The sequence below is a fragment of the Castor canadensis genome, chromosome 5, assembly GCF_047511655.1.
Source record: "Castor canadensis chromosome 5, mCasCan1.hap1v2, whole genome shotgun sequence".
Lineage (NCBI taxonomy): Eukaryota > Metazoa > Chordata > Mammalia > Rodentia > Castoridae > Castor > Castor canadensis.
The window spans coordinates 127,367,894-127,494,802 of record NC_133390.1 but is presented as its reverse complement, the minus strand read 5'-3'; the positions used below and the strand labels follow the sequence as shown (position 1 = coordinate 127,494,802).

The following is a 126,909-nucleotide window of genomic DNA, read 5'->3' as shown; positions in this document are numbered from 1 at the left end:
TTCAAGATGGGTCACATGGATGGACAATCACCTGGTAACTTTCCAATCAGAGGGTCTCAGGTCTCAGAACATGAATATCTGTCCTTTGTATTTTTTTTTTCAGGTTTTCTTCCTGATCAGAAATTTACAAAAGCACTTCTATTCTTGGACTTAATTACTCATTTGACAAGTGTATCTCATTTGACATCTAAAAGAAGAGAAAAAGATGGAAGGAATGCAAATCTGTTTATTCTTGAACATTAGATTCAATTCCATGCTATTCTAGTGATTTTTCAGCCTTAGTTCCTGGTGCTGTCTCAGCTCCTGGACCTGGCTTATTACCATTATTTTGATGTTTTCTCATTTCCCTTTCACTTTACTGCTGCTTCGGTTTCTGTCTTCTTCATGTGGATATTGGTTTTCCCAGCACCATTTGTTATAGAGGCTGTCTTTTCTCCAATGTATGTTTTTGGTACCTTTGTCAAGAATCAGATGGTTGTAGAATTTCTGAGTCCTCCATTATATTCCATTGGTCTGTGTCTGTTTTTGTGCCAGTGTCATGTTTTTTTTGTTACTATGGCTCTGTACTATAATTTGAAGTCAGGTATTAAGATACTTACAGCATCGCTCTTTTGCTCAAGATTGCTTTGGCTATTTGGGGTCTTTTGTGCTTCCATATGAATTTTAGAATTGCTTTCTCTAGTTCTGTGAAGAATGCCATTGAATTTTGATGGGGATTGCACTGAATCTGCAGGTCACTTTCAATAATATGGCCATTTAAACAATATTAATTCTGCCTATCCATGAACATAGGAGATCTTTCCATCTTCTAGTGTCTTTTTAAGTCCCTTCCTTCTCTCCCTCTCCCCCCCCTTTCTCTCTCCATCCCTCCCTCTTTCCTTCCCTCCATCCCTCCCTACTTCCTTCCTGTAAGAAAAATGATCATTTCTATCAAAGTATGTGTTATGCTCTTAGATTACTTAAATATTCCTCAGGTCCCCATTTTAGGTGACTTGCTTTAAAGGGTCCTTGCTTCTTCTTCTGGATTCCTGTAAGACTCCATTGCCTGCCAAACTGTATGCCCTAACCCATCCCCCAAGCCTTTTAGCCAATTGAGGGAGATTGTGAACCTTTGACCTGGACAAATCCTGGGTTAGGGGCAGGTACAACTGCATCAGGGATATAAGGAGGAGCCATAGTCGTCCATTTTGTGCTCACATGCCTGCTCAGCTGGAGTAAGTACATGCTTGCACCCTTCTGATCAAAAGAAATTGCCTTGTCAAGACTTTTTGTTTTCAGCACAGAGGGTCTTTAATTCCAACACTTCCTTCCTTCCTTCCTTCCTTCCTCCCTTCCACCCTTCCTTCTCTTCCCTCCCTCCCTTTTTCTTTCTTTCTTCCTTTCTTTCTCTTTTTTCTTTCTCTTTCTCTTTCTCTCTCTCTCTCTCTCTCTCTCTCTCTCTCTCTCTCTCTCTCCCTCCCTCCCTCTCTCCCCTCCCCCCTTCTTTGCTTCTGCAGTAGTAGGGATTAAACCCACACCCCATATGCTTAGCAAGTGCTCAATCACTTGACCTATGTCCCCAGCCCTCAATTTCTTGTTTCAGGGCTTCATAGTTTTCACTGTCTTTCACCTCCTTGGTTAGGTTTATGCCTGGGGTTTTTTTCCTTTTATTTTTCCAGCTATTATGAATGAGATTGTTTTCCTGATTTCTTTCTCAGCATGGTCATTACTCCTGGATAGAAAAGCTACTAATTTTGTATGTTGATTTTATATCCTGCTACTTTACTGAAAGAGCTTATCAGATCAGTTTTCTGGTGGAGTCCTTAGGGTCTTTTAAGTATAGGATCATGTTGTCTGCAAATAAGGATAGTTTGACTTCTTCTTTTCCTGTTTGTATCCCTGTTTATTTTTTCTCTACCTTGTTGCTCTGGTTAAGATTGCAAACACTGTACTGAATAAGCATAAAGAGAGTGCACACCAGGAGCCCTCACATCTATAATCCTAGCTACTCAGGAGACAGAGATCAGCAGGATCTAGGTTCAAAGCCAGTCCAAGCAAATAGTTCTTGAGACCCTATCTCAAAAACACCCAACATACCAAAAAAAAATGGGCTGATGGAATGGAGTGCCTGTCTGCAAGTATGAGGCCCTGAGTTCAAACCCCAATATGGCCAAAATAAAAAAAGGAGTGGAGGAAGTGAGCACCTTGTCTCATTCCTGACTTTGGAGGAAATGCTTTTTTTTTTTTCCCCCATTCAGTATAATGTTGGCTGTAGGCTTGGCATTAAAGCTTTTATCATATTAAGGTATTCCTAGTTTTTTCAGGGCTTTTATCATGAAAGGAAGTTGAATTTTGTTAAATTGTGTCCTTAAAATATGTGGATTTGATTGTATGTCAATCATATCTGCTACTCAAATATCATAAAGCTACTTAAGAAAGATACAGTTTTAAAAACCTCACAGCCTCATGTACTTGTCATTTGTAGCATCCATCACAGCTGCAATTTCATACTTACTTTTGTGATTATTTCATTGATTTCTGCCCCCTCATAAGAATGTAACTTCATAAAGTAGGGGCTGAACAGCATACTTAATGGGGAAAAATGGAACATTTCCTCTAAAGTCAGGAACAAGACAAGGGTATCCACTCTCTCCACTCTTATTCAACAGTCTTGGAATCCCTAGCTAGAACAACAAGGCAGGAAGATGAAATAAAAGGAATTCAAATAGGAAAGAAAGAAGTCAAACTATCCTTATTTGCAGATAACATGATCTTATACCTAAGAGACCTGAAAAATTCCACCAGAAACTCCTAGATATCTAAACACCTTCAGCAAAGTAGCAGGATACCGAAATCAACTTGCAAAAATCAGTAGCTTTTCTATAAACTAACAATGAACAGACTGAGAAAGAATATAGGAAAATAATTCCATTTACAATAGTATTAAAAAAATAAAATACCTAGGAATAAACAAAGTGAAAGACCTCTAAATGAAAACTATAAATCATTGAAGAAAGAAATCGAAAAAAACTATATAAGATGGAAAGATCTCCCATACTCATGGATTGGCAGAATCAATATTGTGAAAATGGCTCTGTTACCAAAAGCAATCTACATATTCAATGCAATCCCTATCAAAATTTCAATGACATTCATCACAGAGATTGAAAAATCAACCCTAAAGTTCATTTGGAAGCACAAAAGACCATGAATAGCTAAGGCAATACTGAGCAAAAGAGCAATGCTGCAGGTATCACAATACCTGACTTCAAACTATACTGCATAGCCATAGCAATAAAAACAGCATTATACTGGCACAAAAACAGATATGAAGACCAGTGGAACAGAAGACCCAGATATGAATCCACAAGGCTATGCCCATCTGATTTTTGATAGGCACTCAAAAAATACAACTGAGAAAAGACAGCCTCTCCTGTAAGAGGCACTCAAAGTGCATTAGTTGAAAAGAATGGATTCCTTACTCAGACCTAGGAATTAACTAAAAACAGGAGAAGTTTGGCATCTCTCCTCCATTTTGTATCTGTCTTTGCTCTAAGCCATTCTCTCTGAAGCCACCTTGCAACCACCTTGGAATCAAGGAAGGACAGGAATGATTAAGAACATCTTTATGACAAATAACCAAAACTACCACCAAAGTAGACCCTCCTTTGGATGTACTACCTTTGTGGCTCCAGATATCAACACTGGAACTTCTCCCGGAACACTTGGACTGAGATAATGGTCAAGCAGAACACACCTGTGACTGTTCAACTATACATACCTTTGTCCCATGCCCCAAGTTCTTTTGACTACTTAAACCTATAGCTCCTGTCTGTACCCTGAAGATGGCTGAAGATGAGCCAAGTACCTACTCTGCCTCTTCCCATGGGGTATCCCAAGACCTGTAATAAACCTCCTTTCTCTGCCTTCACCATGTCTCTTTATTTGGTGTTTAGAGGTGGACTGCTGTACCTGGCATATGGAATCTCAGGAGTTTGAGACCCAAGTCCCAAAACTTGTTTCACTTCAACAAATATTCCTGGGAAAATTGGATTTCTGCAAGCAGAAAACTGAAACTAAATCCATGTCTTTCATTCTATACAAGTATCAATTCAAAGTGTATTAAGGGCCCTAATATAAGACCTAAAACTTTGAAGCTAGTGCAGGAAAGAGCAGGAAATACACTGGAATTAATAGGCATAGGCAACAACTTCCTAAAAAGAACTCAAATGGCTCAGCAACAAAGAGAAAGGATTGGCAAACGGGACTACATGAAATTAAAAAAAACTTCTGCATAACAAAAGGAATTGTTGTTACCAGATTGAAGAGGCAGCCCACAGAATGGGAGAAAATCTTTGTCAGCTGTATATCTAACAAGGGATTAGTAAACCAGGATATACAGGGAGCTCAAAAAACTAAACTCCCAAAAAATCAATGACCCAATGGAGAAATAGGCAAATGAACTGAACAGAGCTTTTTCAAAGGAAGAAATCCAAATGATCAAACAACACATGAAGAATGCTCAGCTCACCATCCCTGGCCATAAAGGAAATGCAAATCAAAACCACATTAAGATTCCAGGGGCTGGTAGAGTGGCTCAAGTGTTAAGAGCACTTGCCTAGCCAGGCACTGGTGGCTCATACCTGTAATCCTAGCTACTCAGGAGGCAGAGATCAGGAGGATCACAGTTCAAAGTCAGCCAGGCAAATAGTTTGTGAGACCCTATCTAGAAAAAACCCTTCACAGATAAGGGCTAGTGGAGTGGCTTAAGGTGTAGGCCCTGAGTTCAAACCCCAGCACCATAAAAAAAAAAAAAAAGCACCTAACTAGCAAGTATGAGGCCGACTTTAAACTCCAGTGCTGAAAAAAAAAAAAAAAGATTTCACTTCACTCCTGTTAGAATGGCTATTGTCAAGAACACAAGCTGCAACAAATGTTGGTGAGGATGTGGGGGAAAAGAAGCCCTTATACACTGCTGGCAGAAATGTAAATTAGTACTACCACTATGGAAAACAGTATGGAGACTCCTAAAAAACTAAAACTAGAACTGCCAGCAATTCCATTCCTAGGGATATACCCAAAGGAATGTAAGTCAGTTTATTATAGAGGCACCTGCACACCCATGTTTATTGCAGCACTATTCACAATAACCAAAAGATGGAAACGGTCAAGATGCCCCACTACTGATGAATGGATTAAGAAAATGTGGTATTTATACACAATGGAATTCTATTCAGCCATAAAGATTGAAATTTTGTTGTTTGCAGGTAAATGGATGGAACTGGAGAACGTCATCTTAAGTGAAGTTAGCCAGGTTCAGAAGGCCAAAGGCTGCATGTTTTCTCTTATATGTAGAATATAGGCCCAATATAAATACAAGCAATATTATGAAAAACAGATGACACTAAGGGAAATCACTAATGGGAGAGGGAGGATAAAAGAAGGAAGTTAGGATGGAGAATATGGGTGATGTACTTCCTATACAAGAATGAATATAGAACTTTAAACCTATTGAAATCACCATAAGAATGGGACTAAGGTAGAAAGGAGAGAAATGGAGAGGATGAACCAATTCAGTTTATAATACATGGAAATGTCACAATGAAACTCCCTGTATAGCTATCTTAAACAAACAAAAATGTCTTTTTTTCAAAAATGGAGGACAGGAAGGTAAAACAGGTCCTGTCTGGGAGCTGGTACCAATGGGAGAGGGGAGGGTATAAGGAAAGGGTGTAGGAGGGTGAACATGGTGCAAATATTATGCTCTCATGTATGTAAATGGAACAATGAGACCCGTTGAAACTATTCCAGGAATGGGGAGAAGAGACATAGAAGAAGAATGAAGGGGGGGTTGGGTGAATTTAACTATGGTATATTGTAAGAACTTTTGTAAGTGTATCCCCAGTACAAAAATAACATGATAATAAAAAAATAAATGAATAAATGTTTTACCTACAACTGTGTTCCAGCACAACAGAGAACTGGGAAAAGAAGTATTTGCAGGACTAGATGTGGATCAGAGGTATAGCACTTGCCTGGTGAGTCCATGGCCCTGAGTTCAAACCCAGATACCACAAAAAAAAAAACAACAGAACTTGCAGAATGGTTTGCACATCTGTCAGACTGTCAAGTGTCTCTTTTTCTCATCAAGCTTTTTCTCCTAGAATCATTATTCAAAGCAGTGGTCACTCCACTCCATGTGAAAGGTGTTATTCAAAGTCTAGTGTGGCCAATAAAGATGAACAAGTAAAGCATCATAAACCTTGAAGGGGAGAAAAGACAACTATTGAAATTACTCATCATTTGTTAACTCTCTTCTGGATGTCAAAACAAAGTGGAAAGCCACTTTAAGATACACACAAAGAAAAGTTTTCTTTCTACAAAATGCAAACTCACCTAGAAGGCACAAAGAACTGAAAAGCAGGTTGTGTGGTTAATTGCAGGAATGTGTCAAATTCCTGCCTTCTCCACATCCTCGACCCTGTGCAATTTAACTTTGCAGTTTCTCTGTGAAGACAAATCAGTTTCTCCACCCTTTGAATATGGGTTTGGCTCTATGATCTGCTGGAACCAAAAAACTGGTGGAAGAAGTTCCACTGTGCACTGAGACTTACCGTCTCTTGCGGCACACAGTTTGAAGTTCCACTGTGCACTGAGACTTACCGTCTCTTGCGGCACACAGTTTAGCCTACACTGGACTGCTGAAGAATGAGATGTGTCACCCAATTGTCTTTCCCTCATTCCTGACACCTGCCAATGTATAGTAAGGGTCATGGACCACTTGGTGCCAGGAGATTTACCAGCTCCCTGCAGATGCCTGGGAACCAGAGCTACTCAGCTAGCCTACAGAATCATGAGCTAAATATATGATTGTTGAAGACCTTTAAGGTCTGGGATGGTTTGTTACACAGAGCTAGCTAACAGACACACTGACCAAAAGTTCAGCAAGAGCAACATCTTTTTTCTTCTCTCCTGGCTCCTTTCTTGTCCTGTAAGTCAGTTTGACTTACGTGGGGGTTGACGGTAAGCGTCAGTCATATGCACACATTGATTTCTGCTGAAACATCAAATGGCTGTTCACCATTGTCCTTTGGCCAATTCCCTCTGGGTTCATCAATTCTGTGCCCATTCCATGCCTCTGTACTTTGACAACAGCACCTGAGCAATCTCTGAGAACCGCTTGGGTCTCAGGCTACCTCTACATATCACAAGCCAGTGCATTGGCCCCCATGAAAGATGGCTTTGTAGGGAAAGATATAAAGAGACATAAAGAGTGCCTGGAGCCAGACACCGGTGGCTCGGGACTATACTCCTAGCTTCTCAGGACTCAGAGATCAGGAGGATCACGGTTCGAAGCCAGCCCAGGCAAATAGTTCACGCGACCCTATCTCAAAAAATTCTTCATAAAAGTAGGGTTGGTGGAGTGGCTCAAGGTGAAGGCCCTGAGTTCAAGCCCCAGTACCATACACACACACACACACACACACACACACACACACACAAACAGAAAATAGAGTACAAGAGACAGAGAGAAGGCCACTGAAGAGAGAATAGAGAGCATAAGGCAACGGAGTGTGGGACTACAGTGGTTAAGTGCAATTTCCTTTGAGGATCAAAGTTACGTGTGAGCAGGTGTAGGAGAAAGGAACAGTTGTGTTCCATTATAATTCAGTAGAATTTGCAGAAGGAAGCAAAACCAGACAATGTCTAACCTGACTGACTCTTGCTTGTGGGGACATTCAGCTCCCTTAGATACAGCGGTGTCTGAGTGTCGCTCCTTCCCTCCTCATTGAAGGAAGATGCATTCCCGTGCGACTATGATGAAAAATTCTTTTATGACCTGAGCGTCTTCATTCTCTCAAAACACTGCTCAGCATTAGACCAGGTGCTGACTTGGTGGGAATACAGGCACATCCTTTACCATAGGCTTTCCAGTTGAATATAGGAAATAAGACATCTATTTATGTTTGTATTTGCTATATCTTGAAGGAATTTTTTCAGACTTTTTTTACAGTGTTAGGAATCAAGCCCAGGACCTCAAACCTGCTAGGCAGACATTCTGCCACTGTACCACTGAGTCACATCCTCAGCCCACTCTTTTAATATTGTTTTTTGGTGGTACTGGTGTTCGAACTCAGGGCCTTGCCACTTGCAAGGCAGGCACGCTACCACTTGAGCCACATCCCCAGTTTGTTATATAAACTTAGAGTGGACGCATTTTGTGTTCCAGACACTGTGTAAGAGAAATGATACAACCCCATCCACAGAGAGGGTTGGAGGCTTGGAGAAGACAGATTACATTAAAGTTTCAATTACCCTACCTTCAGAGCTGGAATGCAGATGTAGACAGAGTACTGTGTGTGCCCTCTGGGTCCACTAAGCTAGTCTAAGAATGAGTCTGGGAAGGCCTCTTGTAAGAGGAAAGATGGAATAATTGCTGGCTGAGGACTAGGATGTGCTAAGGATCAGTGGGGAGAGGATGATAGGATTGAAGGCCAATAAGCAGAGGGGGAGACCCTCAAAGGGATCGCTATAAGGAAAGTAAGGGCCTGAATTAAAGCATAGAACATAAGAGGCCATAACACAGATGGAGAAAGATAAATGTTGTAAATTAGATGTAGGCAGAGTGCAATAGGGATTTCTGGAAGGGAAGAACTCCTTCAGCGATGGTGACCAGCAGGCATTGACTCCTCATTAAAAAGGAAGCATTAGGACTGGGGGCATGGCTCAAGTGTGCTCTTCCATTGTCCTGTGCTGTTGTTTCTTCTTCTTTGGTGGCACTGGGGCTTGAACTTGCACTTCCAGGCAGGCTCTCTACCACTTGAGCCATGCCTCCAGCCCCTGTGAGCAATTAACTTACCTGCCCTCCTGGGCTGCACTACCTACCCTTATTGGCAGCCAGGAGGAAGCCAGTGGTGCTTTGAGGAAGCTTGGTGCTTCATCTCAGTGAGGCAGAAGTGTCTGGAGAAATGACCCAAACAATGTATGCACATGTGAATAAATGAACAAAAAATAAATAAAAAAGTGTCTGGAGGAGCCAGAGACCCTAGACAGCGAGCTTTGGGTGGCAGATGCTCCAGCAGCTGCTGTGGTAGAGCAGACAGTCAAGGGCTCAGGAGGCAGGTGACTCAGGAATCTGAGTGTCACATAGGATGTGTGACTCAGTGGTCATGGAAGCTGTGATCAAATCACCACAGAGACTCACTAACCTAGAAACTGCAAATGTAAGTCTATCCTGAGGCCTGCCTGTTGTAGGTTATGTCAAAATGAAGTGAACCAGATGGACAGCATCCCAAACTGAGGGACCTATTCTGCCTTAAGAATGTCCCAGCACATATTTCTGGTCCACTGTTACCCTGTGGGGCCATCGACCTGGTGTGGACAGACTTTCTGATCTTTCAGGAGAAACTGGAAACTATGTAATTCCCATGATTAAATGCTTATGAGTATAGTAATTAAATTAAATTACTCACCAACATGGTGAGTGTCAAATCAAATAGCTGTTCAGGCCACATCTAGTTGTAGCTTCTGATCTAGTCAGAAAGTTACTGTGATCATTCAGAGATGAAAAGAACCACAATTGCAGATGTGGTTATAAAACAGAGAGGTGGCCTATATATGTATATATATATATATATATATATATATATATATATACACATATATAAGTGTTAACGTTACTGTTATTGCCATTTGAGAATAAGGTGCAGACATTATGCTTCTTTGCCCTTAAAATATTTCAGTGTTTTAGAGGGTAGCAGAAACAGTGGGCCTTGGGAACAGATAAAACATGGAATGGAAAACTAATTGCCTAGCCACTGCAAACAGCTGAGAGATACTGGAAGCAGATAAGCAGGTGCCCTTGATAGGACAATGATAGGAGGAAGTTAGGAAAGAGAAATGTTTGAAACAAAATCATTTTGTAGTGCCCTATGGCAGACCTCACTTGGGGCATTTGATGTTTTCAGGTATCTCTAACCCCTGCAAGGATAAACGTGGCCAAGCACGTCCTAAAGCTCGTGACTGTCACATGCATATGTGTTCCTGATGCACCATCAACTTTTATTGGGATCTCTGAGAAAACTAGGCAGGTTATGTCACAATTTTATCTTCTCATTGTTTCAGAACCAATCCCATCAACTGGTTGCGCAACTCAACCCCAAGATATGAGGTTCAAGATTTTCTACACGGGGAAGCTGAAAGTCATGTGATAATGATAAGGGATTGCCGCACAGCAGAATTGTCCCTGCTTTTTTAGCTAAAGATCTTGGATGGGTTTTTGTTTGCTTGTTTTGCTTTGTTTTGAGACAGGGTCTTGCTATGTAGCTCAGACTGTCCTCCAGCTCAGCAATGATCCTCCTGTTTCAGTCTCTCAAGTGCTGGGGTTACAAGTGTATACCACCATGCTTAGCTTATTTTTTTACTTTTTAAATAACTTAATTTTGATATAAGAACTCCTACATGCCTTTTATGTACTTCATCAATTGTTAACATTTTGCTGTTTTTGCTTTATTATTTGTTCTCTCATCATATATATGTAATGTTAATGTGCATTATGAACACCATTAAATTACATATATAAGTGTAAACGTTACTGTTATTGCCATTTGAGAATAAGGTGCAGACATTATGCTTCTTTGCCCTTAAAATATTTCAGTGTTTTTGCTAACAGTGTAACCATAGCATTACTTATCAAAATTAGAAAATTTGAGGACAGGAGGCATGGCTCAAGCAGTACAGCACCTGCCTCACAACTATGAGGCCCTGAGTTCAAATCCCAGTACATCCAAGAAAAAAAACTTAGGAAATTTGATATTGCTACAATGTTATTTTCCAATCCACAGTCTATGATCACATAGTTGTTGCTATTTTTTCCCTGGTCCAAGATCCAATCTAGGATCATAGATCACATTTAGTTCCCCTATCTTTTTAGTGAACACCTTATTCTTTCCTTGCCTGGACACATATCATTTCATTATTACTATTCCAAATTGCAATCATTTGAATAGCATTTAAAACAATATTAGAGCTGTGTGCTGGTGGCTCACACCTGTAATTCTAGCTTCCTGGGAGGCTGAGGATCTCAGTTCAAGGGGAAAATAGTTTGAGAGATTCCATCTCCCAAAATTACCGGAGCAAAATGGATACAATGCCTGCTTTGCAAGTGTACAGTCCTGAGTTCAAACTCCAGTTCCACCAACACAAACACACACACACAGAGGAAGTGTGAAGGGAAGTAAAACTGACGCTGTCAGAAACTGACATTGGTATATGCAATTCACAGAACAGATGGCTCTGTGGAGGCATCAGGGTAAATATGGCAGAGTCCAGGGCTGATTCTTATCTTCTGTGCAGATGGTGGGACAGAAGAACAGTGTTCATCTGTGTTTTTGGAGCATATCTCTCGCCTCTGCGTTGTTCTTCAGCTACTGTTGAGGCCTCTGCTGATAAACTATTCAGTACAACAGCTTTGTTTTTTTTTTTTGACAGAGTCTCACCATATATGCAGCCCAGGCTGGCCTCAAATTCAGGATCCTCCTGCCTTAGCCTGCTGAGGGCTGGGATTACAGGCATGAGCCACTACTCCAGGCTAACAACAGCTAATATTAATATAGCTGGTTCAACTATAACGCAAAGTCAAGTGCTAAACTCTGAGAAACAAACTACAATGTATATTGTCTTGGCTCACTTTACTAGAAAGGGCCAGATTTTAGGTCTGTGGGTCCTGGGGTCCCTGTTGCAACTCCTGGACCCTGCCATTTAATGTGAAAGCAGCTGAATATAGAGTATTAGAGGGGGCTGTGCCCAATAAAACTTTATTCATGGACACTGACATTTAAATATCACATTTTCAAATGTCATATGATTCTTTCATTTCTTTCACCTAAAAATGTAAAAACTGTTCTTAGCTGGCAGGTCCTTTGAAAACAGTCAGTGGGACGAATGGATTAAGAAAATGTGGTATCTATACACAATGGAATTTTATGCAGCCATGAAGAAGAATGAAATGTTATCATTCGCTGGTAAATGGATGGAATTGGAGAACACCATTCTGAGTGAGGTTAGCCTGGCCCAAAAGACCAAAAATCGTATGTTCTCCCTCATATGTGGACATTAGATCAAGGGCAAACACAACAAGGGGATTGGACTATGAGCACATGATAAAAGCGAGAGCACACAAGGGAGGGGTGAGGATAGGTAAGACACCTAAAAAACTAGCTAGCATTTGTTGCCCTTAACGCAGAGAAACTAAAGCAGATACCTTAAAAGCAACTGAGGCCAATAGGAAAAGGGGACCAGGTACTAGAGAAAAGGTTAGATCAAAAAGAATTAACCTAGAAGGTAACACACACTCACAGGAAATCAATGTGAGTCAATGCCCTGTATAGCTATCCTTATCTCAACCAGCAAAACCCCTTGTTCCTTCCTATTATTGCTTATACTCTCTCTACAACAAAATTAGAGATAAGGGCAAAATAGTTTCTGCTGGGTATTGAGGGGGGGGAGCGGGAGGGGGTGGAGTGGGTGGTGAGGGAGGGGGTGGGGGTAGGGGGGAGAAATGAACCAAGCCTTGTATGCACATATGAATAATAAAAGAAAAATGAAAATAAATAAATAAATAAATAATTTACATCAGGAAAAAAAAAAAAAAAAAGAAAACAGTCAGTGGGCTGGATTTGTTCTTCTGCCCTTAACTTGGTCACCCTGCTCTAAACACTTTTCCTCAGTTCAGCTAAAAACATCTATTGAAGCTGTAAGCTGGGAAAAAGGTGGTAAGAGTTGAATTTGCCATACTCAAAGAACTTTTTAAATAATTCCATTTAGAGTAATTTCAGACTTGTTGAAAAAAAACAGTCCAAAGAGTGAATTCATCAATTCCCAAATGTTAACATCTTTCCACACTTGCTTTCCTTCCTCAGATTTTTCTATGCCTGGAATACCAACTCTGGAATACCATTTTCTCTCTCAAATCACACTGTCATTCTCTTATAGAACCACAGCAATGATCAAAATCAATAAATCAACACAGGACAGAAATGTTATTTAATCTTTAGACCATGTGCTGTTATCAAAATTAAGACATTGCCAGATAGCAGAGCAATGGGTTCACTTCTGTAATCCCAGCCACTTGAGAATCAGAGATCAAGAGGATGGCAGTTCAAAGCCAGCTCAGGCAAATAGTTTTTGAGACCCTATCTCAAAAATCCCCAACACAAATCAGAGCTGGTGGAGTGGTTAAAATGGTACAGCACCTGTCTAGGAAGTTTGAGGCCCTGAATTCAAACTCTAGTACTGCCAAAATCATCAAGACATTAACACTGATATATTATCTAATCCACAGGTCTAATTTCATTTTCCTCTTCTGATCCACCAACATCTTGTGTGTGTGAACTGTCTTATAGTAATTATCTCTGGTAACCCCCACAATTGCCCAGTCAACTTGATGCCATTATCTCTAGTTTACCAAGGAAGGAATTATGCTTCTTGCCCACAATCACAGCTAGCTGGTGGCAGAGCTGGAATTCCAACTCAAGTAGGCCTGCCTCTGCAGACCTTGCTCTTTAGTGCTGTTGTCCGGCACTAAATTTCTTGTTGAAATTTGGAATCTGGAAGGGACATCACAGTGCAAGGAGAGGGAGTTGGGATCCCGTGGATGATCCTAACATGACAAAGAACCACAGCCAGGTACTTTCTCAGTCTCTCAAGGACATGTCCAGTAGGAAAGAAGAAGAAAGTGAGCATGTGGAACTTTAGCTATTTTGTTATACAACATGAAAGGTTTTCTGGAATGCAAAGATACAAACTACTACTTTAAATTTTGAAAAAAGTTAAAAAAAAACCCAGCTTTTTAAACTTATTTTAAAAAACCTAGATAAAGAAAGCAACACAAAACAAACAAATAGCTTAATGAGCTTGTGGTATGGCAAACACCTGGTAACCCACCCTCCCGGTCAAGGATGCCCTCCCCTGCAGTGGCCCCTCCCAATCTCCACATACCTCCCCTCAAAAATACAGTAGCCCAGAGTCTTGGCATTTAGTCATTATCTCAGCATTCAAAACTAAACAAAGGTTTTTGTTTTTTGTTTCTTGTTTTAAAGAAGATTCACAATTTGTAAGAACAGTGGTAAAGAAAAATTTAACATATTACCATTTCTAAGTAAGACTTATTTTTTTTGCAGCACTGAGGTTTGAACTCAGGGCTTCATGTTTGCTAGCAGGCACTCCTCTTGAGTCATTCCACCAGCCTTTAAGGAAGACGTTAATCAAGAATTCAACCCCATTGCAATAGGGGAGGGCAATCCAGCTTGACTCCAAGCACAGCAGACAGCTGGCAATGTGTAGCCAACAGCAGAGTAAGGGGCTCTTCCGTGGATGGAAAATTATTAAGAGGTAATCATCAAGGGTAAAGGCTTTTTCCTAAACTGGCAGCAAGATTCTTGCTGAGCCTGGATTAGGAAGACTCAGCAAGGACAGGACTAACTAGGAAGGCCACATTGAGACTCAATTGAGAAGAGGGCTCAAAAGAACCTAACTGAGCCACGCACAGTGGTCCACGTCTGTAATCCTAGCTGCTTGGGAGGCAGAGATCAGGAGGATTGAGATTTGAGGCGAGCCTGAGGGGGGAAATTTTTGAGAGACCCCCCCCATTTCAACCAATTAAAAAAAGAAAAAGCTGGGTATGGTGGTGCACACCTGTAATCCCAGGTACATGGAAGTGCAAACAGAAGGATGGAGGTACAGGCTAGCTGGGGCATAAAAGCAAAAACCTACCTGAAAAACAACTAAAACAAAAAAAGACTGGTGGCATGGGTTAAGAGGTAGAGTGCCTGTCTAGAAAGTGTGTGGCCAGGACAGCTCAAACCCCAAGACTCAAACTCCAAGGCTCAAACTCCAAGACTGGAAAAACAAAACAAAACAAAAAACTAACTAAAGTATAGTCAGGGGAGAGAGTCTTTGTCAACAGCATAATTTAACCACACGTTTATTTTTAAAAATAAGAAATTAACACAATAAAATTAGACAACATATAAAATGATTGAATATTATGGTATGTAAATTATAACTCAATAAAGCTGCCATATTTTAAAGCACAATAATTTAAAAGTAACCTCACTAAAGGTTCCTTCTAAGTTTTGACTAAAGCTGAAATGTGCATGGGGTGGGGAACAATGGGATTTTTAGAGAACTAGAGAAGCAGCCAGGAAAAAGATGCTAACTTTACACTAGCTCTGGAGGCCCTGGACACTAAAAGTTTTCCTTTTCCCAAAGCTAGGCATGGTGTGCACATCTATAATTCCAACACTGGAGAGGCTGACGCAGGAGGATCCTGATGTAGAGTGAAATCCAGGCCAGCCTGGGCTATATAGCAAGACTCTACCTCAAACAAACCAACACACACACAATCCTTCCTTTTCCCAAATGTATTAACAATACTACTTCATACCCATTTCACAGATCCACCTGAAACACAGAGATGCCCAGAAGATCACACGCAAAACCGAAAGGTGGAGGTATTGCTGCTGTCACTCCCAACACCCACTGATAAAGTTCTGCAGGCCGGGGTGTTGTGGGGATTGGCGTTCGGAATAACTGTGACAGCTGAGACACACTGAAGTTCCTCAGTAACCCAGAGCAGTGTCTCAAACTTTAGCATGTGTTGCAATAACCTGGATGGTTTGTAAAATGACATCGCTGGGCCCCTTCCCTAGAGTTTCTGATTCAGGCCTTGTGGGTTGGGGCCCCAGAGCTTGCACTTCCAGTAAATTCCAGGTAGTGTTAATTCGCGTGGACCATGGACCACGCCTTCCAGCCCAGGTTTAGCGTTTTATGACTCTAGGATTCTAGCTAGCGCTTTGGGGGTTAGCTGTTATCAATTTCCGCCTTCAGTCCTCCCCAGGCAGCCAGGGAGCTAGGAGACTCCTGTCCATGTCCAAGCCCCCCGCGCGTTATCAAGCTGCTGACAGCAGGGCCTCCCGATCGCCATTCCATAGGGTCTCCTGTCGCAGAGACGCTGGCGAAAGCCAGATAACACTGGCTGGAGTCACGCGGCCGCGCGTGGTCAGGCTCACCTCCTCCCGAGCCTCGGGGCGGGGCGAGGGGCGGACCCGCTTCGGGGGCGGGGCCAAGCCGGCCCGGGGGCGGGGCCAAGCGGGTCCTCAGCCAAAAGAGGCGGCGCGGCTGGCCCCGGTGACCACTGCGGAGCGGAGCGGAGTGGCTGGGGGGCGGCCATGCCTGGGGTCCTGGTTCGCATCCTCTCTCTGCTGCTGGCGCCGCTGCTGCTGGGGCCGCTGCTGCTGGGCTCTGCGCACCGCTTGCGCGTAAGTCTGCGGGAGTCCTGCGCAGGGACGCACTGCCAAGGGCAGGCTGACTGGGAACGGGTCGAGGCCGTAGCCTCCAGCGCTCCTGCAAGGAGGGGAGCCTGGGACCCCGGATTCCCCCCGACCGCAGGCAGGCCGGCCGCGGGCGGAGCGCAGGCAGTGGACCGGCCCTCCCGTCGGGGGCGGGCCCGGCCGGCCGGGCGGGGCGCCTGTCCTTCCCTTCCCGGTAGGTAGCTCGGTCGCCTGTGTTCCGCATTGGTCGTCCCTTCGCTTGGACCTACTTCCCCATCGGTGCAACGAGGTGGGGAGTGGAGAGGCGCCTAAATCTTCCCACTTTTGGGAGAGGGACTCCCGCGCTACGCGGGCTGCTGCGGGGCGCGCGGGCTCGGCCGCGGGGCGCCCTCCCTTGCTTAGTCGGTGCTCTGCGGAGCGCTCCGGAAGGAGAAAAATGGGGTCAGGAGAGGCCCCCGCAATGGGAACACCCGCGCATCTTCCTGCGGGGCGATCTTCCCTTGCAAACAGCTTGTCCGCTTCTCGCCAGTTCCCGCCGCTGGCTTTACCATCGCGTTCGTGGGAACCTTTTCCTGTAGGGTTTGGCGATCTGGTGGAGGGTGGGAAGAGGCAAGCTGCAGGTGAGCGCCAGCGTTGCTGGAGCGAGGTCTGGAAAGGCGAGTAGATGAGGCTTTGGGGCGCACCGGGGAAGTGAGCATCGCGTCTGCCGAAAGGAGAGGGAGTGGTTGACCCAAGCGATCACCCCTCTGCGTGTTCTGTGAATCAACTTCGGTGACTCCAGCGTTCAGGTGGGCTGAATCTGAGGTATATTTTAAGTACTAGTTGGTAGAATTTGAGCCCTTTGACCTGTAAGTTACACCCTTCAATAAAAGGCTATCTATCGATATGCGCCAAGGGCAGAGAAAAGTCGTACATCTGTCTAAAGCCAAGATTTAAATTTTTAAGTGTTTAGAAAGCAGCTGCTGAGAATGTTTTCACTTTGGGAGAAGGTCATGCCGAATTAAGTCTTTGCTGCTCCCTCTCCTCCCATCTGTGGTTCTCCTGGGTTTTTTTGTAGACAAAAGTTTTCTTGATTGCGGGCCTGGAGGAGCCCTGGGTCTGAGCTAGCCAGCTGTGAGAGCCAGTGATGAAGGTGGTGTTGGGGGGGGGGGAACAGATCTTAATATCAGAGTGGGAGGGAAGTGATCAGTATTTACAGAGGAGAAGCAGGTGGACCGAGCAGCCCTGATAGGTCAGGAGCCTTGTGCAGCGTCATTAGGTGGCCCACACAGAGAAGCTGGCATCACCCCAGGCATTCTTAAGTGTTTAGGTGTTCCCTCCTGGGCCTCTGGGCCTAGAACTGAAGGATTATACCAACAGACTAGCTTTCCATTATTTCCTTGTTTGCATTTATTTGCAACAGCAGGTTCTCAAACAGTAACTGTCCTAAGTGAAATTTTAAGATACTATTAATTTTCTTAAGTAATAAATGTGTTACATGTTAATAAATAATGTATTTTTTGAAAATTAACAGTATCTCTCCCACAGTTTTGAGGGTGGAGTTGCATTATATCTATATTTGCATTTAGTCTGTTGTCAGATCACATGTCACATAGCCTCTGGAAAACTCTACTGTTCACTCATGACGAGGGATAATGAAAAAGGCAGTGATGGCTTTAGTATCATGAAAATAGTTTTGTCTAAATGGACTTTCTGAAAGCATTTCCCCAGACCACACTTTGAGAAGCCCTAATTTAGAATAATGTTTTTCCTGTTATTAAAAAAAAAAACAAACAAACCACAGTTTATGCTATAATGAAGAAACTTTAAACTACAGAATATGTTAAGAAAATGGAAACCTCCCATCGTGTCACCATCCTGTGTTTGTATTTTAATAATAAAGTGTAGCAACTGAGTGACTTGGATTCCAGGCAGGTTGGACAGATGTAAGTGGCCTTTGGGTTTTGAATGGGGACAGGGTTGCTCTAATATCCCACAAAGTTGATGCCGGTTCCTGGTTGCAGGCGGAGCTGACCTGGAATCCTCTCGTTGGCCACTGTCCTTTCTAAGGAAATCGCCTTCCAGTGCCCACCTGCACAGAACTGGTGGGGACGCTTCAGGAGCAGAGAAAATGGTGCTCTTCCGGCAGCTATCCCTGGGCTCTAAGGCTGCCCTGGCTGCTGTCACTGTCTTCGTGTCCATGATCGTCTCCCGCTCCTATCTGGCAGAGAGCCTTGAGGTCAGGGCCTGGCGCTGGCTGTTTCGCCTGCAGCTTGCCTTGTTTGTCAACTCACTGATGCTTATTGGCTCCCTCTACATCTGGCGTTGCACAGTGAGCAACCTCTGCCACTCCCCAGTGGGGGAGTCGACCTGTTTCCAGCTTTGGAAGCTGGTCGTCGTGGCATTTCTGGCCCTGGCCCATTCCAGTTTCTTCACCATGTTCTTCTTAGTGGCCGAGGAGCCTTATCTCCTTTCCTTGGTAGCCTACTCTTGCCTGGGTGCTTACATCATCATGCTTTTCTTCCTCTGCATCCTCAATAGCGTGGAGCAGGCCTACCAGCTCTTGGCCTGGCGCAGTGGTAGAATTGTGGGCAGCCTTGACAAGACGAGGAAGCTGGTTCTCAGGCCTGCCCTGGCAGTGGTAGTGACTGCTGTGCTCAGTGTAATGGGACTTCTGAATGCTGCCCAACCCCCAGCTGTGAAAACCGTGGAGGTACCCATTCATCAGCTGCCCCCCTCTATGAACAACCTCAAGATTGTGCTTCTCTCAGACATTCACTTGGGGCCCACAGTGGGCAGGACCAAGATGGAGATGTTTGTGAGGATGGTGAACTCCCTGGAACCAGACATCACAGTAATCGTGGGTGACCTCTCTGATTCTGAAGCCTCAGTCCTGCGGACGGCTGTCACTCCCTTGGGCCAACTTCATTCACGCCTCGGCACCTACTTTGTCACAGGCAATCACGAGTACTACACGTCGGACGTCAGTAACTGGTTTGCACTGCTGGAATCCCTGCATGTCCGGCCTCTTCACAATGAGAATGTGAAGGTTTCTGCCACTGGGGCCCAGCATAATGCTAAGGAAGACAATGACTGGATCTGCTTGGCAGGGGTGGACGATATTGAAGCAGACATTCTGCACTACTCTGGCCATGGGATGGACCTGGACAAGGCTCTGGAGGGCTGTAGCCCAGACCATACCACCATCTTGCTTGCTCACCAGCCGCTGGCTGCTAAGAGAGCCCTCCAGGCACACCCAGATATAAACCTCATTCTTTCTGGACACACGCATGCAGGGCAGATCTTTCCCATGAATGTGGCAGTGTATCTCCTGAACCCCTTCTTTGCTGGTCTCTACCGAGTGGCCCAAGGAACATTTGTGTATGTCAGCCCGGGCACGGCCTACTATGGGATACCCATGAGGCTGGGGAGCAGGGCAGAGATCACAGAGCTTATCCTGAAGCGGGCACCCTAAACCTGCCCTGAGTGCCCCTGCCCTGCCCTTGCCCCTCACTCTTCACCCCTGCTCCTCTCCAGAATGGTTTGCCTGCTTTGCCCCTCCAGCCTCTCCCAACCAGCTTTGCTGGTGCCCCCTTGGCCTCAGCCCACTATGAACAGTGATTTGTAGTGGGGCTGCCTAGCAAGTTCAGGCTGCTTTAGATGATCAATTGCTTTTTGATATGCACTTGTGAGGCCACTGAGGTCACATAAATGAGAACCTGCATGTTTTCCAGTTGGGATTGCGTGAGGCCCTCCTACACACCTCACAGGGAGGAGCTGCAGTGTGGGGTTTGGAAATGGACACCTCTAGAGTGTGGAGTCAGGAAGCAGCAGGATCCTTTCCCTCTTGGTGTTTAGCCCTCATTAGAACATAGATGGTTTCCAGAATCATTGGTACAGAGCCTTTCTGGACATGGTAGGTAATGTGGGGGAGCAGGCGAGGTGGGAGACCCCCTCCTTAGTTCTGTCAGAGTCACCTTTATTTCAGGTATCAACAAAGCCCACAGGAACACAGGGCCCTCCTGTTGGGGCCTTAGGTGATGGGCTGCTGGGCTGGGATGGTGTAGGAAGAGATAGTGAGACCATGGTAAGTGCTGGTGGCACTGCTGCTCTTAGGCCCTCACAAGGCTCTGCCTCCCCTGTTACATTTCATACAGCACTTGGGTAACGTAATCAGGGACAAGCTGCTTCCCTATTTAGAGATGGGGAAGCTAAGGCAAAGAGTGAGGACACTGGCAGTATGACAGGAATGTTGGAGGGCTGGAGATGTGGCTGAATGGTAGAACGCTTGCCTAGCATGTGCCACACCCTGGGTTCCATGCCCAGGACTACCACCAAAACAAACAAAAAACCACACACAGAAAGAACCAAACATACATATATATGTTGGAGATTTGGGGCTAGATACCAGTTCTACCTCCTGATGAAAGTTCTTCCTGCAGTCTGATGGTTAAGTACCTTACAGGTGAGTACAGGATTCTACATTAAATAAATGCAAAAAGAAAACAACCAAGCCCCTAGAACCTGCTGTTCCTTCCCAGGGATTTGCTGGAGACTGACTTCAGTTTCCCCTTAACTACATGGACCAGGGCCTGTAAGGGACTTGCTGGTTTCAGTGAAGGCTGTCAGTCATATTTGAAGACATCAGGAAACAGGCCCCTAGTCCTCACCCAGGTTTGAGTCTGAATGCCAGGACTGTCCTTCCTGCTCTGGCCACAGAATGATCAGGCCATTCCTAGGCACATATAAAAACAAGCAGGGGTTATTCTCTGGAGTGAAGCCAAACCTATTAGCCTCACCCTTGCCAGAGACAAGAGAGACTTTGACCTTGGGATGGCTTAAGCACCCCTCTTAGAAAAGGCCTCACTGAGAAGAGGGCCTAGGCCCAGTGGAGCTGTCTTGCTGGGTAACTTGTCTTTGTGACAGGGAGCACAGGTGCCCTCTAATGGGTGGGCTCACCCTGCTGCTCACTTGTGGGGCAGCATCAGGCAGTGACCTGAAGGTAAAATGGGAGTACTTATTAATCTACTCCCATTATTGAGATAAGTGTATGAGGTCCCAAGTGGCACAGTGTATGCAGTCAGCACTCAGATTTATGTTAATTTTTTTTGTTTTGTTTTTAACACTTTGGGACCTAGTAAAGAACTCTGCTGGGCATTGGGGAACAGAGAATTTCCAGAGTAGCCAATGCTGGGCATGTGAGCAGGTAGCATGGAGCCTGCTACCAGGGTCCAGTAACTTGTCACAGCCACAGCTGCTGTGAGACTGCCTTCCTTTCTGCTTGTATTGGTCTCCCACGTATGGTCTGCCTGGTAGACACGGTTTCTTCATTATCTTCCTGTCCTCCTGGTGTATAATGGGAGACCACGCCTCCTCGTTCCTGGGCAGCTAAGGGATTGACAGTGGGCCATCCACTCAAGTTTAAGAAATGTCTTTGAAGCCGGGTACTGGTGGCTCATACCTGTAATCCTGGCTAATTGGGAGATCGTGGTTTGAGGCCAGCCTGGGCAAACAGTCTGTGAGACCTCATCTTCAAAATAACCACAGAAAAATGGACTGAAGATATGACTTAAGCAGTCTGCTTTCTAAGTGTGAAGCCTGAGACCTGCCAAAAAAAAAAAAAAAAAAAGTCTTTGAGTTAAGACTTCCATAGTCTCATTTTTTCCCTGGTGTAGAACGCACATTTTGTAGATGGTGGGATACTAGGAGGGATGCTCCATTCCCTGCCTTCCTTCTGGGCACCACTCCCAGGCTTGCCATCCCTCCAGCCTCAGGAAGGCCAATTTTCCAAATACCCTTTGTGATGTAGCCCCATTTGGGAATCATTCAGTTATTTGTTTTGATTTCACAAGGCTAAGCAAGTTAGGATCATTTCACTCCTATCTGCTGCCGCTGATGGTGTTTGACTTACCCACATTTCTCTTTTTTTACCAGTTTCTTGATTTCTGGATCTTTCTCATCAGTGCCCTGGGCTTGGTGAAATTAGCTTTCATCAAGTTCCCCCCTCCTTTTTTATTATAGATTTTTATTAGGATATATTCATTATTGGGGGGCGGGATTCGTAGTGACATTTCCGATCAGACATCGAAGTCCCCTTTTTAAATCTGTCTGTCCTTTTTGTGTTAGATGCTGTTTTGTGGTCAGTGTACGCTTCATCCACTCTGAAGCCTGTGTTTCACCAGTTGTTTTTCTATAACAGACGGGTCTGTCCTGTGTATTGGAGAAGAGCGTCAACCCCCTCTCATGCCTGGTTTGTGTTCTCTAACTGCACAGATGTCTTCGCAGCAGAAGTTTTTCCCTTACTGTCCGGTATTGCCCTGCTGAACAGTTCCCCCATGGTATTTTGCCTCTCTGTTCAGTGTTCTTAATCTGCATATCCTCTTCATTGTTGTTGTTTTTCTGGTACTAGGATTTGAACTCAGGGCCTTCACTTTGAGCCACTCCACCAGCCATTTTTTGTGAAAGGTTTTTTCGAGATAGGGTCTCGAGAACTATTTGCCCAGACTGACGTCGAACTGAGATCCTCCTGATCTCTGCCTCTTGAGCAGCTAGGATTACAGGCATGAGCCACCAGTGCCCGGCCAACCCATTTATCTTCTTTGTCTTACTACTGCTTGTGACTGGGGAAGACGATGGAGAAAATTTACTTGAAACTTGATCATTCTTTCCATTTGATTAAAGTTCTTTTTATATCTGTTAGATGGAAATTTAAATGTAATGCTTTTTTAAAATCCACAATAGCATTTGTGATATGCTATTGTTAAAAATCTCAATAAATTCTACTGCCATTCATTCTAAACATCCATCCTTTTTTTTCTTATTTAGTTTGTTTTAAACCTTTTATTATAGAAATAGTAAAGTATGGATTTACTATTCTCTTCTATTGATGTATTTGTCTTTATGTCATTATCACACTGTTTTGATTACTGTAGCTTTATAATATGTTTCTAAATCAGGAGGTAGGAATCTTCTGCCTTTGTTCTTCTTTTTCAATATTGTTTTGACTCTGTGGGGCTCTCTGAGATTCCATAGGAACATTAGGATGAATTTTTCTACTTTTGAAAAAGATGCCTTTGGGATTTGTATAGGGATTGTGTTGACTCTGTTAACCACTTTGAGTGGTCTGGACATCCTTTACAATATTAAGTCTTCCAACCCATGAAGTGTTTTATCGTTTTCATTGTGTGAATCTTTCACCTCTCTGGTTAGCTTGGTTCCTAAGTATTTCATATTTTCTGGTGCTTTTGTAAATGAAATTGTTTTCTTCATTTCCTTTTAGGATTGTTTATTGTTAGTGTACAGAAACAGGTATGGTATAGTGATTTTATATCCTGGCACCTTTGCTGAATTCATTTATTCTAACAGGGTTTTTCTATTTTATTTATTTATTTATTTATTTTTGTGGATTGGTGTTTGAACTCAGGGCTTCATGCTTCCTCTACCACTTGAGCCACACCTCCAGTCTCTTTGCCCCTGTGGCATCAATTATAATATCCCCTCTTTCATTTCTTACTTTAGTTGTTTGAGTAGTCTCTCATTTTTTCCTAAACTAGCTAATGGATTGTCAATTTTGTTGATCTTTTAAAAAAATCTGTTTAGTTTATTTTTTGGTAGTGTTTTCTAGTCCCTATTTTGTACACCTCTGCTCTAATCTTTTATCTCCTGCCTCTGCTAGCTTTGGGTTTACTTTCTTCTTCTAATTTCATGAGGATTATGTCTTTTACAGTTCTTTAGTTTCAGTGAGGATGTGAAGTCAAGTTCCATACATTGTGTGTTCCATCTATTTGGTGGCACCACTGTGCTGCTCCGCCAGCCCTGACACGTTTCTTAAGCCTCTTTGAGTCTGTGACATCCCTCTCCTCATTCTGGGGCTCTTGTTTGTTCAAATTATCTGGGTTGTAGGTCTTAGAATGTCCTGTGTTTTAGGTTTGTGGTGGTGTTTAATATGTTCTGCCCCTCCTATTTTCTGGGGAATGGTGAAGCTGGTGCTCTGTAAAGACAGGTTCAACTTTTTCTGTTTTGGGGAAAGATGTCACTTGCTTCAGTGATGCTAAGATTGAACTACAGGCCCAGGAGTTGTCAGCTTGATTCTTTCACTGGAACGTTCCTCGTTATCTTTTCAAATCCCAGTATGGCCAAAAAAAGTGTGTAGGGTGGGTGCTGGGGATAGAGATCCATGGAGTAGGTACTTTCCAGGGAAGTCCAAAGGGACCTGAAGATAAAGTATCTCCATGGATTTGGTATGACCTTTAACCTGTGACATCACAGAGCTGCTTTTATTTCTTTGCACAAGTCAAGGAATGTACTTAAGTAATGCAGATAGAATTATTTTTATTCGTAGGGATTAGGAAGCTTGGGGGATGTTCATATTACCTAATGATTGATAGTGTTTTATTTAATGTGTTTTTAAGAGATGTTTATTTACCACTGAAGTAAGTAACTTAGAAAATTATGCTGGTCAGTATCAGGTCCTGGTGTGTATTTTGGTCCAAGGGTGTTTTGTTTGTACTGCCGTTTTCCTCCAGTGTTACATGTGTTGTGTGTGCGTATGTGGGGGCCCTTGAGAAAGTATGAGCTTCGCCTTGCTTGGAATTGCTTTTTCTTTTGTATGTCATGCCTTGTAAGTACCGATGCTCCCTCACCCCTGCAAGTGTGAAATAAAAGTATATCTCCTCAGTATTCCATTCCAGTGCCATTTCATTCAGAAGAGGTAGCATTTGCACACGGGGAAAATGTTGGGTTATTTGCATTTTAGGGAGAATGAACTGAAGGCAGTTTGCTCCCTTTTCTCCTGTTTCTTTCCCTCCTCTTCCTCTTCCTCCCACATTTCTCGATCACCTCACTTCTGTTAAATGGTGCTGCAGCTCGGGAAGTTCAAAGGAAGCTTGCTCTTTAGGTTGGATCATCTCTGATCCTTAAATGTTGAGAGGGGTCACTTGGACCCATGATGTGGATTTTCCCCGTTCTTAATGGCCATAGTGTCAACAGTTGCACAGTGTCTCAGATCATCTGCCTCTGAAGTGTCCCTACTGCTCCCCTCATGCTCATCTTTTGGGATTCAATTTCAGAGACTTGTCCCTGCTTCCCTGGTCCAAATAACATGGTGTCCTTCATATATCAGACAAGCAAGACAGTCCATGAACACTCTAACAGTCAAGGTGCCTTATGTGACAGACTGGAGCAGTAAATGCAGCCATGGGGTGATAGAGAGCTGTGCACTGCCATCTCTTTGAACCATCCCATGCCATCTCAGGGTTCAGAGCAGTCCTGTCCATCTTCCTTTCCTGCAGGTCAGTAGGTTTCAGAGAGCCATCACACCAGCATAAGGACTGGGTTCAGGACCCTTCACCATGATGATAATCATGGGGCTGTACGCCATGCCAGTCACTCCCCACGTGCAGCCATATATTTTGACTCTTCAAGATCCATTTCCAGTGTCCCACCATGGTAAAGTCTGGGAATTCCCTTTCTGGAAGGAGATGCCAGAGAAGCTCTGGTATCCACAGAATGCCCTGAGAAGATGGCTCGTCTGAGCCTGTCAGTCTTTTTTCTTCAAAGCTTCCAAATCTGTTAAGAAGAGCCAGCCAACCTCCAGAGAGCTGAAGCCCGGGCCAGCCTCTCCCCCCTACCTGAACTTCCTCCCAGTCCAGCATAGCGAGGGACTTTTGAGGCATCACCACCCAGTGAGTACCAGGATAGGGTTCTTGTTGCCATTTGATGTCTGTGGGAAATCCAGGTGCAGACCCCATATCCAGTGTTGAGGCCCTTCCTGGTACCACTTTTCTTAAAATCTGGGTTTCTCCAGAAGCAACATGAAGCAAGGACTTGGATGCAGATGGCTTGAGAAGCCATCCAAGAGCACAGGAAAAAGGGGCAGGTAGAAAGAAGGAAAAGCCTAGACGAGAGTGTGTAATAAGGTTATCACTGGGCAACCGGAGCATATAACTCATGCTTTCTGTCCCCAGTGGCTGAGCATTGCCCCAGAGGCCTGGACCCCCAGCACCTCTGAGCTCCTGCCCCAGCAGGTCCCCCTGGTGTTGGGGCAGGAAGGCAAAAAAGACATGAGGTGAGAATTTGAAACCCTTCAGCACAAAGTACGCTGAGCCTTGCCAGCCTCCACAGGACAGCAGCAGGTTCTCAAAGCCACTTCCGTCCCTTCTCCTTTTAGCCCGTATGTCTTGGAGATCTTCCCACAGCAGCAAGGGCAGAGCACCTCAGGTGCTCTCAGCACCCAGAGCTGCATACCTTCTCACCAGACTTGTGTGTTTGTGTACAACATGCATGTGTGTGTGTGGACACAGTGCATGCATTCGCACATACAAGTACATGTGCATGTACACGCATGCACAGGCAGCACACATTCTATTTAGCCATAATTTATTCCGTCAGTTGTCTATTTCTGTCAACATTTTACTAGGAAGAATTTTCAGACAGGATTGAAAAAGTCTATTATCCAGATTATTCTATATAACTTTACCAATGTCAACCCATTTTATGGATTTGCATCTTGGGAGCATTTCAGAGTAAGTTAGTTGCAGGGACTGGCAGAGTGGCTCAAGTGGTAGAGCACCTGCCTAGCAAGCATGAAGCTCTGAGTTAATTTTTGGTTTTTGTTTTGTTTTTTTTTTTAATGTGGTATGGGGGCTTGAACTCAGGGCTTCATGCTTGCTAAGCTTTGCTAGGCAGATGCTCTTTCACTTGAACCATTCCATCAGCCCTTAAACCCTGAGTTCAAACCCCAGTACCCCCTAAAAAAATTAAAAAGAAAAGACTAAGTTGTAAATGTCAGTGGTCTTCTCCCCTTCCAAATACTTCAGTATGTATATCATTAACTAGAGGTCAATGTATGTATCTCCTTTTAAGATTAAAATTTACATTTAATGGCTGGGCACCAGTGGCTCACATCTGTAATCCTTGTGTGGTTGAGATTGGGAGGATCACTGCTTGAAGCCAGCCTGGCCAAATAGTTCATGAGATTCCATCTCTAAAATAACCAGAGCAAAATGGACTGGAGGTCTGGCTAAAGCAGTAGAGTACCTGCTTTGCTAGAACAAAGTCCTGAGTTCAAACCCCAGTCCTACTCCCCCCGCAAAGAATTATATATAATGCAACACACAAATTTGATGAATATTAACAAATGCCTGCACCTGGGTAACCCAAAACCTTTAGCCAGCTATAGACTATTCCAAAAGTTCTTTCATGGCCCTGCCCAGCAATACCTGCCCCACTCTCCTTCAGGTGCCCCCAAGGTTAATCCCCAATGGAAAAGTGGATTAATTAAAATATGGATTAATGCTGTTATAGTGGGAATGGGTTCATTATCCCAAAAGTGGTTTTGTTACAAAAGCAAGTTTGGCCCACTCTAGCACGCTCTTGCTGTTTCTCTTTGTCTTTCCTCTTTCCTCCGTGGGCACCCTTGTCCTTTCAGCTTCTGCAATCGGGTGATGCAGCGTGCTTGTCAGCTCCAGGCCTCTTGACATGAACTTTCCAACTGGCAGCATTGTAGAAATAAGTCTCGGTTCTCTACAAATTACCCGATCTTGCTCTGGTATAGCAGTACTATGGATATAACAACAGGTAACGACGGTTTTTCTCATTGTTTTTTTTTTCCCTACCTTAGATTGGATTTACTTGTCTTAGAACACCATCTAAATAGTTCATACAGGATGAACCTTTTAGTGTAAGACGTCTTTCATTCAACATTTCGGGGATTTATCCATGTTATTACAAACCAGTAGTTTGTTCCTTTTTTTTCTGCTGAGTAGCGTTCTATCATATAAACATTAAACATCAAAAAACACTATAGTTTACTTATACATTTTTAGGTTCCTAGAAATTTGGGTTGTGGCCAGTTTTGTAGCATTATGAACAAGTATTTTATTACTCTCTGTGAACATACGTTTTCCTACTGAGAACAATTTGATTTAAACAATGGTGCTCTAACAGTTGTCCATTGGTAAGAAAATTCTAGGAGAAAGTTAAATGCATTTTAACATCCTGTTTATCAGGGAACTTTCCAAACATATAAACAGAGAATTCCATGTTCCCATCACCAACTTCAGGAGGTAGCCATTTCACTTTAAATGCCCTTGACCTTTTTTGTTTGCTCTTTGTTCTTCTTAGCCTATAGTATTTTGAGGCAGATCTCAGATGTCACGTCATTCCCCTTGTAAATGTTTCTACTCATCTTTAACTGATGAGGACTTTTTTTTTTTTTTTCAGTGCTGGGCTTTGAACTCAGGGCCCAAAGCTTGCTAGGCGGGTACTCTTGAGCCACACTCCCAGTCCTTTTTTGCTTTAGTTATTTTTTTAGATAGGGTCTTGAGTTTTTGCCCAGGGCTGACCTCAGACTGTGATCTTCTTACCTATGGCCTCCTACATGTCTGGGACCATAGACATGCAGCAACCATGCTTAGCTTGTTTGTTGAAATGAGGTCTTGCTAACTTTTTGTCTGGGCTGCCCTTAAACTACGATCATCCTGATCTCTGTCTGCCTCACAAGTAGCTGGGATTACAGATTTGAACCATCTGCCCAGCCGTTTTTTTTTTGTTTGTTTTTTTTGTTTTTTTTTTGAGACAGGATCTTACTGTGTAGCCGCTGGCCTGAAACTCAAGATCCTCCTGCCTCAGCTTCCTGACTACTAAGATTATAGGTGTGTGTGCCACCATACGTGGTGAAGAAAAACTTTTCTTTTGAATAATTGCCATTGCCGTTGTTAAATGTTAAGGAGTTAATGGTGATTCTTATAGTACTATGGAATGACTGTCCTGTGTCAGATTTTTTTCCTATATCAATGTTGGTTTTTACAGTTTGTTAGAATCAGCATCCAAACCTAGTTCATCTTTATATTAGATCATCATTCCTCTTGCATTTTTTTTTAAAACTAGCATGCTGGGAAGTCTATGAGGGGAAAACAGACCAGGTTATTCAGGGGCAGTGATGGTGGTTAGGACCCAGGATGGCTGTAGTCAGGCCAAACTGAGTCCCTACAGGGCCTGTGAAATCAGCCCAATTCCTTTATAAAATTTTTATCAGTCTTTCTAATGGCTGAAGTATCCATTGATGGTAATAGGCTAAACTTATTTCTCTAAGTGTTAGAAAAGCGTGTATCAGATCCTTTGATTCCTTCTGCATTCATTAGCGGGCATTCTGTAAAGAATTTTCCATTGTCAGTGTCTTAGTTATCTTGAAGTAGCATTTTTATGTGAAGGGGAAGGAACTGCTTAGCTCTTTTTCTATATTTGTCAGAATAATGATTTGGTACTCCAGCCATCTCCAAATTTTCCTCTGCATATTACTAGGAACTTGTAAGTGTCACTATCCATGCTATCATTTTTCTGTTTATTTTTGTGTGTTGCTGAGGATCAAACCCAGAGCCTTGCATGCACACGGCACGTGCTTTACCACTGAGCCACCTGCCCAGCCCCCACTGCAGGCATTTTTCTTTTTCAGTTGATCTCTTAGATCAGTGTCTGTCTGTCTCTCAGTCTCCTCAAATTTTTCCCTCTGAGGCCAATGGGAGCCTCTGCAAGTTAGCTCCTGTGTCTTGGCATCCAGCTGCCAATCCGGTCCCATGGATTCTACCTCCTGCCCTCTGTCCACCTTGCTGTCATTACCATGGTCCATGCCTCTGCCTCCTCCTTTGTCTTTTCAGAAAAGGGTCAGAATGTCAAACATTTGAAGACTCTTGTTGGATCCCATCTTTCTTTAAGTTGTTCTCCATGTTCTTGACATCAAGACCAGGCCCTTGAACCTGAACCTGAGCTCATTCCCTCCAGCCCTTGCCTGCCCCCTCTGTCTCTCCAGCTGCTGTGTTTCATCTACAATCCATTCTTGTGGCTCCTTCCCTGCAGTCCTGCCCTGCCTCTGCCAGTCCCCTTACATACAGTTTTCTCTGGCAGTGGCCCTTCCTGCTGCACTGACTCTTTTGTCCTAGGACTTGACTTAAGCCAGAACTTCTCAGCCCTGGCTGCATGTTGTATCATCAGGGAAGCTTTAAGAAATACCAGTGACTGGGCACCTCCCACCTTCTCTGAAAACTTGAGTTTTGGGGGGCAAAGCCTGACTGCTGTTTTTCAAAACTCGTGTGGCCAAGGTTGAGAACCACAGTTGGGGTGTTCTTCCTCTGGGCAGCTAGTCCTCACCCCCCATTCCTGGATCCCAGGCCACTGGTTTCTGCTGCAGCATTCTGCTTTAACCAGACCTTACCAAAAACTCTTGGGTGTCTTCCATGCTAGACAGAAGTAGCATGAGGGCTGTGGCCACATCTGTGTTTACACGGCACATGGTAAGTGCTTGATAATTTTTGTTAGCAGATGGTAGGGATATGTTCCGGCTGGATTTGTGGTCATTTGAAGGGAGAGATGGTGGCTCACTTTTTATGTGACAAAGGCCAGATTCCATTGTCTGCCACCTTCACTTCTCACCCATTCATCTCCTGCTCCTCTGAGCTCCCTCCCCTAGAGAGGAGGACTTCAAACTGCCCTTGCCTTCCCCAGATCTCCCTGAGGTTACTTTTTTTCCCTGTCTTCCTGACCAAAGAATGTCACCAACCTTTGAACTTGAAGAACTTGCGGGGAGCCCTTATTTGAGACTTAATCAGACACATATTGGGAAAATGTTTTGAAATCATCTATTGGACACCTTGCACAGGGAATAAATTTTATTATTTTGTGAGTTTCTCTAGAAGACTCTTGCCTTTGAATGGAAATTAAAAATTACTAAAATAGTGATATTAAGTTGACATTCACATTTTAAAAAACAATTCTTAAATTATTTATTAGCTTAGCCAGGCATGGTAGTGCATACCTATAACCCCAGCCCTCGAGAGGAAGAGGCAGGAGAATCTCAAGTTCTAGGTCAACCTGAGCTACTGAGTTAAAGAGTGAGACCTTATCCAAAAAAAAAAAAAAAAAAAAAAAACCACACACACATTTATTACCTTGTTTTGGGTTAGCTTTACTGGGGCATAGTACATATGCAGGGAAGCCCTCTTACCTCTATGCATTCTGCTCTGAATTGTTTGACTCCCCAGCTGGATTTCAGGCCATGTGTGATCCAGAACTCATGCCCTCATAATGACTTCCATATATGGCTTCATGGAAGCTACCACGAACTGTGCTGTGACTAGAGATAGTATTGTGACCTTTGAAAGCCTAAAGGTGCACAAGAAGTCTTACCAGTCCTGGAGGACACTAGTCAGGTGGTTTGTAACCCAGATTCTCTAGGCCCCTATTGTCTGTTACTGCCTTTTTCCATCCACCAGGGTGCAGTGTTCCATTCTGCCCAGCAGTCAGCCTTGAGGTCTTCCCTTTCACCTCCTGGCATTTTAACTCAAGGGACCCCAAAATGATGTTTCTTGACATTTTGACCTCTGGAAATTCACCTTACATTCCAACTCAGTGGAGATAGACACACCTATGTTACTCTACATGAATATGTATAATAAAAGTTGCATAAAATAATACTTTGCTACTTGCAATATGCTCTGTTCTCTTTTCATTTTAAAAAGGTACTGATCACTATCTAAGATCAGTTCATTGCCACAAATTGGATTGCACCCTACAATTTGAAATGTTGCCTTAAAGTCCCTTTAGTGTGGTGGTTACCAGAATATCCAGGATTGGATGGTTATGGCAGGATGAAAGGGTAGAGAGGAAACTTCTTCAGTCACTCTGGGACTCAGAGCAGCAGCTAGGATGGGACCTCAGAGATTTGAACTTTTACTCCATTGCTTTTTTGTCCTGTATTTCACACCTAGAATTTTCTTACTGGGTCCTGCTGATTGCGGTGACATGGTCACCACAAGTGCTTAGCAGTGTAGTTTGTCCCAAGCCCATGGACAGCACAATGTAATATGATCTCCACCTTGATTTTCCTATTAGTGTTGGCCTCTGGTTGCTGAGGCCTGTGGACTCCAGTACACGGATCCTCCCTGGTGACTGTTACCTGAGTGCAAACATAGGAGTCCTGGCTTAGCACTGGTTCATGGGATAGCCCAAAACCAAGCATTGCACATTGTGCAAGTTTGATAGGCAGGGGGTCGCCTGCCACATCATAGCATCTGGTCTGAAATGAAGGAGGCAGAAGTTCTCACATGTCCCCTTCCTTGCTCTGCAGAATGCCTCCCGGAGGTTTGAGCTCGACTACAGCCAGGACCGCTTCCTCAAGGATGGCCGGCCATTTCGCTACATCTCAGGAAGCATCCACTACTTCCGGGTGCCCCGCTTCTACTGGGTGGACCGGCTGCTGAAGATGAAGATGGCTGGGTTGAATGCCATCCAGACGTAAGTAGGAGGGCACTTGGCTCTCATCTGGGCCTGCACACTCACATCTGGAAGAGAGGATAACTTCATTTCTCAGGGTAGCTCTTTCATTGCTCAGAAATGGGAAATAGTCCTGTGTAGCTTTCTGAGATGTGCTTGTCATGAATGTGGCTGGCCCATCTTCAGATAATTAACCACTTCTGAGCTTGAACTTTATTGCAAGACATCATGAAACAATCAGCTTAAAAAGGCAAAGGTGGGGCTAGGCATAGTAGCACATAGCTGTAATCCCAGCTAGGCAAGAGGTGGAGATAGGAAGATCATGGTCCTTTTGTTGGCTGGGCAAACGCATGAGACCCTATCTGAAAAACAAACAAAAAGCAAAAGGAAGGGCTGGGGCCATGGCTCAAGTGGTGGAGACCCTGAGTTCAACTTCTCATTACCACTGTTTAAAAAAAAAAAAAAAAAAAGAGGCACAGGGCGCTTTGCTGAATGATTCCATTTCTCTGTGATGGGCATTCCCTCCGCATTTATTGCTGGTGAAACTGAAATTTGCCCAAGGTCACGTCTTTGGCCAGAGGTCTAGCTAGGATGTGAACTTAGGGGAATTTGTGGGCAGCTGTAGCTTCTCTTGGCTTTGAGGGAGTAAACCTGTGCTTAGGCAGGTTCCTGGAGCTCAGTTTGCCTTCCTGGTTCTCTGGGGTAGTTGTATAAGCCCAGGCCATACACTCACCCCAACAGTCATCTCCCCATCTCTTCTCTGCTACTGTTGCAAGGTGACTAACTAGAAAGAAAGTTGGTGTGGCTGACCAATCTGGTTTTTGCAGAGCTGATGTGGATTGCTGATAACTTTTCAAAGATAAAGGATAAGAAAATCTTTACATAGTTTAGCAGATAGTTTGGGGGAGTCCCTGCATTATTCTGGTTCTAAGATTATTGGCAGAGCAAACCCAAGATCGCCCTTTAGTGGCTTCCACACTGAGTTCCAGAAGACCACCGCTATCTGTTCCAGGGAACCTTAAATCACAGGACTATAGAAAAAGGACACAAGCCAGGGGTCTCATATTTAAATTTATATTCCATGCTCTGAGGAGCTGGGGAGCTGGAGGGAATGTCGGTTATTTACCTCCTGCCATGCTATTTCTGACAATATCTTTTGTCCAGATCTGTTGGTTGTGGGCTTCTCTCCTTTTTTGTTTTGAAACAGGCTCTTGCCATGTAACTCAGCCTGGCCTTGAACTTTCAGTCCTCCTGCCTCTGCTCTCCCTTCTGAGTGCTGAGATTCTAGGCATGCCCTACCATACTAAGCTTATTCCTACTTTTGTTAAAGTTGTAGGGTGTTTTTTTTTTTTTTTTTTGCAGTACTAGGGCTTGAACTCAGGGCCTAAACCTTGAGCCACTCCACTAGCCCTTTTTTGTGAATGGTTTTTTCCAGACAGGCTCTTGAGAACTACGTGCCTGGGCTGGCTTCGAACTGCAATCCTCCTGATCTCTGCCTCCTGAGTAGCTAGGATTACAGGCATGAACCACTGGCACCCAGCTAATGTTTATTTTTAAAAAATAAGTATACCGCCTACTGATTTAGCAAGATGTTTTTATTTTTTTTCAAGGCTTCACACAGATATATAAAATTTTTCTATCATAGGAATTAGTGTTCATGTAATTCTGTTTTTTTGGTTTTTGTTTTCTTTTTTAAGTTTACATTGTGTTGAAAGATTTGTTTTCTTTCTGTCACACAGTTTCTGTAAAGACTACGCTCGTCGGGGCCGGGAGAATGGTTCAGTGGTAAACCATGTGCCTAGCAGGCTCAAGGCCTGAGTTCGAGCCCTAGCTCTGCAAACAAAAAAACAAAAATGATTTAATTCGTGGCCAAGGGAATGAGCCAGATGGTAAAGAGGAATCAAAGGAGAATTTGAGAGCTGGTGGAGTGGCTCAAGTACTAGAGCTCCTACCTAGCAAGTGTGAGGCCCTGAGTTCAAACCCCCAAAATAAAAATTTTTTAAAAAAAGGAGAATTTGAAGAAGAGAGGTCTATAGTCAGCCATGGAAGCCGTGCCGAAATAAGTTTGTCTTGAGAGGTGAAACTGGTTACTACCATAAAAGGCGATGCAACCCTTGGAGTCCTCTTCCCTAGCTGATAATAACTATTTGTATCCCTATGAGGCAAAACCAACTAAAATTAAAGTGTAACTGTAGTCTTTCTCCTAATCAATAATCAATAGTTAAACAAAATACACCCAGAGAAGGAAAGAAGCCTTGGGACGTCCCATTGGACAATCTCCAGCTCTACAGGGGGGGAAATATAGTGGGCCTTTCACCTTATTTCACCTTATTTCCAAATTCAGGGTAATTCTCAAGACCCTTTCCATTCTCTCCACCTTTTTGTCCACGTGTTAGCAGTAGTCCTAAGAGGCCCTTTCTCCCTCGCCTCTGCCGACTGTCTCGTGTATCTTTCTTGGCAGGTATGTGGCCTGGAACTTTCATGAGCCCCAGCCAGGACACTACGAGTTTTCTGGAGACCATGATGTGGAATATTTTATCCAGTTGGCTCACAACCTGGGATTGCTGGTCATCCTGAGGCCTGGGCCCTACATCTGTGCTGAGTGGGACATGGTAAGTATGGCAAGATGGGCCTCTTCCTGCCTGGAAGGTGTGAGTAGGATTGAACTGGTAAGCAGGGGTCTGGGCTAAGTGAATTTGAATAAGACTGTAAGTCCAGGGCTGATGGAGTGGTAGAGTTCCTGCATGGCAAGTACAGGACCCTGAGTTCAAACCTTAGTACCACAAAAAAAAAAAAAAAAGACTGTGAGTCCAGATAACATGGAGCATGTGACTACACAACCCTACATCGCCTTAGCAAGGTGCCCCAGGTAGAGTAGCAGGTCAGGGTCAGAGCATGGATTCTCCTCTTGGGGGCCGTTTACATAACTCGGTTTCCTCGTCTGTCAAAAGCAGTGGATGGTGTCTGCTCTGCCTTCCTCACTGGGGAGCTGTGAAAAGAAGTGGAACCATCTGTATAAAAGGGTCCTGATTCTCAAAACACTGGATCAATACTGATCTTGATTTTACTATGTTCTAATTTCTCCAGAATTTACAAATGTAAAAGCCCAGCTGAAACAGCCCTTCTTCCTGAAGCTTTTGACTTTCCTTCTTTTCCATCACCACTAATGAAATGGATATTATAGTTACAATGGCTCCCTCCTCCTTTTTTCTGTCATAGGGAGGATTACCTGCTTGGCTATTAGAGAAAAAATCTATTGTTCTCCGTTCTTCTGACCCAGGTAAGTTGGAGATATCCTGAGAACTTATGAAAGATTAGACAATTTATATCAAAAGAGCTGGGTATTTTGAAGGCTGGGCTGCTTCTGCAGAAATACTTCTGAAAGTTTGGTAGAAGTCAGAGTGTGAGTTACCATTCTCTGCACCACACCAGACATTGAACATGGAGGAGGAGATAGGCTTCCTTGGCTTCCTTGCACTACGTGGCCAGATCTTGCTGATATCTGGTAACTCTCTGAATTGGCATTGAGCCCTGTTTGTGGTTGACCAACCGACTTCAGTGCTTGCTTTCTCTTCCTACATACTTAGTATATTACACAGCCAAGGAGAGCAGCTGTCTATCAAAATGACACATGTAGTTTCTGGGATGGTGTCATTGGGTTTCTTAGTAGCTGCAATGTCTTCTTTGTCTACTTTTACAGTGACTTATCTTTTTTAACCATGAGAGATTACTTTAGCTCTAAGCCCTATCAGAAGATCTCACCTATCTTCTGAAGATTCCAGTTTCTCTTAGGGATGGTGGAGGTAGAGGAGATAGTGTTGATGATGGAGACTGTTGTAATGGCAGCTAGCATTCAGTTAGTGTGCAAAAAGCTAGTACATTACTCTGTATGTATTTCCTCTTACAACGTCACCCTTTTGTTCTGCCTCCTTAGTGTGTTATTAGCGTTCTCAAATGCACTATCTCATTCATCCTCATGATAACTTTATGAAGCATGTACTTGAATTATTCCCTTTTGACAGTGTAAATAGGCAATTTATTAGAACTTAGTTCTAGAAGAAGAGTCCTACTATGACTGAGAGGGAGATACGGCATTCAGTTTCTTCTCATTATTTAGCAACCAGTGCCTGGGTGCCTCCTGTGTGTCTGGCTTTGTGTCCTATGGCAAAGACAGATACCAGGCAATACTGGACCTTGTCCACTGAGGAGCTCGGCTAAGGAGACTAGTATTGTGGAGGACATTTATCAGACTTTTCTTGTGGGTGGCTGCCCATTTTAGCATGTAGTTGTTGAGTTCAGTATATTCTGATCCGTGCTGCTGCCCAGGTGTGATAGACTGTACTGTGTACTAAAGATATGTGATGGTGTAGCACCTGTCTTATTTTCCAGATTACCTTGGAGCTGTGGATAAGTGGTTGGGAGTCCTTCTGCCTAAGATGAAACCTCTTCTCTATCAGAATGGAGGGCCAATTATAACAGTGCAGGTACCTGTGGGGTGAGCATGGTGGGTGGTGGGGGAGGTTTCCAGCCATTTTCATTATATAGATGGTTGCAGTGTTGCAAATAAGAGCCGCCCCACTGTTACTTTAAGAGGTAACGCTTTTACTTAAATTGTATTTTGTGAAGATATTACCTCCTTTTTGTTGTTGTCATTTAAGAGAATGGGTCTGCTATGTTTCCTAGATTGGCCCTGAACTTCTGGGCTTGAGCCGTCCTTCTGCCTCAGTCTCCCAAGGAGCTGGGGCTATGGGAGTGTACTGTCACACCTGGTTCTCACATTACTGCTTTTAAAATGCCTACTCTGGATGCCCTACAAGTGCTATTCAGCTCTTCTACCCCAGCCCCCTCTTGTTCACTGGTTCTGGAATTTGAATCAGGGCTTCACACTTGCTAGGCAGGTGCTCTGCCACTTGAGCCACTCCACCAGCCTTTTTTTTTTTTGTGATGGGTTTTTTTCAAGATAAGGTCTCTCGATCTATTTGTCCAGGGCTGGCTTCGAACCATGATCCTCCTGATCTCTGCCTCCTGAGTAGCTAGGATTACAGGTGTAAGCCATCTGCACTGGCAAACCATACCTTTTGAAATGAAGAAATTCAAAAAGGTTAAGTGACTTGGCCAAGGCCACCAAGCTGGCAGGTGGCAGATCAGGATTGCATGCTGTTTGTGTGGATCCTGTAGTCTGTCTTTCTCTCATACCAACCTTCCTCTGGCTATAGGAACTGAAACGCTTTGGGGTCTGCATGGCCTCTGAAGTCAGTTATTCCTAGAATAGAAAGAGCAGTAGAGAATTGGAAACATTTTGTTTTCTTGCTTCCTGTCCCCACTCTCTTATGTGTTCTTGGCTCTGCCAAGGCTGATGTGTTGTGGGGTACATATTTTCCATGTGAAAAATCAGGACACTTGACCTGCAACAGTTTTTGGTGTTTGTCAAATTACTTAGGTAAAACATAAAGGCATGTTCATTGGATTTCTACCAAGGATGAAAAGGCACGTGAAACTGGCTGTTTCCTGGAGCATCAAGGGAATGCAGTGTGGCACTCCTTAAGGGAGTGTGGGCCAGACTGCCTTCTGACAAACAGTGCTCTGGACAGTTTGTAGGCACTGCAGGGAAGGAATGTGGCCACTCCTCTGCCCCTCAGGTATAGGTGGAAGAGGCAGTGAGAATTAAGTGGATCAGGTGTCCTTTGTGAGACTGCAGGGTGGAAGGAGACGTCCTCTTGACGGGACAGGTGGCTGCTTACAGAGAAATGTCCCCCGAGTTCCTGGTTGCCCTTATCTTTTACTCATCTGGCATCTGTCCTGGTTCTGCCGAGAGGCCTCATCTTCCTGTGTGAAGATGGTAAGTCTGAAACTTGGGCACGTCTTGCTCTGCACAGGTGGGTCTTCTTCCTTGTCTCTGACTCAGGTGAAAACCCACTTTTTGGCTGCCTTCCTTTTCAGTCCCTGATTCTCCTTGAGTCACTTTCAATTTCTGCACCTTTTGGTTAGGCAAATGCCACAAAAAAATGTCATTAGGTATTAACTGTGCAGAGGAGAGCAAAGTTGACTGACTTGGTGACCTCAGAAGACTAACTTAGCCATGGATCCTTCTAGGTGAGTCTGTCCTCCCTCTCTTCCTCATACTCTTCTCTTACATTCCCACCTGCTTGAATGATATACTTGAAATACATAGGAAAGCAAAAAAATATCTAACTGTCACTCAAACCTCAGGAGCCAGAAGAAAAGCTCTTTATATTGTAGGAGTTTCCTTTATTGTTTTTCTTTTCTTTTTTTCCTGGTTTTTTTTTGTTTGTTTATTTTTGGAAGTTTAGCAAGACTTATTTTTAGCAAAACAGTATAAAGTAGGGAGAAATAGGAAAGGCAAGGAAAGCCATGTTCTGCTTCACATGCAGGAGATGGGAGTGAAGAAGACACCTTTTTTTTTTTTTTTTTTTTTTTTTTTGGGGCACTAGGGTTTGAGTCCAGGGCCTCACATTTTACAGAATAAGTTCGTACTGTGTGACCAATTTCCTGCGTGGCTTTTCCACTTCATTCTTATATCAAAGGCATTTTTTCATATCAATAGGAGTTCTTTGTGCATCACCTTTCATGATTGTCTTCTGAGGTGTGTTCACATCTGTGCTCCCTGTCAGGAAGCTGTGCTAGTGGGCTGACCTGGTTCTGTGGGACTTTCGGAACCTTTGGTTAGTGCCTCCCTATGGGAGTTTTTCTTGTTTCACTGCTGAAGGGTTCTCCAGTTCTATCACGAGTCTCCTGAGCTCTCCACACACAGGCCTGGCAGCCATTTGGTCCACATGCATGTACATATCACACACCCACCAAGTGGTTCTGGAATTGGATAGAAGCAGGCTGGTCAGATAAGAAAGACATGGAGAATTGGGAGCCAGTGTTGCTGCGTGTCAAGCTTTCTGTGAAAGCTGGTTCCTCTGTCTTAATCCAGGTCAAGAGATAGAAATAGATGGCGTCATAAACTGGAGTTCATGAAGTTGATGCTTCCTTCCTCTGCACACTCAGGGAGTTTGAGGAGGCCCCAGAGGGACAATGTGTCTATCTCCAAAACCAAGTCAGTAACAGAAGGCTCACACCCCTACCCAAAGACAAGCAGGGATTTCAACCCTGCTGGTTTCCAGATGCAGGAAGCCAGGCTTGCACCAGCTATGCAAATGTTTCTCTTCTGGAAGGATTAGCCAAGCCACTGTGACCTGTGATGTTTACGCATGTGGGTGTTTATCTTTTGTACTTAAAATACGTAAAGCCGAAAACACCCATGGACAACATTCAAGGTGAAAAGAATTAGGATTTCACCACAGCTTTACTTCATGCAATTAATGAGGCATTCATCGTGCAGTCATAGGTCTGTTTCTACCTGTTGTTTCAGAAGATCAGTGACATTAGAAGTCTCCGTGAGTAAGGAGCTTACCAGATGAGACAGCCCTCTAGGACAAGGACCCATGGGCCAACACTGGCTGCTGCTTGCTTAATAAATAAAGGAGTACTGGGATGTGACCACACCACTATTTATGTACTGCCTACTGTTTATGTACTGCCTACGGCTGCTTTTGAACTACTGCAGCAGAGTTCAGTAGCTGAGACAGGGACCTAGATAATAAATAATCTAAATTATTTATTTTCTGGCTCTTTATTGAAAAAGTGTGCTTACCTCTGCCCTAGAAAAATCGGTGTTCCTCTGATTCTCACTGTGATGTTTTCTGCGGCTCTTGCAAACTGTTTTCTGTTTGTGTGTCTTCCCTCCCAACCCCCCCACTCCCTCCCACCCCACAGGCCTCTGTTTTCCTCTAATTGGCAGAAGTGTGGAACTTGAGTATGGTTTTCCCTGCTAGCTTTTTGAGGGCTTAGTAGATGCCAGGTACTGTACAAAAGTGTGTTCATGCATCGGCTTGCTTCATCCTCATAACAACCCAATGAGGTAGGTACTGTTAGTCTCATAGAGATGAGAAAACCTCGTGCATGTGGAGTCCCAGGGATAGGAAATGGCAGGGCTCAGATTTGCACCTGAACAGTAGGGATCTCTGATGCCTGAGACTGATCCTAGCTGATTTGAAAATGAACTTCCCCATTCCTCCTTTCCCTCTTTCTCTCCTTCTTCTCTCTCTCCCTCCCTCCCTCTCTCTCCCTCTCTCTCTCTCTCCCTCTCTCTGTCTCTCTCTCTCTCTCCTTCCCTCCCTACCCAAATTATGAGTATGTATTTATTACAAGCCTCTTTATTTTTAATTCTATAATACAGTGATTACAATGGCTAAGTAGGGTGGGAATAAACGAAGGCTGGTTGAGGTGTGGGGCCTGCAGAAAAGAGCACAGGTACACAGGCCACCTAGTTGCTAGAGCAGATCTTTAAATTTAGCTCTGAGCTGCTTGGAGCCAAATGATAAATGGAGACACAGTCATTTGAGTAGCTCTTATTAACAGGGGAAGTGGAGGATGAGGGAAAAGAGAGAACCAAAATTTGCAAAGATTTTCTTGGCACTGAGTTCAGTTATTGCAAAAGGAACTTCCATGATACTGACAAGAGTATCGGGGAGGGCTCTTGCGTGGGTCAAGTGGTGGAGTCCCTGCCTAGCAAGTGCGAGTCACCCAAGGGAAGTTTTATACTCTACCCCTTTCAGAAGGCTTCATGGCCATGGAAGGCCTCGGCACCTGGCAGGCTTGCTGAAGTATTGTTGCTTCTTGAACCACAATGTGAAAGTACTGCAGAGGGATCCTTTCTGAAAAAGTGACTATTCATGAAACAATGCAGAAAGCAGCACTATGTGTATAAGGGTGGTGGCTGCATTAGCTTTCTGTTGCTATGATAAAATACCTGAGAAAATCAACTTATAAGAAGGAAAGGTTGTACTTTGGCTCATAGTTTCAGTCCCTGGTCTCTTGACCCCATTGCTTGGACCCATGGCAGCACTGCACATCATGGCAGTGACACGTGGTGGAGGAGGCCTGTTCACCTGCTGGAAGCTGGGACGCAAAGAGAAAGAAAGCAACCAAGGGTTCCAGTATCTCCTTAAAGGACATGTGCCCAGTGACCTGACTTCCTTTTGCACCTGATAATTCTTGGTCATGGTATTGTTCTGTGCCCCATAGGGGAGTTAACCACATCCCGGCCCTGGCCACTGTGTGCCATCAGCACTACCCCTTCCCGCCTGAGGTGACAGCCCAAAATGTTTCCAGGTTTTGCCAAATGTCCCCCTGGGAGAAGGGCAAAGCAGTGCCTGGTTTAGAACCCTGATTTTATTAAGCATAAACCAAGAGCTGGTAATGGCATAACCAGGGAACACCTGGCTGTTTGACAGTGGGTGAGCAGGTAAATCATGATGCGTCTGGATCTGGCATTAGTTCTTCTTACACCTTGAATGTTTTTACATAATACAGTAAAGTAAGGAGAAGAAAGGCGTGTTCCAGCTGCTCAAATAATATCCGAGCTTTGAGGAAGGTAGATATTGTACACTGTGTGTGTGCGAATCAGGAAGGCTTGCACTAAAATGCTTATAGAGGTTCTCTGTGGGCAATGGAATTAGGACTTTTCCCTTTTCTTTTCCTTTTCCCCCACTTTTTAATATCTCTACTGTGGGAAAGTATTATCTATGTACTGTTCAATGTATCTGTTATTGGAAAGAATACATTTCTACAATCCAAAAACCAATTTGGTGTTTAGGTTTTTCTTGTCTTTAGGCAATGGGGGAGGGTTAGTAGAAGGAAAGCTTCTATGCTGAATTGCTTTTGGAACAAGGAGTTTGGATGTCTCAGCAAAGATGATGCTGGCATTAGTGAGGACTTGTCTAGTATTTTTCCCAAAGACTTGCTTTAGAATAGCTACATTGGGATCTGCTTAGGTCCCCCTCCTCTTTTTCAATTTGCAGGTTGAAAATGAATATGGCTCCTACTTTACCTGTGATTATGACTACTTGCGTTTCCTGGAAAAGCGTTTCCGCTACCATCTGGGTAATGACGTGCTTCTGTTCACCACTGATGGAGCGCATGAGAAATACCTGAAGTGTGGGACCCTACAGGGTCTCTATGCCACAGTGGACTTTGGAGCAGGTTAGTATTTGTAGTAAGTAGAAAATGCAGGTTACGATTAGCTTTTTTATTCACTCAATCACTGTGGGCAGTGGTCCTTGTTTTTAAGTGGCATTAGTAGATTCAATAATGGTTCTCAAATTTTCCTTTATCAAGTATGTTATTCGGCTTTATGTTACTGTAACAAAATATCTGAGATAATCAACTTAAAGAGAAGAAAAGCTTATTCTGGCTCACAGTTCTAGAGGTTTCAGTCCATGACCAGTTCACCCTATTGCTTTTTGAGGCAGCATGTCATGGCAGGAACACACGGTGAAAGACGCCCATTCGCCTCATGGCCTTAGACTCTAAGGAGAGAGAGCCAGAGACAGCACCTCCAGTAAACTAAAACCTCCTACAAGGCCCCACTTCTTAAAGGTTCCACCACCCACTACAAGTGCCATGCAGGGAACCAAGGATTTGCTGCATGGGCTTTTGGAGGACATTTAAGATTTAGACTACAGCATCACGTAATAGGTAAAGTAGAGTAATTGCACCTTCAGTTGTTGACGTTATCTTATTTAAACCTCCAGAAGGAGCTTTGAGTTTGGCTTCATTTTCAGCACCCGTAGAGCCAGCCTGGACCCTGGATTACGTGTTCTCAGGGGCTAGGTTGCCCAGCCAGGATGAGGAAGGGGGCGGGCACAGTTCCACTGGAAAGAAGCTGTATCCTGAGGAAGTCTCCACTCAGTCTCTGGCAGGCTTCCTTGCTCTCCCCTGCCCTCCCCTGCATTCTCCTGCCCCCTCCTTCCTTCCCCTGCACTCCCCTGCCCTACTTTGCCCTCTCCTGCTCTCCTCTGCCCTGCCCAGCCCTCCCCTGTCATCCCCTACCCTCTCCTGCCCTCCTCTGCCCTCTTCTGCCCTCCCTTGCCATCTCTTGCACTCCCCTATCTTCCTCCTACCCTCCTTGGCCCTCCTCAACCCTTCTCTGGCATCCCCTGGTCTCCCCAGACCTCCTCTGCCCTCTTCTGCCCTCCCCTGACATTTCCTGCTCTCCACTGCTCTCCCTAGCCCTCCTCTGAAGTCCCCTCCTCTCCTCTGTCCTCTCTTGCCCACCCTTACCATCCTCTGGCCTCCTCTGCACTCTCCTGCCCTCCCTTCTCTCCCCTGCTCTCCTTGACCTCAATCTTGGTAGGAGTCTCAGGTCTATATTGTGGCCTTAGTGAACTTTGAAGTCATCCACTAGCTGGTATCCTAGGCCTATGAGCCAACAGCACAGGAAACTTACCTGACACTTCTGTGATCTTTCTGCATAACTCAGCTCTATGAATTCTGAGGGCTGGAGGGAGTTGCAGATGCTACAAAATCTGTCTGACCAGACTTGGGAGTGTGGTGCAAGCTATGAACTTCAGCAAACGAACCTTCTGAATGGGTGGGCAGTGGGGCTTGGACCTGCTGACTATAAATAGTGCTAAGGGAGCCTTCATTTAGGTTGAGAGCAGTTTTCATGAAGGATGTGACACCTAAATGCAATGGATAATCCGGAATAGAATCCTAAGGGCTGGTGTAGTGTCTCAAGTGGTAGAGCACCTGCCTACCTGCCTAGCAAGTGTAGGCCCTAAGTTCAAACTCCAGTACTTCCAAAAATAAAAAATAAAAAAAACTGGATAGGATCCTAGACCAGGCTTCATTTACTTATTTATTTTGCCGTGATGGCATTATTGAGACAATTATAATCTTCAAAGTTTTAGATTATAATATCCATGTGATTTTTCCAATGGTATTGTGCTTTTTAGTTTTTGGCAGTATTTTAGTTTGAATCAAGGCTTCCCACTTGTTAGGCAGGCACTCTATTGCTTGAGCCATGTCCCCAGCCGTTTTTTTGTTTTTAGTTTATTTTTCAGATGGGATCTCACTAAGTTTCCCCAGGCTGGCCTCCAACCTCAATCCTCCTGTCTCTGCCCTCTGAGGGATTATAGGAATGTACCACCGTACTTGGTTCTGTATTGTGCTTTTTAAAGAATTTCTTTGTCCTTAAGCAATAGACATTTTAGGGCAAAGAACCATCATGGCTGCAACTTGTTCTTACATGGCTCAGAAAAAAAGTAGGTATACTTTTATACAGAACGAGGAACTGATTGAGTAAATGTGGTAAAATGCCAAAATTTAGGGGTCTTAATGAAGGGAATGTGAGAGTTCTTTGTAGTATTCTTATAGTTTCCTATAAGGTTGAAATTATTTCAAGATAAATTAAGTTAGCAAGAGCTGGGAATATAGCTCAGTAGCAGAGTACTTGCCTAGTACACACAAGACCCTGAATTCCAAAGCCACATACACACACACACACACACACACACACACACACACACACACACAATCCAGCTCTGCAAATGTCATAAAAACTGCTGTTCCCCTACTTGAAGGAAGCCACCTGGAGCATGTCCAGAGCTTGCCCTCTCTCAAGAGTGACCCACAGAAGACTGAGGTGTCAGAATTAGACCGAAGTTGAATTTTTAATGATGTTCTTCCACGTTACCCAAAAAGAAATGAAAAGAACCAACCTTACATGATTTGGATGTTTCTAGAAATGTCCATTGCTCAGAATTGTTGAGCTAGCTTGTGCACAAGGTGCTGCAGAGGAAGTGGCCTGCTGATTTCCTCCTGCTTTGGCATGCCTCCCCTCCCAAAGATGAAAAAGTGCAGTATTTTTCTGTTGGGAGGAATAAGTTGAAGATGATTATGAATTTGGTGTGAACATGGTCTGAAAGTAAGGTGGCAGTATGACTTTCCTGATGGGGATGAGAAAGAAAGTGCTGTGACACCAGTGTGCCTGGGGCAGGCAGGTGCTCTGGCCTGCTTCACTCTATGGGAAACAAATCCTGCCTGGTAAGCAGTCAGATCTTGGAAGGAGGCTCAGGAATACCATGTTTTAAGTCATCTAATGCTTAGTAGTAAGAAACACAGCCATGGAGTAAGTGCAGTCCTGCTCCTTCTTGATCAGCACAGCTGTCCTGAAAGCTGGTTTTGTAGAGAGCTGCCTTGCCAAAGGCTGACCTGACAGCACAGGGTTATTGGAGGTCCCACTGGCCTCACTTCTACCCTGGATACCAGCTGTGAGAGGTGGGTCATGAAATGTGGCGTGGGATGTTCCCACTGTGGTTGGCACGGACACTGTTCATGTCTACTCTTTCACTGGTACAAGGCAGCCTGTTACCTCTCTGTGGAGACATTCTTTTTCTTTTTGGAGGAGGTAGGAATGCAGAAGACAGATGAGACAACACACAGGCATCCTAATGGAATATTTCCAAAAGAAAAATTGAGAGCAGGAGTTTGGAATGGCTGATGATGTACAAATGGGAATTCAGAGTGTGCTCCATTATTAAGGATAAACACAGTAGAACACTCTCATTCCCTTGGTTTGTTCATTATAACTGGCAAATACTTGTATTAATATTTGTGGAGACTGCATGGAAATGTCTTCAAGGCAGGCCCATTCTGTAGGAGCATCTGGGTCAACTTGCTGCTCCCAGGGAGGAGATAAGCGCACAGTTGTGTGCCAAACCCTGGGGAAGCACAGCTGAAGAAGGCAAGCCTGAGAAGCGAACCCCAAAGCACGCAGGTGGGAGAGACCATGTGGACCCATTCAGGGAGGAAGCAATGTTCTGTGGTCCCCACATATTCCTCAAATGGATGGTCTGGGTGCTGTCTAAAGCCAACTTAGAGGTGTTCCAGGCCCATGGTGGGGTGGGGAAGAGCAAGGGGCTGTTAAAATACCTTAGACTGGGTAATTTATATACAACAGAAATTTATTGCTCACAGTTCTGGATGCTGGAAAGTCCCAGATCAAGGTAATTCTCTTACCAGATTCAGTGTATGGTGGGGACTTCAAAAGTGTCACTTTCTTGCTGTGTTCTTACTTAGCAGAAGGGGGTGGGAGCTCCCTTGAGCCTCTTTTATTGGGGCACTAAATCCCATTCATGAGGGAGGAGCCCTCATGATTGAGTCACTTTCCAAAGGCCCACCTCTTAACACTGTCATATTAGGGGTTAGATTCTAAATTATGGATTTTGGGTGAACCAACATTCAAACCATAGCAGGGTGTCAGGCTCAAGTCCCATGGGGGCTTTCGATATATTGCTTCTTGCCATTCCCATAACTCACCTTTCTTCTTATAATTTTCAGGCCAGAACATCACAGATGCTTTCCTAATCCAGAGGCATTTTGAACCCAAAGGACCCTTGGTAAGAATTGGGGGTGAGGGGTGAGACTGTTGGCTTGTACCGACTGCATTGACGCTGTTGGGGGAGGAGGGAGAATGAGCGTCCGTGGTTTTTCTGGCTTTGGGATCAGTGGCCAATGAGATTGTGGGGACATAGCCCTCCTGGACTCATGGGTGGCACCAGAAACAGTGTTTTGATTTGAAACTGAAGCCCTGCACTTGGAGTGGAACAGACACAGTCTAACCAGCATGGCCAGGCTGCTCCCATCAGTGTCCACTTTCCATGGGGCTCAGAGAACGTATGTCACTTTTGCCCCAACTCTATAGCCCAGGAAGGGGGTTAAGCTGTGTGTTTCTCCCCTTTCAAGTGTTTATGAATCACCTGGGGATCTGTTTAAAATCCAGTCTGTTGGGTCTGGATGGAGCCTGAGTGGCTGCATTTCCAACAAGCAACCAGGTGGTACTGAGGATGCAGTTTGACAGCCATGGTGTGGTGTGGTTGCTGCCCCGCTGTAGAGGAAGGAGATGGCGGCAGGGTCCAGGTGGGTGCAGATGGCCCATCAGCCCCTCACTCTGTCTTCTCTTCCCTTTGTCAGCAGTGCTCACTGTTGTTCACCCAGCACCTGTGAGCAAGCCTTGTTTACCAAACATCCTTTTTTGCATCCGAGCTCTGCTTAGTGAGCTGTGCAGACTGCGTTTGCAGACTGGGTGGAGCTAGTTCCCGGAACCTGACACGTCCAGGTTTCTCTTTTCTTCTCTAGAACAACAGATGTTAAACTGCTCTTAACCATTCCAGTAGGCAAAATGGTTCTATATACTTGGACAACTCTACTTCGTTATCAGTCCGCCTGAGACCTCAAAGTCTGTATTCACACACAGGGTAAATGGTGTGAAAAGGGATTATTTTATAAAACATTTTTCCCAGTTTTTTGCCCAGCTAAACTTTTCTGCTGGGGACCTCAGAAACAAGTAATAAATCTAATGTAGGTACAACTTTTTAGGAATAAGCCTGTTTATGTTCAGTACAGATGCTATTTTTTTCTCAAATACTTTTGATCTGCAGAAGATTGAATCTGTGGATGCAAAATCCCTGGATGCAGAGGGATGTGTTTGTATTGTGTAAGATGAACGCTCATGTTGGGTTGGCACCCTAGGACTAAGTGTAGGCAGTGCTATTATGAGTCTTCACTGGTCCCTGAGCTCTGGGTTAGGCAGTACATGTCAACCCCACTTTCCATCTGTCCCTTGGCGGAGCAGAAGGACGGCATTACAGTGACGCCTCAGCATTCGAAGATCACGAGTCTGTTGTAAGCTCCATGTCCCTTTCTAGATCAATTCTGAATTTTATACTGGCTGGTTAGACCACTGGGGCCAACCTCATAACACAGTCAAGACCGAAGAAGTGGCTTCGTCTCTCTATGATATACTTGCCCGTGGGGCAAGTGTGAACTTGTAAGTATTCACTTGGGGGAGGGTTCCCCAATGACTGCTGGCTCACAGTGAAGTACTGTGTGTTTTCTTATTTCCTTGTAGGTACATGTTTATAGGTGGGACCAATTTTGCCTATTGGAATGGTAAGAGAAATTTAACACTGTTTGTAGACGCCTATGCCATGTTTCTGGTACTTGATTTGGGAAAGTATACCTACAGACAATTTTTATTTTCTAATTTTGTTCTCTCCTAAATTTTTTAATATATAAGCATTACCTATATAATCATGTTACTTTAAAAAATTTTAAAGGACATATCTTGAGCATTTAAAAACCTTACTGTTTTAAACAAGCCTACTGTAGCATATCAGTTCATATATTCTGTTGTGGTCTTTCCTTTTTAATGCTTTGTTTTGTTGAGATATAATTCATGTACCATAAAATAAACAATTTAAAATAAGTAGTTAGTATATGCTCAAAGTTGTACAGCCATTACACTCTTTTTCCAGAACATTTTCATTACCCCAAAAGAAACTGCCTACACATCAGCAGTCATTCCCCTCTTCTCCCCCAACCAGCCTCTGGAAATCACAGAGCCACTCCTGTCCCTGTGCATCTGCCTATTCTACACATTCCATTTAAATGGAACCATACAATATATGGGCTTTGACCTTATTTCTTTCATGTAGCCTAACATTTTTAAGGCTCATCCATGTTGTGCCCCGTATTGGTATTTCATTTTTTTTATTATTGAATAGTGCTGCATTATGTGATCACAAAATTTGTTTATCCATTCATTGATTGATGAACATTTAGTTTACTTTGGGGAATAGAATTGCTGAATTATGTGTTAACTCTTATTAAACATAAGGGTTTAGTTTGAAGAAATGTTACTTTGTTCTCCAAAGTGGCAGCACCATTTTCTTTTTCTTTCTTTCTTTTTTAATGGTACTGGAGGTTTGAACTCAGGGCTTTGTGCATGCTAGGTGTGGTACTACTTTAGCCATGCCTCCTGCCCTTTTTGCTTTGCTTATTTTTGTCATAAAGTCTTGCTGTTTGCTGGCCTAGACCATGACCCTCCTATTTCTGCTTCCCACTCCATCTCAGCCAATGGTTGTGCATGTGCCACCATCTAGCTTTTTTCCATTGAGATGGGGGGGGGTCTCACAAACTTTTTGCCTGGATTGGCCTGGAACCACAATCCTCTTGGTCTCAGCCTCTCACATAGCTTGGGATGACAGGCAGTGTGCTCAGCCATTGGTTGAGTGGGGGGGGAGTCTTGCCAACTTTTTGCCTGGGCTGGCTTCAAACCATAATCCTCCTGATCGTTACCTCCCAAGTAGCTAGGATTACAGGCGTGAGCCACTAGCAGCCAGCTCAAAGTGTTATGGTATGTTACATACATACCCATATTTGGGGTGGGGTAGAGAGAATTATGACAAATTTCTCTGCATTGTTGTTAATTTTGCAAAGACAAATTATGCTATATTGTATAAAAGCTTCTTTCCCCACCTCTCTCTACATCTGCATTTTTCTTTGAATCACTGAGAATGGTAGACTGTTGCATTTTGGAGGCTCAGTTTGGGTGTAAATCTCTCAGGATCTAAAATTGGATACTATCATCAACTTTAAAAAAAATGCAGTTTTGCTTTTGAGCCTCTGTTTTATAGAGTGAAATGGGCTAGGAGGAAACATGACTTATAAGTATTATCAATTTTATAACTATTATTAGAGTTAAGATCAAGATATAAAACTCATGTAGTATGCTGAGGTCAGTCATTGATAGTTTAGCTCCTCTATGTGTGTGTGTTTTCTATTTGGACACAGTTAAGATTGGTAACACCTTTTTCATTCAGTAGAGATGGAACTTGGTTGAAGAATAAAGACTGGTAGTTTTTGCAATCTTAATAATTCACATTATAATTTTTAAAATCTTACTGTTCTTAGTGCTGGTGGTTCACACCTATAATCCTAGCTACATGGGTGACTGAGATCAGGAGGATGATGGTTTGAGGCCAGCCCCGGCAAATAGTTCTCAAGACCCTATCTCTAAAATAATCAGAGCAAAATGGAGTGGAGGCATGGCTCAAGCAGTAAGCACTTGCTTTGCAAGTATAAGGCCCTAAGTTCAAACTGGAGACTCCAATCCCACCAGAAAAAAAGTCACCACTTAGGAAGCAAAAGCTGTCCTCAGCCTATCTAGTGTCCCTGCCTCTGCTGTGAATCAATCAACAGAAGCCCCCTTTCCATTTCTCTTTTCTGTACAGTTATCATATGAGACTCATCTAGGCTGGAATTGTTGACACCATTTTCCAGGTCAGAGTAACATGCTCCACGTGTTGCCAGCTCAGCTGGCAAAGGACAGAGCCTGGGTTTAAACTCAGGGCTCAGTGAGCCAGTCTCTGCCCATTGAATAACCATGTGTTGCTCCTGAGCTAGCTCCCAAACCAACCCCACTGTGTTCTTCAGGCCCCTCTAAAGCTGCCCTCCAGCCCAGTCTCTTTGGGAAGCTGAGGCAGGGCCAGTCTGTTCTGCTTGTGCAGTGGGCATTCCCGTGCCCTGTGCCTGTGTGTGTCCATAGCTGTGTGACAGCTGCCTATGGGACCCAGGCTGTCCTCCACTTCTGACAGTGTGAAGAGTTGAGGAGTTCTAAGTCTTGCCCTTTCTCTTGCCTTTCTTCCTCATACCCTCTCCCACAGCCTTAAGCTTGCACTGCCTCTCTGGGAGGCTGCCTTGGGTGGGTCCAAAGACATCCACAGGAAGATGGCACTGGTAGAACTAGAACAAAGGCTTGATCCCCACTGGTCTACTGCCCAGCCTGGGTTCCCTCAGCCTGTTGAGTTTGTATGTGGAAGCTATACCATTCCTCCTCAACGTGACACCATTTACTGAGCATCCTCTGTGTGCCTGGCCCTGGCTGGTACAGAGAGGCTGTCTGTAGTTGAGTGCAGAGCAGGACCCAAATGAGAAGCCCAGGCCACATTAGGTAGAAGAGGAACCACAAAGAAGGTAAGCTCCTTGAACAAGGATGTGGTTTTATTTTCCTCTGTGGCTCACAGGAAGAGATGCGTTTTGACCTGTGCTTCCCCCAAGGCAGGCAGACCTGTTGGCTATGAGCTGTCTCTGACTAATAAGAAATGGGGAAAGTCATGTGCCTAGATCAGTTTGATTGTTTGAGTGGTCCAGGTCTCTCCAAATGGAGATTCAGACTCCAAAATGACCAGGAAAGGTATTCCTTAGATGTGCTCTCAGGAGCAGCACCTGTAAGAGACTGTGGGAGGCAGGATGGGGCCAAGAAGTCAGGCTGTGACATAATTTTATGAGTGAAATCAACCCATCCTACAGGGAACTCTGGAACCAGGATGGCCCTTTGAAGCAAGAAGAGATGGTTTTTATGTTCCTGTAGTGGCCAGCTGTTGGGTGTATGATCTCTCTGGGGGATTGTAACATTGGGTAAGACAGAGGCCAGCACCCAGAGAGGGTCATATATGAGTGGTATCAGGATCCAGTACCTGGGCAGCCAGAGTAATGACTTGGTGCCTTTGTCCTGAAGGGGGAAGCAAAAGGTATACAACAGCCCCTCCTTAGACACAAAGTCCTATGTGCCTGCTGTCATCTCCCATGTTGTATTGTCTGGTAAGCCCTCAGTTTTCTGCTGATCCTCAACCCAGTCACCCGTGTCTCCACCAGACCTTTTCTCAGCTACCCAATTTGAGGACATGAAAAAGATCAGAGATTGTAGGGTTGATGAAAATGTGGGTCCTCTCACATGCCCCTCCATTACTGGTGTGAGATGTCACCACGTTTTGCAGGGAGGAGCTTCAGATTCCTTGCTTGTCCTGTGGAGGTGACCGCTGTTGGAACTTCTGTAGAGAGCGTGGATAAGGAAAGTGCTGTGTGAACTCTAGGGTACTTGACAAGTGTCACCTTTAGGAACAAACTGTCCCTCTAAATTTACCTCCTGAGGACCACCTCCATGTCTCTTAACAATTGGTTTTCATGTGTCCTATATTTCTCCTTTCCCTAATCTGGGTTCATGGGTCCCAAAGAACTTGTGCCAGAGCCAGGCCTTCTGTAGTAACAAGCAGCACATTTTTGTCTTCTAGGGGCCAACACACCCTATGCAGCACAGCCCACCAGCTACGACTATGATGCCCCATTGAGTGAAGCTGGGGACCTCACTGAGAAATATTTTGCTGTGCGCAAGGTTATCCAGAAGGTGGGTGCTTCATGCTGGTGGTGGCAGGCTTGTCGTGCAGATCCTGTCTTGACACTGTGACTCTATAGATGACTTCTTGCCTGGAGCCTTAACGTTTAAAAGAGTGGATGAAAAGAAGCATCACCTAGGTTTGGGTTTGAGTCTCAGCCCCACCTCACTAGGAATGGACCTGTGAGCAAGTCACTCTACAGATGTATTCATCTGTAAAACTGGGATTACAGCACCATGTGGAAGGATCAAAAAGGACACATGTAGGTCATCCAGGTCCTGACATATGTCCATTCCTATTATTTATACCAAAGGCAGGAAAATGTGTGTCCAATAAATAGCTGAGGTATATAGGGAAAAAAAAGACTGTGGACCCCAGAGTGCAGCGCAGATGTGAGCTGTGCAGTGGTGAGTAATGCTCCACTTTCCTATTTAGGGTAAGTGATTGCTAGTTCCTCTTGGCCTGCTCCGAACTGTTGGTCCTGCCAGCAGTATAACCCAGGTGGGGTTTCCTGTTTCTGTGGTGGGTTAAAAAAAACCACAGTGTTTCTGCTCAGTCACCTGAGTTTTGAAGTTAAAAAACAAAAGTATTCTGCGTATAAATGGTCTGGGTTTTTTAAAGTGTGGTATAATGTCAATTTTAAGTCTGTGTTAAAAATTGTTATGAAGTATTTTAAACATATAGAACAATGTGCTCTAAACTTAACTACACCTAAGTTTTCAAAGGTGTGGTTAAAATTGTTTGCATGTTGTTTTTTATTACGGGTTTAATCTCAGTAGAAGTTGCAATATTGTCTTCCAAGCTTTCTCTGATTCAAAGCTTTCTGTTCCTTCCTTTATGTGAAACTTATCCTTTTAGCCTTTCTTCTTGTCTAATACATACCCAAAGTTATAGATTTGCTTCAAGTAGCACTATCCCATACATTTCTGCAGTATATTTATTATTTTATTATTGTTTTTCTTGGAATCATGCCTTTTTTTTTTGGCGGGACTGGGATTTTAACTCAGGGTTTCACAATTGCAAAGCAGGCACTCTACTGCTTGAGCCACACCTCCAATCTATTTTATTTTAGTTATTTTGGAGATGGGGTCTTGCAAACTTCTTGCCCAGGCTAGTCTCAAACTGAGATCCTCCTGATCTCAGCCTCCCAAGTTGATAGGATTACAGATGTGAGCCACAAGTAGCTGGCTAGAAACGTGCCTGTTTTGATTTCTCTTTGACCCTTAAAATATTCAAAAGTGTTAGAGGGCTTCTTTTGTTTTGTTTGAGACAGGGTTGCCCAGGCTAGTCATAAACTCTTGGATTCAAGTTATCCTCCTGCCTCAGCCTACTGAGTAGCTGGGGCTATAGTTGTGACTACTCCACCGAGCTCAAAATGTGTTTTTGAATAATTAAACAAGCATTTTTCTAGTTTTTTTGATTTCTAAAATATTTGCATCTGGGTAGAGGATGTTCTCAGTATGATTCCAGTCTTTTGAAATTCATTGAGCCTAGTTTTTGAGCCTGCCATGTGCCAGGATCAATAAGCAGTCAGTGTGTACTTGAAAAGTAGGCCTATTTTACAGTTGTTGGGTGTAATGGTCTGTATGCTTGTTTCTTAGAGTAAACTTATTAATAGGTTTATTAACCTTATTAATGTATAAAGATATATCATTATTACAACTTTGGTATGCTGATTAACTTTTTGTTAGATTATTCTATTTATTGAGAGTTGTTAGTTCTTCTATAGATACGTCAGTTTTTGAGACTGTGTTATTTATCAGGCATGCAAACTGAGAATTAAATTCCCCCGTGTTATTATCTAATCCTCTATCTTTAATCAGGCTTTGGCCCTAAAGGATTTTTTGGCTGTTATTAATTAATATAGCCTACTTACATTCTTTGGTTACCTGGCTTATCTTTTCCAGTGCTTTAATTACATTTGTCCCTTCTAAACAATACAGCCGAATTTCTTAAAGTATCGAAGTTGAAAATTTGTGTCTTTTTTGTTTGTCTAAATGTGTCAGTACTGGGGTTTGAACTCAGGGCTTCATGCTCGGTAGGCAGGCACTCTACCACTTGAGCCATACCTCCAGCCCAAAATTTGTGTCTTTTAACAGGTGCCTTTATTCATTCTCATTTATTGCAATTCTTGATACAGATTAACTTCGTACATCTTAATTGGTCATTTCTACTTGTCTGTCTTTTCATGTTTTTCTTCCATTTATTGCTTTCTTTTGGATTGTTTGAGGGTGTTTTCTTATTACCTCCTCTTCTGGTTTGGAAGTTATTCAGTGTATTTTTATTTTCTTAGTGGTTACCCATTGAAGTGTAATATTTACGCCCCCCAAAAAGCACATTTCCTATGTAGGTGGCTCAGTGAATTTATGCAAAGAGAATACAAGGCGTGACCAACGCCAAGAACCCGAGGAGCCTCTCTTGTGCCCCCTTCTCTTGAGCTCATCCTCAGTTCCTACCCACCTACCCAAAAGGTAGCTGCTCTCATCACCTGCAGGGCCAGAAACTAGTTTTGCTCATTTTGGACTTTATCTAAATAGGTTCATACAATCTGCACACTTTTGTGTCTGGCGTTTGAGAAACTTTAACATTTATTTCTAACTTATAATAGCTTAACATTAATTGCTTCATTTCCTCCATGTTACATCTGTCTCTAACTCCCATTGTACTCCTCTTGTGTGCTATTACTGCCCTGTATTTTAGGTCTCTGGCTTTAATTTTCTTGCATGCTCTCTTTAAAAACTAAAATCTAAAAGCCTTTCAGTAATGCCTTTGGATAGTGTTTCACTGCACCCACATAGTTCATTTGTTCACAAATGATTTTAAAAATGCTGTCAAGCACCCTCTTGTGCCAGGTGATTTTAGTAGTCAGTATAAATAGACCTTGATGAGAAGGTGAAGCTTGAGCAAAGACTTCCATAAGGTGGTGCCATGCGGATGTCTAGGCAGGGCCAGGCATTCTAGGCAGAGCTCAGCCAGTGAGAAGGAGGGAGCTCAAACACCATTTTGAAGGACTGGTAAGGAGGCCCCTGTGGCTGGAGCCCAGTAAATGAAGCAGTGGGAAGCCGGAGACAAGGCCAGAGAGGTAAATGGGAACTGATGCCTAGGGCCTTCTAGGTCATTGTAAAGCTTTGGCTTTTACTCTCAATGGAACGGAGATCTGCTGGCATTTCTTTTTATTTTTTTGGTGGTGCTGGGGTTTGAACTCATGGCCTCACACTTGCTAGGCAGGTACTCTACTACTTGAGCCACTCCATCAGCCCTTTTTTATGATGGGTTTTTTTGAGATAGGATCTTAGGAACTATTTGCCTTGACTGGCCTCAAACCACAATCCTCCTGATCTCTGCCTTCTAAGTAGTTAGGATCACAAGTGTGAACCACCAGCACCCAGCCTGGCATTTCTTTTATGGGTTTTAGAAAATTCTTGGCCACTTTCTCATCAAATGTTATGTTGACCCCATTCTCCCACCTTGCCTTTAAGGATAGCAATTCTATGTGTGTTAGACCTTTTTTCTGTGTTTTATATATCTTTTAAGTTCCTTTCCATTTTTTTCTGTCCTTTTTTCCCCTTTGCCTTACTTTAACCTAGATTTTTTTTCTGACCTAACTTCTCATTAACTAATCTTCTCTTTATCTGTGTCTGAGTCTGAGTTAAACCCATACATTGTAAATGTACTTTCAGTTACTGCATTTTTGAGCTCTAAAACTTCCATTAGATTTAAAAAACTATTTCCAGTTCTCTGCTGAAATTCTCCATCTTGTTATGTTAGATATATTTACCACCATTATTTTAAAGGTTTTTTTCAAATTATCCCAACATCAGGCTGTATTGTGGGTCTGTTTCATTGGCTTTTTTCCTCTCAGTGCTGAGCATTGAACCCAGGGCCTCACCCATGCTAGGCAAGCACTGTTCCACTAAGCTACATCCCAGCCTGGCTTTTTTCCTCATGTGCAGTCTTTAATCAGATAGTGTTGTCTTCTTGTGCGTTGGTTTTTCTTTTTCTCATCCAGAAGTCAATAAAACATAAAAGAAAGAGAGGATTTAGGCTCCAGATGTCTTACTTTTCATTCGAGCTGACAGATCACCTTAGTACAACAGAAATTCAGCTTATTTGAACCTGGGCTTCTGTCTTTCTGAGGGCTGGTCCATTTCTGGTTTAACTTCTTAGGGGCTCCAACTGGCAGCCGGAAGTGTTTACTAGGTTCTTCCTCCCTGATGGTCTCTGGAGTCCAATTTTTATCTTCTCAGCCCTATTAAGACTCCCAAAACTTATGTTCAACTTCTTGCCTCTCGTAGGCCATTTGTGGATTGACAAGTACCCTAGTGGAAAACTGATATGAAATATCAAACATCATGCTATTCTTCCATTTATTTGTTTGTTTGTTATTTAATTAGTTAGTTTTGGAGTTGTAACCCCTAAATTGTTTCCTGCATTGATAGCTTTCTGATCCCTCCAAAGCATGTATCTGAAAACATCTTGTCTGATTCCTCTAGATATTTTCCACAGGAAAGTTTGTTCATGAAAAGCTAGTTACAGAGATTTACTGACCCTAAGAAATCCCAAAGTTTCCCCAACATTGTTATTCACAGTTCTAACACCTCCAGACCACCAGGCATTTGTTGTCCAAATAACTTTCCTGAGACTTGAAGATCATTTGCTGAACCATTAGGCAAATATTTATTCAGTGTCAGTCTCTGGAGTTGGATGTTGGAAGGAAGAGATGAGCTGGGCATGGTGGTGTTCACCTGTGACCCCAGCACTCAGAAGGCTGGGCAGGATTGCATGAGCTGATGAGTTCAAGACCACCTTGGGCAACACAGGGAGTCCCTGCCTCAAAAAGAAAAAAAAAAAAAAAAAAAGATACCACGGCCCACACTGGGGGTGCTCAGGGAAGATGTAAATTTGCCCTTTTCTCTTTATATGTGCCTCTAACTCCAGAGTTCCTCCAAATAGATGAACCAGCCTTTGAGCAAGTTTTAAAGAAATGGCCAGTATTGCTCTTTCGCCACTCTTGGCCTTTTCCTTGAGAAGTCATTTATACTGTGTGAGGACTGACCTAGGAGTGAAAGGCCACAAAGAGGCCAGGCTGAGATCTGAGTCCTGACTGCAGCAACCTGTGGGTAAGGGACCCTCCTTCCACATATGGCAATATGGTAAATGCCTCTCAAAGGATAATTCTTGGGAGCTAGTTTTCTTATTTTACTCTAAGTTCTCAACTGAAGTTGTTCCAGAAGTTTCCCATCTGGAAATTTTATGCCTTGTCCTCAGAGTCTCTGTGCAGTTTCCTTTGGTAGACACAGCAGTTGCCTTGCTCAGTTGCTCCCAAAACACCAAGAAGGGATGTTATCCCCCTGCTGTTAGGCTCATCTGGTGTCCAGGCCCTGAGGGCTGCTTTTGGGAGTATGCCATGAGCACCTGCGGTTTCCCTCACATGAGTTAACTTTCCACCTTTACCTTTGGTGTCTCTTCTGCCAGCTAGAACTGCTGATTGATTTGACCCAATTATGGTGCCTGTGGACTTACTTCTTTTATAACCTGTAGATTCATCTTACAAACCACTTCACACATAGTAATGTTCTAAACAGATTTGTTGAGATATAGTCCACACACCACACAGTTCACCCATGTAAACCACACCATTCAGTTTCTTTATTTTGTTTTGTTCGGGGTGCTGGAGATGGAACCCAGGACCCCACACATGCTAGGCAAGTGCTCTACCACTGAGGCTACACCCCTCAGCCCCAGTGTTTTTTGGTGGGTTATATCATTAATTTTTAAACACTGTGGTGAAATGTATATAAAATAGAATATTATTCTCTTCTAACACTCTTCCCCACTCTGGTCAGAACCTTTGTAATCATTAAACAATTACTCCTTGTGTCCCCCTCCTGTAGCCTCCAGTAACCTCCAGTCTACTTTGTCTCTGTGTATTTGCCTACTCCAGATTTTTCACATAAAGCAGAGTCTTGCAATAAATATTTGTGTCTGGTTTATTTCCTTAGCACAGTGTTGTCAAGGTTCCTGTTACAATATGTGTCAGAATTTCACTACTTTTTATGGCACAGTAATATTCCATTGTATGACTATACTGCATTTTGATTGTCTGTTCATCTACCCATGAACGATGGGGTTGTTTATATGTTTTGCCTATTTGAATAATGCTCCATGGGATGCTGAGATACAAGTCTCTGCTTTCCATTCGTCTGGGTTTATGCCTAGGAATATAGCTGCTGATAGGTTTATTTTTAGTATATTTGTCTTCCTGAGATAGTGAGTTTTTCTGTGCCTAATACAGAAAAAAATTCAAGTCAAGTTTTAAATAATTTTTGTTTCAGTGGGACTGGAATTTGAACTCAGTGCTTTGCATTTGCAAAGCAGGTACTCTACCACTTGACCTATACCTCCAGTCCATTTTGCTCTGGTTATTTTGGAGATGAGGTCTCGTGAATTCTTTGCCCAGGGTGGCCTTGAACAGTGAGCCTCCTTATCTCAGCCTCCCAAGTAGCTATGATTACAGGCATGAACCACTGGTGCCTGGCCAAATCAGGTTTGAAAACAGATGCTGACACATGCTTTTTTGCACAGAACATCACTTTCTGCTTGGCCTCATCATAACCTATATTCTTGTTCTCTCACATTTCTTGCTGCTGCTTCCTGCCATCCCACACCTCTGAAAGCCCTCACACTTTTCTTGGCTTTCCTAGTTCTTTTTATTGATGTTCATGTCCGTCACCCTCCATTCCACCATACGTGGCTATTCAAGAGACTCTGCTCTGCAGACCTTCCTGCTGGGAACATGCTGACTCACTGTGGCTCCAGAGCCAGGGTGCTAGTGGGTTTTCCATACTGTAACACACACACCTGAGAAAATCAATGTATGAAGAGGAAAGGTTTGTTCTGGCTCACAGTTTTGGAGGTTCCCGTATATGATCAACCAGGTCCTTCAGACCTGTGGCAAGACAGCATATCATGGTAGAAGTGTGTGACAGAGCAGAACTGCTCTCTTAATGGTCAAAAAGTGAAAAAGAGGAGGAGGAAAGGGCTGGGGTCCTACATTCTGCTTCAGGGCATGGAGTCAATGACCTGAAGACTTCCAAGTCAGTTGGTCCCACCTCTTACAAGTTTCACTACCATCCAGTGCCACTAAGCTAGAGACCAAGCCTTTTTATTTATTTATTTTGGGGGGCACAGTATGGGGCAGCTTCATGCTTGCAAGGCAGGCAGACACTCTGCCACTTGAACCACACCTCCAGCCCTCTGTGCTCTTGTTATTTTGGAGATGGGGTCTCGCTTTTTGCCCAGGCCAGCCTGAACAGCGATCCTCCTGTTTTATGTTTCCCACCATTGCTGGACAGGTGCATGCCACCACACCTGGCTTTTTCCATAGAGGTGGAGTCTCAAGATCTTTTTTTGCTTAAGCTGTCCTGGAACCACAGTCCTCCTGATCTTACCTTCCAAGTAGCGTGGAATGACAGGTGTAAGCCACTGCACCCAGCTATTGGTTGAGATAGGAGGTCTTGCAAACTTTTGCCTGGGATGGCTTTGAACCACAATCTTCCTAATCTCAGACTCCCAAGTAGCTAAGGTGACAGGTGTGAGCCACTACCGGCTCCACCCCAGCTTGGGGACCAAGCCTTTAATGCGTGGGCCTTCGGGGAACACTTACCCAAACTATTGCAGGCAGGCAGGAGGACTTTAAACTTCAGTGTGGACTTGCCGCCAATGTGGACTTATACTTCCAATTTAGTGTTTATTGTCTCCAGTTCTCTTTGTACTGGGTTCATCTCCGCTTTCCATAGTCTAGTGTAAGCCATCACCCCTGTACTCTACTGTAGTATGCAGGTGACACTGTCTGCCACTTCACTGAGGAAGTAGCTACTATCAAATAGGCCAGGGTAGGGAACTTGAATTATGAGTCATAGGGGCCTTCAAACTATTGTAAGGAAGAAAATGATGTGCTCAGCTGTGCATTTTGGACTAGTTTATTGATAGTAAGGCATCAAAAGTGAATGTGCATTCAGAATGAGTAAAGAAGCCATTGCAAATTGCAAATGTCTTAGTTCAGCTACTATAACAAAGTACCATGGACTGGATGACTTATAAACAATAGAGACGTATTTCACAAAGTTCTGGAGGCTGGAAGACCTCCAAGATCAGATGTCAGCATGGCCAGGTTCTGGAGATGGCCCTGTTCTGTATGTCATGCTGTGGATTTCTGTGTTGTCCCATGCTGAGAAAGGGGGCCTCAGAGTTTTCTGGGTCTTTTTTGCAAGGCTCCAGCCTTGTGACTTAACTACCTTCCAGAGGCCCCACCCTAGCATACCATCCCACATCAGGATTTTCACAGAGAAACTGAGGGGTACAACATAGTCAGTCTATAAACAAAACATGAAAATGAGCATAAAGCTGGGCTCCAGTGGCTCACACCTGTAACCTAGCTACTTGGGAGGCTGAGATCAGGAGGATTGTGGTTTAAGACCAGCCTGGACAAAGTTCTGGAGACCCCATCTCCAAAATAACCAGAGCAACATGGACTGGAGGTGTGTTTCAAGTGGTAGAGTGCCTGTTTTGCAAGCATGAAGCCCTGAATTCAAACCCCAGTCCCACCAAAAAGTAAAAAAAAAATCACCACCTCAATTGCTCTCTAGTTGGATCACAAAGTTCCCTGTAGTAACAGACATAAGAGAGCACATGACAGAGAGGCTGGACCAGAAAGAGACAAGGCTCAGGCCTGTCATGGTTAAATAATATTACTTCTGCAAATTGTGCAAACACATGTTAGGACCCCTCCCTTGGGGTATTTCCAGAGGCAGAAGACAAGTTGGGTGGCTGCCACAGTAACCTAGAAGTGAGGTAAAGGCAGGGGCAGCAGGTAGTGGAGAGGAGACACCAGATTTGAAAAATTGGAAGTAAAGTTGGAAGGACTTGGTGATTGGCTGGATGCACATGAGGAAGAGAGAGGAGTCGGTGATTTGTCCAGGTTGCAAGCTTGGGTGGGCATTGGGGTAGCAACTTAGACAGATGTTTGCAGAGGAGGCACAGCAGGAGAGGGAAACAAGTTCAGCTCAAGATGCCTTGGGGACATCGAGGTGAAAGCATCTGTCCAAGCTCTGGCCTTTCTCTAGGGAGAAGCCAGCAAAACAGGCAAAGACAGGGAGGGAGCCATCAATGCAGATGGAGGCTGAAATCCTGGCAGAGGCTGACATTGCACATGAAGCACCAGGAAGAACAGTGAGCCACACAAAAGATAAACCCAGGGGTTCCCAACTGTTTGACCAGTGGGTAGAGTAAGACACACCTGTGAAGGAGGTCAGCTTTAGAAATGAATATAACAGATTGCAGCTTAACATGGGCTCACCATTTCCTCCCTTTTCTTTTATCCTTCTCTTTTTTGGTATTTTAGGTTTGGAAAAGAAACATGGTCTACTTTGAAAGATTTAATGAGCCCTGTCTTAATAGACTTCATCAACATTTAGTTGGCTGATTTGTTAAATGATATTCAAGCTATTTCTTGCATCAAGGAAAGGAATTTGAGTGGCAAATACCTCCATATATAGCCTTACGTATATCTTTCTTTCACCGAAGAATAAGGAGTGGAAAATGCTTCCTTTTGAAGACATTTCAAGCATACCTTCAGTGGCAGTGGACACTATCTTTCCCTCCCATGAACTCTGGAGAGAATTATTGCCCAGTGGGTTGCCCAAGCCTGTGCTAAGTGGTGAGGGGCCCAGGCAGCCCTTTGCATGAGCGTCTTCGAGGCATGACAAAGCTCATAACATTTGCATTTTCAAAGGTAGTCTTCTTTGGTGTGGGTAAACCTCAACCAATACGGTTAACACTTTGACCTCGGTGATGAGCCATAAAACTATAGGGCAGCACCCTCCCCCTCCCTACCAAATCCCGATGGGGCAACAGTGGGTTTGGTGTTGCATGTGTTTGAATAAACTTAAGACCTGCTTTAAGAGTTTTGTTCCAGTTCTTCATAGACATTCCATCAAAGAGAAAAGTTTGGCTGACTTGTTAGAGATGGCTTGCTCTGCAGAAACTAGTCAAGTGGTAGTCGAGGACCTTGATAGTTTCAGTGGACTAGGAAGGGACTCTGTGCCCGATAGCACTTGCTCATACCTTGAAGTGTTATTCTGTAGGAACAGCATTCCCTGTTGGTCATAGTGCATCTCCGGGCCCCAATTCTGAAAGCTGAAAAGTGCAGCTGGGAGGGGCAGTGGGGATAAGATAGCCACAGTGGTTTGCAGTACTCCAAAAGCTTAAGGAAGCCAGGGATGGTGGCACACACTTGCAGCCCCAGCACTGGGGAGGCAAGAGGGTCATCAGTTCAAAGCCAGCCTGGGCTATATAGCAAGACCCTGTCTCAAAGACAAGAAAAAGAAGCTTACAGAAGTTTAAAACCTGACCCAGGATCAGTCTATAATGGCTGATAGGTTGTCCTTCTCTGTTTATGACTAGAATGACTTTGGCTGGGTAAGCACACACAACAGTGTTGCCTCCCCACAGTGCTGGTAGAAGCACAGTGTTTTATACCCGAAACGAAAGTGAGATGTACTTTTAAGCTCACCTGCACGCTCATCATTTCCTACAGACTTAGGATTTTCTCTAAAACACTGATCTGGTCAGGATGCCTTCTAGGACTTGGCCTCCTGTTTTTTTCCCATCCACCTTCTTTTATTTTTTTTGAGGTTTGGTCTCACTATGTTGCCCAGGCTAGTCTCCAACTTTTGGGCTCAAGCATTCCTCCTGTCTCAGCCTCCTATGTAGCTGTGACTACAGGTGCACACCCCTGCACCTGGCCACCTTTATCTTCCAATTCTCCCTTTCTTATGCTTGGTTCTGTGGCCTTAAAATGGACAATAAAATTCACAAAACTGTCTAAATGGGACAGTGCTTTATCCACCTGGAAAGTGAGGGACACCCCAGCTACCTTCTCTGGAGAGTTGTCTTTGACTCAGCTCTCAGTGGAGTTAGTCACATTGTTTTCTGCTGCTGTCTTACAGTGTGAGTCAAAGCACTGCTTTTCGTAGTGTGTTGGTATAACTTGTTTGTACACATTTCTTACTCTAGACAAGCAACTGTTTGGTACCAGGCATAGGATCTGACACAAAGTACTTTCTGGACAAGAGTTTGTCAGGTGAGTGAATAAAAACATGAGATCCTGGTTGAGAGAACAGATGGTCACTGTTGAGTTTGCTGGGTTCCCTGGGGACAGAGAGCCCCCTGTGCTGACTTTGTCCACCTTCAGAAGTATAGTGAGAGGCAGTCTTATTATCAGTCTGAAAATTATGATTAAAGCCAAATTATTATGGAGAAGTAAAGGTTCAGAAGTACCGTGTTTTGGTAGGTTTGTCTATTTTCTGGAACATTAATTAGTTGAATAGAATATTAGGATTTTATGAAATGATAAACTAGTATCAATAAAAACACTAAAATTTAAATGAAAAGGAAAATTGTAGCAAAACAACAGACAAATGGAAGCTTAATACTTATGTTAAAATGAGCTAATACTATTAATTAAAATAATATTATCCAAACAGATAATAGGGTGAAAAACCTAAGTATTTCATAATTTGATGAAAACTATTTTAAGAGTCCTACAAAATGCTCATATCCTTTGACCTAGTCATCTCTCACTTGCAGCCTTATTTCAAAGGTAAAAGTTTGTCCAGGCATTGTGACTCACACTTATAATCTCAGCTATTAGGGAGGTAGAGATAGGCAGGATCACAGTTCAAGGTCAGCCAAGGCAAAAAGTTAGCAAGATCTCAACTCAACCAGTAGCTGGGTATGGTGGCGCATGCCTGTCATCCCAGCTATGCAGGAAGCGTAAATGGGAAGCTGGTGGTCCATGATGGCCCAGGCAGAAACACTAGACCCTATCACAAAAATAACAAAAGCAAAAAGGCCTTGAGACATGACTTGTGCAAGGCTCTGAGTTCAAGCCCCAGTACCAAAAAAAAAAAAAAAAAAGTGGGGCTTAGTAGAAGGTTGTTATATCAACTGAAGGTACTTCTAGAAAGCATTAAGGTCTTTCTCAGGGGACCCTGGTTAGTTTTCTTGAGCCTGGCCCCACACAGCCTCTCTGGCTTCCTCTTGTGAAATATGATCTCTTCCTCCTGCGCATCCCCTCACCCCCAAATCTGCCCGAAGCCCTCTCCAGAGTCAGGCTCATGCTGGGGCCATACCATTGACTCTCCAGACTTCTAAGCTAAATAAACCTCTTTTCTTCACAAATTAGCCTACCTTAGGTATTGTATCATAGCAGTGAAAACACAAATACACAGGGTCCTGGAAAGAGAGGTCAGAAAGGGTATGAGCAAAATGGAGCTGAAAATGAGAACCTGTGTATTTCCTGTTGGATCTTTCACTCCACTCTCAGACAGTTCATCTGCGAGGCATCTCTCCACCAATCAGAAAATCAGAGGAATTTTTCTCTTTAAAAAGAATTTTAAAAGCCAGTAGCCCTAGGGTAAAGACCTACTAGATCACAACTGACCCTGTTAAATTACCCTAAAACAAAGCCCCGCAGTGAGCAAGCCTTGCTCTATGCATTGGACAGCTGTAGACAGGGTGACCACATAGACACTGGTACATTTCTTTGCATCGCCATTAAATGCAAATAGACGGCCAGCTTTGAGACAACCATAAATCCTGTAACAGAAAAGAAAAAGACCAAGTTGAAATAAACAGAAAAATAACAGAAGCAACAGAGAATTTGGGGGACAGAAAGATCTTAAAAAAAACCTCTCAAATTTATACCCTTCAGCGAGATTTGAGAAATACTGCATCCATAAGAGAAAAGCAGGATACTTTGAAAAAGGAGCCACTAGAGAACAAACACAAAAGAGTTCTTGGGAATGACAAAGTGGCTTAAGTGGTAGATGCCAACCTAGCAAGTGTGCAGCCCTGAGTTCAAACCCCAGTACCTCCAATAAATAGTAATAATGATGATGATGATGATGATGATGATGATGATGATAGAAGTTAGAACCAGAAACAGAGGTGCTAATAGAAGAGAAGAAATAAGAGATATAGATGGGTGCCGGTGGCTCACGCCTGTAACCCTAGCTACTCAGGAGGCAGAGATCAGAAGGATCTCAGTTTGAAGCCAGTCTGGCAAATAGTTTGTGAGACCCTATCTCAAAAATACTCATCACAAAAAAGGGCTGTTGGAGTGGCTCAGGGTGTAGGCCCTGACTTCAAAATCCCAGTACGTGAGGGTGGTAGTGGTGGGGAACAACCCAGGATGTCCATCCTGTCACTTTAAGAAAGAAAAATAAAGAATTTATCCCAAATTGAAAGGGGCATCTCAGTTGACCAGCATAATGAATGCCAAAAAAGTTGAAAAAAAATCCTTGAGAGAATTTTAGGACATTAAGAATAAAGAGGTAACATTCTTCTAGAGAGAAAAAGCCAGTCCCTTTCAAAGGAACACGAATGAGGTTGGTGTGTGGAACACTGAATGACGGAGCTCAACAGAACAGTACCTTTGGCATTTTGAGGGAAGATTTTTTTGACATGGAATTCCATGTCCATCCAAACTGTAAACTAAGTGTAACACTCAGAGGTTCAGGACGTTCTTAGGAAGTCACTTGAGATTGTGCCACATTGAAATGAGTATGTTGTAAGATACTGGAAATAGAAGCTGAAAAGCCAGGAGAGGAATATAGGGAAGTCTCAGGATATCAAGCCTAGAAGGGCGTCAGTCCCTTGGAGCATAAAGACAGAATTCCAGATGGGAGTTTTCTAGAGGTTGGGGGAAAAAGGTGTTTGGAGAAACTTGCTATCATTTGTTATCACCTAAAGAGATGTTTAGGAATAACCTAAAGAGGAGTTGACCTAAAGACAGAAAAAAGACCAAAGTATGGAAATATCACAGTGAAACTCCTTTGTACGATTAATATATACCAATTTTAAAAAAGGAAAAACAAAAAAGGCAAATTGAAACTCCAAGGATGAGAGAACACAAAAGCTGAACAAAGCAGAGCCTGCCATTGTAGTATGTGCCATTTAGCTACACAGAGAGCAATGTCTGTGTAATTACAGTGGGAGCACTGATTGGTTCTGAGGTCTGAGTAGATAAAGGGAGGATTTAAGGCAACAGAACAGATGGTTTTAACTTTGACAGTGTAAAAGTGTATGCTGAGATGAGGGCTAGAGTGGTGAGAACTCAGGGAAGGATGCAAATAGACTTATCTTAGAAAATGTGGACATGAAGGATAGCATCTTAATTGATGGAATGAAAAATAAAGGCATAAGGATGTTAAAGTTGCAAAGGTGACCAGTAGAGAAACTGAAAACAGTGATGTGGCCACGTTGGCAAGAAAGGAAGATATTCCAGGGAGGTGTACTCGCCATGTGTTAAAGAAATTAATGATAATGTTTTAGTTTTACTCATTTATTTTTAAGAAATTTTTGGTGGTACTGGGGTTTGAACTCTGGGCCTCATGCTTGCTAGGCAGGTGCTCTACCATTTAAGCCACACCCCCAGCCCTTTTTCGCTTTGTTATTTGTTAGGTTTTGCCCTCCTATTTATGCCTCTTGCATAGTTGAGATCATAGGTGGGGTCCACCACACCTAGCTTGTTGGTTTTTTCCCCCCAGCTAGCCTCAAACAGCCATCCTCCTGATCTACACCTCCCAAGTAGTTGGTATTGCAGGCATGAGTCACCATGCCTGGAAATAAACTCATGAAATCAAAAATAATGATATAAGTGTATTTAGACAAGCGAAAACAGGAATAATTAAATGATTTTCAAAATACTTTCCTCTGAAGAATAGAATGAAAAGTGAAGTAGGAGACTTGGTTTGCATAACAATCTTTTGACCTCTATTTAAATTACCCATTTTTTAATTATTTTATTTATTTGGTGGTACTGGGGTTTGAACTCCGGGCCTCATGCTTGCTAGGCAAGCACTCTATCTCTTGAGCCATTCCACCAGCCCTCATTTTAGCACCGCATGCAGCGTGACTCTCTACCCAATACTTCAGTGTATGTTTTGTAAGAATTTGTACAAAAATTCTCTCTAGCCACTAGGACCTGATGGCACATAGCTAAAAACCCAGGGCTTCCGAGGCTGAGGCAGGGGATCTTGAGTTTGAGGCCAGCCTGGGTTATATAGAAAGCCTCTGTATCAAAAAAAAAAAAAAAATTCTCATGTAACTGCAGTAAATTTAACATTGCACAATCAATAGGATGGGTAGCTTTTGCTACTGTCGCCCTCCCTTCAGGTCCAGTGGTACCGTCCACCTCAGTCTTCCTCTTTCCCACTGCCTAGTATTCTGGAGTTTACCCTCATCCTCTCTGCTTGTTTTGCCTTTTGTTTTAAGTCTTTTGTTCTGTAATTATTTGAATGACTCCCAGAGCTTAAAACGCAGGCACACACTTAGAAGTAACCTTCACCAGATGCTGTTTGGAAGATATGTTTGGTTCCTTTGCCTTTCCAAAAATCACCAGTACTGTCGCTTGAGTCTCTGCCTTCCTCTCAGAAGGTGAGTTTTATGGATGGGTTTCTGAGGGGCTAACAGCTTTTTTCTTTTCTCTGTTTTCCCACTCTGGCTTATAGTTTGAAGTGGTCCCAGAAGGTCCTATCCCTCCATCCACACCAAAGTTTGCCTATGGGAAGATCGTTCTGGAGAAGGTAAGCAGTGAATGAATAATAGAACGCATTTAGTAAGGAGCGAGGAAGTGGAATTGGGCGGCAAGAGTGAAAGTGTTGTACCCGGTCGGTATTTTTCTATGAGTTTGTTTTCTTTGAGCCTGGGTGGCAGGGTGGGTGATGTTTCTGGGGAAATGGAAGGTGGAGATGAGAAGATATGCGCGCATGTTGACAGGATGCACTAATAAGGGCCAGGCTGGAGTAGTTGGCACTCTTAGGTCATTAAGGTCATTTTGGCTCAATCATCAGCTGTCCAAGGCAGTGTAAGAGCCTTTGCCACTCATTCTGACCAGGGAGGCTCTTTTTCCATAATTTGCTTGCTCCCTTTTTAAGGAGTTTCCCCAAGCCATATGAATTTTTTTTTTTTTTTATGAGACTAAGGTTTGAACTTGTGGCTTTGCACTTGCAATGCAGGTACTCTACCATTTGAGCCACACCTCCAGTCCATTTTGCTATGGTTATTTTGGAGATGAGGTCTCTTGAACTATTTGTCCAGGCTGGCCTTGAACTGGGATCCTCCCAGTCTCAGCCTCCCAAGTAGCTAGGATTACATGCAGGAGCCACTGGCACCCAGCTAGCTACAGGAATTTTGATATGTCTCTACCCTAAATTATATACTCTGCTCCATCTCAAAATCATGTCCTAACTTTTATGATCTATGGCTTATTAGAAAATGAGACATCAAGGGGAGAAGCTAGAAATTAATCATAAGTAAACATTAATGTCATTTTATTCTAGGAAAGACTTCTTTTAGATCTTATTTAATAGTCAAAAGGACTGACATAAGCCAAAGTCAGGTTGTTTTGGCCTTCTGTGTTTTCAGGTTTTCCCCCTCATCATCCCTAACTCCTACATGTATTCACTCACAAGAAGAAAAAACATGAAATTACCTTTTTCTTAAGAATCTCGAGATTCTAAAATAGCATCGTAGGTTTTTATCTTTAAGCAAAATGCCAAACATGATTGTATAATTTTTCCATCGAAGAAGCCTTCTGACGTATGGTTGGCTGACTGAGCTGTTGTGACATTTTCCACCTAGTGTCAGTTTTGTGTGCTACATTCTACAAAGAATGTGGTCTCTGTCAGATAGGAATCTCTCTATAGATTAATCAGACTTTAATCTCACTTGAAAAGGGCGCAGCTTCTACTTGCTCATCACTACAATCACTAGAGGAAAAGGTTGGTTGGTGTTAGAGCTATGAAAACTTAATTTTATGTGGCAGAAAGTAGCTCTTAGTGTTTAAAACAACAGAACACTAAGTAGCTTAGTAAGAAGCATTCTGTTTCCCCTGAAGGAAAATCAGCCTATAACTTAATTTGATATATATAAAACATAGTTAATAGAATCAAAGTTTGGCTGTGAGTTGTAGTCCTTTAGTTGTCCATGTGGGAAAAAACCCAGGTGAGTAGCTGGCTTGATGAAGTTGTTTTTTTTTTTTTCGGTACTGAGGCTGGAACTCAGAGCCACCCCCATCAGCCCTTTTTTGTGAAGGTTTTTTCAAGATAGGGTCTTGCAAACTGTTTGCCTGGGCTGGCTTCAAACCATGATCCTCCTGATCTCTGCCTCCCGAGTAGCTAGGATTACAGGCATGAGTCCCCGCTGCCCAGTGATGGAGTTGTAACTTAGACTTTTTTCCTTGATGCTACACAGCAGCAAGGTAACCTTGGAAAGCATTTATAAAATTCCTAACCAGTATCATGCAATGGAACACTGTGTAACGGAGCCAAACATGACTACAAATCTTGGCTCTACCACTGCTCAGGTGAGCTCCTCTGAGTCTCTGTTGCCTCATGTAGACACGGGGTCAGTGCTGCCCCACTGGGCAGCCGTGAGGATTAAACAAGGTGGTGGGTATACAGTGCTCCTGTCTCACCTGAAATATACAGGACTTGATGACTGGGAGGTATTGTCATTGTTATTGCATTAGAAAAAACATGCTGGGTTGTAAGAACACACAATCCTTTGGAATTAATGTAGTGAACATTTATTATGTCTACCAGCTGCTGGGTATTGGGGTGAGCACAGTGTGTATCCTACCCTAAAGGATCTGACAGTGTGGCAGGGGATACAAAGATAAAGCAATTGATAAAAGACACAGGCTCAGAACATATGCCACAGACAAAATCAGAGGACGTGAAATAACTATGAAATAGTCACAGTGAAGTGACAAGATAACAGTATATCTAAACTTAGAATCATTTGCCTCTGTTACTCCTTTCGCTTCATGGTTATTTCACTCAGAGATGTTGTGGAAAGCTTTACCGAGGAGGCTGGCTCAAAACCTCAGTTTTCATTCATTTTAAGGCCTTTCATATCTAGCCCTGAGCAGGTGGTATTTCTGAATGCGTATGTTGGAAATTCTTTTTGAGATACCATCATTTACATTTTTCATCAAGACTTAAGCTCAGTGGTAGAGTGTTTGCCTAGTACGTGCAAGGCTCTGGGTTTGATTCCCAGCAAAGGAAGGAAGGAAAGAGGGGAGGGGAGGAGAGGAAAGGAGGAGGGAGGAAGGAGGGAGGAAAAAGAAGTGGATGAAGAGAACTGAAAATGAGTGGAAGCAGCATTGAGTGAAATTTAGGTTTTTTGGGGGTTTGGTTAAGTTCACCAGTATCTTTGGTGATTTGGATGTAATATGATCTACTCTGATTGCTGGTAACAGGCTACAGTGAATGAATGCTGCTTTTGCTTCTTTTCAGTTAAAGACAGTGGCAGCTGCTTTGGATGTCCTGTGTCCTAATGGGCCCATAGAAAGCCTTTATCCCTTGACATTTATCCAGGTGAAACAGGTAGGCCTTCGAAGGTAACACTTCATCCTTTTTTCTACTGGCAAGATGATGCTTCTGGACACAGGGACCAAAATGCTAACCACATAAATGAGACCCGAGGAAGCTAACCCTGTGTCTCCAGGCTGTGAGCTGATCTTTTCTGCATTTTCCTCTTATTTCTTATCACTCACATAGGACGTGGCTTGACTTACTTCAATATACTTCTGAAAAGTTTTAAATCAAGTGCCTTGACTGATCTACTTAATCCTTATTGCTAGGCTTGGGTGGAACACCACCATTTTAACTCACAAAAAGGCAATTGAGGTGCAACCACTCTGGAAAAAAATTTGGAGGCTTCTTAAATCTAAACATAGACCTGCCATATGATCCAGCAATCCCACTCCTGGGGCTATACCCAAAGGAATGTGACACAGGTTACTCCAGAGGCACCTGCACCCCCATGTTCATTGCAGCACTATTCACAATAGCCAAGTTATAGAAACAGCCAAGATGCCCCACTACTGACGAATGGATCAAGAAAATGTGGTATTTATACACAATGGAATTTTATGCAGCCATGAAGAAGAATGAAATCTTATCATTTCCAAGTAAATGTTTGGAACTGGAGAACATCATTCTAAGTGAGGTCAGCCAGGCTCAGAAGACCAAAAATTGTATGTTCTCCCTCATATGCGGACTTTAGATCTAGGGCAAATGCAGCAATGTGGTTGGACTTGGATCATATGACAAGCGGAGAGCACATACAGGAGATATAGAAATAGGTAGAAAACCCAAAACATGAAAGCGTTTGGTGTCCCCACTCCAGAGGAACTAATACAGAAACCTTAAAACGACAGGTTATCATGAGAAGGGGATCAGGAACCAGTGTAAAGATCAGTTAGAGATGAATCAACATGGGTTGTAACACGTGTACATGAAAGCAATGTTAGAAATCTTTCTGTGTAGTTATCCTTAACTCAACTAGCAAAAACGCTTTGTCTTCCTTATTATGCTTATGTCTTTTCTTCAACAAAATTAGTGATAAGGGCAGAACGGGACCTGCCTGGAACTGAGGAGGGAAGTTGGGTAGAGGGGAAGGGAGGAGGTAGGGGGAGAAATGACCCAAATAATGTATGCACATGTGAATAAATGAATAAAAAAAAATTAAAACAAAGATAGATAATAGGGGTGCCAATGTCAACTGTCCATGAGGAAACTTTTTGGAGACATGAAAATGTTCAGTATTTTAATTAGAGTTATGACTACATAGTATAGGAAGTGTTAAATTTTATCCAACTAAATGCCATCTATGTTTTATATGTAAAGTATATCTCAGTAAATAAAAATAAACTAAAGTTTGGAGCAAAAAAAAAAAAAAGCAATTGAGGGCTGGTGGAGTGGCTCAAGTGGTAGAGTGCCTGCCTTGCAAGCATGAGGCCCTGAGTTCAAACCCCAGTACCACCAAAAAAAAAAAAAAAAAGGGTGGGGGGCAGGGGCTAGAGGCTTGGCTTAAGTGGTAGAGTCCCTGCCTGGCAAGTGCAAAGCCCTGAGTTCAAACTCCAGGACAGTCAAAAAACAAAAACAGACAATTGAACCACCTATTCCATGTTACCTTAATGATGTGGAAAGTGTGTTCTTCCTAGCGGGGATTCTTAGAAGCTCTTTTTCCTGCCTTTGAAAAGAATGGAGCACATCTTGTTTTTCAGTGTCTGTATATTTGTATGTGTTTAATCTCTAGGCACTGCCTCATCTTTTTTTAGAAGTTGTCCCCAACTTTTTATTTTGAAAAATTTCACCCTGCATACTTTTCATAGCTTCTCTTATCTTATTTTTCCCTTTGTGCATGTATGTAGTTAACTGGTTTTTTCTTTTTAATCATTTTTAGTTGTTGTGACCACCCCTAAATATTGCAGCATATACCTTTTAAGATAAAGGATATTCCCCTATGTGACCACAGTACTGTGGTTACCCTTAAGAAACTTAAGACTGGTACCATCCTGTTCTCTGGTACACGTTCTACAGTCAAGTGTCCTTCGTATGCTGTAATACCCTCTCCCGTTCTCTCTCTGTCCGGTTTCCAGCCCAGGACCTCACCTTGCATTTATTTATAAGGCCTCTAGTCTTCTCATCTGAGATGTTTCTTTCTCTCTCTGTCTGTCTGTCTGTCTCTCTCTCTTTCACACAGCATGGACATTTTTGACGAGTTCAGGCTGCTTGTAGACTGTCCCTTACTGATTAGACTCAATAAAATGGTTTTGGTGCAAACACAACAGAGGAGACATGTCCTCCTCAGGGCACAGCTCAAGATGCCCAGGATACCCCTGAGGCCCATCTGCCCCTTGTTGCCATGTTGTGCTCCATCACTGGGATCTTAGTCCCTTTTTTTGAAATGTTAGCTTACCTGAGTCTTCCTGTGTGACTTTCTGCGGAGGTTGCCTTCTGGAAGGAATGTGAACGATAAGGCCACATAACAGCGTATCTAAGTTTGGTGTACTTTGCCTCCAGTTACTGTTTTTACACTTGTGGTTTTATTCCAACAACTCTGCTTTGGGTCAGTACAGTGGTCAGTACAGCCCCCTGCATACACTTTTTCACTAACATCTGGGAGCATTCTTTTCTTACCTCAGCATGACACCAACTATACACAGGTGTCTGCATCTGTAAATGGTACTTGTCTTCACTTCACTTCAACTTTTAGCAGGGTCACTGAGCAGTCCTGACAAGGACAGACACAGGGCGCTTGGACCCTAGGGAGTGCAGTCCAGGCTACTGTGAAGCCACTTGCAGCCATGGTTCTTAAAACCTTCTGCTCTCTCACCTCTGGCCATACCGGTGTTCTGGAATTGGGTGGGGCTCCTTAGGGCCTGGTTGTTTCAGGTTGGGGACAAGCCCACACAATACTTACTTACAGTGAAACTATGGAGTGCACAGCTGCAGAAGTGGAGCCCAGCCTCATACCTCTGCAGGCTAGCCACCTCCCAGACTCCTGAGGTCTCAGCCATACCTGTGCAGGAGTCACCCAAGGTTCTGCTGCCCTCCTGAAAGCCCTGTGCAGTTTTCCTTGGCTTCTGAGGTAGTACTCACCACTTTTGGTAGTATTGATAAGTAAATAAATACATAAATAAATACAAACAAGAAGAGGCAGAGATTTGGGGTTGGGGGCAGATGTTATTGAGCTTGAAAGTTTGGGTGGGGCTAGCATACCATGTGTGCAGCCTGTTCCTGTCATTGAAGACAGTAGGTTGTTCACACTTTCCTTGGCTCCCCCAAATCACCTTTCAACTTTGGGGCTCAATAGTAGGGGACTCTGTCCTTGTTCCATGCTGGATTTCTACTGGATTCTCTTTGGGAACTCAGGTTTTTGTCCCAGCTCACCCTTGCTAGTGTCCACTGCAAGATGGAAATGGGCAAAGTCATCAACTAATTCCTGTGGATGCTGAGACTGGTTGAGGCATCCCCTGAGGACCAGAATGTCAGCATCTAAAATAACTTCTGACTTAGCAACAGTTACACCCTGGCCCCCCAATGCTCTCTTTCCCCTGTTACTCCACTTTAAATAGTTTCAGATTGAGTCTTGTTCTGTGTGTTAGAGCACAGTTAAGCCCAAGAACCTGGACAATGTTCTACTAAGCAGAGCTTCAGCTCTTGGTTTTATTGATGTATATTTGACTGGGTTTTTTTTTTTTTTTTTCTTCTTTTTCTTTATGTTGGTTTTTCTTGATTTTGTTTTTTGAGTTAACATCAGTAGTTCCAAGTCACTCTGAGCAAATGAACTAACTGCCGGGCGTTGTGTTATTTTCCCTCATGGAAGAGGGATGTGCTAAGATACTCTTCAGGGCTCCTTGCAGCTGCTGTCAGAGTGTTTACTCTGAGATCTGAGAACCAAAGCCAGTTCCCTTCTTGCAGATTGATTTTTGCTGGGGTTGAGGGAAGCTTTTCATTCTTTATGACTTTTGAAGCATGGCTTTCATACAGATCTAGGGAAACCAAATTCACTTTAAATGAAAAAAAGAGTGATGCCTTTTTCTTAAATCCTTTTCTAACTAGCATTTTGGATTTGTGCTGTACCGAACAACACTTCCTCAAGATTGCAGAAACCTGACAGCCCTCTCTTCACCCTTCAATGGGGTTCACGATCGGGCCTATGTCGCCGTGGATGGGGTAAGAGTGGTGTCTGAGCTGTGCTTTTCTGCCCCATGGGGGTATGCTGTGTGCACTTGTTAACATGGTCTTGAGGCCTTTGCTCACCTCTCCAGCCTCGGCTATACCCCTCTTCTTTATGCTGCTTAGCTGTGCCCCTTGCTTGCTGATGTGGCCTCAGGTATGCTCTGTTGTGCCCAGAACACCCCATGCCCACGTTAACCCTGAGGGCTGTGCTCAAAGACCTGCCCTCCCGGGAACCTCTGGATCCCCAGCCCAGGTCATGCTTCTGGGCTGAGCTCAGCGTGTTCCCCGCGCCTTCTCAGCTCCTTAAGGACAGTGTCTGTTTCTAGTCCTACTTTGTTTTGTGCCACTACACAAAGTTCATTGAACTTGATACCTTAGAACTTTGTTTCATAACAAAGGCAGATGCATTTGAAAATATTCATTCTGAGAAGAAGGAGAAGAAGGAAGGAAGGAGGAGGAGGGAGGGGGAAGGAAGGACAAGGGAGAAGGGGGAGGACTGGGGTGTGGCTCAAGTGGTAGAGCACCTACTTAGCAAGCACAAGGCCCTGAGTTCAGATCCCTGGACCACCAAAAAAAAAAAAGAAGAAGAAAGAAAGTGGGGGAGAGAGAGAGAGAGAGAGACAAAGGAAGGAAAGAAAGAAGGGAGAAAGGAAAGAAGAGGAAAAGGAAGAGAAATATCCATTCCAGGGCTGGGCATAATGGTGCACACCTATGATCTCAACACTCAGGAGGAGGCTGAGGTAGGAGGATCATGTGTGTGAGGGCAGCCTGGGCTACATAGCAAAATACTGTCTCTGGAAAAATAAAATTAAATTTAAAAATACAATATTTGGTAATGGGAACTTTTCATTATAAATTTGATCATTTCTGGTAACTTTTATATTTGAATTCACATAGATACTTAGAAATATATGACTTTTCAAAAGTTATATTAGTTTTTAGCATGAGACTTCCTTAGGGTTTTTTTTTTTTCCCCACTTAGGCAAGAAAACAAAATTAATTGAATTTAAATTCTAATAAGTGATGGTATATCCAAAAAAGAAGAGAAAGGCAAGTGGTTGGTGGGAATAGTTATTTTGCCAAGATGGGGCTAACTGCAAAACCAGCAGCTTTGCTGCCAAGAGTTTACACTCATTTCAGGTGGAATAGAATCTCTGTCTTTGCTAAAAGTGGTTAATGTGGAAATAAATGGAGTAAAGCTGAGGGTCTTTGTTAAGGAATATCCTGGAAACTAGAGCGCTGTAGAAGGACTGACTTAAACTCTCACAATTCGTGACTGACTGGAAAACTAAACATGTATGTGGGAGATGCAAGAGCCTAGTGAAAAGTAAAATTCAGGGGATACTTGCAAATTGGCTGCAGCTTTGAACACATTCCCCAACACATAACAGATCAATCAGCAGAGGGTGAGTCCTTATGGGTTTGAGGTGTTCGAGTACAACCTTCCCCTAAACCATTGAGTATGAAGACACAGGAGCAATCCTTACTGTCGAGTCTCTTGGTTTAACTATGTAATAATCCCAAAGGAGGGAAGAGAGGGGGGGAAAAATATTTGAGGAGATAATGGTGAAAACTTCTCAAATTTGATGGAAAACATTAACCCACAGCTCCAAGAACCCCATGTAAGATAAATACAAAGGGAACCATGTTTAGATACATCTGAAACTGCTGGAAGAAAAATCTTGAAAGCAACAAAATAACTCATCACATTCAAGAAAACAATAATACAATTAGTACTGACTTCATGTATAAAGTAATGGAGGTCAGAAAGCAGTAGAGTGATATTTTAAAATTCAGGGAAAAAAGATTTATATATCTAGAGAAACTGCCTTTTAAAAATGAAGTTGAGGGCTGAGGCAGGCAGATTGTGAGGGGCTGCAGAGCGAGACTGTCTCAAAACAAAAATTGAAATAAATGCAGACCCAGATAAACAACAAGACATCCATTCCTTATTGAAATAGTAGTTTGCAAGGCACATGAACAGATTTTCCAAACCAAGAGTTGAGTTAAAATATTTCCATTTTTTTTGTAATCAGCAGCTTTACTTTCAGTGGGAACACATTTCTGAAAGATTATGCTATACTTATGCTGATTATTTCTTTGTCAATTTAGGAGTAGTCTTAGTGAATTGCAGTCAGTGTAATGTCAGTATAAAAAAAATAACCTTTTAAAGAATTAGGAATATGTTGTTGATAAGATACCTCTTGTTTTCCTTCATTCTGTTATATAATTTCCGTGGTTAATGCATCATGTCAAGTATTTTGAGGTAAGAACACTCCACCTAACTCTCTGATTTTATCTTGGTCATCTGAGGTTGTTCATCTCTCCAAGTTATTTAGTAGCTATTTCTTCACAACTGACTTCTGTGCTGTGAGAACATGGAGTGGTTTCTGTATTAGGAATTCTCTCTTGGAATTTTGCTCCCATTCTTGTTCCTTTAAAAATAGATGCTCGGGGACTGGGGGGTGTGGCTCAAGTACTAGAACTGTCTTCTATAACTGTCTTGCAACTGTGAGGTCCTGAGTTCAGTCTCCAGTACCACCAAAAAAAAAAAAAAAGACACAACGACATTCCAAGGCAAAGGAAAAGGAAACCTGGCTGACCCTTGCTGTGCTCTGAGTGTGTGTGTGTGTGTGTGTGTGTGTGTGTGTGTGTGTGTGTGTGGTCATTTTCCTGTTTAGAAAGTATTGACGGGGGGAACTTGGACACCTGGCCCATGACTTGGACTGAGGGACCAGCTCACTCCCTGTAAGTCTGATGACCCTTTGCAGCAGGCACATGAGGGCCAAAGTAAGTAAGTAAGTAAGGGTGCTGCCCTTCTTACCTTCCATTCAACTCTCATCCGCAGGTCCCCCAGGGCATCCTCGAGCGAAACAACGTGATCACTCTGAACATAACGGGGAAAGCAGGAGCCACTGTGGACATTCTGGTGGAGAACATGGGGCGTGTGAACTATGGCACATTTATCAATGATTTTAAGGTAGGATGAACCACAATGTTAGCACAGAGACTCAGGGTTGGCAGGCCTGTGTCTAATCGGTCAGAGGACGTTGTATACATCCATTTAAAAACTCACCCATGCATTCTTTGCCTCTGCTCTCATTGACAGTGAAGCAAATTTTACTGTGATGTTTCAGTAGACATACACATTGTGAAATGATCACCACCATCCAGCCAGTTAAATCCTAAAAGCACACACACATTTTGCCATGCTTGATGAGTGAGCCTCTCTGATTTGTTTTGCCTCCTTTGGGCTTGAGTTTGGTCATCCCGTGGAAAGGAACAGAAGCCACTCCACCATGTTCTTCCTCTGCTTTGAAAACCCACGTCACTCATGAAAGTCACTCCCTTGTCAACCAAGTCAGCTTAGTGTTTGATAGGCTTGGTTATGTGGGCTTTGACAGTTGGTCCATGACACACAAGCAATATGGACAGATTTCTGCCTTGCTACACTGCCTCTTATCTGGGTTGCTCACTCAGTATCTGGTCCAAATCTATATTTTCTAACAAATATTTCTAAAGCATTATTCAGCAAACTTTGTTACAGGGTGCCCCAGAAGTATTTCAGGGGGCGCAGAGATGGAAAATAGACTGCCCATAGCTTACCGTCTTCTAGAAGAGAGAAGACTTTCTGTAGGAAATAATGGCACCACCAGTCTAGGACAGGACAAGAACATAGGACTGCTTCCCAACCCTCTTGGAGACAGCCCAGAGGCCAAGCAATTACACACTTAGGGAAGGCTATGTACAGATAGCCTTTGCCTCAAGTATAGATGTCTTTCTTACCATCCTTGTGCTCAGCTATAATCAGTAGTCTTTCTCCCTGGCTATCAGAGGCCACACTGACCCCTGGATTGACTAGACTGTTGAATAGTCTGGGTACCCAGCAAAAGAGCCTGGCACACAGCCACAGACTTAATATTTACTGGGTTACTAAATGGACAATTAAGACTTGGTATCAGAAGGTATCCTGAGACAAATCTGGGATCCACTGGGAATGGAAAAGTTCCCCCATATAAAAAGCCAAGAATGAGCCGAGAATGGGCACAGTGGTATGTGCCTATTATCCCAGCACTCAGGAGGTGGAGGTGGGAACATCATGAGTTTGAGACCAGCCTAGTCTACATAGCAAGTTCCTAGCAAGCCTGAGATACATAGTGAGATCCTGTCTCAGAAAAACAAATTTAAAAAAAAAAGCTGAGAATGGGAAGTTTAGATGGGTCTTGATCATAAGTCTCCATGATCACAGCCGGGGACACCTCAAGTCCGTGGACCTGTGGAACAAGGAGTGACTTCCAAAGCAATTCAGAGGCTGGCCATTTTCATCATTGCTCTTTATGTCCTCTCACAGATCTGAGAGGGTTCTCACTTGTGACTTCTCACTTAGTCCTCACAGTAGCTGAGTGCACTGAGGTGTGACCATGTGTGAGGACTGCTCAGGAGGGGCTCAAGGTCAAGACTGGCTCCCAGTACAGGGTGAGAGGCAGAGGCCATCCACTCCCTCCCTCCTTCCCTCCCTCCCTCCCATCTGCAGTGGGTAAATGGTCTTTGCATCCCTCACTTCTCATTTCCCCCTTCCTCAGGTTCCATTTCTTCTTCCATATTAGCAAACACTGAAGTGCTCCATTGGCTCCATCCCCTTCCTGTGGATGCAGCAGCTCTGGCCCTTTTGCGGTGACATATAGCCTCCCAAGGAAGGAAAAGTTGTAGTTTGGGAAATACACCTGTTCCCTAGCAGATATGACTAATGCTTGAGGCGACCTGTGTCTCTTGGATGTGCGCATGGTTTGACTCTTATTTATAGCAGGGATTTGTATTCCAGCTTGCTTTTCCCAGAAATTCAGTGCTGAATGCAGAGACCCTTGAAGTTCTTTTCCTTCCCTCCCCAGCTCAGTGTGCCCTGTTTCTCCTTCATAGGGTTTGGTCTCTAACCTGACCCTTGGCTCCAATATCCTCACGAACTGGACAATCTTCCCCCTGAACACTGAGGATGCAGTACGCAGCCACTTGGGGGCTTGGAGAGATCATGGTGCTGACCACCATGGTGAAGACTCTGCTACCTGCACATCTTACTACACACTCCCAGCCTTTTATGTGGGCAACTTCTCCATCCCCCAGGGGATCCCAGATTTGCCCCAGGACACCTTCATCCAGTTTCCTACATTCACCAAGGTACGTGTCTTCTTGGGAAAAGTTTGTATTTAGGCCTCAAACATCTGTTTTTAGTGTCTGAAAAAGAGCCAGAAGAGCCATTAATGGGTTGTTGCTGTGTGACAGTTTTAGGTGTGGAGGGTTCTCTGTGTTAGTTTACTAATTCCTCTGGAGCGGGATTATGGCAGATCTTCAGGGGCTCAGTGGAAAGTTTGGAGGGGTCTCCCTGTGTCCTGCTTTCATTGACTTGTCAACTTCCTTCAGTGAATGGCAACTTTCCTGCTTCCCCTAGAAGAATTAAGGCCTTGAGACCTTTTTAGTGTTTATGAGAACTTCTTTTTTTCTTTTTTTACCTTCTAGTTCCAAGGCCAAAAGCATAGCACTTATCTTATCTGACCCCTTCTTCTTCATTTTTGGGAGTGCTGGTGTTTGAATTCAAGGCGTTGAGCTTACTAGGCAGGTGCTCTGCTATTTGAGCCATGCTCCCAGCCCTCTTCTTTATCCAGTGGAAGATCTGGTCAGGGGTGACTCTCCCTGAGAGCGTGTTTCTCTTTGACCCATGCTGAGCTGTACTCCCAGACCATCCTCACCTTCCTACAGCCCTGCACCCTTGGCTTCCTCCCTTATCTAGAAGATCTTTAACTCATCCTTGTCCATCCCCTCCCCAGTCAGTGCACTTTATTCTTTGAAGACACTGGCATATCTTCCTTCACTGTAGTCTTCGTCCCTTGAATCCTATTTTTATCCTAGATGACCTATCACTCAGTCATTCAACAGTTTTTATTCTGTGACTGAATGTTATGTACCCAAGGTTTGTGTCAAGTAAGGATACAGTGATGAATATAAGCACATTTGGTCTTTGCCCTGTGGAACTCTCAGTCTAGTACAGCAGGGAGGCCTAAATTGTCTAATCATCCAAACTAAATGATGAAGCCATGATAGGTGCTAAGAAGAAATATGGGATTGATAATAATTGGGGCATTTGACCTTGTCAGGGAGATTAGAAAAGCCTTCCTGAGGAAAGTGATACTTGGCAGAGACATGAAGGATGAGTAGGAATTAACAGGAATGAGAAGGAGGTGTACTCTAGGGAGAGGGATAGCATCTGCAATGCCATGTTGTAGGAGGAGAAATGAGCAAGCCTGGAAGTGGGGAGAATCCAGGCCATCGTAAAGTTTTGACTTTATGTTGAAAGCCCTTGAAGTAGGAGACTGACATGATACAGTTGTGATACAACAGGTGCTTGAGTTCAAACCCCAGTACTGCCCCCCAAAAATATCTATTCATTACCACTGTGTTTGAAATATTTTCTACTTAGCCTTTCAAATTCTTCTTTGACCCATAGGCTACTAAACATTGCCTTGTTTAATCTCCGTACATTCATGCATTTTTAAAGCATAATTTGTTTTTATTGGTTTCTAATTAATCTGATGTCTATAAAACTTCCAGAAGAAGGGAAAAAAATCTATGTGACCTTAGGTTAGGCAAAACTGTCCTTAAATGAAAAACTTTGTAAATTGGACTTCATCAAAATTAAAAGTTCTTCCTTGTCAAAAGACATCCAGAAAATGAAAATTCAAGCCACAAGGTGGAAGAAAATCATTTTCAAGTCATATATCTAACAAAGGATTTAAAACTAGATTATGTAAAGAATTCTTACAACTCAACAATAGGAAGAAAACCCAATTGAAAAGTGAGTAAAAAATTTGAATAGACATTTCACCAAATAAGGTATAGAAATCACTAATAAGTACATTAAAAAATTCTTAATGCTTCAGATGTGTCTGAAAAGTTACAGAAACCAGGGCTGTAGGCATGACTCAAAAAGTGCAAAGCCCTGAGTTCAAACCACAGTACCACCAAAAAATAAATAGAATAAAGAAGCCAGGCATAAAAGGCCACATATTGAATGGTTTCATGTATATTCAGTGCTTAGAAAAGGCAAATCTAGAGACAGAACACAGCTAAATGGTTGCCTATGGACCGTGATTGTCGTTGGATACTGCATTTCTTTGGGGCTAGGGGAAATATTCTAAAACTAAATCACGATGACATGACCAGTGATAAGCATGTGTGAAGCCCTGGGCTTCATCCCCAGCACCACCAAAAGTTTGTTAGCCAGGTGTGGTGGTGGACATTTGTAAAACAAATAAAAAGTTGTGATGTTGTTTGCACAGTTATCTTACAATCCAAGAAGGCTTATTTTATAAGCCTTAAATTTAAGCTTTTTTTTTTTTGAGATGACACTTCACTGTATTGCCCATGCTAGCCTCAAACTGAGCTCAAGCAGTCCCTGCTTCAGGGTTGTTGTTGTTTTGGTGTTTTGGAAGTAGTACTTGGGTTTGAACTCAGGGCCTTCCGCTTGCTATGCAGGCGCTGTGCCAATGGAGCCACATCAACAGCCCTCTCCTGTTTATATCTTCTTTCTACCCCCATGGTTTTATCCCCTAAATGCTCATGCCTACCAAGCTCCTTCTTGGGTCTTCTTAATAACCTGAAACTCTCTGCTGTTAACTGTAGTTCTTCCTCTATCCAGCCTTGACATCCCCATTATCCTTTTTTAAGAGCCATCAATCCAGCGTGCTCCTGCCTTCCTCTCTGTCTCCCTCCATTTTGAAGGGGTCCACCATCGGCCTTCTCTGCTGGGTCACAGGTAACTGAGCAGAGCTGGAGAGCCACTGCAATGCACTAATCAGGGCCGTGGTCCCCTGCAGACTCCAGCTTCAGGAGCTCTTGGACAGGCCCACAGTCTTGGTCTCTCTCTCTTCTCTCTTCGCCCTTGGCCTTTCTAACCTTTCCGCCCTCCTTAAACCACAGTTGCCCCCCTCCTGGGACCTCATCCTCCTTGCATACCATCAGGTGTGACTCCTTTGATCCCTGGCTTCCTGTCAGACTTATCGCTCTGCCTCCACCCTCACTTCCTGCCCAGTGGCCTCTATGCTCTGAATCCCCTCCCCACCTTCCTCCAGGCCAAGAACCAGTTCTCAGCTTCCTCTGCCTGCACCTGGGCTGCATTTCATCAGCTTTTCCATCTCTCTGCCAACTCCCTTTTTGCAGCCAAGGGCTGCAGGGTGCTAGAACCCAAAAACAATGGAAATGCCTTCCTGATCTTCCCCTTTAGCCAGCAAACATGTTCTTGCTCCCTTGTCTCTGCATTTTCTCTCCTCCTTCCTTAGTAGAACCAAGGTGCAGAAATGGAAACGCATGGGACACTCTGGAGGTCAGAGGAGGCTCACCTTGGCTGGGTCAGGTATCAACCTTGGCCTGCTGCTCAGGACTTTGTGGATGCTCCTCAGTCATCTGTGTGGCAGGGTGTCCTCCTACTGTCTCCAGTTTGGAGATGAATAGCGGGAGGTTTAGCTTGTATGAGGTACAGAAGTAGCTGGCAGAGTGCCCCCAAGCCCCAGGTCTATCTGACTGGAAAGCTGGTGTGAAAAGGCAGGAGGCATGGCACAGGGCATCAGAGACAGGCAAGGAGCTTGGGCTGATCATCCAGGCATGGACCTTTGCCTATTCAGTAAGCCTGATGAATGCTCTGCCCCTTCATGCCTGGGAAGTGCATACACACAGTGTTTGCCAGTGTGTCAGAGAACCAGGCTCCCCGAAGACCATCAAGTCCATGGGTCCACTCAGAAACCCTCACAGAGTTCATAGCAGTCGCATCCGTAATTTCAAAAAGGAAGGACAACCCGTGTCCATCAGGTGATGAGTGAATAAACAAAATGTGGTACATCCATGCAATGGATTATCATTTGGGAATAAAAAGAAGTGAAGTACCAATCCATGTTACAACATGGAGGAAACTTGAAAACCTTAGACTATCAAGCAGAAGGAAAGAAACAAGTGACAAAAGACCACTGCTATGGCCTGAATGTCCCCACTGAAACCCTTGTTGAAATTTACCTTAATTGTGAGATAATAAGAGGTAGGACCAATTGGGACCTCTAAGAGATGTTTAGGGCTTGAAGGTGCCCTCATAAATGGGTTGATTCATTCATGGATTAATTGGCTGTTAATCCTCTCAAGAGTAATTTTGTTATAAAAGCCAGTTTGGGCCCCCCTTGCTATGTGATGCCTTGTGCCACCTTAGGACTCTATAGGGTCTCCACCAGCAAGAGGACCCTTGCCCCATGTGTCCCCTTGACCTTGGATTCCCTGGACCCCAGAACCATGAGCTAATGAAACATCTATTCTTTATAAATTACCTGGCCTCAACTACTTTGTTGTGCAACAGAAAACAGAGTAAGGTAACCACATATTGTGTGACTCCATTTCTATAAAATGTTCAGAATAGACAGATCCACAGAGACAGGAAGATTTGTGGTTGCCTAGAGCAGGGAAGGGCAGCCTTGGGGAAGTGGGAGGTGAATATTAAAGAATATGGGGTTTCTTTTTGAGGTGATGAAAATATTCTAAAACTGTGGTAATGGTTGCACAACTCTATGATGACTAAAGACCACTGAATTGTATTTGAACTGTATGTCACCAGAGCATCACACACAAAGACCCATCTAAGGGATCTGTAGATCAGGGATTAAGTAAGTCTGCAGAGACACCTGTGTGATGCGTAACAGAATGGATGTGGTTAGTGTTTTCTGGTTTGTTGTGGTCCCTAATGCCAGAGTATCTGAGTGATCAGCCTGCTCAGAACACAAAGCCCCACTCTCCCCAGTGCTGATGGCTGGCTCACATTTGAGAGATGAGCCTTTTGACAGATTGGTTGAGTTGGGTTTGGGGGACAGGTACACACCAAATGACCAACTGAAACGACAGCCATTCCTTACTTCTCCTTCTTTTTTTCCTTCTCCTCCTCTTTTCCTTCTTTCTTTCTTTCCTTTTTTTTTTTTTTTGTGGTACTGAGATCTGAACCCAGGGCCTTGTACTTACTATGCAGGGGCTCTGCCATTTGAGTCACTGTGCCAGCCCTGTTTTGTGTTGGGTATTTTTGAGATAGGGTCTCGGGAACTATTTGCTCTGGCTGGCTTTGAACCATGATCCTCCTGATCCCTGCCTTCTGAGTAGCTGGGATTATTAGCGTGAGCCACCTGCTCCTACCTTCTAATAAGTGTTGGGAAAGTTGTTCACCTCCAGAAGGCCTGGAGGCTCCATGCCTCCCCGTCCCTTCTCCCTGGATGCTTTGCCGTTAACATCTCTTCTACCTGGCTGTTCCCAGTTTGTTTGTTTTTTTCTAATAAATCAGTAAATACAAGTATTTTCCTGAGTTCTGTGGGTCATACCAGATCTAAGGAGGAGGTTGTGGGAATTCCAGTTTATAGCAAGCTGGTCAGAAGTACAGGTGACCTGGGATTGCACTTGGCATCTGAAGTGGGACAGTCTTGTGGGTCTGAGACCTTTAATTTGTGAAATCTAACACTAACTCCAGGTAGACAGGATCAGAATTGAATTGAATCGTTGGACACCACTTGATGTCCAGAGAACTGACTTATATCAGAAAAACATCCCAGAAAGAGCAAGGAATGTGGCAGAAACCCAATCGAAGAGGTGGTTTGTGGTCTTATCTCTCAAGGAGCTCAGATATTACCCTGAGGACTTTGTAGAACTATCAGGAAGTTTTAATATCACAGTGATGTGATCAGATATGGCAGCAATTTGCCAGGATTTGCCAGAGAGAGGAGAACTTGATGACTGTTGAGTATGTAACCCTGAGAGAAGGACCCTACCAGTGGGAGGTCCTTAATTAAACACTATAATTTCAGATAGTGATGATAATTGGGAAGAAAACAAATGAGATGATGTCATACAAAGTAAGGAGTGGAGGTGAAGAAGCTGCTGCCTTGTACGTTAGTCATCTGTTAATGGGTAACAAATTACTCTAAAACTTAGTGGTTTAAAACAGCAATAAAATTTATTATCCTCACAATGGGTCAGGAATTTGGGACTGGCAGCTGGGCCACAGGTCAGGGTCTTTCACAAGTGCAAGGTCAAGCTGCTTACAAGGAACCTTTTTGAAGTGGCTCCCTCACATGGCTGGCAAGCTGGTGATGGCAGGAGGCCTCAGTTCTTTTCTGCTTGGGCCTCCATGGACTCCTCTCCATGGACTCCGTGGGTGTCCTCACCAGAAAAGAGGCCCAGGAAAGAGAGTCAGTCAGGAACTTTCCTTTATCGTAGCCTAGCCTGAGAAGTCACACAGCAGCACTCTGTCCCAGTCTGTTGCCTAGAAGAGAGTCAAGTCTGGTCCCTGCTCTTGGGGGTGGGAATTAGGTTCTGCCTTCTTAAAGCTACCATGCAGGGTGGTCAAAGAATGCCTCTGGGAGGAAGTGACTGATATGGGGTAAGACCCTTGTCTGTGTAAAGGGCTGGAGGAAGAGCATTCTGGATCCTGTGAGCCAGAGGGAGGCTGTGGAGATGAGATGGAGCAGGGACAGAGTCAGGTGGGGTAATGAGAAGCTTGGTTTTTCTCTGCTCCGGTGAGGGGCAGGAAGCAGGGTGTGACATTTAAGGATCACTTCTCAGCAGGGATTAGATTATACTAGGGCCAGATTGGAAACTGAGATTCCTGGTGGGAAGCTACTATGCTAATCCTCAAAGAAACTGGTTGGTGCAGGCATGGTGGTGTGTGCCTATAATCCCAGCACTTGGGAGACTGAGGCTAGAGGATAGAAAGTTTGAGGTCAGATTATGCAACATAGTGAGACCCTGTCCCAAAGAAGGGAAGGAAAGGGAAGGGGAGGGGTAGGCTGGGTGATGATGGATGGAGAAGTGCAGCTTTGTGAAGAAAAGAGAAGGTAGGATTTGCCAAAGGCGGTTGTGGGGTAAGGAAAAGCAAAAGCAAAGATGGAAAGGACCCCAGAGTCTTTGTTCTGAGCAGCTGGAGGCATGGGCTTCTGAGGTAGAGAAGACTGGAAAGGAGTAGATGTAGGGGTCAGAAACTCAGGATGTCAGTGTCAGGCACTTGCTAATCATCACAGGGGACTGGCCTTCTCTTGGCCATCAAAGAGGCAGCCATACAGTTTGGAAGCAGCAAAATCATTGAATTGCATTCAGGATAGTGAAATATCTGTGTCTCCAGACCTCATGCCTGTCCTATAGTCTATGCGTTAAATCTGTACAGTGCAGGAGCTGGTCACAGTTGTAAATTGTAAACATGTTCCTTCGAATGTGTTTAGTGTGAGTGTGAGTGTGGGGGAATGCAGAGGAGGGGCCCCTGTCCCTGGCTTGGAGCGTTTAGGAGAGGGAGCTAGCTGGTCACACATATCCTGAGTAGAGCGCAGCGGGCAGGAACATCTCTTCTGCTCCCCCGCCCTTCTGAGTATTCTAGCCAGGGTGTCCAGCACCCACATAGAGGCTTGTTTCCCAACATTTCTTGGGCCGTCTCTCACCTGGCCTCTGGTAACATCTGACACAGACAGCCATTCCTTTCTGTAGCAGCTGTTCTCCTGACTGGGCCTGGGCCTCTTCACCCTTTCAGAGGATGTCACCATACTGCTGTGTGGTGAGTCCTTCAGTTCCATCTCCAGCCCAACTCTTAGGAGGTTCTGGAGCACTGCATCTGACTGCCAGTGTGGGCCAACTACTGGGGCTGGGGTAGGCACCACTGACCTGAAATATATAAAACAGAGCCCTTCCTGCCTGTTATCCCTGAACGCTGCCCTTCTGCTGGAGAAGTAGTCCTGGGAGGAAGACTGAAACTGGGACTCCAGTGTAGCACTAAGGAGTGCAGTGAGGGGGCCAGCTGTGGGGAATTCTAATACAAGCAACAACATTTCCACACGCCAGTGCACAGTTGCTGTGCAGCGTACTCACCAGGGTGCTCTCAACACAATCTTGAGAGACACAGATGTGGCTAGGGAACCCTGGCAGGCTGAGGTGACTGATTAGTGAAAGAGGAACTAACAGGCAGAAAATGACCCTACTGTTTTTCTGTTGAGTTTGTAAACCTACTTACTTTCCTAGAAAGTCATGTGCTAAGTCACTTTGTAGCTCTGGAGATGTATATCTGTGAGCTTATGCAGTTTAAAGCAATTGATAGTTTAGTTCACAGTATTGAGTATTGGCAGACTGCATGGTTCTCTGGTCTTGGCTGAGCAAGACCCCCTAGGTGTCATTTGGCTGTGTCTCACATCGTTCACCTCATCGCACTGGTCAGCCCTGGCTTGTTCACATGGGGCCTGGCAGGGCAGAAGGAAAGAATGCAAGTGTTCAAGGTTTCATAAGACCCGAGTCAGAATTTGCAGGACATTTCTTCCTGTTCTTTATCTAAAAGAAGGCACTAGTCCAGCCAGATCCAACAAATGGAAAAACTCGTTGTCGCTCTGGATGAGGGAGCTACAAAGAATTGTGACCATTTTTTCATAGGCCAGAAGGGCTTCAGTGCCTTTTGACCTCTTTTCATTCTAAATGTCAGGAGCTTATTAAGCTTTTTTTTTTTTTTTCCTGATTTGCAATTAGCTTATCCTGTATAAGATCTACTATTTTCATATTTCATTATCTAGTCACATGTCATATGAATTTGGGAACTAAATAGTCAGACTTCTTTCAACACGCATATATTGATTTAATAGCAAAACTTGTTAGAATTATGTATAATCAGTACCTAGACTCATATAATTTTTAGTTCATGGACTTTATAACAACTGTATGGCAGCCTGGAGATAGTCATTGCTTGTCAGTTCTTGGTTGTTCCAGATACATGAGGTGGCTTGGTGACTGTTGTTAGGTGGGGTACCACATTAAAAAGTCAAGCGTGGGCTGGTGGGGTGGCTCAAGCAGTAAAAGCACCTGCTTAGCAAGTGTGAGATCCTGAGTTCAAACCCTAGTGCCACAAAAAAAAAAAAAAAAAAAAAGTCAAGCAATGACGGGACTATTGGGAGTGAGAAGGAAGGAAATGTAACTTTCATTGTGGTGACATCAGTTCTTCAACTTGGCTCTGCTATCATTTGGACCTTAGGTGTCCCTAAAGGTCTGAATGTAAAGGCTTGGTCCCAGTGTAGCACTATTGAGAGGTGATGCCACCTTCAGGTCATTGGGGACTGACCCTGGAGGAGACTGTGAGGCTCTGCTCTCTTTTGCTCTCTTTTGTACTTCCCAGCTATGAGGTAAGTGGTTTTGCTCACCTGCGTGCTCCTGCCATGACGCTTTGTCTCATACCCAAAAGCAAAGGGCCAGTCAATCATGGGCTGAAACCTCTTAAGTCGAAGAGGAGATGATTATCTTAGCTGGTTGTTATAGTAACAGAAAGCTTACACAGGATCTGTAATAATAAATAAGTAAAATGCAGAGAAACCATAAAGCTACTTAATTGTATTGTTCCAAGACCAAGCAGAGGAGTGTGGTTGATGCCAGCTGCAGAGCCCTTAGGGGTTCTGAAGGAAGGAAATGTTTGTTTTTTTTGGGGGGGGGGGGTGTTGGTAGTACTGGGGTTTGAACTCAGGGCCTCTGCTGTACCATTTGAGCCACTCCACCAGCCCTTTTTTGTATTGGGTTTTTTTGAGATAGCATCTCCCAAACTATTTGCCCAGGTTGGCTTCAAACCATGATCCTCCTGATCTCTGCCTCCTGAGTAGCTTGGATTACAGGCGTGAGCCACGGATGCCCTGTGACAGAAGGAAATTTTTTCTTTTGTATATTTCAGGGAGATCTGTATAACATCTTACCTCTGAGCATGCACTCTCATAATCTTAAATTTTTTAAAATTTTCCTTTCTTTCTCTCAAGTTAACAGCACAGTGATTCATGAGTTGTGTATAGTGAGAACTATTCACCTTGAGAATTAGACCTTTGCCTTTTCCATTTTAAGATCTCCATATGTCTAAATGTCTTTCAGAGTTTATTGTCACTTTTAAAGGAACTCCCCCCAAAATTGAAAAGACTTACACTACAACTTAAAACAGTATTGAAACTTTTGCTTTAAATTCTCCTGAGAAGATTAAGTTTATTCAGATAAGTTAAAACAGACAGATGACACGTACTCACAAGTTTGTCTGATCAAAGAAGTAGGTCAGGGATTTCCATGTCCCTCACTACGATTGTCACCTCTGCTCATAGCACAGGGCAGGGAGTCTGGGGTGAAGCCATGGTCAGAGAAAGTCAGACTTCATCTTGATCTGTTGTAGCGGGGATGGCCTCAGGACTGCCCAAATGCCCCTTGTGTTTGTGCTACAAATGCTTGTCCTCCTGTTGAGTTCACGCCATTAATTTGGGGATATCTCCCTTTAGGTCACATTTACCAACAATAATTTCAGCATAACTTTTAAAGAAAAACAAGAATCAAAGTATATATATTTTTAACTAGAATTTTTTTTTTTTTAGTTCTATTCTTTTAAAGTGGTTTTTTATTGGTCCAAGTCAAGGAAGGCATGCAACTACTTAATTGTCTTTCAGTGAGCAGTGTCTTTAAAACTCTTAAACTGAGAGCAAAGGAACATGAAGTGCCCTCTTCACGCCAGGCTTTGTGTCATCTCTTCAGTGAGTCTTTTCTTAGGCAGCATGGTCAAGTGTTAGCTAATGAGCACCCAGCTGAGTGCTGGACAAGGTCTTTCTCTTCTTAGAGCCTATGACATAGCTAGAAATAGCTGATAGACCAGGCATGACACAAATGATATGCCTTTGCATTCATGGAGATAGGGAGATGGTGCTGACTTTGTTAGAAATATCTTTTAGATATTGGGGTGTTGCGCGAGAGAGAGACGACACAACTCAGAATTCAGCAGGCAAGACAAAATTTCCTTCTGCAGAAGGGTGCTCCACAGACAAAGAGCAAGCATACCCGGTGGGGATTTTGCTGGGGTTTTATCTCTAAAGCAATGTTTCCCCACATCTCCCCGAATTGGGCAAGGTTTGGGTTCACGGTCTATGCCGTTGGCTAACTGGAAAGAGGACGTGTGGAGGGTCTTTGAAGACAAAGAAGTTTTAAAGCTCAGGGAAGCAATAACTGTTTTAGGTTATCAGCTCTGGAACCAGGGCAGCTAGCAGAATTCTTGCCCCACTGAGGATAACAACCCTTTGTTTTTAATAGAAATTTTATCACGTTAAGCAGAGTCCATGAAGCGAGCAAATGGGAAGCGAGTTAGTGAGACTGACATTTGTAACAGTGGTGGTTACTGCTTAAATCTTTTGACAGAAAAGATCCAACCTAAGTTGATTCTCGCAACTGAGAGTGGGAAGCCCAGGATAGGAGGATCGTCGTGACCCTGCCTCTGAGGAGGTGAGGACGCAGTCACAGCCTGTGAACTGAGCCGGTTATATGTCTGGGGATAGTGCTCAGGCCCAGGTACAGCTGATGTGCTGAGGCCTAGGGGAGAGCAAGGGAGGCCAGGGTGACTGTGGACCACGGTAAGGAGAAGGGAAGCAGTGCGTGGAAATCCCCAGGCTTGTTGCCACGCAGGCTAGCTTTCAGGAAGAGGAGCTGGATGTGGAGCAGAGGACACCGTGGGTTCTCAGGTTCATAGAGGCAGTGAAGACCTGAAATGAAGCTGCTGTAGTATAAGACAGCGTCAAATGGGACTCGTTCCAGCAGACTGGCAGTGAGGATGGAGAGGCTATGGTCTGATGATGAAAGCGGGCCTCCCCAAGCTCAGACCTGTGTCAGCAGGGCGGCCTCCAGCCAACGTGCCTGTTACACATCAGGTTAGTTAAAAGTAAGAATCCATTTTCTCCTTTGCCCTTGGTTTTTGATAGCTAGCCTGTCCTATTACTAAAGTTGGACACATGTACCCCATGACTGCATGTTCCAGAAGGAAAAGGAATAAATAATTGTCTGGCTGGAAGTGTGGCTCAGTGGTTGAGCACTTGGGTGGTGTGCAGGAGGCCCTGCTTCAAGCCCTAGCACCACAAAAAAAGAAAAAAAGGAAAAAAATTCATAAATTAGCCAGGCCTAACTTCGGCACTCAGGAGGCTAAGGCAGGACGATCACAAATTCAAGGCCAGCCTGAGCTACATCATGAGATCCTGTCCTCCTCCAAATAAAATTGGTATTGAATGCCACACAGCAGTTATGATCAGCAAACGAGCCAAGTCCCGTGGCCCACACCTGTAATCCTAGTACTCAGGAAGCAGAGATCAGGAGGATCACAGCTTAAAGCTAGCCCGGGCAAATGGTTTGCAAGACCCTATCTTGAAAATATTCAACACAAAATAGGACTGTCGAAGTGGGTCAGATGGTGGAGTGCCTGCCTAGCAAGCTTGAGGCCCTGAGTTCAAACCCCAGTACCACCCAAAAAAATCAGCAAAGGACTATTCTATGTAATGCACTAGATACTAAAAACGACGTGATTATATAGTTTGTACAGTTGATATAGTTTACGTAGTACATTTAAATAGTTCAAAATTAGGCAAAACTAATGTATGGCAGGTGAAATCAGGATAGTGACAATGATTGGAGAGGAAGAAGGCGATGGTGACTTGGAGAAGGCGGGAGGGATGTTTCTGAGTACAGATCTGTTATTTCCTGATCTGAGTGGTGGTTATACAAGAATGTTAATTTTTTAAACATTAGTCAAACAGGCCAATGACAGACTGCATTTTTCTGATGAATGTTATATCTTAGTTTGCCTTAGAAGTTGGCCAGAATTCTGATTACACCAGAATCTAGTTGTTAGACTGAAAAGTGCAGAGAGGTAGACAAAGTGATGACTTGCCATCAGCACAAGAGAGCTAGAGCCCACTGCCATCACAGACTGGGGGATTTTATAGGAAAGGAATGACCTGGTAAAGGATGGGAGGAATTTTTCTGTTGTGACTTGTCTATTGTCCATTCCTAGGAGTAGTCAAGGAACTGGGCCTTGTGTCCTGGTACAGGTGCTGGGAACCAGGGGATTTCAGTCACGGACCAATGGCAAGAATAGGACACTGCTGAGGGTAGTCAAGAAGCTAAGCCTTGTGTTCTGGCACAGGTGCTGGGAAGCAAGACATGTCCCTTGGAGGACCCATCGCTATCAGAGCCATACAACTCTAGGGTCAAGCAGAGTTTAAGGTGGCATAAGTGAGATCAAGTTGAGACCTAACACTAGTGAATTAAAATATCAAATCTATAATAACCAATAAAGTCAAAAGTTGGTTCATGCAAAAATTTTTTTAAAAATCGAAGCAAGACTTATCAAGGGGAAAATGGTGGCAAAACCAATCAATATAATTATGGATGAAAAACAAGGATACATTACTAGAGATGGATACTGTGACTGATTTTAAGCTAAAAATTTGGAAAGACAGATGCAAGTTGAAAAAGTCCTGTAACTAGCCAAATTGGCACAAGAAGAAAATCAAAATAGTTGCATATCTATTAAAGAAATTAACTGTATAAGTTTAAATTAAAAAAAAAAAAACCTTCCTATAAAGGCAAAGCTATCCAGCACTGGGGAGGCTGAGGCAGGAGGATCACAAATTCAAGGTCAGTCTGGGCTATGTAGAGAGAACCTGTCTCAAAAAACAAGAGGAAACCTAGGGACCAAGTAATTTCAAATTTTAAGTTTTTAATTCTACTATATATGTCGGAAGGGATGAAATAAAATGTCTGTTTTTCAGAGTATACTCATTATCGCTTCCTGAGCAGGCATGATTGAACCTCCTAGGTGCAGGACTGACTGGGATAAACACCACCCCTGCCTATTAAGAGATTATAGTTTGGAGGAAGATAGACATGGAGCTGTGTAGTCAGTAGCTAACCCGATGGAATGGGACCTGAGTAACAAGTCTGGATAGGAAGGAAGAGTGGGTGAAGAAGAAAGACCTGGGGTGGGCTCTGGGTGTTGGGATTTTCTGTCTCTCAGTCGCAGTTCTATCTGAGAAGTGGAGACACTTACTGTATTTAGCGTCAGGAGGTAGACCTTTCCAAGTGTGGGAAGAGCTAGTAAAATGAAAGCCAGAGGGGGCGGAGGCTCACAGGTGGGCACACCCACCAGCTTCCTGAGCCCTGGGTTAGAAGCTAAGGAGAAGCTGAGAAACAAGTCTAGACCCAAGTTATATTTTGGGGGACCCACAGAGAAGTCTGGGAACCATTGCCTCTGCCTGTTGGCCAGCAGGATCAGTACCCAGAAAGACGAGCTCGTCCTCCAAGGCTGAGCTGGCACTTGCCAGGGACTGCTGTCCTGTCAGCCTGTGTCCAACCATGGTGATCTCCCAAGAGCAGTGACTGCTGCGTCCTGCCTTCTTCCCAGGCACAGCATCCCTCTAACCCCCAACCACCCTGCTGAGGGGACTCAAAAAAGCAGCTGTCAGCTCACTTACCAGGTCAACGCGCACAAGAGCGTTTGCTTACTTACAAATGAAGCCTAGATGCTCACCTGGTGTTTGGTCAGGAGTTGGCTTTGCTTTGGCAGGAAGCTCATGTGGTATATGTCATCTCTATGCACTGCTCACCAAGCCCTCGCTCACCTGCCTTCACAGCCATCTCCTCCCTCAACAAGGAGAGCAGGTACTCCTGTTCTCTAATACTGAAAAAAACCCAAAAACCGAGACCCTGGCGGATCTCAGGCTGATACAATCTGGTGAAGGTGACCTCGCGTGCACCTTTTAGGATGGCTGGAGATAACATCGTGGTAAAAACAGGAGTAAAGTGATTCGGAGAACTGTGAAACTGTCATCCTTTTTCTAAATGACTTAATCCAACAGACAGGTGGTTTTTGATCACTGACCTCCTTCTGTGTGGTGTCAGCACCAAGAGTTTTTCGTCTCAGTACTGTAAGGAATGCTGCTGATGACTGCATTTTCCCCAAGTCAGCCACTGGGCTGGCCACTGGACATGTGCTCTTTTCTTCTGTCCCCTTTGTCCCATGACTGGTATGGAAAGAGTGAGTGGAGATCTGGCCAAGGTCAGACAGCTAGTAAGTGGCAGAGCTAAGAAATTCAGAAGAGTTGAAACAAAGGGGACACTGGGGACTGAAAAAATACTCCAAGGCTAGCAAGTCTAGGGTGACGAAGAGCATTTGTGTCATGGAGCATGATGGGTACCAGGGTGCCTCCCAGTTACCTGTTACCTGTTTCTTTCTTGCTTGCTCCCCTCCACTCTTCTGCCCTCTGTCTTCTCCCTTTATTCCTTCCTTGCTTCCTCTTCCAGGTTTTCTCTTTGTCCCTGGCATGTGTGTGCTCTCCCCTGGGCTTCAGTTTCTTTCTGGTCACTTCTCTTGAGTTCCATCCTCTGAGTAGATCCTAGCACATGTAGGGAGGCCAAGCAGACCACCAAACATGGCCACCATTCTTCAGGGGTTTCTCGCTGCTTCCCCTGATGACAGGAGCTGTCTTGCAGCTGCAGAACCACCTCTGTTCCTTGCAGCAAACTTAAGAGTCTACCGTTCCTCTGAGGGAGCTCGGAGAATCACTAAAACAATGCAGTGACAAAGACGCCCAGCTGGGTGGCCCTTGTCCTCTTTCCCCCAGCCTCCACATCCATCTTGATGGCTAGTTTGGGGACTGTACCTGTTATCTGCCTGCTCTCAGGCTACAGGCCCTGGAGTTCTCTGTGGCCCAAGCATGTTCCCTGGCATTCACCAGACCAAGAGCGGCCTCTAGCAGGGGAGAAGAAAGCAGGAAAGCTCGACTGGGGAGGAAGCAGTTCTGCAGCTCCCTTCAGTGCCCGGCCAGGCCAGGGTCACTGCACAGAGACATGCAGTACCTGGGGGCTGGGTGAAACTCTGCAACTTGGTGAACTGCCTCCTTGTTCTCCAGGACTGGCACCTATGGCTGTTTGAGTCTGAGGCACCAAATATGTTTTCCTGCAGCAGGAGCAGGCATGGGGAGCATGACTCTGCTATTTATTCCACCTGCCCTCTGCCAGGCAAGGCCACTCCTCAACTGGACCCAAGGCTGGCCTGACCCTGGTTTCTCATGCACCCTTTGTGGGTCCCCATCATGCCTGGGTCCCCGCATCAGGGATTCCATGCACCTCAGGGCTGTTGCTGCATCCTGAGTTAATGGTTTGTCTGTCTCTCTCCAGGGCCAAGTGTGGATTAATGGCTTTAACCTTGGCCGCTATTGGCCAGCACGGGGTCCCCAGAAGACCTTGTTTGTGCCACAGCACATCCTGACGACCTCAGCTCCAAACAACATCACAGTGCTGGAACTGGAGCAGGCACAGTGTGGTGACCAGGGCCAGGAACGATGCATTGTGGAGCTGGTGGACAAGCCAGAAATCGGCGCAGCTGGGTCTAGCCACCATCACCCCCTAGGCCTGTTCAATCAGAACACATGGCTGAACCGCATGTGACAGCTGAGACTCTTGGTCCCCCTTGTCGGGCCAACACTTTCTGGAGAGGTAGATAGTCTGGAAAATCAGTTTAGGGTGTGCATTTTCATCAGAGGTTTTCTGCAGGCCTACCGTGCCTGACTCCTCAACCCCGGGTCGCCCTGGGTATGTGAGGGAGGCGACAGCACAGCAGGGATGACAGACCTGCAGAGTTGGGGTGGAAGCTGGAAAAGGGTCCTTGACTTTCATCTAGGAAGAATCGTGTTATCTTTGCTAAATAAAAACTGTGCCGAAGTAATGATGTTCCTGTTTTTAATGTTGAGCAAGCCGGCATTAAACGATATGGTATGACATAAATCATAACCAGGTTTGAGTGGGCTGAATAAGCCACCTCACTGGCTTGAGGTTCAAAGGGGTAGAAAATAGTATGGGTTTGTTCTAGTGGACTGCCACTTTCCTGATCCTTATTGAACTTGGTTTTGAATTTCTATGATATATACTAGGTGACCCATAAATGCAGTCACTCCCAATGATTATACAAACAACCCAAATGGTCAACAACTGTCAAGTATAGATTGTATGGTCCATCTGTACAGTCGAATAGTATTTGGCCATTAAAATGGTGAGGCAGATCTGTATTTATGTGAACACGCTTTCATGGTACACCATGTGACCCACTGTGTGTTAAGTTGTTAGAATCACACATCTCTGCACACTCAGTATACATGTCCTGTGTGTCCACAGATGAGTGTACACACGTGTGTGCACATGCACCTGCATGGATACACATGTCTGGACACACAGCAGTAGCTCTCCTTTGTTGAGTGCTTGTCCTACACTACACACCGTTCTGAGTGGACTGTGGTTCCCTCACAGATCTCTGGGCAGGCTCTGCCAGATCTACCAGACCACAGGGCGGGAAGTGGCAGAGGTGGGACTGCACATGGCCTGTCTGCCTCTGGTACAAACAATGCTGCCCCTACCTGCTCTGCATAGGAGGGGCTGAGAAGCATCAGAATAGTTAGGGTGACTGCATGGCCGGGGCGGGGTGGGGAGTAAGTATTTGGACAATTACTCACTTTCTCTAACCTGTGTTGGAAGTTCTTTGCAGGGAATATGTTGTTTTTGTAAAGGAGGAAGGGTTTATGTTTCCACGGCCGTGTGTCCTTCCTCTCACAGACAATAACTACTGGGATGCAGCCAGACACTTAAGACTCCTGCCAAGACAAGCTGAGAGTAGAACTGAGTTGGGGCTCCAAGTATATCTTTTCTCAGATGCTCGGCTCCGTGTGTGGCATAGCCCCAGGTGGAGGAGGGCTTCATGGACCCACACCACTTTTCATTCCTCTTCCACTGCTGTTACTGAAAACAGTGGTGCACCAGGACTGGCCAAACACTGGTGAGCTTGGACAGGAGTGCAAGGTGGTGCATTTTAAAGTGCATGTCCACCAGTAAATTGTACATCCCCGTCCATCGAGGCAAGCGTAGTCTTCAGAAGGCTGGCCAGTGGGGTGTAGCACCTGCTAGAGCAAGCACGTCCTTAAATTTGCTCACCAGAGTGTCAGAACCACACTGTGAGGGAGGTAACAGTAAATCCACTTCACAAAGAAAACATTTAAAGCTTTAGTGAGGGAGACATGCACCATGTGCAGTGGTGCATGCCTGTAATCCCTGTACTTGAGAGAACCATGTTGAGTTCAAGGCCAGCCTGGGCTACGTAGCAAGACCCTGTCTCAAAATTTTTTTTTTCTAAAACAGCAAAATTGGTGTTTCCCTCCAAAGTCAGCGATTTGACTCATCACTATAACAGAATCCTTTAGTGGTTCCCTCCCCACTTCTACACCAACTGCCATCCCTTGCCCTGGAAGTTTCTGGAAGGCAAAATCTTAATCCTTTGTAGTTACACTTGGCTCCACTCAGCCCACCCAAATCTCTGCTGCCTCGTGAGCTGGTTTTTTTGCTTTCTGTAATGTTATCCATGTCTTCAGCACTACCGGTTTCTCTGAATAGCCTTATTTCAGATCTGTCTATCCATAAACTGATTTCAGATTTAATTCTGTATATGGATGCTATCTGAAAACAATAAGGGCAGGAACGTTATTCCTTGCTATGTAAACGTTTTCTTTTTTTTGGTGGGACCAGGACTTGAACTCAGGGCTTTGCACTTACAGAGCAGACACTACCACTTGAGCCACATCTCCAGTTCATTTTTGCTCTGATTATTTTGGAGATGGGATCTACTGAACTGTTCCCCTGTGCTGGCCTTGAACTGTGATCCTCCTGATCTCAGCCTCCTAAGTAGCTAGGATTACAGGCGTGAGCCACTGGTTTCCGGCTTGTGAACCTTTTATGTTAAGTTTATCTTTGAACTGTTTGTAATATCCCAGTACTCAGTGCAGGCCCACACTAACCCAACGCAGCACTGGCAATCTTAGAATTTTGCCACACTCTCCCTCACCCTTCTGATGAACACTGTGTCCTTTCCACCCTTGGTTACATGCAGCCCAGATTTACATAACCTGTAGCACATTGTGCTTTTAACAGAAGTCTTGAGTGGGTCTTACATACCCTAACATTCACATTAAGCTAGAATTCCACTGCTAAACTCTGCAGCCATTACCACACTCCAGTGCTAGAGCCCCTGCTTCACCCTAGAAAGTTCTCTCAAGCCTGTTTGCAGCCAGCCTTCACTCCCACCCCCACACCTGGCAATGTGTGCTTTGTCTTCTGTCTCTGTAGTTTAGCCTTTGTTAGAAATTCCATAAACTGGGGCCAGAACATATCTGTATATGTCTTCTTTCGTGTAGCATAATATGACTGAGGTTCATCCAGGTCAGCATGCTCATGGTTGGTTTATTTTCGTTGCTGTGTACTATTCCATTCTATGGATGCACCATGTTTGTTTACCTGTTTGCCAGTAGACAAGCATTGGAATCATGTCCAGTTTTTACAATTATGAATAATGCTGACATGGACCTTCCAATTCAGTCCTCAGCGTGGTCACGTCTGACTTTTTAAGGAAGTGACAAGTGGCCAGATGCCAGTGACTCACATTTGTAATCCTAGGTACTCAGGAGGCAGAGATCAGGAGAATTATAGTTTAAGGCCAGCCCAGGCAAAAAGCAAGACCCTATCTCAAAAAAAAAAAAAATACCCGCTATAAAACCAACATACAAAAGGGGGTTGGTGGAATGACTCAAGTGGTAGAGAGCCTGCCTAGCAAGCACAAGGCCCTGAGTTCAAGCCCCCACCCCCAAAAAAGTGCAATGCAATTTCAGAACATCTTTTATGAGGACACTTAGAATAACTGGGGCCCCCACCCTTTCACTCCCTCAGGTCATTGAGTGATTTTCTCTGTCAGTCTGTCCATCTTTGTTTCTCAGTAAATCTAGTTTATTCAAAATGAAATTGTTGTGCACTGATCTGAGACTGGGTTTTTTTCCATTGTTTCCCCATAAGCAATGTGTCTTCTGTCAAAGGACACAAATAGGAAGTGATCTTGTTTAGCCTTTGTTTCTCCCCTTTGTGAAAAAAGTCATTTTCTGAAATCAGTTCTTAGTCACTATGAAGGATCTGTCTGGACTGTGGTTGCCCAGACAGATCTGTCTGGACAGTGTGGGTTGATGGGCAGAAGAAAGGTCAACATCCAGAGGACCCAAGCGAGGTGGCTCCAGGTCCTGCCTCTGTCTGCCCAAGCAACATGGGCTCGGCTGTCCCTTGCCCTCCAGCCCTCTGGATGCCCAGCTGCTTCCTGGCTATCTATAACACCCAGTGAAGATTCTAGAACAATCCCCATCCCACAGTTGCTCTTCTTGTACCCCAAGGGACTTCCCTGTGTGTGAGGAAGACTTCCACAAGCTTCCATCCTCCTGTACCCCTAACTATCAGCACCATACCATAAAAATGAAACAGGACAGGCTTTGGGGCAGAGCCCCGGAGTCCTGTTTCCACTCTCTCACCGTCGGCTTGATCACAGGGGAGTGACTCACAGATAAGCCTCGATTTCCTCTTAAGTGGGGTCCTCTTCAGGGGCTTTTAAAGTTAAGTGAGGTAATCACAGAAACACTCTGCACACACTTGTCTGTAGCGGGTGCTTACTAAATGCTGGCTTGAGTCTATCACATTCCTCTACCACAGTAGTGAAGTAACCATCTGGAAACCTGAGGGAAAAGGAGGGGAGAAATGGCACCCAGGACACACCGTCTCTTCCCATCTCCTCCATGTTCAGTTGAATAGCATGGTGCCTCTCCTGAGCAGCCACTGTGCTCTGTCAGTTTGTTTTTTTTTTTTATTTACCCAACAGCTGTTCATTCAACCCTTAATCTGAACCCCAAGCTAACAAGTAGGCCACATCTCTTGCCTCTCAGGGAGCACTCAGATGTGCAAATGGATGCAGTATTGTGGGGGTCACAGTGACAGGAACAAGACTAGAATGCTGGGTTCAGTCTTAGGCTCCAGGTGGAGCAGGGCTGGTCAGGGCGAGGTCCTGGAGCTAAGCCTGATGAAGAATAAGAGAAGAGGAAAAAAGATGAGGTGGGAAGGGCGGGAAGCGCTTCACAGAGAGAAGACCCAGTGGTCTTCCAGACACAGTGGGATTCCGGGGTTAGGGTTGTGTGGCTCAGTCAGGCCGGCCTCTGCACAGAGTGGTGGCTGGAGAGACGGCCCAGAGTGGCCTCCTACCAGACTGCGGTGTCCTAAAATATTATTTTCACATGGATGCTGTGCTCTGAAGTTTCTAGGTTCATGTCTTACACGTTGATGGTGCTTAATGATAGTAATGACATTTGAAAAGTGATTTTGATGTTTTATTTTGCATGTGGTGCCTCATTTAGTTTTATATGAACTTTTGGCAGAAATAGGGCGGGTGGTTTGCAACCCAATTTTCAGTTCAGGAAAAGTGAGAGGTGGGAAGATTGTGATTTATACAAATTTGAGGGTTACCCCCAATTTCACAGTTTTCCCATAAGCAGACTTCCTGGTTGATTGGGCTGCAAGGAGAGACGTTTTTATCTCATTTGATGAAACACAAAACACAGAAGATTTTAGTCAAGCCTTTCCTGGCATGGCAGTCAGGTCTAGTCTGAGCTGTGGCGCCAGGTTTTGGGGAATGACTCAGGAGTCTTGTGTGTGAATGTGTGGGACTCTGGGGGACATAGGTGAGGAAATGAAAAATCCTGCTAGAAAATGGATTGCTTACAAGACCAGGCCTCCATCCCAGACAAAAGCCATGGTTCTACAGCCCAGCCTCTCTTCTGCTTTAATTAGCTCCTCGACATTCAGGAACTTACCTGGAAATCTCTACAAGTAGCGAATTTCTCTGAAAATAGTGGGCAGAGGAACATTCCATGGAGTTGGAGTTGAGCAATCAAATGGTGACTTGGTTTCTCTCTGGAGGGAGCCCTTCCTCGTGGTGAGCCAGAGGAGACAGGAGAGTGGGCAGATGTTGGGAGCCAACAGGTGTATTGAATAGGCTGCGTGTTTGAGTTTGGCACAGCCCCAAACTGCAGAAGAGAGCAAATATAGTTATGCCCAGTAAATTGCACGCTTGGATTGGCACAGCCTCAGCTGCAGAAGTGGGCAAGATGCAGTACAGCTGTTTTTCCTTTAATGGTTATGTTTGGAGAGAAGCTGTCACAGGTTCCTCCTGTTCCCAAGGATTAAAATGTCACCACCCCCCCACCCCCCCACCCCAAGAAATGCCTCTCCGCCTCGTGTTGCCACTGTATATAATAAACTCACTGGAGGGGAAGGGTGCTTGTTTGTCTCCATCCGAGCACCCAGCCTACCTGGCCCCAGCTTTGTGCATGTTTGGTCTTCCGTCTGTTGTCTTTTCTGCATCTCCTGTCGTGCTCAGTTAGGTTTCTAGGACGAGCTCGTGCAGAGAAGCACTGCAGGTTGACACTGACTTGAAGCCCTCAGATGCTGAGAACAGCCTGACCCTTCATGTAGGTGGCGGGGCTCATGTGTCCATTGTCTGTCATGAGTAGTAGACTCCAATGCATATGGCGCTGAAAGAACAAATATGGTTACTACTCAAGAAACCACTTCGAAGAGTTTGTTTGCAGTATACCTGGAAGGTTCACCCAGTGTTCTCTTGATGGGTCTGTCATGGTTTTGTGATTACTTGGAACCAAAATGCCAAATCCTTCCACTATTTGGGATTTTTTCAGTTACTGTGTACTAGAAAGAAGAGCTAGATGGGAGACATTTGTTGCATAGAAAGACAGTCTTCTCTTTCTGTTAAAAGTTTCTGTGATCTCCTTATTGGCCGATAGCAGGAATACTTCTTCCAAGCCCTCTTCTGAAGTCACTGCAGATTCAACTCTATCTCATTACAGATTCCACAGAAGCCAATCTGGCTAGAGGAGTTAGAATTCTGATTACAAAGGAGGACAGGGTGGAGGATGGAGAAGAAAGATTGAGATAGCTCTCTGATATTTTTTCCACTCTGGCACCAGAATTTTTTCTCTTAATAGCTAGGAAGGAGCCATCCATCTCAGGTATTCAAATGGAGCACTGCTTTTACAACAGCCACCTCTTCACTCTGGTATAAAAACTCAGTACCCACGTTAATTATAAGAGTAACATATGTAGAATGTGATTACCACACAGAAGGTATGAACTGAATTTATATTCCCCTTCATTAAGCGGAACTCTTCAAAGTCATCTTAATCTCAGCTGCTTGTATGTGTTAACTTTCAGTCACTGTAACAAAGAAAGGTTACAGTAAGAGGAAAGGTTTGTTTGGACTCAAGTTTTGTAGATTTCAGTCCTTAGTCAGTTGACCCTATTGCTTTTGGGCCTATGGCAAGGCATTTCATCATGGTGGGAGTACATGGCAGAGGAAGTTACTCAACGCATGAAAACCAAGAAGCAAAGAGAGTAGGAAAGAGACCAGTGTCTAGCAATCCCACTCAAGATAAATTGTCCTAAAACATCTCCGTACCTTCCTGCTAAGCAAAGCAGGAATAACTTGGCCTGTCCCTGCTGGATCTGAGCACAGGCTATAGCACTATCATGACCTACATTTGTATCACTGGGATAGTGCAGTAAACTTAAAGCAATTAGTTAAAGCATTACGTAGAACTGACAGTATGCCTCCGTGTCTAGCAAAAGCAAACTCAAAATCTTCTTTGGAAAAAGGGCATTTTCACTTTAAATCTTGGGAAAGCCCTACAAATAATTTTCAAGGTCAAACAGTAGTCACAGCCAAATATAATCACATACATGGAAACAGAAACATAAGCAGGGATAATAAACAGACCCACCCAGGCTTTGGATATTGAAATTTATGCTGCCTATTTTTTAAAAAGTGCTTCTACAATATTGAAAGACAACATTGAAATAGCTTCAGAGAATAGGAAACTCTACAAGGAGATGTCACAGATTTGCAATAGAACCACATAGCATTTTTTGGAAATTTCGAAACTCATTGTATGGGTTTGAGAGCTGTTTAGATACCAAAGAAGAGAGAATTAATATAATGAAGTATAGTTCAGAAGAAATTACATAGACTGTAACATAGAAAACAACAAAAAGGAAAACAGGGGAATCATTTAAAGACATGGGGGATAAAGAGAAATGATATATTTATATATTAATCTGAATTTCAGAAAGAGAAGATAGAATGAAATAAAGGTAGCATTTGAAGAAAGAAAAGATGACAGTTTTCTAGAATCATTGAAAGACACCATAGATTTAACAGGCCCAAGCAATACCAAGTGTATAAATTAAAAAATTTCAGACCAAGGTGAATACCAACAACAAATACATGTATCTCAAACCAGCCACAGGATAAAGGTTCCCTTCAAGAGTGTGGCAACAGACTGGGGATTTCTCAAAAGGAGAAGTTGAAGACCAAAGATAATAGAAAGACACCGTCAGTGTACTGAAGGAGAATAACATGCAATTCTGTACCCAGTGAAATTATCTCTCAAGATTGTTGGCAAAATAAAGAATTTTTCTTTTTGAAAAACATAGGCAGAGACTCATTGAAAGGTATATTCAAACATGCATGTCAGACAGAAAGAAAGTGATTATAGAAGAAAGGCCTACATGTATGTATGTATGTATATGCCAAGAAAAGCAAAGAATGCTAAACCCATGCATAAGTGTGATTAAATATTAAACTAATGACACAGTAATAATAATGGTGGGCCTCACAAGACTGAATTGCATACACAAAAACAAGAAGTATAAGGTAAGAATAATATAAATAGAGTGAAAGGCCTCTACTTTTGCTGTTTGTTGTCTTTGGAGCTTTTTTCAGTAATATCTGTAAAATCAATTTTAATTTTAACTTTTAATATTAAAAACTAAACAGACTCCCCCAAGAAATTAGAGAAAAAGAAACATAATAGGTAGTACAAATGAAATCCACAAAAATAAAATTCACACAGAAATATATCAGAAATTAATTAATATAAATGACTAAATATAATAATTGAAAGGCCAAGATTGCAAGAATGAGTCTTTAGGGCTGGTGGAATGGCTTAAGTGGTAGAGCGCCTGCCTAGCAATCATGAGATCCTAAGTTCAAACCCCAGGAAACCGCAGGAAAGAAAGAAAAAAAAAGAATGAGTCTTTAATAACCCAACTATGTTATTTCCACAGGAAACTATAAGATGTGAAGATACTAAAAGATTTAAAGTAAAAAGTTAAAGATATATCATGTAAATGCATACCAAAAAGAAAATGGCATAACTTTATCAGTATCAATCAGAATTACCAACCAAAATATCTTTATTTACTTATTTATTTGGTTGCACAAGGATTGAATTCAGGACCTCAAACTTGCTAGGCAAGTGTTCTACCACTTAAGCCACTTGGCCAGCCTCCAAAAAATATCTTTTTTTTTTTTTTTAATTTCCATCCTTTAATTTTTATTTTAAATTATGGGGAACTATAACATAATGTTTTTATAAGACATTATAGAAGTTGGATACAGCAAGTACAATGTAAATATATTTAATATTGCTGAATTGTATATACCTTTAAAATGGTTTAGGTATAGCCAAAAATATCTTTTAAGACAAAAAGAGATACAGGTGGACTGGAGGTGTGGTTCAAGAGGCATCTGTTTTTCGAATACCTGCTTTACAAGACTGAAGCTCTAAGTTCAAACCCCAGTCCCATAAAATAAACAACAAAAAAAAGTTAAGAAACTTGCTTTGCAAAAAGAGATACAGAAAGTCTCTTTATAATGGTAATTTTTATTATACAAGGGAGATGTAAATATTTTCTATTTGTTTATACCCAATAACATGGTCTTAAAATAATGATGGAAAAAGTATAAGAATAGGTAAATCCAAACTCATGATAGATTTTTTTTAGACAGGGTCTTGCTGTGTACCCCAGGTTTGCTTCAAACTTGTGATCCTCCTGCCTCAGTCTCCCACAGTACTAGGATTACAGATGTGCACCTCATACCTGGCCTAACCTCAAGATTTAATAGAATAGTAAGATAAAACATTAGCTAGCATAATTGATCCAATGATTAAAAACCTAATCTAACAGTTCACCGTGAACTGCACATCTGTGTCCTCTACAAGCAGACATGGAACATTTACGAAAAATTGCCTACATTAGGGTCACAAAACAATTCTCAGTAAATTTCACGGGACTGAAAACAGAACCTACATTCTGAATTCAGTGCAAGTAAGCTATAAATCAAATCCAAAATATTCCCATGTTTGGAACTAAGAAATAGATTCTGAAATTATTGATGGCGTAATATGAAGGATTTTAGAATATAGTTTGAACTGAGTAATAATGAAAGTGTGCAGATTGAAACTTATGAGATACAACCAAACCTGTGTTTAGAGGAAAAAGTCATAACCTTAAATGTGTTTATTAGGAAGAAGTTTAAGACAAAAGCAGCAAAAGAAACTCAAAGAATGTAGAAGAAATATGTATAAAAGCATAAATTAATGAAATAGAAAATGTATATTGAATAGCAAGCATCAAAGTCAACAGTTTTTACTTCAAAGACTACTAAGTTGAGCCGGGTGCTGGTGGCCCATGCCTGTAATCATAGCTACATGGGAGGCTCAGATTGGGAGGATCTCATTTCATGGCCAGCCCAGGCAAAGTTCACAAGACCCCATCTCCAAAATAACTAGAGAAAATGGACTAGAGGCATGGCTCAAGCTGTAGAGAGCCTGCTTTGTGAGGCCAAGTTCAAACCCCAGTCTCACCCCCCAACACACACACAACAAAAAGACTAAGTTGATAATCTTAAAGAATAAAGTGCCTGCTGACTTTTGTATGCATTTTAGCCCTAAGAGAAAATCTCCCTGGCAGAAAAGTCTGTATCCACCTTCTTGAAACAATGAGCACTGGCTTTATTGAGGTCCACGATGGAGCCATAAGAGACTCAAATTACCAGTGAGTGTGACACAGGCAGAGATAGGAGACAGAGATTCATAGCCGCAGAGAAAAAACCCTTTCTCCCCCCTTTCCCTCTGCTCTCGCCATCTCAGATGATCATATAGGATCTTATTTCTGCTAGTCAAGCCAGGCCTCCATCAGATAGAGCTGCCCTTCTCTGCTGAATTGTCCCAAAGATTATTTTGCTTTGGGTTTTCATCCATTGAAAGAAAGGGAAGACACAAGACTTGGGCTTTTGACAGGCTGTTATAAAATTCCTGTTTGTATGAGTCCCATTCAGGAGTCTGCAACACCAGACCTTATTCCACTCCTGGACTCTTGAAACTTAGTCTGTTTGTTAATTTCAGTGCTGTTACTGTCTGTAAGGACGCGGAATTGTCTCCCCCGACCCCATCCCTTTCAGGCCGACTGTGCTGCGAATCAGCTGGTTTGGGACAATGCTTCCTCCAAAAGGAGCCTATAGCCCTTCATCCTAACTGTGGCCCTCATGGCATTTTCCCATCTGGTGACACTTGTTCCTCATGTTCTGCCATTACTGCCCTGTCAGCTTGACCACATCAGAACATGGCCACTGTGGAGCTTCTGTACTGTATACAGTCATCCCTCCTTATCCATGGTTTTGCTTTCTGTGGTTTCAGTATCCAGGAAATGGAGATTTTGAAAGAGCGACCACGTGCACATAACTTTGATTATAGTATTATTGTCGGGATTGTTCTATTTTATTAGTAAATACTGGTTTCATCTCTCACAGTGCCTCGTTTACAAACTTTGTCAGATGGTATAGAAAAAAGCAGGATGTATAAAGTTTGACACTATTGTGGTTTCAGGACTGCACCAAGGGTCCCCCAAGGACTATGTAGTCCTGTGCTCACAAAAGCAACAATTAATGATAACAGAAATGACAAGAGTAATTTCCATGTCTTGGGCAAAGACATGCAAATATCCAGGGCCCCGTGTCAGAAGCTCAGACCTATGGGGGAGGATTATGTTGGCAAAGCATCCTGTGAGCCTTGGGGCAGAACAGGAAGTAGACAGGACAGATAGGAAAGTCCATGCTGTCCACCAATGTCTGGGTTCCCCAGGAGTGTATCCGTACAGAGCTCTCAAGTTTCAGGTGGTTTTGGCCCTTCCTGTTGCACTTAGCCACCACATATGGCTTCCCACTGACTGACAGAGCCTTCGTGACGTGTATCATATGATTTTTGTCCTTGTATTCATGGTACTCAGTGCAGCATGTCTAGCCCATACTGGTCAGTGCTTCCTGGACAGATGAATGAATGCTTCTGTGGCCTCATTCACAGGTGGGCAGGGGAGTTCCTGTGTGTCTAGCCTTCCTTCAGGCATGTGTGACACAAGTGCCCTCTCTCTTGAAAAATCCAAGATTTCTTAAAAACCTTCCCAAGCTCTCTGTGAACTCCTGGAGGGCTCACTTCTCGTGGTTTCTTCTGGCTAGACATTCTGCCCCTGCTTCTACCAAATGAGTGCAGTTCATGAAGCTCTCAGCAACCTACACGTTCTTCTGCAGTATCTTGACTCAGATGTAGAACCTAGTACCTTGAGTTTCACAAACGCTCACCCACACTGGGCCTGGTTCATCTGTAGAAAGGACAGAAGTTTTGAAGCAACAGGGGAGGGGACAGCCACAATAGAAACTCAACAGTGTTGAACGTTAGAGAGCCCAGGGACTTTTTTGCTTTGGTTTGGGTTCTGAATTTTTGAGATTAAGGTCTCTGTGTACACACTGGCTTCAAACTCACTATCTAGCCCAGGCTGGCCTCAAACTCACAACCTAGCTAGATATCCCAATGTTTAAAAGACCTACCATCCGTCATATTGCTTGACCATACTTTGGTTTTCACTGCTCTCCTCTATCCACTCCTAACTCTGAATTTCTAATAAAATTAAACATGTCCCCTCTGTATTCCTGAAATGGCACATGTGCCTACCTTTCTTCTCTATGTCCAGCCCTTTAGGAAGGGGCCTTGGGAATCAGGAGGCTTCTGTTAGTGAAGAGGGAGAGAAGTTAAAAGGAAGTGAGAGAAGCCAGGTGTGGTGGCTTACACCTGTAATACTAGATTCTCAGGAGGCAGAGATCTGAAGGATCAAGGTTCAGGCCAGCCCAGGCAAGAAGTTCACAAGATCACATCTCAGCCAGTGGCTGGGAATGTCATCCCTGCTTTGCAAGGAAACACAAATAGGAGGGTAGGGGTCCAGGCTGGCCCCAGCATAAAGTGAGATCCTATCTCAAAAATAGACGGCACGTAAAAGGACTGGTAGAGTGACTCAAGTGTTAGAGCTCCTGCCTAGCAAGTACAAGGCCCAGAGTTTAAACCCCAGTACCACTGCCAAAAAAAAACAGGAAGGGAGAGTGAGGTGAGCATCACTGAGCCCTGGCACTGCTACTGCCCATAGCTCCAGCCCTCAGGGTCAGGAGACACTACAGAATCCCTACTCAGGTTTTGGGGCCTGCCATGTAGGGTTTCTGAGCATTATGGCATAGGTTGTCTATGCACGTGGACCAAAGCAACCTCCGAGAGTTTCCACGGGCCAGACATGGAATGGGGAAGACTAGGGAGGGAGGTTTCTCCCCTCAGCTAGTGCAATAGCAGGTAGAAAAGCCCAAAGTAGGCCAACTAAGTCTTCTGAGGGCACAGAGTGAGTGGGAGAAAATGGATCATTTCCCATGTCCCAAGAGAAGTACCAAAAGATCTGGCCCTGTGCCCCGGTGCTGGTGGCTCATACCTATAATCCTAACATCTGAGGAGGCAGAGATCAGGAGTTCATGAGACCCTATCTCAAAAAACCCTATCACAAAAAAGGTCTGCTAGAGTGGCTTAAGGTGTAGGCCCTGAGTACAAGCCCCAATATAGGGAAAAAAAAAAAAAAGTGGCCCTGGGCTGGCAGAATGGCTCAGATGATAGAGCACCTGCCTAGCAAGTACAAGGCCCTGAGTTCAAACCTCTGTACAAGTACAAAAAGCAATACCCCTGTGGAAGTCCTGTAATTTGGGAGATCAACTTAACAGGTGACTTCAGGTTGAGGAGCAAACAGAATGAAGTACCTCTCAGCAGCTGTTGACATCAGTAAATGACAAAGACCAGAGTCACTCACCCCAAGTCACAATGCCAGGCCATCACTGAGAAAAGGGACAGTGAGTGAAAGGCCAACTGAGTTCCTGCCTTCTGAAGGAGCTGGGGTCTCAAAAATTAAGTCCCAGTCTAGTCAGAAGTTTACTGTTGACTGGATCACACCCAAAAGTGTGATCCGCCCTGCTAGGTGTCAGCAAATATTCTTTCTTAGTAGGCATTACTCATCTCAAGATACATCAGCATACTTACTTCAAAGCATTTGCACACTATTCTGCTGATGTCTCAAGTGACCACTTATTTTTTTGGTTATTGATCTTGTTCATTGTTTTAGTTATAGTTCTTCCTTAGCTATGGAGTTATGGTTTGCTCATTTTACCTGGGAGATTTCCTATTAGCTTGTTTGTAGACATCTCTTTCCCTCTCCCTATATGGTAATTTCAAGGTGGCCCCTGAATTGGATGTTATTGTCCTACCCAGAATCCTTTACTGCAAGTACAACCCTCTTCTAGCTCCCTTCCCCACAGAACTGCTCTTGGACTAATGAATGGGAAGATGACATTGACATAGGAATGCAAGAGACCACACTGTTTCCTTCAAAGTGGGATTATTTCTGTCACACAATTCATTCTCCAGAACCTTGTGAGATCAGGCTGAGGCTAGATTCCAGCAGGGAAATTGTGAAGGTGAATTTAATGGCCAACGTGACAAACACAATTCTGGGTGTGTTTGTGAGGATTTTTCTGGATGGCACTAACACTGGAATCAGTAAATCCCCACTGTGAGTGCGCCTCCAGGTAGCTGAGGCCCCAATACAACAAAAAGGCCTACCCGTCATGGCTGAGAGGAAACTTCTGTCTGACTGCTTGAGCTGGGATAGTGCTTTTTTCTGCCTTCATGTTCAATCTGAAACACTGATTCTTCCTGGGTCTCTAGCCTGCTGACTTCTGGACTTACATCGCAGGCTCTCCTCGTTCTTAGGCCTTCAGACATAGTCCAAACTTCACCACCAGCTTGCCAACTAAAATCTTGGTGCTTGGGTTGCAAAGTCATGTGAGCCAACAGTTTTTAAATATACGTTGTACATTAATCCCTGGAGAACCTTAATGCAGAGTAGCCTCCTGTCTCGTGTGCTCCTCTTCCTCGTCCCCCTTCTTTCCCTCCCTCCCTTCCAACAGGTGGCAACCTCAATTAATCACTTATGCTAGAACCCCTGTCTTGGGTTCTTCTTGGGGCTTGGAGGTTGGGTTCAAATGTGAGTTGTGAGTTTATGTTTTTCCTGCAGCCTAATCACGCCTACATCTGTCAATCAGTTTTTCAGTCCTCTTTCACAGGTGGGGTGGCACTGACCTGCAGAGCCTCTGGCTTCAAGTCCCTCACATAGGCATAGCAGTTACTCTACAGGAGCTGAACCAGTAGCTCTTGGTCCCAGGACTCAGCAGACTTAAAGTCTCAACTTTGCTCATGAATTTGCTTCTATTTTTCCATTCTAGTTCTCAAGAATGCTTAATCCTGAAATGATATTTTTATTACTATGTACGTGCCACAAAAGATGTGTATTTTAAGTGAATAGTACGAATACATAAACATAGCAAGCTTCCATCAACCACAGTTACAATTCTTTTCTCCATAGATTGGTTTTGCTTGTTCTAGAACTCAATACAAACCATAAAATATGATTATACAAAGATCATACAACATGTACATGTATCTTTTGAAGACTGGTTTAGCTCTTTTGGGTCCCTTTCATTCCCATTTGAATTATAAGATCAGTTTATCAATTTCTACAAAAAGCCAGCTGGATTTATAACAGGAATTGTGTGGAAATATAGATCAATTTGGAAAGTAAGGCTATCCTAATGATATTAAGTCTTGTAGTCAATAATCACAGAATGTCACTACACTCATGTACAGTTCCTTTATTTCATTTCCATGTTTTCTAGCTTTTAATATATAAATCTTATACATTTGTTAAACTTATTACTAGGTATTTATTCATAGGTACTTCACTTTTTGATATTATGGTAAATTGAATTTTTAAAATTTCATTTTTGGACTACTTGTTTCTAGTGTAAGAAAGTTCAATGCATTGATTTTTATGTTAATTTTGTGTTTTGCAACTTGGTGAGCTAATTTATTAGCTCTAATAGGTTTTTTGGGGCTTTTTTTTGGTGTGGATCCTTTAAAATATTCTGCATATAAGATCATGTTGTCCACAAAAAGAGATGATTTTACTTCTTTCCAGTCTGGGTTTTTTGTTGTTGTTGTTGTTGTTGTTGTTGTTGTTCTTACTATTGTTGAATTTCCAGTATGAATAGAAGTGGAAGAGCAGACAACTTTGCTTGCTCTTCACTTAGTGGGAAGTATTCCACCTTCCACTATTAAGTATGATGCTATAAATGTCCTTAAGCAAGTCATTTTATGGACTAAAGTTTTCATTTCTCTTGGGTAAACACCTGGGTGTAGAATTCATGGATCACAGAGCAGGTACATGTTCAGCTTTACGAAGAACTGTCCAATTATTTTCCTCAGCCATCTTCAGATATCTTCTATATTTTACTGAGTTATGGAAAACAGAGAGCTGCCTGAACTGTGAACCTCTTACTGCACCCAAGTCTTCCTAGTGGTAGATTCAAGAAGCTCTCCAGGACTCAGATTAGAGATGATTATTTATAACTCAGCTTCATTCCTTCATACTTACCTTTTTCCCACTACACAAACTCCTCCTCGTTTGTTTCCCCAAGAGGAGCTCAGCCAGGTCACACCGGGCTCCAACAGAACCATTGTTCACTTTATTTGCATGTGATATTCTTATTATGACGTCAATAAAATTAGGCCGATTCCCTGCAACCAAAGTAACCATGGAGAGATGGTTGTTACAGTGTAGTCTTGGCACGGATCTTTTTCCTGTCTGCAAACCTCCAAGGACGGTAGCGGTTTATTTTACGTAGATCAAAACACTTTGTAGACTCTAACATGCTATCTTGTACCCATCTCAAACAGTAGAAGAACTGATTTCAGCATCTTCTTCAAATGACTGCACATCTCTGTGAGCAGGTGTCACATCAGGATGACATCCACATGTCTAACTCACCTGGAAGCTCTATGTTAGAAACTATCTCCATGTGGTATGTTCGTCAGCTCTCCATCATCACAGACCCCTCTCTATCTCTGTCCCAAGATGGAAATATCTCTATTGCTCTGGCAGGTTAGGTAAGTAACAAAGGCACTACATATGTTGGAGAAAAGACAGCCTGTTCAACAAATGGTGCTGGGAAAATTGGCTATCTGCCTGCAGAAAACTGAAACTAGATCCATGTCTTTCACCCTGTACTAGTATCAACTCCAAGTGGATCAAAGACCTTAAGGCAAGACCTGAAACTTTGAAACTAGTACAGGAAACAGGGAAAACACTGGAACACATAGGCCTAGGCAGTAACTTCCTGGGTAGAACTTCAATAGCTCAGCAATTAAGAGAAACGCTAGGCAAATGGGATTACATGAAACTAAAAAGCTTCTGCACAGCAAAGGAAACAGTCACTAGACTGAAGAGACAGCTCACAGAATGGGAGAAAATCCTTGCCAGCTGTACATCTGACAAAATATACAAGGAGCTCCAAAAAACTAATCTCTCAAAGAATCAAAAACCTAATGAAGAAATGGGCAAGTGAACTGAACTGATCAGAAAATTTTCAAGGGAAGAAGTACAAATGGCCAATAAATACATGCAGGAATGCTGGGCTCGGATGTAACTCAATGGCAAGCACTTGCCTCACATGCACAAGGCTGTGGGTTGGATCCCTAGCACCAAAAAAAAGAAAAAAGAAAAAGAAATGCATAATGTCCCTGGCCATAAAGGAAATGCAAATCAAAACCACATTAAGATTTTACCTCAGCCAGGCACAGGTGGCTCACGCGTGTAATCCTAGCTGCTCAGGAGACAGAGATCAGGAGGATGATGGTTTAAGGCCAGCCCAGGCAAACAGTTTGAGAGAACTTATCTCAAAAAAATCCAATACAAAAAAGGGCTGTGGACTGGCTCAAGTGGTAGAGCACCTGCCTAGCAAGCATGAGACCCTAGATTCAAACCCCAGTACTGCCAAGAAGCAAACAAAAAAAAGATTTCACTTCACTCCAGTCAGAATAGCTATCACCAAGAGCACAAACACAACAACAAAAAATTTGTCCAAAAACAAACAAACAAAAAACCCCAAAACACAACAAATACTGTTAAGAATGTGGGGGAAAAGGGAACTCTCATCCATCGTTGGTGGGAATGTAAATTAGTACAACTATTATGGAAAACAGTATGAAGGCTCCCCAAAAAACTAAAAACAGAACTGCCATATGAGCCAGTGATACCACTCCTGACCATATACCTGAAGAAATGTAAGTCAGGATCCAACAGAGGCACCTGCACACCATGTTCATCACAGCACTGTTCACAACAGCCAAGCTATGGAAACAACTCAGATGCTCCACAACTGATGAATGGATCAAGAAAATGTGGTATATGTACAAGGGAGTGTTATTCAGTGACAAAGAAGAATGAAATTGGGCTGGTAGAGTGACTTAAGTGGTACAGCGCCTCGTTAACAAGCATGAGGCCCAGAGTTCAAACCCCAGTACCACAAAAAAAAAAAAGGAATTATGCTGTTTGTAGGTAAATGGATGGAACCAGAGATCATGCTGTTAAGCAAAATAAGTCAGGTTCAGAAAGGCAAAGGTCACATGTTTTCTCTCATATGTGAAAGATCCAAAAGATAAATGAATACACAAATATAAACATGATTATAAGGCTTATACACACACACACAGAGAACATGTTTTTCACAATGGGACTGTTTAGCTGGGCGCTGGTGGCTCACACCTGTAATCCTAGCTGCTCAGGAGGCAAAGATCTGGAAGATCTTGGTTCAAAACCAACCTGGGCAAATAGTTTGCAAGACCGTATCAAAAAAACCATAATTGTCACTTATGAATTCCCTCTGTATAATGAGTATATTCTAACAAAAAATAAAAGCCCTTCACTAAAAGGGCTGGTTGAGTGGCTCAAGGTGTAGGCCCTGAGTTCAAGCCCCAGTACCTCAAATAAATAAACAAATAGTGGGACTGTTTGAGGAGAATGGGGGGAGAAAGGGAGAGGAAAGAAGAATGATAGTGAATAATATGGAAATATATCTCATCTGTGTAGGAAGAAGGCAAAATGAAATGCACTGAAAGCTGTTGAATATTGGAGGGTGGGGAGAAAGGGTAAGGAAGAGTAATAGAGGGGGTTAGACTAATTAAGTATAATATATTCACTGGTGAAATACCATCGACTGCAAAACAGGTCCTGTTAGAGGGAGATTGCAAGTAGGAGGGGAGGGGGAATAGAGCGGGTAAAGGAGGGTGAATATGGCCGATGTACAGTATATAAAAACCACTAGGCATGGTGGTGTATACCTGACTCCCCAGCAATTCAGGAGCTGAAACAGGAAGATCACTTCCCAGCTTGGGCAACATAGTGACACTGTCTCTCTGACTTTTTTTGAAACGGGGTCCCAGGCTGCCCTCAAACTTGCAATCTTCCTACCTCAGCCTACCAGGTGCTGGGATTACAGGCATGTGTCTTCATGCCTGGCAGGACTATAATATATATTTAACCTAAGTCCTGTTCCTGTAGTACAGGGCATAGCCCTCCCTTCTGGAAATGTCTTAAGTGCTTTCTGCCATCCATCCCTGCCCTTCTCTTCACTTTTTCCCATACAGATTTTTCCTGGCATCAGCTGCTTTGGACAGCTGACAGATAATTTCAGAGTCTGTAAAAGGATCTCTATCCAAGTTTTCATGAAAAGGGAATTTATGAATTTTTTAATTCATCCTTTCTTGATGTTATTTTACAATTTCCCAGAGAAGGTGAAAATGAAGACTCTTAGTCATGTTCATACCAAAAGTCTAAAGGAAGTAATTTTTGACCCAAAACCCACCCACTATTTCTGGAACAATTCACTCAGTCTTTGAACTTGGTCACATAAAGTTTTATTAGAAACACAATTGGGGATTTTGGAGAAAGAACCAGTGAAGTTTGTGTAGTTAAACAGAAACTTGACTTGTCAATGCAGAGGACTTATTTAAGAGATAGGAAACACACTCATGCAGTTTTAAAAAAAAAAAAAAACCAAACTGAGTGACTGCGTTCTGCAGTTTACTCTGCAGTGAGGTGGTGATTATTGTTGGAGTTCAATTCATGATTAGAAGATTATTTCCCCTGAATTTCAATTTCCTGGAGTAATAAAATCAATCATATCTACTCTTTCAAAGGCTGAAATGAAAGCATTTGGTGGCTTTCTGATTTTCTGCAAGCTTTTAAGGAGTATTGTGACCACAAAAATGGGTGGAGCTTGTGTCTGGTTCATTTGAGCTGAGAAAGGCGGGAGATGGAGTTTCACTGACAAGGACAGGATATAGGATGTCAGGTGGCTGTGCTTTGACCAAGGCGGGAGGATGGCCTAGGGGAAGATGCCTCCAAGGTTGAGGGGGCAAACAGTGGAGGTCAAAGTGAAACTGAAGGAGAACACGGGGACCAAGAGAGTCAAGTGGGGGTGATGAGCAGAAAGCAAATGTTATGCCTCATTCTCCCACAGTATGATCAGGAAGTTCCTGTTTTAGACTGAGTTTCCTCAGACTGAGACACCCCAGCCCACAGGAGATGGATTTCATGGGGAGTCCCCATGGAACACACCTCGAAGGGCATGAAGGAAACAGGATTGGGCAGTAAGGACTGTTGAACTATGCCTCAGCTAATCTTAGGGGGGCTTGGAAATTGTGGAACACCTCGGGGTTTTCCAAGTCTAGGAAAGGACGCAAATGCTTGCATCCTCCATTACCCAGGGAAGACAGTTCCTGAAGGGAGACTAGCCGGGAGCTGTCAGCAGCCAACATTCTGATAATTTGGATAGTGGGCAGAGTGGACAGTGTGCCACAGTGTCCACCCCATCTCTTCAAGGCCACTGCAGGATGACAGCTGACACAGTATTGCTAAACCATTGCCTCTCAGATCTGATTTTCTTGGGTCTCATTTTCCTTTCTTTGCCACCCCCCCCCACACACAAATTCACTTTAACTACAAAAAACCTATTCACCACTCCTGAACACACAGCCTTTTCCCACTCTACTGCCTCATCAGCCTAGAAAGCAGTTCTTCTTGCCTTCCATGAAAACTGTGCTCCTCCCCCAATGGCTGCTCCAAAAGCTCATTGTATTATGAAAATCTGCAATTGAACCATTTTCTCTTTCCTCTGGAATCCCACAGAATCTTCTGTGACCATTAGACCTGACTTGCTTGTACTGTTGTTAATCTTGAAAGTTCTTCCTTTACCTCTTTCTCCATGCCATCTCCTAGCGTTCTGGGCACAAAACACGCATTCAGCAGGTAGGAAATAAGTGCAGTCCATAGTTCCAAATTGCTATAAGTTTCTTAGGGGAAAATCTCCCTAAAGATCTGAAGGCCCTTTGGGTTCCCCTTATATTTTCCCTTCTCATGGGAAGTAAATAATTCACTTATTCAGTAGAAGTCAAGGACTGACTATAGAACACATATTGGCCTGGCTATTTTCAACTGGTTTTTTTTGGTTGTTATTTTGTTTTTTGAAACACACATGCACACACACTCCCATTAACCCATTTCCATTGTTCTTAAGCAAATTACACCTGTTTGTGTTCCCCAGAAGCCAGTCAGGGATGGGTCTAATGTCTGAAAATCACCAGGGAAACCTTTGTGCAGAATCCATACTGGCTTCCTTTTCTGAATGGAAAGAAACTTTCCTTTGGCTGTTTTGAAAGGGCTATATTTGGACATCACCTGGTAAATGCCTATGCTGAGGGTACAATCCCACAACTTGGAACAAGGGGAGCCCTGACTGACTTGAAACATGAAGAGCCCTCCCTTGAGAGGGATGGGAGCCATACAGATTACAGCTCCCCACTGCGTGGTATTCCCTGTGGTGGGGAAGGACAGTTGACTCTTGTGGTTTGTATTTGTCTTTCGATGCCCTGAGTTTCTGGGTTGCTATGGTTAAATAAACAAAATCAGAAGCTGTTCCAGGAAGGGAGGGGGCAGCTCTGGTTGAACAGATCCGAAACCCTTTTTATCTCTGACTTCGGAACGTCTTATTTCTTTTTTTCTATCACTCTGAAATGCATTCCACTTAATAGATGAGGAAACTGAGGCCAAGGGAGTTAAGTAACATGCTCAGGCTCACAAAGAGATGAGAGCTAGGACCTGGCTGAGCCTAACACACCACTGCCTACAAACTCAGCCCACCCATAAATTATCGCCTCTTGTCTCCAAGTGTGCCACAATATAACAGGGAATCTTCCCACTCCAAGTGGAGAAGTAACCACAGGCCCTTTGGTTACTCCCCTTGGGTGAGTCCATGGCATCTCTAATACACAGCAAAGCAATGGGCAGATCGTGAGCATCTGGTGCTAATCCACACCAGATCAGGCAGAGACAGGATCAGGAAAAAGGCTCAGTGGGGCTCTGTACAAGTTTATTTCCTGTAACAACAACATCCACTTTCCTTCTTAAAACTTTTCTGGGGCTGGGCATCGTGGTACATGCTGTGTCCTTCCTACTCAGGAGGCAGAGACAGGAAGACCCTAGTCTCAGGCCAGCCCAGGGAAAGTTATCAGGAGACCTATCTGAATGACAAACTAAATAGAGGCGCAAGGACTGGGGGTGTGGCTCAAACGGTAGAGTGCTTTACAATGTACAGCATGCAACAGCATGTGAACATTCAGAAGCATTTTAACTCAGTCAACAAGATTGCAAGATCGGTTTTGGTTTTGGAGGGATTAGAGGGCTCACAGACTTGATGGAGTCTGCTTAATTCTGAGTATTTAAGGCTATGAGTAAGGACAGACCCAGCAATTATAATTATCACTACTACAGTGCTTGGGACCAAACCCAGAACCTCCTGCACAGTGGGCAGTGCTCTACCATGCACCTATAATCCCAGCTCTCCATGTATTATCTTTTTAAAGGTTTGTCACAGTTCACAATTTAAAAAATGATTACTTCAGGGTACTCACAAGTGCCTTTAGAGCTGAACTTTGTTTTTTGGGGTTTTTTTTGTTTTTGAGACAGTCTCACTATAACTTCCTGGATGGCCTTGAACTTGTGATCCTCCTGCCTCAACCTCCTGAGTAGCTAAGATTACAGGCACTTACAACTGCACCTACAATGTATGTATTATTTCCAAATTTGAATATTCATGTTTTATAATTAAAATGAAACACATCCTCAAGGAAATTAAACTAATTTGGATTTCAACAAGTATTTTTAGATTCTAAATAAAAATTCCTTTTATTTTGAGTTCGGAAATCAGACCATGCTAACACCTTCCTTATACTCAAAATCAGTAGAGAAAGTTTGGCTTCAATTAACAATCAATCTTTTATAATAAAAGAATAGATACCTATGTTCATTTCACTGTTTCTACACATATTCATGAAATATACCATGTTTCAGGTATATTATTGAGAAAACACAATGACAGCATGTTAAAGTTTTCTATATTCTTCCACAGAGCTAGAAATGAGTCAGAGGGCCATTTTCACCACCGGCAGGTGCTCTGCAGCTCCTCTGGAGCAGCCCTCGGTATAGGTTGGGGGGGTGGTCTGTCCCTTCCATAGGATCCCACAGAGACATCATTTACAGCTTGCCTCAGATTGGCCTCTTCCTGCAGGCAGGCCCGGGGTGAAGAGGGAAGCTTAGTCAGGTGAACCCTCACAGAGCTGAACTCATCCACAGGAAAAGGACGAGCAGACTGCAGGCTGAGCAGCCCACTTTTCACTGTGGATATGAGTCTTCCTTCTCACTAAAACACGATTTTAAGTAAGCAATGAATATGGACATCCATTAACTCTGTTTAGCATTTTCATCTTCTACAAAACATCACGGAAATCATGATCCACAGTGGACTGTGTGTAAGAGGAGCTGGGTGTCTCGGCAGGGTACATTTGGAGGAGCCCACAGTACTGGCAGAGCACAAAAGGGCCCCTGCAGGTTTTGAACAGTTGTACAATGTACTTGCGAAATTTTTCCCCTAGAAAAAAGTAGATGACTGGATTGAGGCAGCAGTGAACAAAAGCCAGGGTTTCTGTGGCCTGGATGGCATAGTCCAGGTACCGCTCCAAGGTGCAGTCCTGGAGAACTTCTAACTCCACCAGCATCTCCAGGAAGAGCACTACATTGTAGGGTGTCCAGAAGCCGAGGAAGAGCACCACCACAGCAAAGATCATCTTCACTGCCTTGCTCTTCTTCTCGTTTTTACAGTGCTGCAAGGTCCTGATGATCATGGAGTAGCAAAACAGCATGATGCCCAAGGGGATCACCAGTCCTAGAATGTTGATCTCCAGGGAGCTCAGAACCTTCCACGTGGTGGAGTTGACAGAGTACCTGGTTTTGCAGTAGGTATGGTTGCGCTCTGTATAACTAGTGCTGAACAAAAGGCCAGGAAGGGAGGCGAAGATAGCCACTGACCACGTAGCCAGGCTGGTGATGAGTCCATAGGTCACAGTTCTTGCTTTCAAGGAAAACACCGCATGCACAATTGCGAGGTACCTGTCGATGCTCATGAGCGTGATGAAGAATATGCCACTGTAAAAGCCCACCAGGTATGTCCAGGAAATAACCTTGCATAGACCTAGCCCAAAAACCCACTGCTCTGCAGCATAGTAGCCCCAGAATGGGAGGGAAAGCACAAAGAGCAGATCCGAGATGGCGAGGTTGAGCAGGTACACGTCAGTCATGGACTTGAGCCGCTTGTACTTGAACAGGACCAGAACCACCACAGAATTTCCAAACAGACCAAACAGAAAGACCAAGGAGTAAAGAGGGGGCAGGAAGAGCTCCCCAAAGGCTTTGATGCCTTGTTTAGTACAAGGCTTGGGGATGTTTTCATACAGATAGTAACTGTTGTAGATGCTGTCATCCATGGTGGTGTCTGCTATATCTGTGGGGTTCATTTTTTAAATCTAGAGGCTCCTCAAGATTGTTCTGGGTGAAACCACAAGAAGCTGAGAGGACAAGAAAGTGAGATTTCTGAAATAACAAGAATAAATAGGTGTTAAATGCAGAGCACAGATGCACACAGTTTTGCCCCAAATCAGTACACACCCTTCCCAAGCTGGCTCAATGCCTCCCAGTGCCCTGTGGCCAAACAAAATAATTAATTCTAGCCTTGGGAGTCATGGAAATTGGGCTCCCACTTCAATCTTCTCATCCCTCTGCTGAGAAGTTCCATTCCCATTTGTGAGTAAGGATAGTAAAACCCTCTTTTCAAGAGGTGTGTCTTAAGGTGTTTCTAAAAGGTAGCTTAGTGTGGGGTTATGAGATTCAAGGATGATGACAACAGTACTGGACCCAGGCCCTGTCTGAAATAAAACAAAAAAGAATATATAGTATGCTGGAAATGTAGCTCAGTGATAGAGTTCTTGCCTAGCATGCACAAATCCTTGGGTTTGATCCCCACCACAGCCAAAATAACAACAATAATAATAATAAAAAAATCTATATGTTTTCTTCAAAGTGTAAACCAAACTCCCAGTAACTGCTTTAGGTAACCTTATTCTGCAAGAAGGAAACAAGGTTGGTCACTTGCGCTTATATAAAAATGAATTCTTCCTGCATGCTTTGTATATATTTTAAAGCACACTCCCCAGTATTGTATGTTTAATCCCATCCCCAACAAAAATCTTGCACTCTACCTTATGTGAGCATAATTGACTCAGGGCATAAATGATTTGGGAAAGCCTCAAGGAAGTAATGACCAATGACCACACATCTTGCTTTTTGAGCCCCAGTCACAGTGATGTGTTGGCAAACAAGGAGTCAGAGGTGAGAGGGAAAGCTCTGATTTGCTGCCTGTGCTGATGGCTGTGGTATTCAGACCAACTCTGGCCATCCAAGCTGTCGGCTGGCGCACCCCACTGCCAAGTCCAGTGTGCTTGAGAGCACCTCTCAGGTGGGGACATGTCTGACCTTGGCCACTCCTGGGCTAATGTGACTCCAATGCAGCAAATTTCTTTAGAAGGCCTTTCAGGCGGTTGCAATACTCAGTTGGGTAATTTGAGAGAACTTCTGGTCTTTTCACCAAACCATATACAAAATCAACCCATGCACTGAATCCTATTAGAATGGAGATTAACCTGACAGATACAGAAAAAGCACACCACGCCAGAAAGAGCATCTCCTCCTCCTCACCCACCTCCATTCCTACCTAACTTGGTGAAGAGGGTAAAACCTTGTTTAAGTTACACACATGCTCATCTGAGCAGCAGAGCAATTCAGGAATGAAGGGCTCTCTGACTCAGCCCTACCCCCTATCTTCCTTAGTGCTTTCATGGTGCCCTGGCATTCCTTGTTAAACCCTCTCACTTGGTTCAGTAATGCACACCCAACCCCTCCCTCATGCACACAGCCACATACCCGAACACCCAAACTGTTCCTCAAGAGATGTTAGTTTTATCCCAGAAACGCATGCTAAAGACCTGCTACCCACAGCCTCTCCAAAGAAATTTGCTAAATAAGTACCCATTCTGTTGTAGCTCCACCATTTTACCTGTGAAAATTGAAGGAAAAAATGAGGCCAAGGAACTAGGAGGGTCGCAAACAAGCCAGCAGGATGGTTGGTAAGCATTGTTGTGCTGTGGGTCTTATAGGTGTGGTGTTTCTTGGTTGGGGAGTCTTGAAAGAAGTAAGAAGCAGGACAGTTTGTGTTTCTGATGAAAATTCTGCTTGTCTGGAACATGTGTGTGGATGTATCAGCGCTGAATGCAGCAGAGGAGGACTCGTAGGTGTGGGGACAGGTGCAAAGTGTGTGAGCTCCAAGACAGGTGCCAGCTCTGAGCAGCAGCGTGACCAAGGTGCCCCTATGTTGAGGCAGAGGAGTGGCTGACCCCCTGTCAGTGCTGCCTCCAGGTCATACACATCTAGAGAGCAGTGCATGACTGGAGGTCCTGGAAGTGTCCCCGTCCCCACTTACCTTGCTTTTCTGAGAGTAGCTCTGAGGAAGGTCTGAGACAGTGCCAGGCTTGCTCAAGAACACAAGTGCCTTTGAAGGGTGTGTGGCTTCCTGTGAGACCAACTCTATCCCTCACCCGTCTGCGCTGAGTTCAAATGGGGCTTTTTGATAGAGGGAGGAAACAAAAAATGAGTGACTCATTCTCCAAAAGTCAAACTTGTTAGAGGAAGAAAAGGAAGAAAATGGAAAGATAAGGAAGACAACAGAGGTTTTTTAAAAGGTTTTTTTTTAACTTTTAAAATTTTGTTAGTGGGCAGGGATGGAGCTCAGAGATAGAGCACTTGCCTACCATGAGCAAGGCCTTAGGTTCGATCCCCAGCACAGCACACATAATTATTTTTTGGCTTTTTAACTAAAAAAACAAAACAAAACAAAAAATTCCAATTTTAACCAGTCATATGCAACAGAAATGCCCTGTAAATTGTGGATGAGTGGTCTGTTTACTATTTCCATGTCACGGATATGCAGTGGCAAGATTCAAGATGGACAATGTGGGCTGGTGGAGGGGCTCAAGTGGTAGAGCACCTGCCTAGCAAGCCTGAGGCCCTGAGTTCAAACCCCAGTACCACCAAAAAAAAAAAAAAAATCCAAATGAGAGGGGTCTGAAGAGATCAGATGGTGAAGGACAGAGACTCAAGAAAAAGGACATTCAGGTACACAGAAGAGAAAAATTGTCCAAGTGAGTGTGTCTGTGCCAGCCATACTCTTTAATTCAATAGCGGATCTGTCCTCAATGTGATGTGAAATAACAGCACAGCTTCAAGGTGCTTCTGCAACAGGACATCTCTCAAGCCGTTCTGCTCAGGAATTGTGGAGTTCTGTGGTGGTGAAATGAGCTTGTGTTTGTGAGGCACTTGGCACAGTGCTGGTATATCCAGGTGCTCAGAAAGGGTATAAGCTGTGACATCAGTAGCACCAATCAAATAGGCAGGAGTAGCGTCCTCTCTTGAAATAGCACACCATGGCGTGTTGTCCTTAGCCATTACTGGGATCCCAGGAAATATCTGGGGGAGTCATGAGTCAACGCTCAGGTTTCCGGGTGGCAGAGGTTGCTGCACTGGAGAAAGTCAACCTTCAGGTTGGCAAAATAACATTACTGTCCTGGACAAATACTACATAGGTTTCCCTTCAGGAAGTTTGAAAACTAAACACCCAAAAATAGGATTCCCAACACCACCCGCCTAAGATCATTTTCTAAAACATCAGTTTCATACATGAGGCAACACAAACCCTGAAAGGGAAGGTGATATGCCCAAGGCATCACAGCCAATTAGAGATGTGGCTGGGACCAAGGCCCATTCTCTTGACATTTTCAAGGTCACAGTTCTATTAGATTTAATTTCTGAAACCAGGACAGCAGCAATCCAACAAAAAGACTGTGCAAACCCTGCCCCAGGCTACAGTGGTACCAGGGTAAGCACATGACAGGTGTCCCATCTGAGAGTACAGCGACCCCTGGTGGTACCCGGCCTTTATTACAGCAAAGACACCAAGTAAACCTCTCAGCCACCCACAGGACCCAACATCTGTGAAACTGGGAGGCATAGCCCAAAGGCTTGGTGAGGGGCTCCACAGGATTCTGCAGCAGAGCCATGTGGCTAGGCACCCAAGTTTTGGTGTGAAAATGAGAGCACAAAAGGAGACAAGTGTGCGGGCAGGGCCACACAGGTAGCACACAGGGACAAGGTAAAAGGAACTGGAGCTAATGAGCGGATTCGGGGTGTGGGTGAGGGTTGCCATTGATTGGCTAGTTTAAGGAATTTTGTGTCCCTGGCTATCTAGAACCTGGCCTGAGGGTGATGAGGGCTACTGTATAGTAGCCCCAGAGAGTATGAGAACTTGATTAAGGAAGGGATTGGGGGGGGGTGTGCACTTAGCTGTTGGAAAAGAACTGACTGACCTCAAACCAGAGACTCCAAACTGGGTGAAGATACCATTTACCTTATCAGCTGCAGGACATTACAGGGGAGGTCTGATTAGACAGGCAAAACCTCGGTATGGAAACAAATGTTTGCAAACAAATTACAAATTAATTTTTTGAATAACAACTAAAAATTCCTACAGGAGAAAATTAGAAAATATATTTTCATGTTTTCTAATTTCATGTTTAGCTGTCAAAGAAAATGGAAAATACTTCTGAGTATTAAAATACTAACTTGCCAAAGTTGTGGTACATTAAACTGGCCCATAGAGAATAATTTAAGCCTCAAATGTTTACATTAGGAAAGAAAGGCTACAAGTTAATGAAAAATGTTCAACTGAAAAAGTAGGCAGTAGAATAAACCAAGAGAAAGAAAATGATAAATATGAGAAACTTTTTGAGTGACAACCATAAGTGAGTTCTAGTCTCTACTTTTTAAAATTAATATAAATTAATTGCACAAAGGGGCTTCATTGTGATATTTACAAAATGCATATAATGAACTTTGATCAAATTCATCCCGTCTATATTACACTATCTTGACCCTCTTCCTCCCCCTCCCTTTTTAACAGTTTTTATTGGGTTTCTTTATGCTATTTTTATACATATACATGAAGTACTTAGATTTTATATCCACCCCTCGTCCTCTCTTTTTCCCCTCCTCCTTCCACTGGTTTTCCCGCCAAGAGTTCCCCTTTTACAATCTTGTCATGTTATTATTTTCGTTAGGTCTACATTCTTAGGAGCAAAAACACTCTGTATCTATCTTTCTGAGCTGGGGTTAGCTTGCAGAGTGTGATGATCTCCAGCTCCATCCATTTTCAAGAGAAGAAATTAAAATGGAACTTGAAAGTAAAACAGGACATGAAAATATTTGAAAACATGAATAAAGTTGACAAATTTCCAGGAACACAGGTAAAGAAGGAAAGGGAAAATAATCTTGAGAATGTAAAGGGGACTTAAATACAACAGTCTAGAGACTGAAAACATGATTGAAAGGGTATTATAGACTTCATCACAATGAACTTAGATAAGATGGATAAATTCTTTAAAAAATATCTTGCCAAATTGGTACAAAAAATAGAAAACCCAATTTATAACAGTTTTTAAAATTCAATCTGTAGTTTAAATGTTTTGCAAAAAAAAGCAACTCAGAAAAGATGTTTTTATAGACAAATTCTACCAATTACCCTGGGTATATCTAATCCTAATCTCATGCATCTTTTCACTTGTTACAAAAAGAAAAAAATTCCAAACTCATTTGTTAAGCTTAGTACTATAACTCTGACTTAAAAGTATAAAAAAAAAATTGTTCAATTTCACTCATGAACAGATTGATGCAAATAGCCTATATAAAATGTTAAAAAAAAATTCACTGTGGTTGAAACACATGACCAAGTTAAAATGCAGAGTTGATTTAATACTAGAGAAACTATTAATGTAAATCGCCACATTAACAGAGTAAGAGACAAGGATATGCCACAGAAAGAGCATAAGAAAGGCAATCTGTCACCTGGGACAAATGGGTGAACCTGGAGGACACTGTGATGTGACCAAGCCTGGCGCAGAATGACAAATACTGCAGGATCTCACTTCTACATGGAATCTAAAAGCATCCAGCTCACAGAGCAACAGGAGAATTGATGGTTGCCAGGGGCTCAGGAGAGGGAGGGGTATTGGGGAGATGTTAGGCAAAGGGCACATTTCAGTGAAGCAGGCTGAAGTGCAAGTGGTACCTGCCTAGCAAGTGTGAGGCATGAGTTCAAACCCCAGTACCACCAAAAACAAAAACAACAAAAATAAAATTTCAATGAAAATATCACAATAAAACCCATTTTAAAAATCTCAAGAGATCTACTGAACAGTATGCTCACTATAGTTGGTAACAATACATTATATATTTGAAAATTTCTAAGGGATTTTAAAGTGTTTACCACAAAATAAGTGATAATAGATATGTTAAATAGTTTGAGTTAACCATTGCACATAGTATTCATACTTCAAAACTCGCACACCATAAATATGTAGATTTGGTTAATTAAAATAAATAACAATATTCACAATTTGGGGGAAAAACTCTTCTTAAGAACAAAAGGGTAAACTTTTTAATTTACTTTTTCTATTTGAAAAGAGAACA

The 126,909-nt window shown here is 43.7% G+C and overlaps 3 protein-coding genes and 1 non-coding gene across 5 annotated transcripts; 3 read left to right on the top strand and 1 right to left on the bottom strand.

The window, feature by feature from the left end:
* The first annotated feature begins 16,137 nt into the window (after positions 1-16,137).
* Positions 16,138-96,604, top strand: Glb1 (galactosidase beta 1). Its single transcript, XM_020175169.2, has 16 exons — positions 16,138-16,298; positions 32,410-32,576; positions 35,017-35,167; positions 35,775-35,835; positions 36,945-37,039; positions 42,425-42,605; positions 46,746-46,804; positions 48,113-48,234; positions 48,316-48,356; positions 52,319-52,431; positions 67,996-68,070; positions 70,786-70,875; positions 74,902-75,015; positions 77,870-78,001; positions 79,939-80,193; positions 96,058-96,604. Exons 1-16 carry the CDS (start codon positions 16,209-16,211, stop codon positions 96,325-96,327), a joined length of 2,016 nt encoding a protein of 671 aa, XP_020030758.1. The 5' UTR covers positions 16,138-16,208; the 3' UTR covers positions 96,328-96,604.
* On the top strand, positions 16,498-26,941 carry Tmppe (transmembrane protein with metallophosphoesterase domain). Of its 2 annotated transcripts, none has more exons than XM_074074072.1 (2): positions 16,498-16,599; positions 18,314-26,941. In XM_074074072.1, exon 2 carries the CDS (start codon positions 18,421-18,423, stop codon positions 19,762-19,764), a length of 1,344 nt encoding a protein of 447 aa, XP_073930173.1. In that variant the 5' UTR covers positions 16,498-16,599; positions 18,314-18,420; the 3' UTR covers positions 19,765-26,941. The 2 variants fall into 2 exon arrangements, with proteins under 2 accessions (XP_073930173.1, XP_020030762.1); XM_020175173.2 differs by lacking the exon at positions 16,498-16,599 and adding an exon at positions 16,629-17,098.
* On the top strand, positions 72,246-72,318 carry Trnaa-ugc (transfer RNA alanine (anticodon UGC)). The gene has a single exon. It is a non-coding gene; the product is annotated as a tRNA-Ala (tRNA).
* A 20,796-nt stretch (positions 96,605-117,400) lies between the features above and the next one.
* Ccr4 (C-C motif chemokine receptor 4) lies at positions 117,401-123,746 on the bottom strand. Its single transcript, XM_020175176.2, has 2 exons — positions 122,813-123,746; positions 117,401-120,870 (listed from the first exon to the last, which is right to left on the bottom strand). Exon 2 carries the CDS (start codon positions 120,792-120,794, stop codon positions 119,712-119,714), a length of 1,083 nt encoding a protein of 360 aa, XP_020030765.1. The 5' UTR covers positions 120,795-120,870; positions 122,813-123,746; the 3' UTR covers positions 117,401-119,711.
* Positions 123,747-126,909: the final 3,163 nt, after the last annotated feature.

Excerpts from the sequence above, each read along its gene's own strand:
- Glb1 (XM_020175169.2), top strand. The coding sequence starts at position 16,209 with ATGCCTGGGGTCCTGGTTCGCATCCTCTCTCTGCTGCTGGCGCCGCTG. Across the intron at positions 48,235-48,315 it reads CGTGGGGCAAGTGTGAACTT|GTACATGTTTATAGGTGGGA; the intron begins GTAAGTATTCAC and ends ATTTCCTTGTAG. Across the intron at positions 78,002-79,938 it reads CATTTATCAATGATTTTAAG|GGTTTGGTCTCTAACCTGAC; the intron begins GTAGGATGAACC and ends TCTCCTTCATAG.
- Tmppe (XM_074074072.1), top strand. The coding sequence starts at position 18,421 with ATGGTGCTCTTCCGGCAGCTATCCCTGGGCTCTAAGGCTGCCCTGGCT.
- Ccr4 (XM_020175176.2), bottom strand. The coding sequence starts at position 120,794 with ATGAACCCCACAGATATAGCAGACACCACCATGGATGACAGCATCTAC.